At 40.7% G+C, this 144,179-nt stretch overlaps 1 protein-coding gene across 1 annotated transcript; it reads right to left on the bottom strand.

Moving 5' to 3' along the window:
• Positions 1-39,198: 39,198 nt before the first annotated feature.
• LOC126100690 (rhomboid-related protein 2-like) lies at positions 39,199-101,281 on the bottom strand. Its single transcript, XM_049911306.1, has 8 exons — positions 101,043-101,281; positions 100,823-100,897; positions 100,549-100,737; positions 95,149-95,328; positions 76,754-76,890; positions 64,674-64,887; positions 64,436-64,549; positions 39,199-40,277 (listed from the first exon to the last, which is right to left on the bottom strand). Exons 2-8 carry the CDS (start codon positions 100,886-100,888, stop codon positions 40,077-40,079), a joined length of 1,101 nt encoding a protein of 366 aa, XP_049767263.1. The 5' UTR covers positions 100,889-100,897; positions 101,043-101,281; the 3' UTR covers positions 39,199-40,076.
• Between the last annotated feature and the right edge of the window lie 42,898 nt (positions 101,282-144,179).

A 144,179-nucleotide genomic window follows, 5' to 3' on the forward strand; every position in this document is an offset into this window, starting at 1 on the left:
TCCGTGGCCACCCACTCACCAGATTTACCGAGCCTCGTTTTCCTTCTGTGGGGAGCCATGAAATCTTTCACGTATCGCGATGTCGTGGAATCTGAAACAGATCTCGTCGCAAGAATCGTCTGTGCAGCTGCTACAATCGAAAACACTCCCCGTGTGTTCGACGGAATCCGGCAGTCAATGCTCTGTCGGTGTTAGATGCTCACGGTGTCTGATGGTGCTAACTTCGAACATCTGTTGCAACGTTAAAGCTGTATTCATATCGCACACCATTATGTCCAATAAATGTTTCAGGTGAATCACTCTCTCGTTTCCTTTTCGATCTTGGACCTCTGCTATTACTTACCCCTGACGTTTGCGGCCATGGACTGCCCTGCATTTCTCAGTCCTTACGATGTGCACTAACTCGCCTTGAAGTTTGTCGAAACGTGTCTGGTACTCCATGTACATGGATCATCAAGTGGATAACGCAAGAAGTTCCGAGAGGCAATCCGCGGACGACGCTGTTGGCAATAGGAAGGCTACAACGATGGAAGACTGAAGCGAAATGCAGGAAGACCGGCATAGGATCAACTACTGGTGCAGCGACTGGCAGTTGACACTGAATGTACGTAAATGTAAAATTTTTTGCATAAACAGGCGAAGAGAGCCGTTGTTATTCGATTAATAAATCACTAGAAACAGCCGGCCGAAGTGGCCGCGCGGTTCTGGCGCTGAAGTCTGGAACCGCGAGACCGCTACGGTCGCAGGTTCGAATCCTGCCTCGGGCATGGATGTGTGTGATGTCCTTAGGTTAGTTAGGTTTAACTAGTTCTAAGTTCTAGGGGACTAATGACCTCAGCAGTTGAGTCCCATAGTGCTCAGAGCCAAATCACTAGAAACATTTCTTCTTCTTAGGTCTTCAGCCAACAGGTTGGTTAGCAGCAGTATGCCACGTATTTCTGTCTTCGGTCTTCCTTTTGAGAGCGGTGTAGATAGTGCAGCTGACATGCTCCATAGTTTGTTTGATGTATTCTAGTCTCTGTCTACCTCTGTTTTTCCGCTCTATCGTCCCTCCAGTGATACTTTCAATGATACCATCATGTCTCAGAAGATGGGCGACCCATGTGTCCCTTCTGTATTCGACTACCTTCAGGAGACAAGGCTTCTCTTCCTCCACTCTGTGGAGCACCTCTTTGTTTGATATTTTGTCTACCTATCAAATCTGGAGGTCCGCCCCTGGTAGCTGAGTGGTTATTTTATATTTTCGCATTCGGAGGAGAAAGTTTGTGATTGGAATTTCGAGAGAAGATCCCGTCGCAACGAAAAACGCCTTTCTTTTAATGATGCCCAGCCCAAATCTTGTATCATTTCTGTGACACTCTCTCCCATATTTCGCGATAATGCAAAACGTGCTGCCTTTCTTTGAACATTTTCGATATACTCCGCCAGTCCTATCTGGTAAGCATCCCACAACGCGGGGCAGTATTCTAAAGGAGGACGGCCAAGCGTAGTGTAGGCAGTCTCCTTAGTAAGTCTGTTACATTTTCTAAGTGTCCTGCCAATAAAACGCAATCTTTGGTTAGCCTTCTCCACAATATTTTCTATGTGTTCCTTCCAATTTAAGTTGTTCGTAAGTTTAATACCTAGGTATTCAGTTGAATTTACGGCTTTTAGGTTAGACTGATTTATCGTGTAGCCGAAGTTTAATGAGTTCCTTTTAGCACTCATGTGGATGACCTCACACTTTTAGTTACTTAGGGTCAAATGCCACTTTTCGCACCATTCAGATATCTTTTCTAAATCGTTTTGCTGTTTGTTCTGATCTTCTGATGACTTTATTAGTCGATAAACGACTGTGTCACCTGCAAACAAACGAAGACGGCTGCTCAGATTGTCTCCCAAATCGTTTATATAGATAAGGAACAGCAAAGGGCCTATAACACTACCTTGGGGAACCCCAAAATCACTTCTGTTTTACTCGATGACTTTCCGTCAATTACCACGAACTGTGACCTCTCTGACAGGAAATCACAAATCCAGTCACATAACATCGACACGAAAGTCGCCGAAGTGGCGTCAACTCGAAATACTTGCACCAAGAGAACGGTCTATCCGACGGGATGCCCTAGCCACACGGCATTTCCATCAAATCTTGAGAATTCTGCGGTAGCACCACATCTCGAAGACTGTAAAATATCTGGTAGTAACAATCCGAAATTTCTCAAAGTGTAGTGACAACATAAAACAAGTTGTAGACAAAGAGAGAACAAATCATTGATCATCTGCGATTATGCTGATGTCTTAGATGGGCAAAAATGGAAAAGCCCATGTGGCAAATTTAAACCGGAAGGACAACATCATGTAATGATCGGATATTCGGAAATCATGAAAGATTACAGACTGTCGCATCCTGGAATAAGAAATGTAACAGTTGCCAGAGACAATGCGTTTCATGAAATAATCTTTCCTGCAAAATTGAACAGAGATTTTACCAAAGTGATCGTTTTGAAGATCATAACCAGAACAGAAAACAACTGATGTTGAACAAAATGAAGATCTGGAAACATGCGTGCCTTCTGAAATCATCAACGTAGAAAAGGAGACTGAGATTGCTGAGAATGCATACTCCACAACGAATGATAACAACTATGCAATACAAGTACCCACAATAAATGAAAACTAGAAAACACTTTCTGGGCGACAAGTCAAACCATTGAAATGGCTGATGGACTACAAGACAAATGGAAGGAGAAGGCTTGTGCAGAGAAGAAGATCCAGGAAGTGTACTAGAAGCTGTGTCAGAAATGAACAGAAACAATGACAGAAGAACTGAAAAACTGAACCTGGAGGTTTGTACCACGTACTAACTACACAAAGACGATCCGAACAAAATGAGCTTTCAGGCGGAAATATGATGAGCATGAAAGAAATGCCAGACACAGAACACGAGTGGTGGCTCTAGCTAATGAGCAAAGAACCAGGAATTGATTTCGATAAATGAAAACTATGACTACTTATGGGAACAGCAGCTGAACGAGATTTGGAATAGATGATACTGACAACCTACGAAGACGCTTCAGTGGTATACCAGAGCAAGATCAATTGAGCAATGGCGAGTGGATCTGCAGACTTGAAAAGTGCACTTGTAGGTTGCATCATTCCGGCAGAATATTGAATGAAACACTCGAGAAGTTCCTGAGCAAACAAGGGATGCTGCGGCCAGTAGCAGACCCGTGTAATAGCTAATCAAGAGTGTGAACTCATAGTAGCTGTATATGTGGACGATATAACACTGTATGGAGAGAAAAGCGAAATAATGAAAATGAATAATATTTTAAACACTAGATTTGAAGTTAAGGACCTGGGATTAACACGACATTTACAGTCAATTCAAGTTACGAGAGAATATCGAGCACTGATTTTAGACCACACAGAGCATACAAAAGAAATCTTAAAAGAATTCCGAAAGGGGAACTGCAAACCTGTGAAAACACCTCTCGTCATAAATGTTAAGATACAAAATGCGACGGAAGAATACGACTTAGCGAACACTATGCATCAAAACATACGGCTGCAGTTGCAAGTCTTCCATCCTTGGTAACGAGTGCAAGTCCATTCTAAGCATACCCAGCGAATTATTTAAGCCAGTTCAGTAGCAGTCCAAGCGAGGGGCAACTGCTTGCCGTCAATCACACTCTATTTTATTTGCGAGGGACAAGAAATGACGCGCCCGCTCGCTTACCTGACAAGAAGATTGAAATGTGTTGCCATGCATACTTGAAATCTGTTCCAAATCAACGTAAACCCCTTCACGGAAAACTGAGGAGCCTAATATTAAAGACGGCCGTGCCTGCTTTCGAAGTTGTTTACAGGAGAGGCAGAAAACTGAAAACCGTATTAGCGAAATACCCAGGCTTGTAAAATATTTGTCTGTTCCCTTTTTGGCGAACAAATGACATTTTACGCAAAACTCAGTTACAAATGGGTTAAATGCTGGACTTTGCCGGCTATGATACTAACTAATGGATTTGACCGTTTCTGAAACTAAACCAAAGAGTATCCACGTGCTTCTTAGATCAACTTTTACTTGAAACGTTTATGTTTTGTGCTGTAGAAAGCTGTACGAAAACTCTGAACGTCCTCCACTGTTAGAAGTCGGCACAGATCTTTACGTCCTCAGTGGCTGTAACTTGGAAAGGTAGGGGAAGATTTAGGCGAGAATCTGGAGTAAACAGAATCCCAGATCTTCAATATTTAATTACTAATAAAATATTACCATAAAATAACTTAATTATGATTGTTAGAACTAAACACTCAGAGAATCTGAATAGACACCACATGAAAAAGTTAGGTCGTCTCTTTTACCTTGCTAACTTTTTCTTTGGAGCATTGGCATTCAGCTTCGTTTATCATTCTTTCGCGTGCCTAATTTTGAGGGGCTTCTGACACATTCATGTCAATTTCCACAAGAAAAACCCTATTCGAAATTGAACAAAAACACAATAATAAACAACGCTAAAAAACAAACAGCACGCAAGTAAACAGAGCAAGATGGATACCGCGTACCGAGTCCTGTGTTATTATTGGCTACTAATGGATCTGGCCACCTCTGAAGCAACACCTGCTTGCGCTTGGCCGTGTTTGAAGCAAAGTCACACTTTTAACGGCTTTTTAAACCATCTTCATCCGTTTTTCACACTCAGTGAGGCTACCATCCGATTCAGCGAAGAAAATGCTTTAAGAAAACGTCTATATCACAAAATCTAAAAAAAAAATCGGACGAGTTAAGAGTTTCAGGTATCTTGGTGAAGTCATCTAGGAGACTGGATTAGAAGAAGAAGCAGTTAATGTCAGGATGAGGAAGTCAGACCAGGCATACCAACTGACACAGAATGCCTAAAACAAAAAGTGTATGAATATAGGAGCCCAGTTCCGACATTATAATACAGTTGTAAAGCCTGAGGGCTTATATGCGTCTGAAACTTTGACCACGAATGGACAAGGTCAAGCTGAGCGCCTGGAAAAGCGAGAGCGTAGGATATTAAGGAAAATCCTAGGTAAAAGATGGGTTGATAGACAACGGCGAATGAGAGCAAATGAGGACTTGTACAGCAAGACAGAACCTACCACAGCATCCATTAAGACGATTGTTATTTTATGGTCATCTCATGAGGATGGACGGTGATCGACTGACAAAAAGAATATGGAGTTTCATCCAATCTAAGAAAACAAGGCCGAGATGGTTCGAAGAATGTGAAAAAGATCTTAGGCGGATTGGTATCCTGAATGGAACAAATTTAGAAATTGGTGAACAACTACCAAGGTTTTAAAATGGCATCAACGTCCAAAAGACGGAGAGGACCTTTGTCCGAAGAGCATAAACAGGCACTTCTTAATGGGCTGAGAAGATGCTGCCACAAAGTCAAAGCTGGAACAAGAACAAGACCTAGACACTAAAATGAAATTGGTTGTTGCCACGCAGTCCATAGAGGCTCAACTCGCTAAAGAAAAAAAAAGGACTTGGCCATCTTTGGTACTAAGCTCCTCATTTGACAGTTTTTGGGAATGTGGCTATGAACTGGAGCAACGAACTGTGGCGCTAAGTGCTGTTGAAGCGCAGTTTGCTGCTATTAGTGAATCTGTAACAGAAGCGAAGTGGATGAACAGCTTTCTCAGAATAGTCAAGATTGTTTTTTTGTCACAGCCAATGAAGATTTTCGCCGATAATCAAGGCATGAATAGTATTGCAAGCGAGAAGAATGTTGCTGACTGTCTGACAAAGGAAATCGATAACCTAAGGTTGAAACCCCATCAAATTTAATGGGGGTCTAGGACCAGGGGGGTGGAGGGGGTCTCAGTGATGTAGACTATCTTTCTATTCATATCTGAAGTGTTTTTGGTGTTTTTGTGTACGTCTTATGACGTATTGGTAAAGATGAAAATCTGTATCTACACTGTGCAACGAAATTAAAGGATCACTTTTTCGAAACGCCGTAATTGTCTCCCATTACAACGCATAAGTTCGATATTTGTCTCAAATATTCCTACAGCCTTCCTCTGTAATGATGCAAAAGCGTGGAGCTCAGCAACGGCACTCTAGAGCTCGGCGGCGATTCAAATAGAAAGGTTTCGACACAGCAGAAAAAAAGGCCACAGCTCAGAAGTTTATGTGAAGTGAAATGCGGGTTAATGATGCCACATTGGCACCAAACTTCACCACAATCCTGACAAACGCCTCCGTGCACATATCACACGATGGGAAGGACGTCACAGCCCCTCTTACTCGTATTTTTCCCTTCTTTTGACGTCTCAGCGATGCAGGTCAGAAACTCGACGCCCATTGTTGAAATCAAAAAATCAAACGGTTTTTTATGGGTGGCTGAAGAGATAATTTCAGACACACAATGACTATTTGCAGTGCAATGAGCAATAGAATGACTTTCTTGACAACGTTCAACAATGCTGCCTCTCCCCCCCCCGCCTCCCCCCCCCCCCTCCCAGGCGTTTCAACCCTACACTAAGGGCATCGTGAGCAGTAACCCCATTCAACGTGATATGACCCCTTTGGAAAGTAACGCGACCGCAATTTTTGCCATACTGTAGAGCTTGGAGTCACTAGGGACTCTTAAAAACCATTTGACGAAATCGTAACTTCATCCGAAGCAGGGAAGGACTCAAATGCTTTTTACATTCCCCCCTTTTCGCACCCTCCTATGCCGTGATTACGGAGATGGGGGAGGGGTGCAACATCAAGATTTGTGTGAATGGAACGGCAAAGGTTCCCTCGAAAATCCACCAGTTCGGCAACACCCTCGATCTCACCCACGCACTTTAGTTACTGCGAATGTACCTGTCTGCAACTTTGACACACATTCTGCTTCGTGGCTACTCTAGCCCCTGAGGCGGGCAAACAGTAGCTGAGGGGTGTTGAAAGGCTTGCCTGACCCTCAGGCGCTAGAGCAGCTACGATGCTGAATGTGTGCCGAATTTTGTAACAGATATATCTGCAACTAAGGTGCGTGAATGGCCGAACTGGGCGGGGGGGGGGGGGGGGGGATGTCTCAGAGGGACCTTTTGCCGTACGTAGATCGTAATGCTACAACCCCCCCCCCTCCACCTCATCGTCATCACGCCATAGAAAGGCTCGTAAAGGAGGGATGAAAAAGAGCGTGAAACCTTTCCTGATCGGGATCACTTCGGATTTCGTCGAATGGTTTTTAAGAGTCGCTAGTGATTCCAGGCTGACAGCAGAGCAAAACTGTAGCGAACGGTGAGGCACAAGGCGAGCACTGTCACATAACCTTCGAGCAAGGAAAGCAGAAACGTAGGTGCCACAGCGTTACGAAACAAAGTTTGCTGAAAGCACAATGTAGTTTAGAACTGACGATATACAGATAAGCCAAACTGTTATGACCAGCTGCTTAACGCCGTGTTGATCCACCTTTGGAACGCAATAAGCAGCGAATCTGCGTGGCATGGATTTGACAGGCCCTTAGTAGATTTATGGAGGTTGGCGTCACCAGATATCTCTGCACAGGTCACACAGTTTCACTAAATTACTGGCCGGTGGTTTGTGGGAGCAAAAGTGGCTCCTGACAGCGTTCCTGAAGTATTCCACCGTATTAAGATCGGGCCAATTTGGTGGCCAAGACGTCAATGTGCCTTCATTATCACGCTCCTCAAACTACACTAACACGATTCTGGCCTTGTGAAGCAGAGAGCTATCCCGTGGAAGATGGCATCACCATCGGGTAAGTCATCAAGCATGCCAGGACGCAGGTAGTCCGCAAAACTGTTCATGTGTTCCACAGAAGTCATGGTGCCTTCGATTACCACCACATGTCTCATGAAAGCTCAAACGAATATCCCCCATAGCATGAAACTGTCCGGAGCCACTCGCCTGGACAATGCCGTATCTGGACACTGCCACCGACCTGGTGTAACAAGGAACGTAATTCACTTGACCAGGCGACAAGTTTCCATTGATCCTCGGTCCAGTCGCTATGATCCTGTGGCTACTGCAGTCGTAATTGTGGATGTCACTGGTTCAAAATGGGAACACATTGGGGTCGTCTACTGTGGAGCCCCATGCACTGAACGGCATGCTTCGAAACACATATGCCTGCATCAGCTTTGCACTCAGTTGTCAGATCACGACCTAGCCTGCTTTACAGAACAGGCAAGCCTACAGACTATATTTCTGTGGTGCCCCGTGGTCGTCCAGCACCTTGTCGCCTATTCGTGTTCTGGACAATCCTTCAACCACTTTCCACAGATGCTCACGAACAGATGACCAACTTCGCCGTTTCCGAGATGCTCGTTTCCAGGCGCAAGGCCATAAAAGTCTGCCTTTTATGACTGTCGCTTATGTCAGTGGATTTCCCCATCCGTTTTGCTCTGCTTATGCATTTTCATTACCGTGTCACCTGTTCGCAACACCTCCAGGCAGCATTCCGTCTCGCAGTAGGCAGTGGTCACAATGTTTTGGCTGATCACTGTAGTACGAATTACGTTTCTTGTGGCACTTCGAAAATACATTACATATTACGACAAATGCACAGCTGTTGATACAATCAGTGAAAGATCGTCGGTAAATGGCATGAAAATCATGTGCATTTCGTAAGTGAAATGTTAAAAATCTGAAATTTCGACGCGAATTTCTCTGATGCACGTGTCCTCTCTCCCACGCACACTCAACTGATGTACGAGGCAGAGTTAAATGAAAACCTTAAATTTGTAATAACAAATCCAAAGTTCACGCCGTTATCCTGTAAGTTGGTAAGCGTGCTACAAAAAGAGTGCAGAATGGCCTGTAGGTGGCAACATAGTGCAGTATTAGTATAAAGATGGCCGCCCCCACTTGCGACTTGCACCAGGTTATTCGGTTTTTGCGTAGTAAAAGTGTGAAACCTATTGAAATTCATCGACAAATGAAGGTTCAGTACGGTGATGCATGTTTGTTACAGCAGCAAGTCTACGAATGGAGTAAGGAGATCGCAAATGGTTTGACTTCAGTGAAAGATGCTCCTCGTCCAGGTCAGGCACAATGAGTTGTGACTCCACAGAACATTGCAGCAGTTGAAGCCATAGTGAAGGAAAACCGCCGAGTGACACTGAATGACATTTCAGCATGTTTACAGATTAGTAATGGGTCAGCACACCACATTGTGCATGATATGTTCCAGTTTCACAAAGTGTCTGCAAGATGGGTGCCACGGCAGCTGACTCCCGAAATGAGAGAACGACGTGTTGATGTTTGTGAAGAACTTCTATGGCGCTTTGAACGAGAAGGTGATGGCTTCCTTGCAAGAATCGTTACTGGGGACGAAACCTGGGTTCACTTCCACCAACCGGAAACGAAGAGAGCGAGCGAGGAATGGCGCCATTCCTCTTCACCAAAACCAAAGAAGTTTCGAACAGAACCATTAGCAGGGAACGTTATGCTGACTCTCTTTTGGGGCGAAAAAGGCGTCATTTTGGAGCATTACGTGCCTAGAGGGACCACTGTCACCAGTGCATCATACACAGATCTCCTAAAAAATCATCTGCGGCCTGCAATCAAATCAAAGCGACGTGGATTGCTGTCAGCAGGTATCCTTTTGCAACATGACAATGCAAGGCCCCACTCTGCCCGTACAACAGTTGTAACAATCACAGACCTGCATTTTGAGTGTCTTCCTCATCCACCATACTCACCAGACCTTGCCCCATGTGATTTCCATATGTTTGGACCACTCAAAGACGCAACGGGAGGAAAGAAGTTCCGTTCTGATGAAGAGGTACGCCACGCGGTGCATGAGTGGTTGCGCGGACTACCAAAAGAATTTTTTTCTAAAGGAATTTATGCACTTTGCAAGCGCTGGAGGACTTGCATTGAGCGTGGGGGAGATTATGTTGAAAAGTGATACAGCTTTGTACCATTTCTGCACAATAAATAATATGTTTTTAAAAAATATTTAAGGTTTTCATTTGACTAACCCTCGTATGTCAATCAACATTCGAAATGAGCAGATTTTGCCCATATCTGCTTTCGTGATACCGACTATTATAGCATGCCAAAGAAGGACCACATAGCACCAGTTTATCTCACTAAAAACAGCAAAAAGCATATTACGTCTTCCACTTGAGGCAGCTAACAAAAGCTAATTAATCGGTTACTGTAAGAAAAGGAGGGATTTTATCTTTTAACGTTCGGAAGACATGGTCATCAGAGAGAGAGAGAGAGAGAGAGAGAGAGAGAGAGAGAACAAGCTTGGATTAGATAAGAATAGGGAAGGAAACTGGTTATGTCCTTTTCAAAGAAACCATCCTGGTATTGACCATAAGAAACCTAAAAGTGAATAGTCAGGTGGCGATTTCAGCTGTACTTCTGTCGATCTACAATCTAACGTCTCTGTTCGTCAAGAAATGACTTTTTCACACTGAGACACTCCAAATCAGACCGAGCATGCAGAGCACTACAACAGGTTTGAGCGAACATGTGTTGATGGTTCGACATTATCTTTTGTATTATAGACAGGCGATAAGTGCAGTCTCACCACCGTGCCAGCCCTGGTGTTCAGAATTAACAGATTCCTCCGATCGCAATGGCCGCACATGAAATTCGACGGAACGTGCTGAGTCACAAAATGTCGAGTACTGGGACGAGTTGTGCTTGAACAAATGTTGCACACGTGTTACTCACTAGCGTGGTGGACACAATCTGGCAGCATGCGTTGCTCAAGATCTAGTGCGCAAATGCCAACTGTAAAGGCTCGGAGCGCAATGTGATACAACATCCAATCTCGATTGCACCATTTTGAAAGCAATCAGATACGCAGCCTCTACAACAGGAAGGTCTTTTGGCGTAAGATATTGCTTCTGATCCTGGCAACTTCGTGCTCTATTTTTCAGGTGGACCATCTCCAACGTGTGCAATGGTAAAACCTTCCTGAATTAATGACAAGCGCCTCTGCTTCCCTGGCCTGTATGTTTGCCTGACACATCGCCCGTCACGCATTTGTGGGATGTGGTTGGTTGGTAAGTTGTCTCCAGGGTCTCTGGTAATCACTGCTGAGCTTTGCGATATCGCATACAAAAACCACCCATGGAGACATCCCTTTGACATACCCAGATCACTTCTGATCTCATGCCACCACATCCGTATGCTCTATGGACTCCTCATTTTATTGAATTGTCAAAGTCAGAACTAATATTTATGTGTGTTCTCCATAAACCACAGTAAGTTGTAATGCGCAGTGTTCATGTTTACCAGTATAACTTTCCCTCCTTCTTGTTCCATTCGTGAGTAGTATAAGGAAAGAAAAACTGTTGCTACCCCGCCCCATCCCCCTCGTATCGGTCTGATTTTCTCCCATTTGTCGTTGTGGTCATTACATTTCGGAGGAAACAGTAGGTTTCATGCCCACGTCTGGAATGTAGGCCCTTGGGATGTTGTAAATAAGGCTCTCCGAGACAAACAACGTCTTTCTTGTAACGTCTTCCGCTACCTCCTGTCAGCTTCTTATCCGAGATGGCACTTGACTCTGAAGTAAGCCGATTCGGATGAAATTTGAACTGCCAGTATTTGGGCAGCAAGGGGAGGAGAAGTGATGGTGTAAAGTTCCTGATCATAAGTCTTTGTGGCAACGTCCTGGATTAAATTCCAAAAATCTCCACAGTGTCTCATGAGGTGATGGACTGCGACACGGTTGATGGTGACACGACTGTCAGTTGGGGTCATTAGCCCCCTTGGTGCTATTCGAGAGAAGTTGGGTGTTTGTCGGCACCAGGTTACACCCTCTCCCTTCTCCCATAATATAACACATACATGACACTACACACTTATCCATTATGCTCACCTACATTTCACAAATACATGTAAGACACCACTCACACACCAGCAAGGAAAAGGGCCAATGTGCGTAGAGGAATAACACTCTTTCGTTACACAGCTGAACCAGCGCTTTGGGATATTCCAACCAATAGTGCCATAGACATTTACGAGTTGTGATACAAAAATACGGTCAACGATTTTCTTAGAAACAAAATGACAAGCTTACATGGAATTTGATTTAATATCCTTCAACGCACTGTCCTTTGCTAGCAATGCACTTATCCTAAGTGTTGAATCCATAACTGGAAATATTTCTTGAAGGCTTCTTTTGGAAGGGCATTCAGCTGCTCTGTCGTGGCCCTTTCAGTGGCAGAAATGGTGTCAAAACGGTATCCTCTAAGCACAATTTTAATTTTTGTCAAGCGCCAGATATCCCGTGATGCTAAATCTAGTAATAAGGCAGTTGTGGACAGACAGGAAGGCTTTTTCCGGCCAAAATCCCGCAAACCAAAAGCGAGGTCTGGGACGATGCATTGTCACAATGAAGAAGGGAGCCATTGGCTCATTTTTCTTGTCTCATTCTTCGTACATCGTTCCACAAGTGTTGCAGTGCGCCCTTGTAAAATTCGGCGTTTAAATTGGTTTCCCTTGGAACAAACTCTGATCGCACTAATCAATCCCTCAATATTTAAAAAACCAATAAGCATGAGTTTGATATTCGATTTTGACTGATATGCTGTTTCAGGGCTAAGAGATTCACTGGTTTTTCATTGGAAACTCTAAATGTTCGTCTCTCAATCATACCCACAGACCCCATTTTCATCTAAAGTTACAATTTTGGACATGAAGTCCGGATTTGTCCTTCAACTATGTGCAAACTGACACACGATTTCCTTTCTGTTCAATAATCAAAAGTCTGAGAACAACGCACTCAATCATTCATTTGCAAATTATCGGTTAAAATGCTTTGCATTGACTATGTGAGATACTAATGAACAATTTTTGCCACTCTTTGCGCGTTTTCTTTTGTTTTTGAGGTTAAGGGACTCCTGAACGTTGCTCGCCTTCTACCGACTCATTTCCGCTTTTAAATCGATAGTACAACCTGTAAACAGTCTCCATAGCTACAGAATTATCGCAATAGACCAGTTTCAACATTTCATAAGTTTCTTTGGCACTTTTTTTGTACCTTGAAGCAGAACTGAATGTTCACATGTTGCTCGAAATCCATTAATTCGGGTGAGACACGTTAAACGCAACCTCACTCTAACGTCTCTAGACACCCACAGACAAGTCAGAAAGCGTTCCATCATGACGCTCCCTGTCTCAACAGATCAGACTGTCGGATAAATTATATAAAATGGTCGTAGTGTCAGCAGTTGTTGCTAAAAAAATTAATTCTCCGTATTTTTTGATCACGTGTTTGCTGTGTGTTGAATGTCTCTGTGACATTAACATACTGACTAAGCAGTCTAATGACGAATTGCGCAACCCTTCTTTTTACTTTCAATTCCATTACTCTAACTTCGTAATGATCTCAAATCGACCATCAATACTTTGGAATTGGTCGAATGAGTGTTTTGTAACCGATGTCTTTCATGCGTGAATTAACTTTCTGTGGGATGCCTTCAGTGAATCTGACTGAGTCTGAAATCTTCTTTCTCGATGGCGATATTTACGGCTCCAGACAGAAACTCCTACTTACTTGAAGGTTGTGATTGGTTCTAGCGGCTCATCACAGAATGCGTAGTCAAACAATATCTTCGTTCATTTACGGGAATTACGTGACGTTCATGAAGCCAGTGAGGGAGATACTTTAGCGTGTCCGTCTTGCAACATTTCTTGTAAACTGCGTTGACCTGCTCCTTTGTGCTGTTACATGGCACGCTCCCTTGTTTCAGTGGTAAACTGACTCTAGAACAGGAGCCTATATAAATATTAACCTTTGAAATTGCCTACCTACTTTGTACTAGCTTCTCCCTTTCTACTTTTTTTGTTAGATTTGGGTCTGAAAATGAGATGTGCCATTATTATATTAAAAAATGTGCTTACTTTATTTGTGAGGTGTCCTCTGTACCATTATATGTTCGAGTAGTTTACATTTCATAACTAGAAGGACGGGAAAGGATTTGCTAGAAACCAACTTATTACTCTTTGTTCATTCTAAACAAAACATATTCTCAGAATTTCTGGCGCTAACTTTTCCTGAAATTATAGTCTGTTCTGCAGGCGACAATTCTACAGCCTGCCTCTAACTGCTTGCCACATAATCTATAATGCTTTTCCGATCGTCGGCCAATAAAGATCGTAAAACTCAGCATCAGACATAATACTTCACCCATTTCACTTGTCATTTGCACGGCACACTCTCATTGTTATGGTGGGAAATAAATAAGCCGATTAATTCGTTCGGCTGATGTTCCAGGCCGCACGGTGCCAGACAGCAGATGCTTAACCTCCACGTTGTCTATAGACCTACACTACACACAGTTGGCAACGTTAACGCCGCCCCTATCTGACCCGACGTGCTCGTAGACCACTAGTATTTGACAAAACTACATCATCACTAGCGAGAATAAGTTGGGAGAGGCTAAACTGAATGCTAGCGATGTACTATAGATAAGTTACATGGCGATACACGGGTGGCTAAAGGCATGGAAGACGTTGTCTAAATGCTGGCTAGTCATGATGGTGCCATAACTAAATATGCTAAAATGAAGGCTGAAGTTCTAAATTCTGTCTCCCGAAACTGCTTCTTCGAAGATTACATTACAGTTCCTACCTTCGAAGGTCGTACAGATTTATATACTTCCATCGTCGTAGCGTTCTGGTTACCTGAAATCATACCGAAACGCTTTTCTTTCATTACCATTTTCAGTTTTGGAAACAACTGGAAGCAGCACGGAGACAAATCAGGCGAATAAGGAGAGTGTTCAAGCACCATGACACGTTTTTGAGCCAAGAAATACGTGCAATCTGCTTTTGTACGCATGCGTATTGTCGTCCAACAAACACCATAAAAAATACAAAAAAAAACAGTGTTTATCACCTGTTCATAAAGTCTTTTCTCTAGCGACCCATCTTTTCACGTCTCTACAGTGTTCCACTCTACAATCTTTTAAGTGGAGCACAAAGCGACATCAGATTTTCTTTTCTCCAATCGCCAGTTAAAATGCGAAGCACAATTGTTTTAGGAATTAGACTTAGCTTCTCCATTAACCAGTTAAATGCTCAACTATAATTTAGAAGACTTTTCTACATTTTTTGAAAAATTTCATAGACTCGAACTGTCGACGATCGAACGTGGATAATCTACTATCAGGAAACCTTGCATATCACTTAAAAACGCATTGCTTCACTATCTCAAACAGTTTGTATCACTTCAAAAGTGTCTGTGGCAATGTCACCCAGTTTAAAACAAACGTTGGTTTTGTTTTGGACTTCATTACGGTTACAGTGTGACATTGTTTGGTGAAGACGCCGGGTGTTCAAATGTTCAAATGTGTGTGAAATCTTATGGGACTTAACTGCTAAGGTCATCAGTCCCTAAGCTTACACACTACTTAACCTAAATTATCCTAAGGACAAACACACACACCCATGCCCGAGGGAGGACTCGAACCTCCGCCGGCACCAGCCGCACAGTCCATGACTGCAGCGCATCGCCGGCCGCGGTGGTCTCGTGGTTCTAGGCGCTCAGTCCGGAACTGCGCGACTGCTACGGTCGCAGGTTCGAATCCTGCCTCGGGCATGGATGTGTGTGATGTCCTTAGGTTAGTTAGGTTTACGTAGTTCTAAGTTCTAGGGGACTGATGACCACAGATGTTAAGTCTCATAGTGCTCAGAGCCATTTGAACCATTTTTAGCTCCTTCTCGACAAATATTGGAGATGCTCTTCTAGCCTTACTTAGACCACTCAGCGACTTCACAGTACCTTTTTTTAGTAACAGTTCTTTCAACAGCTACTTTAGGCCAGTAACTTTTAAATACAATTTTATGACTCTGTCTTAGAAACCTAATGTCATATGTTGTCCCATGTTCATTCTCTTGGCTGGCTTTTATAATTTTACCTACAGATGGGACAAATTTCAGGCAAAACTGAAGAAAATATTTGGTGAAAATCAGCAGCAAGTCCACATAGCACATGAACAATTGAAAAACAGAATCCCGCATCATGGCACAAATACAAGCTCTTCTGGTAAAGGATATCACAACAAAGAAATTCATCAAGTGCTGTAAGTTCATAGAGGAAATGCAAAGCAAAGTGGTCCCTATGACAGTTGTGGAAGACCATAATGACCTCACTTCTCTTATACAACAGGTAAAAGAAGAGACATCACAGTTTATAATAGCCAGAAATGTCGGACCAAGTACACAAGAGACAGCAGTCATTAATGTCGACCCCCATAGTCAGGAGATGGTTCAAAGGGCTCTGAGCACTATGGGACTTAACTTCTGAGGTCATCAGTCCCCTAGAAGTTAGAACTACTTAAACCTAACTAACCTAAGGACAACACACACATCCATGCCCGAGGCAGTATTCGAACCGGCGACCGCAACGGTCGCGCGGTTCCAGACTGTAGGGCCTAGAACCGCTCGGCCACCCCGGCCGGCTGTCAGGAGATAACAGAGAATGTGCAAGAAGAGGTGTATCGAGAGTTAGCACCAATCTCTGCTACCAGTCAGATATATCAAGAAGAATGGACGTGGTCAACTCTGGTTATGCCGCAGGTGTCAGATGACAACCCAGCGTCCGACCAACAGAGGCATAACCAACTCCTCCGCCGAGTGCAACACCCACCGGAAGAACCAACATTTAGAGGACGGAGGACAACATGCCTGTATGTTTCCACCACGAACGCCCTGGACACTTTGTATGCTACTAAAGAGGAAGAAGGCGATTTTTCGGCGACTACTATGCCACCATACGTCAAACATCATTGCAATTCTATTCATGCTAATCAACTGCAGATGTTTATATTTGACCTGTAGGACGAAGCCCATCATGATACCCTGGACGAGTTTGCTCTCCAATACGCTGAAGCCATTCTCCGTCGCTGTGCAGAGGTACTAGCCACTCGCATACCCGCCGAATTCAGAAAAACTAAGCCAGACGATCATCAATGGAGGTGGTGCCACCACAGAAGTGAATCCTCCATTGACGACTGTTATCAATATGCCAGGGAATATTGTGGTGTCACCGCCAGACACCACACTTGCTAGGTGGTAGCTTTAAGTCGGCCGCGGTCCATTAGTACATGTCGGACCCGCGTGTCGCCACTGTCAGTGATCGCAGACCGAGCGCCACCACACGGCAGGTCTAGAGAGACTGACTAGCACTCGCCCCAGTTGTACGGACGACTTTGCTAGCGACTACACTGACGAAGCCTTTCTCTCATTTGGCGAGAGACAGTTAGAATAGCCTTCAGCTAAGTCCATGGCTACGACATAGCAAGGCGCCATTAACCATTTCTAGAGAGAGCCTCACTTGTATCATCAAGAATGCTGTATACAAATGATGGATTAAAGTTAAGTATTCCAGCAGCTAGGTACTTTTCTTTATAACATTCATTACGTATCCTGTTTCAGACCTAAGCAAGCCTGCGTGAGTTGACGCGTGCATTTCGGCCTCCTCTCTAAATTAGTGCGTTGTGTTGGCTAATCTGCCGACACAACAAATATCATCGATGTCATCATCAAAGGCCACCCTATCCCGACACTAGTCAATTCAGAGGCTTCTTTTCCTGTAATGTCAAATGTTTATCAAACACCTCCTACAGAAGACTGTGTTCAATGATATGAAAGCGATTTTGATAGAGGTCAAAAATGGGAAATACATCCAGCTGACAGCAGCATGCATTCCAAAAGTAACTATCAATGACAGAAAACAGCCCTTTTAACTTGACGTTTGAACAGTATGTAGTCATTATGTTGTTTTATTTCATAATGTCATTTTATTCTCGGATGGAACTTCTTGCAGGCATCGCAAATCGCAAGCAGTCATACACTGTGGAAGGCCAGAGCTCCAGACTGCAGAAGCTATTCCAAAAAGCACACGTAACAAAGATGGCTGTGACTTGTTGTTTACCGTTGAGGACGTCATCATCCCGCTGTCATCAATGACACAAGTTACCGTCATCGACCTGGCGCTTAGATAAACTGTGAATCTTTTGTCGGTTGTAACAGCTACTCTGGCTCACAAAAGAAATTTACATTCCAGTAACGATCATAGGTGTTGCAGCTAAGGTTGATTAGGCTAACTGGGAAAAAGACTGCATTCTTAACAGTTGACGGCCATCATGAGTTCAAAGTTAGCTCCAGTCTCCTTCGAGCATACGTTGGACATCCTATTTCGACACAAATGGAAGACGTATCTTTGCTGCCGGGATGATATTGTCTTTAGACGCTTAAAGAACATCGAAGTCGCCTGGCAAACATGCTGGAGTGTGTTCAGGCCGCATACCTCTGCTTCAGTCCCAAAAAATGCCCCTTCGTCACCCAGTAATAAAAATCTCGGTAAACCTCGATAATAGCGATGGTTTCTGCCTCGATCCCGAAAAAAGAAGTCACTGACTTTCCGACTCATAGCAAATTCAAAATGTACTCGTATTGCCAGCTATTCATAAAGGGCTTTTGTAACAATAAATGTTCCACGCAAAAACTACTGCAGTGAGATACCAAATTTTCCCGGTACGAGGCGCAAGAAAGATCTTTTCTTGTCCTTAAGAGGGTCCTAACTTCTTCTCCAGTCTTAGCATTGTACAACGAGAATTCCAAGACAGAACTTCACATCGGCGCTAGTATTTGTGGGATAGGAGCTTTTCTAGCACAAATTCATGGAGGTGCTTAAGCTTATGCTTCCAGAGTACTTTCCAAGTCCGAGATGAACTACTCTACAATCGGTAAAGCTTGCCTTGCACCTGGTTTGGCCACCAACATATTCAATCTATACTAATTTAGCGAAGCATTCACACTTGTTACGGAGCATCAGTCTCTATGCTGGCTGACTAGCCTGAAGGATCCGCTAGGTCGACCGATTGGCGGGATGAGGCAACAGTGGTTTACAAAATCGGACGAAAACACAAGGACGCCTACTGTCTTTAAAGAAATCTTTTAGCAGAACATAGCACAGTGCATGAGATTTCAGTCACAACTGCATTAAATGACGTTGGTGCTGAACAATGAGAAGATCCAGCACTGATGAAAACCCTAGAGAACTCGAAGGAGGACGAACCAATCAAAGGAGAGTTCAAATTAATAAACAAAAATACTGTGTAAGAGTAACTATCATCTGACGGGTCATAAATGATTGTTCCTCATCCCAGTTCATCTATGGGCAGGTATTTGCACGGTGTTCCAACACATGGTCACATTGGATTCATGAAGATTCTAGAGAGAATCAGACGCAGACATCACTGGCGAGGTCTCTATCGATCAGTTTGAGACTATGTGAGCCACTGTTAGGAATGGCAATGGCGAAGCCCATGCCGCAGTTAGCCTACCTTCGGGGTATCTTATACCAATTCTTCTGCAGCATCGCTATTCCACTGGATTGAAATCGACTTCTTGGGGCGTCAACAAACGAGAATCGATAGATAATAGTCTGCACAGTCTACTTCATCTGCTATGCTGTCAACAAAGCTGAAGCTCTGAATACTGCAAGGTTTTTTGTAGAATACGTCATTTTGAAGCAGAGAGCACCGTGTGTGATTACTATGGAAAAGTTTCCCAGTCAAGACTAGTGTCAGAGGTAGTTTCATGTTGCAACATCTCCCACAGGGTGACAGCTGCCTACCACCTACAAAGTAATGGCCTCACAGAACGCTTTAATAAGACGTTTTCAGATATGCTCTCGATATACACTGATGTCAAACAGAGAGATTGGGATATAATACTACCTGTCGTGATGTTTATACACATCCCAACGAAGCAAGGTTCTACAGATTTCACACTGTTTTTTCTGCTCCACAGTCACATGGCCAAAACGACAATGGATGCACTGTTCCCGCTGCAAGTGGACTATACTAAGGATGGTTTCGTGAAACATCTTTTCGCCAAGAGCAAAGAGCTGGCTCGCATACAGTCTCTAGACGCCCAGAAGAAGGACCAATAGCGCTACAACGCCAAATGTTGATCTGTAAGATACAGGATGAAGGTTGGTATGGATTTTTAAGCCAGTGCAGAAAGCAGGACTATCAGAGAAATTACTAAAACACTATTTTGGTCGTAATATTTCCTTCATTGTTGTCTAACATCACATACGAAATCGACTGTTATGACCCTTCATCAAGAAGACAAAAGCGCAAAGATGTCGTCCACGTCTTCCATATGAAGACCTACTTCAATTCTGAAAGGCAGATCGATGATAGGACCTCCTCGTTCAAGAAAACTGAAGCCCCACTCGATGATCACAAAGGTATGACAGAAGGGGCTGCCTATGATGCTCACTAAATGACAAAAAAATGGCTCTGAGCACTATGGGACTTAACAACTGAGGTCATCAGTCCCCTAGAACTTAGAGCTATTTAAACCTAACTAACCAAAGGACATCACACACATCCATGCCTGAAGCAGGATTCAAACCTGCGACCGTGGTGTTCGCGCCATTCCAGACTGAAGCACCTAGAGCCGCTCGGCCACACTGGCCGGCTAGGATGTGACAACACAAGCCAAATGCAAGGATCCTCTAGTACTTCCATAGAGAGAACCACTGTCAAGATACTTAGTTCCAATAAGAACTTCTCTGGGAGAGGGAGCAATGTCACGAGCTGTGCTGCAGTAAGCATTGCAATCTGGCACCAGCTCAGATTTGATCACCAACAATTATTTATTACCCTATTTAGTGTTTACCATTTTTAAAGATTATCGAAATTTATTATTTAAGTAATGTTTGTATATTGTGGAACATTTGACGTTGTATAAATAGCAGCACTCTCTGTCCAGGAGACAGTTCTATTCTGCTCTATATTAGTGTCCATAATAAATGTGCTTTCAGTGCTAAGTGTTGTGTTCCATTGACGACTGTACATTTGTATTAAGACTTGATTGTGTTATGACATATCTTGACTTCGACTACAGTGCCTAATGTAACTGTTGTGTATATGTGACTCAATTTTCACAGCACTAGAAGAAAAATGAAGCAACCACAATTGTTGTCTCCTAACGTGGTGTGACTCCACTAGAAAAAGTCAACAACCCTGGTTTCCACATGGTCGGCACAAACTGAATGACATTATTTGTTAGTCCCAAACGAACATTTATCAGTCAACAAGTAGAGAAATCCCCAACTATGAAACAGTCATCGGAGGTGTTGGAAAATGCAACAGCATTCAAGTCTGGGGAGCATGCTGGTTTTAGCAAAGGAGTGATACCCTCACAACCTGGATTCACATTCAGAGAAGTGAGTTCCAGATACCTGTCTGGCCTATATTTAACCTTTATCAATTAAGGAAAATGTCAGGATGGATTCTATTAAACGAGACAGCCCATTTCATTCCACATTCTAACCTTGTTCTCAACCCCCAATGCCTCATCAAAGACCCCAACTCTTCTTTTTGTAGCATGTTGTCTGAATGGGTACAGCTGTCTGTTGAAAAGAGTTGTGAGTGGCCGTAGGTTATCGAAGAATTAAAGGTTGGGTGTTCTTATCTCTCTATCTACAGAGAATTGTTTACAGGTGATGAGGAAATTTGTACTTTCATCAGTGTTGATTCCTTCTCACAACATCAATCTGTCAACATAGTAAGGAGACTTTTGTGTCAACAGTAGGACAGTTTTGCATTTTCTCTAAATACAAATCAATTAGCATAATTAACACTTAATTGCATTTGTCACATAAACAAACACTGTCATTGTAAATGAACCCCCTCCACAATGTATTTTTTCCCTATGTTGTCCAGTGCCATCCTGTCTTTTTGTTAATGTAACACATACAACGAGCATCTGCTCATACATGTTCACTCCACAAAGGATGCAAGTCAGTTTGGACTGATACTGTGCATCATTTTGTTGTTCACAAGACTCAGCTTAACTGTGCTGAAGTAACACAACATTATATGGTGGCCCCTATAGCAGCCATGCCCCTATTTTATAGCTGATAAAAACATTTATTATTATTTTTTAAATATGTGATATCATGAGAGACAAGTGTGTTGTCAGAGGAACAGTTTGGTTTGGCTAGTGCAGAGACGGTGTAACAGTATCTTCACAAGCCACAGAAAATAGACTGAAAACAATGATATCATTTAATTATAAGAACAGTTATTATCATCACTGACTTTTTGTTGCATTCTTTATTCTTGTTCGAGTAGCCATTACGCTAGCAAGACGCACTTTAATCTGCTGCCCATGATAAGGTCTGGTATTATTACTGTTATGTAAACTACCTGTTGTAAATTATTGGAGAAAAATAGACAATAATGTTATTCAAGTTTGTCTCATATTTTCTGTAAGAATACTACTTATCTTCACACTTTGCATTCTATCTTTGCTTCACTGCGGACAAACTGCAAAGCCACCGTTAGCGGTAATATATTTATATGATCTTATTGGCAAGAGTTACAGTATTATTTCAGACTGCAAATGCTGAGAACAATTATTTAATGCTAAATGTAAATGTGTGAATAGGGCCTCCGGTCGGGTAGACTGTACGCCGGGTGCAAGTCTTTCGATTTGACGCCACTTTGGCGACTTGCTCGTCGATGGGGATGAAATGATGATGATTAGGACAACACATCACTCAGTCCCTGAGCGAAGAAAATCTCCGACCCAGTCGGGAATCGAACCCGGGCCCTTAGGATTGACATATTGACATTCTGTCACGCGGACCACCCGGCTACCAGGGGTGGACTATTTAATGCTGATTAATTTCTTTTTTTTCCCAAATCGAATTCAGAAGTTATTTTCATGTTATCGGAACAGATCGATGTTCATTTATCTACCGCCGTATCAGGAAAGCTTTACGCGGCGAGTTTAAATTGCCGAATAATTCAGACATATATATTTGCCAATGTAAAAAGAATCTGCGTAAAGGTAGCTTGATTGTAAATAAAAAATCTATGCTATGAGAAACTATTTTAACTTCTACCATTATTTGCTGGTGTCGGAGCATAAAATTTTCTCAGCTAAAGCTCGGAAACCTTTTCAGTAAAATTCGCTAATTCCAGTGTTGTGTGTGTCTGAGTTATAAAAGTGAAGTGATATTCAAGAGTGAACTGGGTTTGTGTGAAAGTAGTCAACGAACCTAACTGAATAATTTTAAACAGATAGATTTCTTTACAGACAACATATGAAAACGGTTGTGTTTTTCAACTTAGTTCACATTCATGCTCATGTCATATTCTAGCCAGGTAATGCAGTAACTAAATGACAATTTAGAACTGTAGACATATTTAAATATTTGTGTTGGACGCTGCTAAATTTGCGCATTCAGAACATGGTTTAAAAGACAGCACACTGGCGAGCAACGCGTAGTGCGGTGTAAAAACATATGTATAAAGAATATGTAACATCACCATATTGAAGTAATATATGTATTAAATGTTTTCAGGTGTATCATACCACTGAAATACGAGTATATTAATGGATTGTCTTACTTTATTTCATGTATACTGACTGGAGGGCAAATGATAAAACCAGTTATCTAGAAGAGAGACCACAAACAGGGATGTACGAATAAATCTTAACTTCAATCAGCATGTGCTGCAGCCTTATGAGTAGCTACCATTACATAGCTGCTGCAAGTTAAAATGATAATTAAACCAGAACTGCCAATATCATAAAGTAGTGCTTATCTCATTGCCATTGTGAGTAAAGAAATTTTATTGAAATGGTTAGGCCAAAGAAACAGATTAAGGCCAATGAATTTACTGATGTTAATGTAGATACTGATGCAGTATCAGAGAGTCAAAGCAAACAAATAGAACACACTTCAGTGCAATTATTAGGACATACGTCAGGAATTAATGACAAAATTTTAACAAAATTATCGAACGAAAATGAAGTTGAGGATCAGTTTGAAATAACAGACAATCCTCAGACAAAAGTTGCCGATATGATTGAGGGTAATGTAGCAGAGCAGGGGGTGGACCTTGTTACTTTGCCAACTACAACCCCGTCTGACAGTAACTTAATAAAATTTCTGTACTGAAGACTTAATGTTATGGAACAAGAACGTAGGGAAGCTAGGACTCTAAAAGAGCAAAAGCGAAAGGAGGAAGAGATATTAAGGGAACAAAGTGAGTTCAAAGAGCAAGAACGAGAAAGAAAATTTCTGGATTTAATAAATAAAACATTTGTTGAGAGAGACAAAGATCTAGTAAACAAATTCAGTCAAATCTTGGTTGAACAGGACAAGGCTACTGTCGAACAGTTTAACAAAGAAAGAGATATTGTCAAAAGGACTATTAAACCTCTGGAAGATGTTCCAATTCGATTTGATACTATGCAACAGGAAATTGATAACTTAGATACCGTAAGCAATTTAAGAGCTTGGGCATTACTGTGTATTCTATACAGGGCAATATGCAAAAAGATATCGAATCCCAATTTCGTAAGCAAGAGGCTCAAGCGTTATGTTTAGAAAACCAGAATATCAAAAGGCCAGCAATGCGGTGTAATGAAACAACAAGAATTGAGAATCCACGCAATGTATCAAATTCACCTGCGAGCTATTCAGAGACACCTAGGGAACGGAGTTACGGCAACCAACGTGTTGTACTGCAACAGGTTACGCAACATAGGCCGAATTCGGAAACTGTACATGCTATCATGAGGGAGCAGCGCAGGTTAACAATAATAGTAAAGTACAGTTAAACGCATTGATGCGCGACAAAAGCCTTATCAAGCACCGGCCATATCATGTATTCAATGAAGACAATTAATGGAATATCCACCCAGTAGATTTCTACTAGGCCTTGTCTTTTTCCCTATTTGATCATCTGCTTACTTCACTATTTCATCTCTCAAAACCACCCATTTCTCTTCTGCTTTATTCCTTTCCCCTCGTCTGGTCAACTGCTGCCTAATGCTCCCTCTGAAACTCTCAGCATCCTCTGGTTCTTTCAATTTATTCATATCCCATCTCCTTAATTTCATATCTTTTTGCAGTTTCTTTAGTTTTGATCTACAGTTCATAACCAGTAAATTGCAGGCAAAATCCACATCTGCCTCTTCAAATGTCTAGCAATTTCAAATATGGTTCCTAAATATCTGTCTTATCATCATACAAGCGTGTTCCCAAATCTCTGTCTTATCATACAAGGGTTACCCAGAAAATAATACACCGCATTTTTTTTCTTCAGCAACTCTTTATTGAACATAATGAGAATTAAACACATGAAAGAATGGTATTTTATCTACACACCATATTTTTAGACGTAATCTCCATCCCGTTCTATGGTCTTCCTCCAGTGTGAAGCAAGGGCATGTATGCCCTGTCGGTACCAATAATTGTCCTTGTGGCAGAGCCAGTGTTTCACTGTGTGAATCACCACCTCATTATCCTCAAAATGTCTTCCATGAATGGTGCCCTTTAATGGCACAAACAAGTGGAAGCCTGAGGGGCTTAGGTCAGGGCTGTAGGGTGGTTGGGGTAACACTTTCCAACCCTGTTTTGCAATGTGTGCAGCAGTCCTCAGACTCTTGTGGGGCCGAGAACTATTGTGTTGCAGCAAAACATCTCCTGGGGGTTGCTGTGTGCTGAAGTTACTGGAATCACATCTTGAGTTTTGTTAATGCGTTGACATATCCTTCTGAATTAATGGTACCACTTCTTGGCATCATCACATCAATGAGAATAACACCTTCAAAGTCACAGAAGACTGATCACAATGTTACCAGTTGCTTTGAATTTATTCTTCTGTGGTGAATGGGAATGGTGCCAGTCCATTAACTATCCTTTTGTTCTGGGGTCAGAATGGTGAACCAAGTTTCATCACCTGTCACAAACCAGAAGGAGAAGGCCTCCCCTTTAGCTTCAAAACGTAGCAACAAATCAAGACAAATGGTTTTTCTGTGTGATTTGTCATCCACTGTTAGATACTGCAGGACTCATCTTGCACACACTTTTGAATATCTAAGAGTGCAGATAATTGCAACCACACTTCCTTTGCTGATTGACAGATGCAGTGCCAACTGCCAGCTCGTAATGCATCTTTTCTCACAAATGACATCAGCTTGCTGCAACATGTCACGTGTGACAGCCATGGATGGTCTCCCTGACTGCTGCAAATTGTGGAGCTCTGCTGAATCACCTTCTGATGACCTCACCCTCCATGCCTAGCGACTAACTGTACTTCTGTCGACAGCAGATGCTCCATAGACATTGCACACAATTTCTTTCTCTGCAGTGAGAAATTCAATGACGGCATGTTGCTTGTAAAATACATCATCTACAGACAACATTTTAAAAGTGTCCCACAGCTATGCTATCTATCAGAAGAGACGGAAACTTAGAGCGCTCACTCAGGACACTTCAAATAATACATACATAATGTTTTGCATTTGTAGCATTGTTTTAGGCTGAGAAAAAAAAAATGTGGTGTATTACTTTATGGGCAACCCTTGAATAATCAATCTGAAACTTTCCATTGTCTCCAGATCTCTTCCAAGAATCAATCTTCTTTCACAGTTCTTAAACCAAGTGTTAGCAATAATTAAATTAAGCTCTGTGCAAAATTCTACCAAGTGGCTTCCTCTTGCATTCCGTTCCCCCCGTCCGTATTCATCTATTTTTCACTGAGCGAGGTGGCACACCGGGCTCGCATTTGGGACGACAAGGGTTCAAACCCTTGTCCAGCCACCCTGATTAATGTTTTCTGTGATTTTCCTAAATGACTTCACGCAAATGCCAGAATGGTTCCTTTGAAAGGGCGTGGCTGATTTCCTTCATCATCCTTCCCTAATCTGACGGGACCAACAACCTCGCTGTTGGTCCCCTCCCCCAAACAAACAAACAAACAAAAAACTTACATTCCCTTCTCTTCCTTTTTCTACTATTGAATTCCAGTCCCCCATCACAATTAAATTCTCTGTCTCCCTTAACATCCTAATTTCTTTTATCTCATCATACATTTCTTCAATTTTTTCATAAACTGTGGAGCTAGTTGCTATATATAAACTTGTGTTACTGCATTAGGTGTGGGTTTTATGTCTTATCTTGGCTATGATAATGCACTCGCTATGCTGCTCATAGTGGCTTACCCGCATTCCCATTTTCTTATTCTTTATTAAACCCATTCCTGCATTACCCCTATTTATTTTGTATTTATAACCCCACATTCACCTGACCAGAGATCCTGTTCCGCCTGCCACAGAACTTCATTAATTCCCACTATATCGAACTTCATCCTATCCATTTCACTTTTTAAATTTTCTAACCTACCTGCCTGCCTGATTAAGAGATCCAACATTCCACTCTCTGATCTGCAGAAAGCTAGTCTTCCTCACCCCGATCCAGTGGCGTACTATTTGACCTCCAGAATGTTTCACCCTAGAGGAGATCATCATTTAGCCATACAGTAGAGCCGAATGACCAAAAAAGTTACGGCTGTGTTTTCACCTCACTTTCAGCTGTTCACAGTACCAGCACTGCAAAGCTGTTTTGGTTGGTGTTACAATACCAGGTCACTCAATCATCCAGACTGTGGCCCCTGCAACTGCCGAAAAGGCTGCTGCCCCTCTTCAGGAACCTTGGGGCCTCTCAACAGATACCCCTTGGTTGTGGTTGTGCCTATGGTACAGCTATCTGTATCACTGACGCATACAACCTATCCCACCAACTGTCTGGTTCTCCTACATATACCTCAAGATAAGACAACAGAGATAAAATGAGAGAGATTTGAGCCCACACAGAGGCTCACTATTAATCGTTCTTCCCATGAACCATTAGGGGAAAGTGACAGTGGTACAGAAAGTACTCTCTGCCATGCACCATACGGTGTTCATGGAGTATAAACTTAGATGCTAGGCACAGACACAGCAACACATGGAAATTTGGGGCACTGATAACTATGATGATTATGATGATGAAGATGAAGCAGCCAAGGGGGCATTCATAGTATTTACAGTTGCAGCTCTCCTGTGTGCAGTCATCTTAATGTTGAGACACAGGGCCAAGTGTTGAGAGAGGAAGAGTGACTAAGTTTGGAACCAGCATATGCAACAAAACTTATTATCCAGTGATGGGATGATTAAGTGATCCAGACTGAGTTATGACGCATGAATCCCATCTCTGGCAAGATGACCACCAGAGCAAAAAGCTCGTGGTATTTTATATTCCGATATGACATATTTTAGCTGAATATGCTTTAGGAGCAAAGGAGACCAATCACTGAAAAGCAGAAGCACCGACTCGCCTATAGGTACCCTATGCCCCTACATGTGTTTTATGACAAGACAGGAAAAAACCATTTGATATACCCTCTATTTTAGGTGACAATGAGATTATAAGGTTTTGTCTTGTCAGATTAACCAAACTGTTGGACAGATTTTAGTGTGTTCTCCGTGTTGTTGGCTTACTTTTTTAAGACTTTACCAGCCAGCCACAATATCCTGAATTATTATCCCTTCTATTAGTTAATTTGTATTTTACCAGTACAGAGCAAGAAAAATTCATGGGAACAGTTTTAATGTCAGTGTTCAAGAATGTAAATTTGTGTGTGTATCTGTTTTATACTGGATGGTAGTTTAGGAATGGCCTTTTTTAAATGAATTTTACCCCCAATTTAAGTGTTTTAAAGATTTTAACCATTTTTGTTTCATAGCGTTTTAGTAAGAGTACAATTGACGGTGCTATTCAGTATCTTAAATCCACAAACAACAATAAATTTTCATTGTGGACCCAACGAATCCATTTCAATAGTAGCCTTATGTCTCAAAAGTAATTGATGACAAAAAACTACTATTGGGAGCTGTTTCAATAAAGTGTATCAATGAACAAGGTAATATACTTACATGCACACATACAGCATTGTCTTTCTAGAAATTACAGTATTACACTACAAAAAGTATGAACCTAAAGCCAATCACGGCAGTTCATTGGCTGCTTTTTTTTCAGTAACAGCACGCTTTTCATCATCAAATGCAGTTACAGTAGACAATTTTGGCAAGTGCAGAACTGTTGAAAAGCTAGAGATTTCAGTTCTTAAACTGAGAAGTAGATTGTATCTCCTTCAACCTCTGTGAAAATCACAAATTTCTAAAGCTTTCTGACCAAATTGTGAGGGGCGAATGAGATGTTAAAAATTTTGATTAGATGACTATTTTTCTGTTTGGGAGATGCCAGCGACATACTAAGATAACTTAGTATGCACATTGAAGTCAAAGTAACTGAAAAGCATATTCAGTCAGAAGACCAACAGTTGAAATATAGTAATAGATTTCATTTAATAGAAGGAGTTTGATTCTATTATCACAAACATTTCACTTGAAAGTGAGAATTTTTTTCCAGCATTATAAACATTTCATTTATTTAACAGACTGTAATAATTAAAATTTTGATTCAGAAGGATGTAGGTTGCAGTACTTACTGGGAGATGAAGAAACTTGCACAAGATAGGGTAGCATGGAGAGCTGCATCAAACCAGTCTCAGGACTGAAGACCACAAGAACAACAATAATTTTGATTTTAATTTCTGCATGTAGTCAAGGGTACCATCAGAACATTAAAAAATTACAAATCTTTAAAGAAATACAAGGTTTTATTCAGACTATTAAAGCATACATGGATGGAGAATGATGAAAGTACAGTGCACCACACAATACATAAACTATGATATAAATATAATTTGTGCAAAAGCATTACACTGGAAAAAGGTAAAATACATACAGTATACATTTGTACAAAATGAACACAGTGTATAAAAGATATGAACAATTTATTCACAAAAATTATTTTAATGCAATATTTTGAATCATACAAAAGGACAATGAACACAAAAGTGTGTTCATCTAATATAAAAAATAACCCACTTTCCACATAAAAGTAATAGATGCCTGAAGAATAGTTTCAGCGCGCACACACGCACACACACACACACACACACACACACACACACACACACGTGCACGCGCACGCGCGCGCACACACACACACACACACACACACACACACACACACACACACACGCACGCACGCACGCACACCTCTCTTTTCATTTCTTTACACAATATGGTCGACAAAATTTCTACAAATAAGAAATATTCACAATATTCTTCACTGACAAATAGACTCTATCTCTGGGAGTATCTTTGTTTGACCTAATATTATCAATGTAAACACTAATAATATTAGAGTAAACAGATGAGGATTGATTAGACCTAGTTATTAATAAAGATGTCATTTTTTAGATATATAAGACATGTGGAACATTACTTGCACAGTGTATACAATAAAGGTAACACACCACACCACACCCTGGATGAAATAATCTTATTGAAAACTTTTACTTCTGTACACTGGCAAGTTAATCTCTCATGCAGTCAGATTAATTGCTATAAAGTAGGGAAAAAAGAGACAAACACTACACTGCCAGGTAATTAGACGAAATTTTTAAACAAACTGCATTCACATGTCTAATATAAACTTTGAAAATGATCTGTGTCACATCTACAAGCACTGTAACAAATACAAGTACATCTGAAAAGTCTGTGCACAGAATCGTGATTTGGGGGAGGTGTTCCTAGTACTTGGTTCCAATTTGAGCTAGGAACATGGAGTGAAAACTTTTTTATTTAGCCTGAACCAGCAGCCATTAATATAGCCATCTGAATATGTCTTTCTTACTGTAGCTATGTTATAGTACACCAAGCAAGGTTTGAACGATGAACCAGAGATGGCATGCGGTAAATTATGCGAACTGATTAATTCGTTTTGCAAAAGATTTTACGTGCACCATTCCCGGATTTTACATGCAAAAACAGTCACCCTCATTCAGATTTTGTGTGCAAAAACAGACACCTTTAAATAACTCCATACTGAAGCAAGACTGATGGTTCAGATTTGAGCCATCAGTGTATTGGATCTTGATCTAAAGTAAGTCCCAACTGTCAACAAAAATTTTGCTGCATTTGGATTTTATATGCAAAAAATACATTTTTCTGGGAGGTTTCTGAAGCGCATCACTTCTATACTTTAAACTTGTACATACTGGTTGAAGCTTTGCACAAAGGTTAAGACAAATTTTTTAATCCAATAATCTTTATCCATTGTCAAGACATGGTGGTTTAAAGTCAAGCTAAATGTAGCACATAAGATTCGTTCTTACATTAACTGAATATGCAGAACAGTTTAAAGTGAATCAAATAAATAAAAAATGCTTTCTTACAATAAAACTGAAAACTCACTTTCAAAAATCTAGCTTTATTTGGATTTTATGTGCAAAAAAATTTCTTTTTTTTTAGATTTTTTTACATGTGCCATTCCTGTTTTTCAAACTTGTGTGAATCTGTTCAAATTTTGAAACTTCCTGGCAGATTAAAACTGTGTGCAAGACCGAGACTCCAACTTGGGACCTTTGCCATTCACAGGCAAGTGCTCTACCAACAGAGCTACCCAAGCACAGCTCATGCCCCGTCCTCACAGCTTTACTTCTGCTAGTACCTCGTCTCCTACCTTCCTGTGCTTGGGTAGCTCAGTTGGTAGAGCACTTTCCCGCGAAAGGCAAAGGTCCAGAGTTCGAGTCTCTGTCTGGCACACAGTTTTAGTCTGCCAGGAAGTTTCATATCAGCGCACACTCCTCTGCAGACTGAAAATCTCATTCTGGAAACATCCCCCAAGCCATGTCTCTGCAATATCCTTTCTTTCAGGAGTGCTAGTTCTGCAAGGTTCGCAGGAGATCTTTTGTAAAGTTTGGATGGTAGGAGACAAGGTACCGGCAGAAGTAAAGCTGTGAGGATGGGGTGTGAGTCGTGCTTGGGTAGTTCAGTTGGTAGAGCACTTGCCTGCGAAAGCAAAGGTCCCGAGTTCGAGTCTCGGTCTGGCACACAGTTATAATCTACCCGGAATTTTCATATCAGTGCACACTCCGCTGCAGAGTGAAAATCTAATTCTGTTCAAATTTTGTAAGAAAATGGACAAATACAAGTAATTAATTGTAATCCTGTTGTTTTGTTAAAGCTTTATCAATTGCCACAAATTTAAGCAAAGTGGTTTGAGTGACAATTAAAACACCTATACTGGATCAGTCATCGCATGAGGCATAAAAAAAAAATCTACCTTGGTTGCCAAGCTATGGCTTCTAATCTCAATGGTAGTGTAAAAGTTGAATACCAAACTAAAAAATGCTCCTGCCCTAGCACAAAAAAAGGCGAATATGTCCTGGGCAAAGTTAGGAATGTAAGAGAAGAGAAATAGCTTTTCGACTTACCAGGCAGGTTTAAAGACATTTAAATCAAAACACTGACATATTCATGCTCGTTTGTGAGTTAAACCTACTTCCCCAGCCAGTAAGTTCTCTTAGACCCACGTCTTGTTACATGTATGGTGAGGGGAGTAAGAATGAATAGACACAAACTTATGTGCATCTAGAGAGTGGACTGCATCTACAAGAGAACGTATATGAATGTTGGGTGCAACTGTAATAGGAAGTATTCCTAAACTTTAACATGTATCATATTGCACGACATGACAAATGCCATGCTGGGTGACATGATGGCATGTGTCATATTATACGACATGATATCATGTATCATGTTACTTTAATTGACACAGAGCATTGCATTAAATGACACAGGTACTAACTCTAAAAAGTGGTAATATGTCAAGATGTTTTCATTTGTATGTCTTTAAAGCTGCCAGATTAGTCAAAAAGTTGGTTCCATTTTTTTACATCCCTAACTCTGCGCAGGACATATTCACATTTTTTTGTGCTACGATAGGAGCACTTTCCACTCTGATACTAGAATACAATGAGGGGCACATTTTAATTCAGAGGTGTTTATGGAACAATTATGATTCAATTCATGTATGTTAATACTGTCTTTTGGAACTGTAATAAAAGTCTTATTAAGGCTAAAAATATTTCGCTTTATTTTAAAGCGTCTTCAATGGTAAGATATATTTTAACGTTCTTCTACACAAATGGGTAAGATTTTTTATACACTGCACTTTCACTAATACGAAATTAATATGAAATATAATTAAAATTGTATGTTGTGTAGGAACATAGCCTTCTCACCATTTCATGTACTACAAAACGAAGTACACAAATGGCAAGATGGCAGTTGACCTACACAATAAAAGGGACAAATATGTTTAATGACAGTGAAAGTGCTGCACACAAAAATCTAACACTTATATGTACAAGAACATTAAGAATAAGTTAAGAAACGAAAAAGCCTGACCACTGAAGCTGCTTTAAAATAATGCAAAACGGGTTTGGTCTAAAAAGGCTTTTATTACAGTTGAAAAAATGGTGTTAATCTATATAAACTGTATAACTGTGACTGCAGGAAAGAGGCCGTAAAACAAAAAAAAGACAGTGATGATTCATTGTATCATTCATTCACAAATTGTTCCAAATTTGTTCACAATCATCCTCATCCATGTTTATTGCACATAGTGCCACCACACACAATAATACATAAAATTTAGTGGCACCCAACTGTTACTATTACCCCATCATTCACATAGAAACAAAAATCAACTTAGTGTAAAACACAACTATGTGATTTGTAACATACTGTGGAACATCTCAGTGCATGAGAGTACGACCTATATGAAAATGTTGACTATTCACATAACAAAAAAACTACAATTTAAAGGACAATAAAATCTAAAAGTGTAAAAAGTTTTAAGAAAAACACCTCAGAAAATGAGTATTTCATGTCGCCACTTGGTTTCTCCTACACATGCTGTTCCAGAAGAGAATTAAATTCAAATAATTTCAGACCAATTGTAACATGCTGCAACAAAACTACTCACCATTCAGCATTTAATTGACTAGATGAGGCCATTGCCACAACAGATTATAATAATTAAATATAAACTAAAGAAAGAGAAATTCAATAAATAAAGAATGTGTCAAGTAAGTTACAGCAACTGCTGATGAATACATCGCACAGTGAGATGATTGCAGTAATACACCACTTCAATGAGCACCAAACTGAAACAGCAGCAGAAATAATTGTGGGACAATCATCAGAGGTCGACAAGGATACTGGAGCCTAGAACGTAAGTGGTGTTCTGCACTAATCTGGCACCCCTGAACATGAAAATGATATTAGTTTTTTCCCCATCACTGAGTTTTCTCTGCACAGCTGCCCCTCCTCCCAAGCTACTGTGGGTTATTTATTATTTACTACTGGTTGCTAAATCTATGTTGTGTAGTGTAATTTATATAAAGGTGCCAACATTGTATATCTGTACTACAATATGGTGAAGTAGAAGTAGGGGGAGAATGAAATTTGAAGCAGATGTTCTGTTGTCACTGCAAAAATCAACAGTTGGGCGAGTGTGAGAGCTAAAAGGTGATTATGTGCACTGAGTTGCATTATTTCATCAGTGCAGTGTCCAATATGTCAGAAAGAGAATGTGTGAATAGCCCGGATACATTTTCAGTGATTACACCTCTCGGTCTAGGGCTACCGATCCTCTCTCCACCATCATCATTTGAAAATTATCTAAACTGAAGGCAAGTCAAGAAAGTAATAAATCTGACTGTTCTGAGGGTGGTACTGATAGTAATCCAAAATCTCTTAGTCAAACAGAAATTAACAATTTGGTGAATGACTTGGGACTCTTGAAAAGACACAACACAACTTCTAGGATCACGTCTCAGTGAAAATAATTCACTTGCACACAATATGTCATATTCTGTGTACATAAATTGTGATAAAGACTTTAGAGAATCTTTTGTTTTAAATGGTTTCATTGTATTCTGCAGACATCACCAGATTACTGATGAAAGTGGGGGCTCAAATGTATGGCAGTAAGCAATGGAGGTTATGTACAGATTTTTAAAAAGTTTGAAAGCAGTATTTCTACATACTGGAAATGAGTTAACTTCAATTTTGATTGTGTATTCAGTACATGGAAGAGGGCCATACATTACTATACATGTACTCCTTCAAAATCTGAAGTATGAAGAACACTAGTGGGTTGTATGCAGTGACTTTAAAGTGATTGGCATTCTTCTCAGCCAGTGAACGGGCTTCACCAAGATGCCCGCTATATGTGTGAATGGGACTGGAAAGGCTATCGTAACCATTGGAGTATGAGAGAGTGACTTAAAAGGAAAAACTTGAGAATGGGATTGAAGAATATTGTTAACAAGCATCTGGTTAATCCAGATCAAATTTTATTGCCTAAGCTACAAATCAAATTAGGACTGATGAAGTAGTATGTGAAAGAAAGGATATCTATTGGACCAGATACATGTGAGTTGATGTCTGATGAACACGTTGACGGTATAATGTTGGAAATAGAATAGCAACTTTGTAGAAGTTTAAAAAATTTTGTGGATCATTTCCTTGGCCAGAATAAGCAGCTTGATTACAAGGAAATGATGGAAGATATGCTAGTCATTTAAACAGGTAGGACACAAGGTCTCCCGAAAATAATTTTTTGAATGTCACAACTAGAAATTTTAAGGCCAAATTGGCTGACACATCATAGGAACATGGTGAATGGTTCCATTGGGAACTTAAAACTCTGGAATGTTGTTACCAAGGTTGTTGCAGAATAAACATGTCTGACTACCGATGGTGTATCACACATGAAGAAGAAGTGACATCCACAAGGAAGGTCATCAAGGATTAACAGAAGCAAAACCTCCATCCAGTGAGAGTCCAAATCACCATATTTGCTTCTTAAAGGTCACACGTCTCTCACATTACTTTTTTACCATTTTTGTGTTCCATTTTGCCTACAGCTTCCTGTAATTGATTCCTGATTTCACTGGGCATAGATTTTGATGATGATGATGGTGCCAAAACCCAATGTGTTGTAGAAAAACAAGCTTCAGCTTGTGATCAGTGCCATCTATTTAGTCAGATACTCATATTTTCATTCAAGCCTCAGACTAACAGTCAAAATCTGTCAGCCTTTGTCACGTGTTGGATATGTGAGGGACAGAGCACTAACAATAAGAACACAATGTATGCAGAACACAATGTATGCATTTTTATGATATGTAAGTGACAGAAGAGATAGCTAACAGTGCAAGTAAGAGAGAGAGTTTTGCTTCCCCTTAACAAAAACTGGTGTGTACAAGCAAGAGGAAGCAAAAGTAGAATAAATTCAACTGAACAATACCAATATGACAGATCAAACACTCAAACAGTGTGCAAATAAAATTCAAGCCCCAAGGAGAACAGTCAATGCTCCCACAGTAATAAATGGGGAATACTTCACCCTCGTCTTTCCCGATTCTACTATGATGCCACAGAAACAAGATGACTCACTAAATTTTAAGTGTTCATCGCCATATTTCCTGGTCAAAGGTCAAGTGATACATCTCAGAATAGAATTCTAAAGGAGACAGAAAATTTAAACACAGTCATATATTCTAAATACTTACATTAAATACTGTACTCTGCAGAAGATGGAAAAAACTCTTTACTAAGCTTTCATCACTACAAAATGTTGTAAAATCAATAGAGTACTTCAGTCTGCTTTTAATTTATATGTTACTCAAAATAAAGATATAACAGTTCTTCCCCATTTGGATCACAAAGCACATTTTTTTGTTATGACTAGTTTTGGTTCTCTTAAAAAATCATCTTCAGATCTTTTACCTCACTTACCCGCACCACAAAATTCAATCTAATTAAAGAACCATATTAAGTTAGAAATTGTTTGGTTGAAACCAATTCACCAAAATTAAAATTCACTCTATATCTCTCTCTGCACCTGTGTGTGTGTGTACGTGGGGTAAGAGGCGGAGTGGGGGGGGGGGGGGGGGGGGCGGTTGTGGCAGCTTGTGCATATGATACAAAAATGAATATAAGTTTGATAAGAGAGCCTGTATTTTGAATGGACTGTTTACCATTATGAGAAATATTTGTTAAGGATAGCTTTTGCTCTTCATGAGATGAGTGTTGAAAAATGAAAGTGCACATTAGCTTCAACACAAATATTCTATAATGACCATAAAAATATATCCTACTGCATTAGATTGTAAACAAAACGATAAAACTGCATCACGTATTTCCTACTATTTTTGAACTAATAATTAAACTTTAATACACAAACTTCAAGTCACACAACCACAGGAAATCAATAGATATAACGAAGAGGGGAAAGCAATAATGACAAGTAAATATAACACACGCTGTCCTGGGTATTTGTGTACATCATAGGTTTTTGAAAAATCTTGCATCAAAAGACACCATACACTCAACGCAATAGAAAAAACACACCTTGCCTAAATGTGGGCACCTGAAGAAGACAAAATGCATCTTGCCTTCTGACACAATAACTATTGCAATATGTCCTTCAACACTGCAATTATTAGTCATCCAATACAAGAAAGCTTCAAACTGGCTTCTTTTGAGTACACTATATCATGACAAAGAAGGATTTGGGAGAAGGTACTCCAATCAAGCCAGTGTGACAATTAACATATATACCTATACAAACCTAAAAATGAGGGTTGAGCTTCATGCACACTAACTACAATTCTCTTAATAAAAGGGAACAAGAAAGTAACTAACCACTCTCAGGAAGAAAAGCAAAATAGGACCAGTAGTCACTGCACTGTTCCAAGCATTGCAAGTACTAGTACAGTAAATTCTACAATCAAAACTAAGAGAGCACAAAGTATTTTAAAGACTTGGCAACAATCTCTCTAAGTGTTCATAAAAACTAAGTTGCTGGATGATAATTCCAACATTTGTAATAAAATAGGTATAAACATGAACAAAAAGTAAGAATTTATAACATAATAATAAACATCAACAGAAATAATAATAATAATAAAACAACAACAACAACAAACAACAAACAACTTGCTTTGACTGTCATCATAGCCTTATAACAGGTTTGAAAAGAAAATCCTGTTGGAAAACTTACTGACATCTGCTAAATAAATCTCTCTTTGGTGCTATCAGTTTCAATCTGTAAGATCACCAGGTAACAAAATATCATCACTTAACTACACGTACACATAACATGATTTTGAAGACTACCATTCTGTTTCAAGTGTGAAATGTGTATGGTCAGATCTGCTTCTAAATTCCTATCACATGATGTGAGAAAATCTAATACTGAGAACAGTTGCACTTATAATTAGATTTGAGCGTAATACATTCCACATAACAGCACAGGTGACACATAGATCTTGCTCTTAGACAGTAATATAAGCAAATAACAACATCTGACAACAACAAAGAAGTGTATCAGTAGGTGATGCCTTCTAAAATTAAGCTTTTTAGTTACATGTAGTTTTGTTCATATCTGACATTTTGAAGATTCAAACTTAGAGACAGATTCAAACTTAGACACCAATTAGACTTTACACATTGTAAACTCAAAACAGAATGCTTATCAAAATCACCACGGATTGTACACAAATATGTTACAGTGATGTTTTGTGGCCTGATGATGACATTTTAGACTGGAACTGGGATAGCACAATAAAGGGTGTCACATGGTGTGTGTGTGTGTGTGTGTGTGTGTGTGTGTGTGTGTGTGTGTCTTTTTCCAACAAGACTCTCATATACAATGTTAGCCATGGATCATCATATATAAAAATATTTCGTGTCCTGAAAGGCCTGAAAAAGCTAAGCCATAACTTACATACAATAAAAATACATTTATCCATTGTTTATAGTTTGTACTTACTTTATAGTTTGAAAAATATTCTTAAATCTTTAAGATTGCAACACATAAGGATATTGTTGACGATACTGCAAAGACTTATCACAGAATAGTACTTTAAGAAGGCACATTCAATACAAAATTTTAAAAGAAATAGTAGCTCAAATTATACTTTTCTTTACATTGCATATTTCTGTTCAATACTTAAAATACTACAATCTTTTATATAAAACAGATTTATACAGACAAGTATTAAGACAAGGCACTGACATTTCAGCAAAGACTGTAGGTACAACTCAATACAACATGAAGCGTACACAAAAATTTGAAGTTATATTACAATACATGCTTCACACATTTTCAAACATCTTTGATGTCTGAGGCAGTTAATACTGTAAATAGATTCAACGCTATGTAGAAGAATATACATATGTAAAAAAGAATATATAAATAAAGAAGAGATTCATAAAAAAGTAAGCAGTTTCATTTAAGTGCTATTGTGTATATACACATTACAAACATTGTAAATAACACGCATCAACTGTTAAGTGCACATATTCAATGTTTTCCTCATAAATTACATAACATTTGTTAGCTTGTATACAAATAACAGTATCAAAAATATATAAGAGTAAAAATACAGCAACACTGATTACACAATATAGAACAAGAAACATTAGGCAGCTATTAAAATTGAGTCTGCAAAATTGGAAAACATGGACAACTAATCTCAATTACAGATTCAGCACACAAAATTAAACATGTTGCTATTGTTGTGTGTGTGTGCTGAATAGTATATTCTTTGGTGGGTAGTTTCACTGACGACATTCCAAAATTGGACTTACACCATTGGAGCTGTATTTTGAATCATGACATACCTGTTATAAAACTAAAAATAAGTGCTGATCTTCTTATTTTTCTTTTCCTTTCTGGGGTCTGTAATACATTGTCTCTTATTTTCTTTACAAACAAGAGACTACATCCATTGAATGTAATAAATTTAACTATTATTCAACTAGTTTTTAGAAGCTCTATCTTTGCTGGACATGTAAAAATTTTTAAATCTGTATTCTAAACAACTGGTATATCTTATACACCTTTAACTGTGAGTACCAACTTCTATAGGCAGTGGTTTTGATCGCCTAGTTATCTGATGCATCTTAGACTCACCCAAAGTACCTATCACCATGATTTCATCACCACAGGGTCTCTTCACCATACTTGCATCCGGCTTTTCTTCTTCTTGTCTTCCTAACTTGAGTTCTTTCACACAAATTCCAATAAGCACTATTTTCACAACCAACATGAGTTAATCATAATCACCAACAATTAGAAATTATGTCCAATATATTTTTAATCAAAATGTCTGCCAATTCGCCAGAACATCACCTAAAAAGTGAGGCATAATGAGAGAAACCAGGGTGGACAGTCGTCTTGTGCACTGTCTGAAAGGAAATAACTTTACGCTTCTGACTTACTGTTTGCATCAGCTGATGTTTCTGTCTCAGTCGCAGCTATAAAGCACTATGTGCTGTACGCAGACTCTGGAAAATATTCAGGGAATCCTACATTCCAGATTATGGCACCAAGCATCAGTGCAACATACAGGACTATGCAAGTCCAACGCAACACTTTCTCCCAGTATTTCACCTGTAGATTGCGCAGAACATTGATTCCGACAAGCAATCCAGCGACAGCACCAGCAAGGTGGGCAGCATACCCAATCTGGTGAAAAAGAAAATGAGAATACTGAAATTGGTACACCCCTTCACATTAAATACAGAAAGAAAAGAATATTTTATTGTATTTGCGAGATTTCCTTACTAAAAAACAACTCAAATACATTATATCACGTATAGTGCATGAAAAATTCTGAATATACTTTTATTTTTCACCAGCTTTCGCATGCCCACAGACATACATTCAAATTAAGAACCTGGGTATTGATTAACCATATGAAGAAAAACTTGGTTAAAGACACACAGGGTAGAGCAGGCAATGGAACTGACACTTAAGCAGAGAATGAATAAAAATGAGAGTGCATTCTGAGGGAGAAAATGACAAATGGGTGGAAGTGGGATGTTAATACAGAAAATTTTTGTAAATATTTATACCAATCTTATCTCCTCAACCCCCCCCCCCCCCACCCCACCCCCCTGCCATGCTGTGAGACTGACAGATCAACACACAAACAGTTTTAAAAAATGGGGAAACGTAGCAGTGACAGAGTACTAACACACATGAAAAACTAAGAGCACTATATTTGTAGAAAGCAATTAAAATTGAATAAGCAAAGCACAAAGTTTTAAAGATAATGGCCATTAGGTATTATGAAGAGTCGAACCTTCATATTTTAAAGTCTTTTGAAGTTGATGAGGGTAAAGTGGTCAGCCTATTTTCAAAATATAATACATGGATAGCACCAAACAATAAATAAAAGGTGTACAACTTTGCTTACGCGACAATAGGTGGCGACAACGGTAAGTAGCAGTCGAAAGAAACTGATCGCAGACGTCAGGCAGTTAGCTTGGACCACGGTCAACATAACCTCATTCAAACATTAGTCAATTTGTGCCTGCATCATAAAGTTGTTCTTGATTGAAAATGTCAGTTTACAAGCCTAATTCTCATTTCAATATGAAGAAAACAGAGGACGAGTCTCATCAAATACTCTCAAGTACATATGATAAGGACACTATTAGTGAAAGAATGTGTCATTTCAATGCTTCAAGACAGTGATTTTAACATCGTACACTGGCATAGTGGTGGATCAGAGAACGTTTTCGAAGATGCAGAATTGGAGACATTGCTGAGTGAAGACTCGCGTCAAACTCAAGAAGAATTGGCATGATTAGTGGGAGTGACACAGCAAACCATTTCAAAATGTCTCAAGGCTATGGGCATGTTAAAGAAACAAGGAACTTGGGTCCTGAGTGAGCTGAAACCAAGAGACATTTAATGACGTTTATGTTGCTTAAGAGGCAAAAACAGAAGGGATTTCTGCATAGCATTGTGACCGGGATGAATAATTAGTTCATTACGATAACCCTAAACGCAAAAAATTATGGGGATATCCCGGCCATGCTTCCACATTGACGGCCTGAATATTCACAGCTCCAAGATCATGCTCTGCATTTGGTGGGACCAGCCTGGCGTCGTATACTATGAGGTGTTAAAACCAAGAGAAACAATCACACTTGCTCATTATCGAACACAATTAATGCATTTGAGCAGAGCATTAAAAGACAAATGACCGCAATACAGCGAGAGGTACGATAAAGTGATTCTGCAGCAAGACAACGCTCGACCCCACGTTGCAAAAGAGGTCAAAAAGTACTTGGAAACATTAAAATGGGAAGTTCTACCCCACCCGCCGTATTCTCCAGACATTGCTCCCTCTGTCTATGACCTGTTTAGATCAATGGTGCATGGCCTGGCTGACCAACACTCCCGATCTCATGAAGAAGTCACAAATTGAATCTGTTCGTGGATCGCTTCAAAAGATGAACAATTTTTTCGACACGGGGTTCATACACTGCCCAAAAGATGGGAAAAAGTAGTGGCCAGTGATGAAAAATATTTTTAATGATACACGTGTAACCAATTTGTTTCGTTAAGGCCTAAAATGTTGGGGAAAAAATGGCGGAAGCAAAGTTGTATATCTTGTATGACACCAATGTGAACTGACCCACACATCCACACACTCTTCTACCAGACTAGGGTCAAAATTACTAGGTATTTAAAATATTTTATCTCTGATAATTAACACAAAAATGTGAAAGATGCACTGTGTAATAAAGTACAATTCTGAATGAAAAATTCTACTTAAGCAAGAACAAAGTTTAAACAACTCACAGAATGGATCAGAGATGGGAACAAAGTTCAAATTGGAGATGAGTGGTGAAGGAAATTAGTTATGGACTTGTTCAGGGAATGATTCAGCTCAAAGTGATTTATGAAAGACCAGAGGAAACCTAAATCAGGATGGCTGGTTGGTATTTCATTCAATCAATCATGTTCTGCAGAACCCAACATGATGGAGAACCTTGATGGATGGAGAAAAAGCCATTGACAACATCCACTAAAAGATAGAAATTACCATCAATATTATGAAAAGGAAAGATGCTACTCACCATATAGTGGAGATGTTGACTCACAGCTAGGCACAACAAAAGGTCTGTCACAAATTAGCTTTCAGCCAGTAAGACCTTCATCAGAATTAGACAGCAAACACACAAATACACACTCAAGCAAATGCAACTCACACACACGGCTGCAATATTAGGCAACTGTGGCCACACTGCGAGCAGCAGCACCGGTGCATGGTGGGAATGGCAACTGGGAGGGGGTAAGGAGAGGAGGAGGAAGGATAGTAGGGTAGGCATGATGGACAGTGACGTGATGTTGGGTAGGGCAGAGGGACGAGGTGGAAAGAGGGTAGAGCAGCTGTGTGCAGTCATCTAACCTCCCAACTGCACACAGCTGCCCTACCCTCTTTCCACCTCGTCCCTCTGAGCTCCCCAACATCATGTCTGTCCGCCATGCCTATCCTACTATCCCTCCCCCTTCCCATCCCAGCCAACTCCGTACCCCCACCCATTCACCACTCCCATCACGCACCGGTGCTGCTGCTTACAGTGTGGCCTCAGTTGACAGACAGTACTCATATGTGTGTGAGTTGCGTTTGCGTGAGTGTGTATGTATGTGTTTGCCTTCTAATTCTGATGAAGGCCTTACTGGCTGAAAGCTAATTTGTGACAGTCTTTTTGTTGTGCCTATCTGCAACTCATCATCTCCACTATATGGTGAGTAGCAACTTTCCTTTTCACAATATTGTTACATTCCATCCTGGATTTTCCATTGTTAGAAATTACTATCAGTTATATACACTGCACTAAGAATAAAGTATCATTAAACTGCTTTATTTGTGCTTAAAGCAAATGAATTGGAAAAATAAATGTAGCCTAAAAGCTAATGAAATTTTGTGTGCTATTATGCACATGTATTTGCCTCTCATCTATCAGCTGTTACGGTTTGATTAAAATTACTTGACATTTCATGCTCTCAAACTTATGTCCCCCCAGTCAGAGATTGCAGCATCACACATGAACTGTTCGCTGTTGTCAATGTGGCTCAATTAAGTGCCAGTTGACTGGACGTTTCTTGTTTGACAATGTCAGCAGCCTATCTCGCTGTCAGTGGTCACAATGAGCAAAAACGCATTCTGTCCATGTTGCTAGCCCATGTTAACACACTTCAGAATGACACATTGACAGATGTTCTCTGGCACACCTTTCATTCACTGAGAAACTTTGTTGGCTTTCATGATTTTTAGGTTCACTGTGACAGTGCCAAAAACACTTCACATACATGACTACAGTATTTTATGGACCTTAATTTTTAAACAATTTTTTAAAATGACTTTTTACTATTTTTATTATTAGACTGCAAAGCTAGACTAAAAAATCCTTAGTTTACAAAACCAAACTGACCTTCATAATCCTTAAAATTTTCATTTGAACTTTCTTCTTCCTCCTATTCATCCTTGTCCTCTTTGTATATATATAAGACGGTCTTCACTGCCATAGAGACCATTACTTATGCCACTTTTCTTGAAAGATTCGACAATGTCTTCTCTCACTCTACACCATGACTGTTTTATCCACTGACACATTTGTTTGTTTGTAGGTCATTTTAAAGCTCTCTTCAGTGTGAATTGATGTTGAGTTTCACTCATCAGTCATTTGTTACATTCCTCTCTCGTATATACTCAAATGGTGTATTTATTGATACATCAGGATGTCGCAATTGTGGAGTAAGTCCTCCCAGAATAACAGCAGGCTCTGTATTTCACTGTCTCAATTTCTCTTTCACAGAATTTTTCAAGTGACTACTAAACTGATCTATCAAAGGAAGAGAACTCTCCTTCAATAAATCACCTTTCCTTATCTCCCACACTCTGTTAATCCATGCTTTCATACCAGCTTTGTCCATCTAACCCTTGTCATGTACATGAACAACACCTGGCAGAATTTCAGAAGTTTTGGCACTGTTTTGGGCTTGAAAATGATCACTGGAATAAGTTTAGTACCACCAGCACAACATGAAAGAACAGCAGCAGTGTTTTTTTTTCTTTTTCTCCCATGTCCACTTGTTTTTATAATTACTGTTTTAGCACCTTTCATGGCAACAGTTCTGTTATTCGGCACATCAAATGTCAGAGGAGTTTCATCCATAATTGCTATTTGGCTTAGTTCCATGTTGGTTTTCTTTCAATTCTGAATAGTAAAGTGATGGAAAGGTAATATTTTTTCTTTGTACTTCTGTGGCACTTTCCAAGATATTTTGGTTTTGGTTCACACGCTAAGTCCATGATGCTTGATAAATTGTAGCACCAACTGACTCCACCCTCCACTATAGCACTGGCTTAATGATCGTGTATTTGAATCATTTTTGTATTAACTCCAATGCCATTTTGACAGTGTCCTTGAATCCATTTCAATACCTCATCACCTAGTTTTGGACATTTTACATTCAATTCTCTATTTGAACATTTAGTCTTCTATTACCTTCAATTTATAGCCCATATCATATTAATACCCTTCATTTTTTTCGATTATGAAACTAGCTCTTAATAAAAATATTGTATTGTTACCGATAATACAAATCACTTTCAATTACAGTTCACTGGCACCGTAGACTGCAGCAACACATCATAGGCTAGACAGCGTTCCATGTCTGTGAAGGTGGGGCAGGAGGGAGACAGTGTTAGCAAGCTTGTGAATCACCGCAGCTCATGTTCGTCACATCTGTGCACTGCTGCTACCAGTTGAATCCGAGATTACTATATAGAGATAGGTTTCCCGCAGCATCGAATATATGGACATTTTTAAGACTGGCAGGAATTTTCAATCAAACACTGGACATTTTTATATTAATTTCTAGTATAACAACAAAAACAATCAATTATTGATAAAATTATTTAATTGGATAGATAAAATCTACTCAGCAAGTGGCAGCAGAACACACACATAAACTACTGTTGTGATTGGCAAGTTTTTGGAGCCAGTGGCTCCTCCTTCAGGCAGAAGGGCTGGAGGGGAAGCAGGTCAGGGGACACTTACCATATGGAATGAAAAGGAAAGACTTTCCTTCTCATCCCGTATGGTAAGTCTCCCCTGACCCGTGGTTCTGGGTGACTTTCCCAAAATCTCCACTTTTCCTAGACCTCTCCAGTTCTTTTCCTTCACCATTCTTCCTTGCCCTTCATCCCGTCTACTTGAAGAAGGAGTCATTGGCCAAGAAAGCTTGCCAATCACAACAGTCTTATGTGTGTATTCTGCCGCTGCTTAGTAAATAGATTTTTTATCTATCCAATTAAATAATTTATGATATGAATATAATGGAGGGAAACATTCCACGTGGGAAAAATATATCTAAAAACAAAGATGATGTAACTTACCAAATGAAAGTGTTGGTATGTTGATAGACACACAAACAAACACAAACACACACACAAAATTTGAGCTTTCGCAACCTAAGGTTGCTTCATCAGGAAGGAGGGAAGGAGAGGGAGAGACGAAAGGATGTGGGTTTTAAGGGAGAGGGTAAGGAGTCATTCCAATCTCAGGAGCGGAAAGACTTACCTTATGGGGAGAAAAGGAGAGGTATATACTCGCATGGGCGCGCCACACACACACACACACACACACACGCACACACACACACACACACACACACACACACCTCCATCCGCACATATACAGACACAAGCAGACATTGTAAAGGCAACTGCCCAAACTCTTTGCCTTTCGTTTGGTAAGTTACATCATCTTTGTTTTCAGATACAATTAAATAATTTTTAGCGTAAGATGCATCTGAATTTTGGAGGCAATTTTTTGAAGAAAAAAGTGTGTCTTATAGTCCATGAAATACAGTATGTTTTTTCCCCATGGCGTTGGTTCACTTGGTCTCTGGTTGTGTGCTCACCAAATTTTTTTCTCAAAATCCATCTAAAATTTGTCTAAGCTTTTGAGTTTTAATGTTTCTCAAATCACTGTGGGGCTGTACCAACCAAGTAAAAGTAGACATTAGAAAGACACACGTCATAATTTGACTACAGATAGCCGTACCGTAGGTGCAACCACAACGGAGGAGTATCTGTTGAGAGGCCAGACAAACATGTGGTTCCTGAAGAGGGGCAGCAGCCTTTTCAGTAGTTGCAGGGGCCACAGTCTGGATGATTGACTGATCTGGCCTTGTAACACTAACCAAAACAGCCTTGCTGTGCTGGTACTGCGAACGGCTGAAAGCAAGGGGAAACTGCAGCCGTAATTTTTCCCGAGGGCATGCAGCTTTACTGTATGGTTAAATGATGATGGCGTCCTCTTGGGTAAAATATTCCGGAGGTAAAATAGTCCCCCATTCGGATCTCCGGGCGGGGACTACTCAGGAGGACGTCGTTATCAGGAGAAAGAAAACTGGCGTTCTACGGATCGGAGCGTGAAATGTCAGATCCCTTAATCGGGCACATAGGTTAGAAAATTTAAAAAGGGAAATGGACAGGTTAAAGTTAGATATAGTGGGAATTAGTGAAGTTCGGTGGCAAGAGGAACAAGACTTCTGGTCAGGTGACTACAGGGTTATAAACACAAAGTCAAATAGTGGTAATGCAGGAGTAGGTTTAATAATGAATAGGAAAATAGGAATGCGGGTAAGCTACTACAAACAGCATAGTGAACGCATTATTGTGGCCAAGATAGATACGAAGCCCACGCCTACTGCAGTAGTACAAGTTTATATGCCAACTAGCTCTGCAGATGACGAAGAAATTGAAGAAATGTATGATGAAATAAAAGAAATTATTCAGATAGTGAAGGGTGATGAAAATTTAATAGTCATGGGTGACTGGAATTCGGTAGTAGGAAAAGGGAGAGAAGGGAACGTAGTAGGTGAATGTGGATTGGGGCTAAGAAATGAAAGAGGAAGCCACCTGGTAGAGTTTTGCACAGAGCACAACTTAATCATAGCTAACACTTGGTTCAAGAATCATAAAAGAAGGCTGTATACATGGAAGAAGCCTGGAGATACTGACAGGTTTCAGATAGATTATATAATGGTAATACAGAGATTTAGGAACCAGATTTTAAATTGTAAGACATTTCCAGGGGCAGAAGTGGACTCTGACCACAATCTATTGGTTATGACCTGTAGATTAAAACTGAAGAAACTGCAAAAAGGTGGGAATTTAAGGAGATGGGACCTGGATAAACTGACTAACCCAGAGGTTGTACAGAGTTTCAGGGAGAGCATAAGGGAACAATTGACAGGAATGGGGGAAAGAAAAACAGTAGAACAAGAATGGGTAGCTTTGAGGGATGAAGTAGTGAAGGCAGCAGAGGATCAAGTAGGTACAAAGACGAGGGCTAATAGAAATCCTTGGGTAACAGAAGAGATATTGAATTTAATTGATGAAAGGAGAAAATATAAAAATGCAGTAAATGAAGCAGGCAAAAAGGAATACAGACGTCTCAAAAATGAGATCGACAGGAAGTGCAAAATGGCTAAGCATGGATAGCTAGAGAACAAATGTAAGGATGTAGAGGCTTATCTCACTAGGGGTAAGATAGATACTGCCTACAGGAAAATTAAAGAGACCTTTGCAGACAAGAGAACCACTTGCATAAACATCAAGAGCTCAGACGGAAACCCAGTTCTAAGCAAAGAAGGGAAAGCAGAAAGGTGGAAGGAGTATATAGAGGGTCTATACAAGGGCAATGTACTTGAGGACAATATTATGGAAATGGAAGAGGATGTAGATGAAGATGAAATGGGAGATATGATACTGCGTGAAGAGTTTGACAGAGCACTGAAAGACCCAAGTCAAAACAAGGCCCCCGGAGTAGACAACATTCCGTTAGAACTACTGACGGCCTTGGGAGAGCCAGTCCTGACAAAACTCTACCATCTGGTGAGCAAGATGTATGATACAGGGGAAATACCCTCAGACTTCAAGAAGAGTATAATAATTCCAATCCCAAAGAAAGCAGGTGTTGACAGATGTGAAAATTACCAAACTATCAGTTTAATAAGTCACAGCTGCAAAATACTAATGCGATTCTTTACAGGTGAATGGAAAATTTAGTAGAAGCCAACCTCTGGGAAGATCAGTTTGGATTCCGTAGAAATGTTGGAACACGTGAGGCAACACTGACCCTGCAACTTATCTTAGAAGCTAGATTAAGGAAGGGCAAACCTACATTTCTAGCATTTGTAGACTTGGAGAAAGCTTTTGACAATGTTGACTGGAATACTCCCTTTCAAATTCTGAAGGTGGCAGGGGTAAAATACAGGGAGCGAAAGGCTATTTACAATTTGTACAGAAACCAGATGGCAGTTATAAGAGTAGAGGGACATGAAAGGGAAGCAGTGGTTGAGAAGGGAGTGAGACATGGTTGTAGTCTCTCCCCGATGCTATTCAATCTGTATATTGAAGAAGCAGTGAAGGAAACAAAAGAAAAATTCGGAGTAGGTATTAAAATCCATGGAGAAGAAATAAAACCTTTGAGTTTCGCCGATGACATTGTAATTCTGTCATAGACAGCAAAGGACTTGGAAGAGCAGTTGAACGAAATGGATACTGTCTTGAAAGGATGATATAAGATGAACATCAACAAACGCAAAAGGAGGATAATGGAATGTAGTCAAATTAAATCAGGTGATACTGAGGGAATTAGATTAGGAAATGAGACCCTTAAAGTAGTAAAGGAGTTTTGCTATTTGGGAAGCAAAATAACTGATGATGGTCGAAGTAGAGAGGATATAAAATGTAGACTGGCAATGGCAAGGAAAGCGTTTCTGAAAAAGAAGAGAAATTTGTTAACAGCGAGTATAGATTTACGTGTCAGGAAGTCATTTCTGAAAGTATTTGTATGGAGTGTAGCCATGTATGGAAGTGAAACATGGACGATAAATAATTTGGACAAGAAGAGAATAGAAGCTTTTGAAATGTGGTGCTACAGAAGAATGCTGAAGACTAGATGGGTAGATCACGTAACTAATGAGGAAGTACTGAATAGGATTGGGGAGAAGAGAAGTTTGTGGCACAACTTGACTAGAAGAAGGGATCGGTTGGTAGGACATGTTCTGAGGCATCAAGGACTCACCAATTTAGTATTGGAGGGCAGCGTGGAGGGTAAAAATCGTAGAGGGAGACCAAGAGATTAATACACTAAGCAGATTCAGAAGGATGTAGGTTGCGGTAGGTAATGGGAGATGAAGAAGCTTGCACAGGATAGAGTAGCATGGAGAGCTGCATCAAACCAGTCTCAGGACTGAAGACCACAACAACAACAACAACAACAACAGTTTAATTCTTATATTCATTTCATTGGATCCTTGCCCGCATCTTCTCGAAACACAGCTGGATGCGTGATGTTCAACTAACTCAGCAATGCTTTTGCATCAACTGGCATCTTAACAATGTAGGCAGTAATAAGACTGTAGGAGGTCAAACTGAAAGTAGTGACAATCAATTTTCAGATCTTTTAATATTTACTTTTTAGAGAAGCCAAGTACATCATCATAATCTACAGACTTTTCTCACATTTTTCAACCCAGTCTCATTTCTTTGCACACATTTTCCCCATCATTCTGCAAGTTTGAAAACAGCCTTCTGATAGAACATTCTGCTGTATGAATACATGTATGCACTTCTTTGTGAATATCCTCCACAGTTTTGTATTGTTGGCCTCACAACTGTCCTGTTACGGAATCAAATGATGGTAGTCAGAGGGTGTCAAATCAGGACTGTAGGGACAATGCGGAAGAGTTTCCCCACCTAAATGTTCCTATCTCCCTCATTGTGACACAGGCAGTGTGAGGACAGGATGTACATTATCCTGTTGCAGAATGATCTTTTTCAGAGTGCTTATTGCACAATGCAAGACAGAGCTTCCAATGTGGCGATTTCATCTACTGCAACACAACTGTCTTCTCTAATGAGCTATCCTTGTTGAATTCCTCAAAGGCAGTTTGCAAACAACTGCTACAAGACTCATCTTGGATAATGCTTCACCCATCTAATACCGCTAGCACCCATGCAGGCATCTCTATAGACATATTGAAATTTGAGTAAGTTTCATCAGCAGATTTTCCCTCTTTAACAAGGAATTCAATGACAGCAAACTGTTGAAACAAAACATCGATGACTGCTATTTTGGAAGTACTGCGTGTGATCACACAATAGACGGTAACAATGTCACAATATGACAGCATGTGGTGTAAAGTCTGTAAATTAGAAGCCTGCAGTTGTCTTTGTTACATTGTTGTTATTTCAATTTTATCAATGGGTTGTTCATGACCCTCAGTATGACCCTCTTAGTGTCTGTACTCAGGTTCCTGCCTGTGAGAGTAACAGTTGTGAGAAGCAGCATTAGAGTCGTGGTGGTGTCACTATCTGAAGTATAGTACCTCAACACCAAACATAAATGGAGAATCCAGCCCAAACCCAGGTTTAGGTACATACCCAAATGAAATGACACAATTTCAGAGACTTTACTGGTCTTCTACATATACGATTTTATGGAAATAGAATAAAGCGACAAGTGAAAATTTGTACCAAAGCCAGGAATCAAAACAGTGGTTCACACAACTGCATGGAATACTCTAGCGTGCCTCCCTCCTCAATCCAAATTCCCACTGTCATCCCAATCTACTAGAAATTACCCCTTACACACGATTAGTGCAGTTGTGTGAACCGCTGTGCCAAGGTGACTTAGTGGCTAATACAACTGTGTAGTAAGCAGCAGACCCAAGTTTGATTCCTGGCCTTGGTAGAAATTTTCACTCACTGCTTCAGTCTATAAACATAAAATCACATTTGTACAAGACCAGTACAGTTTTGAAATTATGTCATTATATATCATAGGTGTTTAAAGATAAATAACTGCATGAGGCAAGAATCAAACAAATGACCTACATTTTACCAGTCAGTGATTATAACTACTACATGACACTAGATGTCACACAGCAACAGTAGGTAAAGGCACACAACCTGGAAATGTCTGGAACAAGAATACACCAAATACATTAATTAATGGGAGTCAAAACACAATGTGCCAAAAATGTATCTAAGTAGGTGATGAATATTTGAAATGGCCTGTGACAGAGCGTGGTGAATTCTCCCCTTCTGTTATGTTATCAATCCATGACAATAATTAATTCTACTTTATTTTCCCTAATTTTCTGTTATGTTTCCAATACTGTTTTATAAGTAATATGAGGTGTATGCACTGATAATACAAAAGTGTAATTAAGTTTCCCCCTCATTTAGATTTATTATTCATTTTATTCTTCTCGCTGCACTGATTCCAGTAGTAACAATAGTTTGGCTTTATAGCATGGTAATTAAAGGTTACAATTAAATAAAATTAACATTACAGTTCAACACTTGTAGAATTTTGTGAGATAATCAGCGTAGTTCTATATAATGACAAATACCCTTCGAAAACTAAGCATCCCAACTTTACAGCGACATATTTTATATCTTATGTAATAAATAACATCAAAGTCATAAACAGCCCCATTTTCTTTCACTGATTTCAGCATAACCACTGTTACATTCTGATCTTTGACTACATATTTTTGTTGCCTAAATGTTACTGTACAGAATTACATACAGTATTGATTAATTAATTCACCAATTAATAATTTCATGTAATTTAATGTATTTCCAATATGGCACTCTTACATGCAAATAAGGATATTCAAATTGCATGAGAATAGTATTGTCCATGGTGTTTTTTCCCATCACACAAAATTGGCAGTTTGTGATTAAAAAGCTCATGAGTTAAGACCTATGCTGCATGCACTCTCAGTTTTGGCTCGTACCACAGTCATGCGCATTCTGTAGACAAAAATATGTGCACGGGACATTCATGAAACTAAATAATTTTGATGTTTAATAGCTTTTGAACAATTTTAGTACTTCAAATTAAGGAAAATTTTAACTGAACTGTGTTCGATTTAACTATCAAAGTGTAATCTTTTCTTTAATAAACTGCCACAGGACAGCATTAAGTTTGAACCATTACATTGGCACAAGTAAAGGGTGAACTGTTTTTGTTCCACAATTGAACAATTAATTTTGCCACAGTAGCTGTAGGGATGATACAAGTCAATGTGCTTATAAATTTTTGTAGTTAGCAAGCTGATCACCATTCCTAATAATCAAACTTCGTGAAAAATAACTGTGTGTGTTAGTGCAATCTAAATTACGGAGTCACCAGCACCTTTCATCAAACACCATCCCACACTCATTTAGACTTTCAACTTCCCAGTGATCAAGAGTGGTGCCACCAAACAAAAGCTAAGAGAAGCAAGTCAATTCCACTACAGACTCAAGAGCATAAAGAAAGGCATACAGTAAGTTGACCTGCTATCACATTTTAACTCTTCATTCTAATGAGTGAAATAATTGGGTGCACAATAAAAACTTCAAGTTCCCAGTTTGCAATAGGTCCTGATCACAGGACAATTTTTTTAAAGTTTTGAATATATTGTTTTCTGTTTCTGACAGCCAATTTTTAGCTGTTCTGTGGAATGTACTATCAGCAAGCTTCACTGTTACAGTACTGAGTGAGGTGATCACGACATGAATGTTTTCTCACCAAGATGGGCTATTTGTTGCCCCAGTGACCTGGCTATGAGATAACAGCTTTAGATAGGGGATAATGATTCTGTGAACACTTCTGCTTGGTGGCAAAAGACACACACTGTGCTTGTCTAATAATTGTACAATATTTCTCCCATAAATATCCCTGAATATAGCACTGCTGTCAATGTAATACTGGAATGGCTAATGAGTTAATTCACATCAATTACTGATAATAATTGAAAATCAATTTGTTAATGAGTAAATATATGACTAAAAGAATGGACACCTTAATTGATTTAGCAGCCATTTAAAAATATTGTTCGAAGTTTTCACTTACATTAGTTGCATTTGGGAATTTAAATGTATCAATGGTAACAGCTGAAAATTGGTGCTGGACCAAGACTCCAACCCAGATCTCCCACTTTACACGATGTGTTGCCTTAACTGCCTCTGCCGTCCGAACACGCTCCCCCCCCCCCCCCCCCCCCCCCCAGTGCTGAAGTCCCAGCCTGTTACACACTAATGACATAGTATCATGTACCCATGAAATGAAACCCTTACTCGTATCAATACAGTGAAAATGAATAATGATCCTTTCTTTCTTTCTGTGTGGATGCACAGCAAGCCCGATCTCTTAAGGGAACCAGGATACACGAGTAAGGGGTTCATGGGTATGTGGCACTGTCAGTAGTATGTAACAGGCAGGCAATTTGAGTCATGGTGGATGGAAGTTTGCTAAGATGTTAAGGTAGTTAGAATGACCACTCATGTAAAGTGGGAGATCCAGTTTTGAGTCACACTCAGACACAAATTTTTACATGTTAGCATGAATATATTTCAGTGCTCAAATATAGTTAGCATCAATGAAAGCTCTGAACAATGTATCTTATATAACTGAAATGATTAATAGATGTTTGTATATTTATGTGTCCAATACCACTTTTGGTTATACTTCTGATACCACTTTTGGTTATATTTCTGCGATTCTTGGTTTTTGCAAGGGAATTTGGTTTACTAACAAGTTTTTCAGTTATTACTATTCATTTATTGTGTTTAGGTTAATGAGAACATCTGCTAGGTTTTTGTGCAGAAATACAAGAACTACAAAAAGTTAAGTCACATCAATACTTTTTTAGATCCAGTTCAAATGAAAATGGTTATATTTCATTTAAAAAAATCCAATGCAACAAATCAATAAATAAGTAGTAATTTTCTTCTCAACATTCAGAATCACAGCACATACATACTAATATGAATACTTAAACATTGTCACTGCTATGAGGGCATTACAGTAGGTTTGTAACAGTTTTCTGTTCTGGAAGAAACCTGTTCTGATGATTAAGAGTTACATATAACAGTTTTATGAATGTATTTAAAAGATTATGTGAATTTTACTCTTTGACTGTAAAAACTGACTTGTTGAAGTGCACACATTGAGTTATTGTGGGCCAGCATAGCTGAGGAATCTGGAGGCACTGCAACCTGTGGCTTACGAATTTGCCAATAGCATATATTTCCACATATATCAAACATATGGAGTTTCAATGCAGCCATGATGTGTGCATAACTGACTGTGGCAAGTAGCATTCAATTCTGAACACTAATTGTAATCTAATGGGTGCTGTAACCAGTATTGTCTAACAACTACTAATGTGCAGTGCATCAATAGACTGTGTTAGTAATTGCTTCTAATGAACTGGTGGTCCACAGTGGTTTGTGTTTACTGTATAATTTTATAGACCTTAAACAAGAGTATATTGTCAGTGGAGAGTTGGCTTTCTAGATTGTGTATAATCTGATTAACACCACTGTCTTACTGGTCAGTTGCACCAGCAGTAGTCGCTGTACCCCTAGAATTGTTTTCTGTTTCTAATACTGAGCCATTTCAGGTTAGTTTCCGAGGTACTTCTTGTGCAATGAATGTGCCAGTCAACTGACGTTCATGTACCAAGGAGTATGTAATGGCAGTTTTCAGATGAAAGACACCAAACTCCTGCAAAATATTGTTTTATATTGTATTTATCTTCTTTAATTGGTGTCAATTTTACACACAGTAAATTTTAGATTTATTTGGACTCTTCATAATTCTGAATTTGCTTGCACAGACATGTTGTTCTATGTTATAACATACTGGCCATGGTGCTAAATTAAAATAAATATTGTCTTATCATTCCTTTTTTATCACAATTTTTAAGCGATATGTAAGCCAGGAAGCATACTATTCAATTTAAATCAGTTTAATGTCAGTAACTTATTGTTCAGAACAAATAATATTTACACCTGTATAATGATATTTACTGACATTATGAGTAGCTGGATGAATGTTTTACTGTTAACCTGATCTCAATCAATCAGTCACCCTTTTTGCTAAGGATACGTACTTCACATATCAGTATGGAGATAGCTTGCACCATGAGAAGAACAAGGGCAACTTTACAAAGTAAAAAAGAAAAATCAACCGCTAAGCAGGTGAAGTAGGAATGGATCATCTTTTTATACATCCCCGAACATAAACCATGTTAAAAGTTACTGAATTTGTTGTATAATTTATATACTGTATAATGTATAATACTTCAGTAGCACAATGCAAAGATGCACGCTGTTGCCCACACCCATCCACAGGGAGGGTCAGACATCACGAGCTATGCTTACCCAAAATGGCAAGGAAGTGAAGGATGACAGCTAATGTTGAACAAATTAATATTGTAACTGATTTAGTTTCTCAAAATAATTGTTTAACACATTTGAGATAAAATGGAAGTACAACTGAGCATAAAAGGTAAAGGGGGAAATTAAAAATTAGAAAAATAGATCAAATTAAATGAGAGAATTTTGATATTAGAACATTGTAGTTTAGATGAACAAAGCATACCTAGTTTTAGTAAACATAAATTAAAAGCAAACTTCTGAGACTACTGTGAGAGTAATTTTGAATATCACATTGCTTTTCCTGCCTGTACATATAAGGAAATGTCATTATTATTTTCTACTTTGCATTGCTTTTATTTCTCAGAGTGAAAACTCCCCTTCAAGTTTTACAGTTAGTCAGAGTTAGATAGTTACAAATTTGATGGATCATTTGTATAATAAATCGTAATGATGTGGAGTGAGTCATTTTACATTCACGTCACAAATTAATTTGAAAATGTGGCCTCACACTGAATATTCGTAAGCATTTTATTTTATTTTATAGATGTGAGTTAGCAACTACTACCCACCCCTTTTTACACATTACAACAACAGACATTCTTCTACAGAATTGAAGTAGTTTTCAAGAAGTAACTTTTTCAGTTTGTTTTCAAATTTTAATTTTCTTTCTTCCAGACATTTTGTATCACCGATTGCATAATCATATATTTAGGACACAGCATTGTGCCCCTCTTTCATGCTGAACACAACCCTAATGTGTACTAATTAATGTCATTTTCCCTTCAGGTATTGTAATTATGTACATAACTGTTCTTTTTTTAACAGTAGCAGATTATTTACAATGAACTTCATGGGGGAGAAAGAATATACTGTGATTCTGTAATCAAAATGCCTAACTCTTTAAACAGATTTCAGACAGTGGGTGAGCACCAAAGTTATTCTTACAGCACATTTTTGAGAAATGATCTGCGACTCCACTATATGGTGAGTGGCAACTTTCCTTTTCATAATATTGTTACATTCCATCCTGGATTTTCCATTGTTTGATTTGAACTGAACATATTGTGTCTTTTTAAACCAGAATGTGAACATTCACAGAAAAACAGTCAATGATACATTTCAGAACATTGTTTACTATTTCTTCTGTTGCTGCACATATGCTTGGACTGATTACAATACTAGCTTTATCCACAAATGGTTCAAATGGCTCTGAGCACTATATGGGACTTAACTTCTGAGGTCATCAGTCCCCAAGTACATCACACACATCCATGCCCAAGGCAGGATTCGAACCTGCAACCGTAGCAGTCGTGCGGTTCCAGACTGAAGCGTCTAGAACCGCTCGGCCACTCTGGCCAGCCTTTATCCACAAAAACAACCAATTTTGCTTGTTGCATATTAGAAAGAAGATAGTTTACATATGTGAGGAACAATGTAGGAACTGAGATTGAGCTTTGGGGAACCATGTGTGTGATTTTTCCACAGTCAGAAGAAACTCCCATGATTACATTAGCTGAATTACTAGGTTCAACTTTCTGCATTCTTTTGGTTAGATATGACATTGTCCATTTTGTCTATACCATCAATTCCATAAAAACCTCAGTTTATCCAAGAAGAATGTTGTGTTCACACAGTCATATGCTTTAGATACATCACAGAAAATACCAACCAAAGCTGTTTTGTTTTTTGGTGCTTGTAAAATTTAGTGAGTGATGATGTAAATGTCATTCTCAGTACAGCATCTCTTCTGAAACCCAAACTGATTTATTGAGGATATTATTGTTCCTAGGCAGGATACTACTTTAGAATACATCACCTCAAAAATTTTGAAAAATTATGTCCGTAGTGAAATGGGTCAGTGTTTATCATCACCTTTCCCACCATCTTTGTTATAGAGGGGTTTACCAATGGAATATTTGAATCTCATTGGAAAAATGCATTTATTTATTATGCATTATATATTTAAGATAAGACTTATGATTCAGTAACAAAGCTTTAGCACTCTGTTGAAAACACCATACACCATCAAATCCAAAACAGCATTTGTTTTTGAGAGAATATGTAATTTCTTAATTTCAGATGGAGAAATTCATGATACATTCATATGGCTGCATTTATAAGAGTTGCTTTTTCAATATACCTCTGTGATTTTTCGCTTGAAGTGTTTGTCCCTATGCTTTCTACTATTTGCCACCTGTGACTGATCATTTATGGCCCTTCCACTCAATTAAATACTGATGTTACCCTGTTCTCTGGCTGGTTGTCCTGCCTCTTGTTTCACTGCATTCCGTACAACAATAAATCTGTTGTCGAAATTACTGATTTCTGATGATGTGCATGTTCCTTGATTTTTTACTAACTTTTCTTAGTAATTTTGAATAGTTTTTGTAATGTGCAACTACTGCAGGATCTTGACTTGTTCTTGCCAGCAGATGCATTTCCCTTCCTAACATACTTTAACTCCTCTAGTGATTTTTTACATGGCTGTTTAATAACGTCTTCTATGATTACCTTATGTGGAAAGCTACTTTCAAATAATGATATGAATTTATCATGAAACAGATTAAATGACACTGTCTGGTTCATTATATATTTCACCCTACGCCATCCCTCATAAACTATTCTTAAAAACATTTGTTCTGGAGTCATTAATTATTCTAACTGATTTGCACTGAGGAATATCAATATCGTAAATTCCAGCTTTTCTGAATTGTGCAGGTATGAACACACTGCAATAAATCCTACATTTCCATAACCTCCCTGACTCCAACCTTCACAAGTCCCTACGCTTCACCCAACTAATCCCTTTCCCTGCTCCTACTCCAGCACTACGCAGTCTTCTATTACACCAATGCACCCACTGGTCTTTTTCCCCTCCTCTAATTCTCTCCTTTTCACCCCCCCCCCCTCCCCCCAAAAAGGGAAATAACGTTTCAACTAAACTCAGCTACTCTACCCTTTCCCCATCAAGGGGCCTTGCATGCCCCTACAAGCAGCACTATACCACCCCCTATCCCTACCCAGTAACCCTTCCCCTCCACAACCCAACTTCCTAAACACCACCACCCACAGATTGCTTCTCCCTTTAGACACAGTTGCTAGCAACCCAATCTTAGTGGCTAGAGACAGAGTGTGTGTGTGTGTGTGTGTGTGTGTGTGTGTGTGTGTGTGTGTGTAAGTAAGACCTTTTGTCCAAAAGCTCAAATGTATAGCAGTCTCTTTGTTCTCCCTGTCTGGGACTCAGTGTGTCTTCTATATGGTGAGCAGCACTCTATCCTTCTCATAACACTATCCATTATTCCATTCTGGATTTTCCATGGTTTGACAATTCCTCTGTTTCAATGACAAAATGAGGTGTATAATCAATGTATTAATTGGGATTTTATATAAATATTAATTTTTAGCTCTATTTCCAAATCATTATTTTTGCGTAGAGTACTTTTATAATACCACATTTATATATTCTCACTGTAGAAGCTACATTTACTTTCTACACGTTAATTTTATGAATCCCCTTTAACTAGTTTTTATGTAAGCCATGCTCAACTAGTATTACAGAGATAATGGTGTATAAGATGTATGGCAATGTAAACTAGAGGACATTGCAAGACAGATTTTGATTTGAGAATGAGAGCAACACTAAACCAAAAGATGACTGATAAAAGAGCTAATAATTAAAACAGTGGAAAAGTATGTAGACAAAAGTTGTTGTTGTTTTTGTGGTCTTCAGTCCTGAGACTGGTTTGATGCAGCTCTCCATGCTACTCTATCCTGTGCAAGCTTCTTCATCTCCCAGTACCTACTGCAACCTACATCCTTCTGAATCTGCTTAGTGTATTCATCTCTTGGTCTCCCCCTACGATTTTTACCCTCCACGCTGCCCTCCAATACTAAATTGGTGATCCCTTGATGCCTCAGAACATGTCCTACCAAACGATCCCTTCTTCTGGTCAAGTTGTGCCACAAACTCCTCTTCTCCCCTTTTTTGTCATCCAGTTCTTCCTATTCAGTACCTCCTCATTAGTTATGTGATCTACCCATCTAATCTTCAGCATTCTTCTGTAGCACCACATTTCGAAAGCTTCTATTTTGTTCTTGTCCAAACTATTTATCGTCCATGTTTCACTTCCATACATGGCTAGACTCCATACAAATACTTTCAGAAATGACTTCCTGACACTTAAATCTATACTCGATGTTAACAAATTTCTCTTCTTCAGAAACGCTTTCCTTGCCATTGACAGTCTACATTTTATATCCTCTCTACTTCGACCATCATCAGTTATTTTGCTCCCCAAATAGCAAAACTCCTTTACTACTTTAAGTGTCTCATTTCCTAATCTAATACCCTCAACATCACCCGACAAAAGAGAGAAAAGGGAAACTGCTTAATATTTTTCAAACAAAATCTATGTAGCAAAAACAGGAATGTACTTTCATATAAAATGCCCCATGGACTACAAACAAACTATTACTACTAACCTTGTTGTGGAACGACCTGCAAGACATTTCAGCATTTTCATTTGTGTTTTCTTAGAGATGTTTCTTAAGTGAACTGATTTAAGAAAGTGCATGCAGAGACTATTTATTGTTTATATGACTGTTATCTCAAGACTGTGTGTTAATATAGTCAACATACAAAAATGTCTTAAGTTTTAAATCAACAGCTATTATCTGATGTTTTCTCTCATCACATATGTATCATTCTGTACTATGTTGGATTACACTTATAATTTTACCGTACTGTCTTTATTCTTTTGGTACTTAAATGTCAATTAGCAAATAGTCAAGTTCCTTGTGAAAAGTTTTCAGTACTTCATTTTAGTTTTCAACCTTTTTAGGTTCAAGTTAATTAAAATACAACACCAATTTTGAAACTTCACTTGGCTAAACAAAGAAACAAAATTATCACTTATAGATCACCTGCAGGGTCATCCTGGATTATTAATATTTTGCATATTCATTCAGAGATAAATTCTAATCATATCTTGTATATATTCACACATTTGCAATTTACTAAACAGAGGCAACTTTGTGCATTTCAAATGATCAAAAATTCAAAATTTTATGTAGTTGGTTGTTTTGTATTTTGCTTCTATTGCAGACACAAACAATAAAAAATTTTACAACATTTGTTACTTTGCATATGTAACACGTTACACAAGGAAATAAATGCTCAGTTTATAATTGGTTTGTTAATTAATACATTTGTCTTTTTTCACATATATCAGTACCACGACTGATTGTATGCAAAAATCTACATTGTGAAACAATTCTTCTCATGAAATATGTTCTTTCACAACTATACAGGGTGACCATATTTTCTGGAGATAATACGTGTCTTAGGGTCACAAAATGTGATGCATATATTTCATACAACATTCTGTGAGTGGAAATCAATTTTTGAAATTTTTCAGTCATTGGTGGCTCCTTCTGGCAGAAGGGTTGAAGGGGAAGGAACTGGATGACAAAAAAGAGGAACTGGCAAGGTTTAGAAAATGAAGTTGCCCAAAAGCTCAGGTCAGGGTGTATCCCATGATCCTAGGTTCTGGATGACTTTTCCAAACTCTCCCCATTTCCTAAACCTTGTTAGCCCTTTTCTTTCACTTCCTTCCTTCCCCTTCAACCCTTCCACCACATATACCTGTGTGGATGGATATGTGTGTGTGTGCGCGCGCGAGTGTGTACCCGTCCTTTTTTCCCCCTAAGGTAAGTCTTTCCGCTCCCGGGACTGGAATGACTCCTTATCCTCTCCCTTAAAACCCACATCCTTTCGTCTTTCCCTCTCCTTCCCTCTTTCCTGATGAGGCAACAGTTTGTTGCGAAAGCTTGAATTTTGTGTGTATGTTTGTGTTCGTTTGTGTGTCTGTCGACCTGCCAGCACTTTCATTTGGTAAGTCACATCATCTTTGTTTTTAGATATATTTTTCCTTCGTGGACTGTTTCCTTCTATTATAAAAGTGACAATCTTTATACAAAGATGTGAGTTTCTCTTTTTAGTAGGCACCCCAGCTTCAACTTCCTGATCCTGTTAGTTTAAATGACTACTTTATTAAGCACCACTAGCTAGCTGTGTATGCCTAGCTTGTGGATACTTATGTCATGTCCATTGATTACAGTGCCATACATAACTGTGAAAAGCATGAGATATCTGTTTTCTACTACTTAGAAGGATGTTTGGTCCACAACCAATGAATAACTGAGAGTAGGTACCATATTTAAACTAATTAGTAGTACAAAAAAGTTTTCTCTTAAACTAGCATCCTCATGAAGACTAAGTTTCTTAAAAGATGTGAGTAATCCAACAGTTTTAAGAATTTTAGTTCCATTCATGTGAAACTAGTAGGGAAAGCATAACGGAAAAAGATCATTTCAGTCCAATCTGGCAGGATCTGTTAAGAAAGTAAACCACTTGTCTCTCATTCATAGAGACATTGCCTTATATAGAATTTATTAGTACAATTCCATGAATGGTCCACAAAGTGGGACTTCCACTTCTGGTATGATGAAAATCAGACACAGGGTGGTAAGTGTGTATGGGCCACCTATTAATCAACTGTAACTGAGAGAGTGGCTTTCCTAATCTTTGTTTTCACCCTGAAGTTTCAAGGTCAGTTTATATTAGGTCTAAAAGTGATGTCTAGAACAATACAGAAAAATAAAGCAATAAATTTGTGAAAACAGATATTCAAAATTGCACAGTTATCAGTTGTTATGTTGCAAGTAGATGAAGAGACATTTAACACTGTTTGAAAGGCAGGAGAGGTATGGCGACTGCTAGAAAGATCATGAAGGTTTGGAGGACAACAGGGAGTGGAATGTTACAGTCAAGATGATTAAGTTAAGGACTATTATTTTTTCAAACATTTGTTCTGTTACTGCAATACTGAATGAACTTGAGAACAGTGCCATGCAGAGGTGAAAAACATTATTACCATATTACTTATAGGCAGAGGCTATAATGTGTGGAAATAAGTTGACAAATTATATTGGATACAGATAAACTGAGTTTGGACAAGGTAAAAACACTTTAAAACACTGATGGGATTGCTGCAAGCAGACACATAGTTTAAGAAGGGCTCTTGGAAGATATAACATAGAAATAAACATCTCTCGAACAGAGAAGTCAGGCTTGGGGAGGGGGAGAAGAGAACACACACACACACACAGACACAGAGAGAGAGAGAGAGAGAGAGAGAGAGAGAGGGAGGGTGAGAGGGAGAGAGGGGGAAAGGGGGGGGGGAGGGAGTTTTTGGAAAAGAGGGTGAACAAACAATGTAGGCACTGTGCTGCGCGATATGCCATTATAAGAAGCAGTATGCGATAAGACAGTGCAATAGAACAGTAACAGTTCTAAAAGATGTTACACACAAGTTACTGCACAAGAGATTGCAATGGAGCAAGATAACTTAGACTAAGGAAAAATTATTCCTAGAAAGCTACCTATATTTTTATTTAAAAAACTATGTGATTGATTTAACAAGCTGAATGGAAGGGACCAGGTTTCTGCAAACTGTAGCACTTTCACAGTGCTTTTTGTTGATCTCTCATGAGTTCATCGAATGTTGCATACTAGCCAGCATCACTGCCCTTGCCACATTCATTTGTCATCTGGAAAGTTATTTTATTTGAACTATAGTGCAATTTTCTGGGGTGTTAAGTACGTATGTGCCACCTATTAATCAGCTGCAGTTGACAGAGTGGCTTTCCTAAACTTTTGTTGTTTTTTCACCCTGAAGTTTCATCATCATAAAAATGATCTGACACAAGAACTATGAGCAAGAGGCCAAAGGTGAAATACATCTACAGTTAGTGACTTCTCTTAAGAGTCAAATAAGCAGGAAGAATCGTGCACTGCTTTAAAAAGACTTTCACCGTAGCACAGGCCAGATTAAATCTCTTTGTGAGCTTGATGCAGCGTGTATTTTGGAGACCCCTAGATTAACACATTAGTTACAGTGGTTGACATAATTTCACGAGTGGACTGAAAACCAGTAACAGAACATACAGCTTGTGTTGGTCGACATTATATAATGTGGCAGTTCTCCAGGCTCAAGGACAATAATTTTATGATTAATTCTTTTCTTTAACACCATTAGGTTGCTGTAAATCGCACAACAGTACACCCATGTGATTTCAATATCAGAAGTTAATTAAACCTAATGGTTGGTACAGACCACTAATCTCAATCCAACTGAGCATCTCTGACAATTTATAGTATGTACTGGAGCCAAGATCATTCCCGGCTATGAAGACTAAAGAAATGTACACCATAAATTCAAGCAAAAGGGAAATCCCTGCAGTTCGTATAAGGTTCATACACAAGAACAGAAAATCTGAAGTAATACAAGAAGACATCATCACTGTCTACTTAAGCAACTGCCTGTACTTATGTGCCGTATTGTTTTTAGTGAGACTGTAAAAGTATGCTAGCATGTAATATATGTCTTTATATATTTTATTGCCCATTCAACAAACCTAATACACAAGAAATAAAAAAAAAATGATAATCAGACTTCATTAGGATGTAATAACAGAAAAATTAATGTCTGTATTGTACTAAAAAATTACTACTTACCTGTGTTTTTTCCTTAAGGACATAACGATTGTAGACAGCAGATCCAATATCACTACCAGCAAGGATAAAAAATACAAGAGCCTGCAGAATCGCAAACTTCATCTCATTCCAATTCTGGAAAAAATACAAGACATACAATTAATCTATCTATTTTCAAACATACAAACTCACAAAGCAATATATTCACATTAACTGGTGTATAAATACTACTGAAGGTTTCTGAGACAAGTTTACTAACCATTATTATTGTGGCCACATGTGCTGTAATTAGAGCATATACACCACCTGATGCACCTGCTAAGTAAACACTTGGATCAGACACAGAGGTCCCCAATGAACCAGCAATTACTCCAGCAAAATATACTATCAGAACTCTCCATCCATGATGCACCATTTCTAATGGTATCCCAAGAAGTATCTGGACTAGAAGATTTGCAATCAAGTGGAATGGACTGAAAAGAAGACAATTATCCATTAGTGCAACCAGCACATATGAGGTAAAAAAAAAAAATAAAAGAGTACTTTCTAGGCTGATTTTAACATGCAAATAGTGTATAATAGTGTATGTGTGTGCTGGAAATAATAACTGTTGCCCACACAGGTGGGAGTATGTGGGTGTGGGGGGGGGGGGGGCGGGGGTGGAGGGGGGCTGCATACAGACATGTAGAGTCAGAGAGAGAGAGAGAGAGAGAGAGAGAGAGAAAAGCAGAAACAGGTTCCATGCAACCTTAAAGAGCAACCTTCACATAATTACAGTGAAGCTGTTACCGCATGAATAATGTTCTAAGATACCATGGAGTTTAAAGTTGAAGTGAGTAGATGATACTGATGATGTTTGGTTTGTTGGGCACTCAACTGTGCAGAAATTCCCAGCCTTTTCTCAGACCAATCTCACCACTTTCATGAATGATGATGAAATGATGAGGACAACACAAAAACCCAGTCATCTCGAGGCTGGTGAAAATTCTTGACCCTGCTGGGAATCGAACCTGGGACCCCATGGCTCGGGAAGCGAGAACTCAACCGTGAGACCACGAGCTGCGGACTTTGAAGTGAATATACATCATAGTTGTGAACATAGAATATTTGATCATGCTAGTGCGGGTGAAATACATTTGAACTTCACAACCTTGCTTTCCAAGTTGTTGATATGTTAATTTGCTTTGCTGAGAGTGTTGTTTACTGCTGAAGAGTTTATTGATGTCATTGCATCACAGAAGCATCAGTCTGATTTGAAAGAAGGTACGCTTCTTACTGTGAAGAATTTTCTTCCAAGACAGAAATGTTATTTTACTAATGCAGCATTTATTCCATTTGCAAGAACTTTTGAAACATGCCTTTTCATCCATTGTCTCTGATTTTATGTTGCACCAGTGAAGTCCCATCGCACCGTGCGGTGGGCGAGGTAAATCACACAATGTATTGCTCCACAGACTTCCACTGAAATGTTTGTTGGGAGACCTGGATAATTTTTATACTCTGCTACAAGTATGCCACCAATCTAAATAATGGTCACCATCCTTGTTTTCTTATGTGAGACAGAGTTAAAACAACTACTTCCTCTATCCCACTAATCATGCCCTGTAGTCATCTGATCCTGTCCAAAAGCTCCCAACTCCAAACGCTGGATTGGACAATGAACTCCATAGTCAGCCACTTTGTCATCAATTGGTTTCCACCGTATTCTCAGGAAACCATAGGATCACATTCCACAGTCAAAGAGGATGACACATCCACATTCACATCTACAAAAATACTCCGCAAGTCATCGAATGTTGTGTGGTGAGGGAGGGGTTTGGTTGGTTGGGTGTTGGTTGGTTGGTTGGTTTAAAAGAGGGGGAGGGACCACACTGCTAGGTCATTGGTCCCTTGTTCCGATTAAAATAATTCCACAAGGGTGGGAATAAAATAATTGAGATATACAAAGCACAGATGGAAGAAAGCAGAAAACCACAAGAATGATACAGGGGTAACAAACACAAAAATGGACAATATTGGGCAAGAAAAACACAGAGAGATGCAATAAACATGTAGAAGAGATCAAAGCAAGAGAGCAGATTACCATGGCTGGCTGACCATGCGAATGAAACGGAGAAGCCAGCCACTCTGCAGTGCATTAAAACCTCCACCCTATAAGCACTAGGGTGGAGGACACAGAGGGACAAAGGACATGTGCTAAAACTTGGATCAAATGGTAATACCCACCTCACAAATAAAACGTAAAACTAAAGCTGCTGTTGAGGCACTGTCACCCAACACCAAAGGTAGGGTGCTGAGAAAGTTAGGACAACTGATTCCCTGTGAGAGGAGTGCATGGAAGACTTCCACAAATTTTTAGTCTCCTTAATGACACGCAGTTTGTTGTGCATACTGTTATACCATTCCGTCTCCCAAAGCCGAAAAACCCTGCGGCGTAAGACAGAATGCAGGTCAGTTTTGGAGATGCCCATCTCCTGAAGCGGTTTCCGCATAGCATGTTTGGACAGCCCATTGGTAAGTTCGTAGCCTGGGATTCCGACGTGTCCTGTGGTCCACACAAACACCACTGAACAATGGGGCCATTCCATGGGATAGATGGACTCCTGAATGGATGCTACCAAAGGATGGTGAGGATAGCACTGGTCAATAGCTTGGAGGCTGCTCAAGGAGTCAGTACACAGGAGAAATGACTCGCCATGGCATGAGCAGATGTGCTCAAGAGCATGAGATAAGGCCACCAGCTCTGCAGTGAAAACACTGGAGTCATGTGGCAAGGAGGGCCGTTCAGTATGTCCCCCATCAATATACACAAAGTCTATGTGTAAACCACTTCATGGCCCCGGTACATGTTGAGAATCGATAGGAAGTGATAGTGGAGAGCCGCAGGGTTAGTGGAGTCCTTAGGGCCATGCGAAAGGTACAGAAGAATATTCAGCATAGATGTACACCATGGAAGTGTATGTGAAGGGACCTCGAGGAGAAGTGGTAACGTGAAGGACTCCAGTTCAGACAGAAGGGACTGGACGTGAACCGCAATCGTAAGCCCTTACCTGGGCCACCAATGCAAGAGATGAACCGCCGTGGGTGGGAAAAGGAGATGGTAATTTGGATGCACAGGAGAACTATGAACATGTGAAATGTAACTGGCGAGCAGTTGTGCACGCCTAACCTTCAATGGAGGGACTCCGGCCTCCACCAGGACACTGGTCACCAGACTCATTCTAAAAGCTTCAGTCACTAGGCAAACACCACAGTGGTGCACTGGGTCACATATATGCAATGCTGAGGGCACCGCCAAACTGTAAACCCGACTCCCATAGTCAAGGCGGCATTGAACAAGGGCTCTGCAGAGCTGCGGCAGCATAGAGCGATCTGCAACCCAGTTGGTGACGCTGAGGCAGCGAAGGACATTGAGGTGCTGCCAGCACTTCCAATTAAGCTGATGAAGGTGAAGTAGGCAAGTCAACTGGGCTTCAAAAACCAGTCCTAAGAATCAATATGTCTCCACTACAAAGTGGATCATCATTAAGGTAAAGTTCTGGTTCTGGATGAAAGGTGCGACGCCAAAAGAAATGCATGACACGAGAATCCACGGCTGAAAACTGAAAGCTGTGGGCTAGAGCCCGTGACTGCGCCTTGTGAATGGCTCCCTGTAGGCGCCGATCAGCAACACTATTACTGGAGGAGCAGTAGGATATGCAGAAGTCATCCGCATACAGAGAAGAAGAGACCAACAGCCCTACAGCTACTGCTAGGCCATGAATAGCAACCAAAAATAGACACACACTCAATACAGAGCCCTGTGGAATGCCATTCACCTGAATGTGAGGGGAACTATGGAAGGTACCGACTTGGACATGGAAAGTACAGAGTGACAGGAAATTTTGGATAATAATTGGGAGCGGGTCCCAGAGACCCGATTCATACAATGTGGCAAGGATATGATGTTGCCAGGTCATGTCGTATGCTTTACGTAAGTCTAAGAAAACGGCAACCAGATGCTGACGTCTGGAAAAGGCTGTTTGGATGGCAGACTCAAGGAACACAAGATTATCAGTGGTAGAGCGACCCTGGCAGAAGCCACTCTGACATGGAGCCAGTAGGCCACACAACTCCAGGACCCAACCCAACCGCTGACACACCATACGTTCCAGCAGCTTGCAAAGAAAGTTGGTGAGGCTGATGGGCCAGTAGCTATCCACATCAAGTGGGTCTTGACTGGGTTTGAGCCATTGTGACGGAAAGATGCCATCGCACCAGATCCGGTTGAAGATGACGAGGTGATGTCACTTGTACTCAGACGAGAAATGTTTGATCATCTGATTGTGGATCCGATCTGGCCCAGGAGCTGTGTCGGGACAATGTGCAAGGGCGCTGAGGAGCAGCCATTCTGTAAATGGGGCGTTATATGGTTCACTGTGGCGTGTTGTGAACGAGAGGACTTTCCTTTCCTCTGCCGTTTGAGGATGCGATTGGCTGGGGATAGTTCTCCGATACAGAGGCTCCAGCATAGTGCTCAGCAATGTGCTCAGCAATTGCGTTTGCGTCGGTAGAGAACACGCTATTGATGTTAATGCCAGGGACACCTGTTGGGATCTGGTACCCAAAAAGATGTCTGATCTTCGTCCAGACTTGGGAAGGTGATGTATGGCACTCAATGGTTGACACATACTTCTCCAAACACTCCTGTTTCCATCGTGTTACACGCTGGCGAATGTAGACACAGTGCTGCTTAAAGGCTATTACGTGCTGTAGGGAAGGGAAGAGTGCCGCTTATATCACTGTAGAGCTCGCCGATGCTCTTTAATCCCCTCAGTGACTTCTGGTGACCACCAAGGGACTGTCTTTCGCCGGGAGCACCCTAAAGAACAAGGGATCGCTTTTTCCGCTGCAGAAACGATCGTTGTAGTGACTTGCCCAATGACAACATCGAACATCGATGGCACCATGTGGGGGAGTTTCAATGGTGACAGCAAAGGTGAAGGCTTCCTGCTCTGTCTTGTTTAAACTCCATCTGGGTAGGCATCTGTGGGCATGACAACAGGGAGTGACAGGAAGATGGGAAGTGGTCACCACAACACAGGTTGTCATGTGCTCTCCAGTGGATAGATGGGAAAAGGCCAAGACTGCAAACCAATAGATCAATGGCCGAATAAGTGCCATGGGGGCACCTGTATTTAACAGGCAGAGGTCGAGTTGTGACAGTAAATTTTCGACCTCCCTACCTTGGCCAGTAAGCATGGCGCCACCCCACAAGGGGTGAAAGGTTTAGGAAGTTGATTAATCAGTGCAGCCAATATGTTCAGGGGTTTTGCACTATCCAGAGGAAAATTTACATTGCAGACAGCTATTTCCTGTGTCATCCTTATCCTGACAGCCACAGCTTCAAGAGGGGTTTCAAGGGGCACAAGTTCACTACAAACTGAGTTCAGGACATAGACGCGAACTCCACCTGACACCCTATTATAGTCAGCACAGTTCCTGTAATATCCCTTATAGCTGCGGAGGGCAGGGGTCCGAATTTCTGGGAACCAGGTTTCCTGGACGGCAATGCAGAAAGCAAGTGTAAAGCTTAACAGTTGCCATAGCTCAGCCAGGTGGTGGAAAAAAACCACCACAGTTCCACTGGAGGATTATGATCTTGAGACTGGGAAGGCATGAAACTCTCAATGAGGCAGTCTACACCTCAGGGTCACCTGCTGCCACCAGATGAGTACCCGTGCGATCGACATCCATTGTGCCTGAGGGTCCAGTGAGATCTAGGTCCTCAGCAGATGCCAGAATCTGCACCTCATCCTCAGACACAGAGCTTGTAGGTATTGGTGGTGTGGGTGCCACCGCAGTGCCTTGGTTCTTGGGGGTCTTCTTCTTTTTAGGTTTCTCTCACTGATGCTTAGGTTTGTCCGGCTGTGAGGGCTTCACTGATTCCATCTCAGGGACTGAGGAGGACCATGAAGCCCTACAACCATCTAACCCTGGTTGCTTCAGCCACTGGCGGGTCTCAGCTTTGCCACTGGTAGGAACCTGGGAAGGGAGTGACACAAGGGATCCCTTCCGGGCAAAAGGAGCCAAAAAAGACTTACGCTACTCCAGCTGAGAAGTGGGGACCGAAGTCCAGGATAGTTGGGGGGGGGGGGGGGATGTTGCTCCTGAAGTAGGTTGTGCAGAAGCAACAGGGAGGGAGGTGCCCCCCACCATCAAGGGGACAGGTGGAGTCTGACAGCTCAGAGAGGCAACTGTACACGGCGAAACGGAAGATGGTAGAACCACTGTTGTAGCAGCGGTGTAGGTTGACGTCATATGCACAGGATGTAGCCTCTCATATTTTCTCTTAGCCTCAGTGTAGGTTAGTCGGTCCAGGGTCTTGTATTCCAGTATTTTTCTTTCTTTCTGGAGAATCCTGCAGTCTGGCGAGCAAGGTGAATGGTGCTCTCCGCAGTTGACACAGGTGGGAGGCGGGGCACAAGGAGTATTGGGATGTGAAGGACGTCCACAATCCTGACAGGTGACTCTGGAAGTACAGCAGGAAGACATTGATCGAACTTCCAACACTTAAAACACCGAATTGGGGGAGGGATATATGGCTTTACATCACAGTGCTAGATCATCACCTTGACCTTCTTGGGTAATGTGTAAATGAAGGCACCAGTGGCAACCTGATTATCCCTCAGACCCCAGTGGACGCACCAGACAAAATGGACACCTCACCACTCTAAATTGGTGTGCAGCTCATCATCAGACTGCAAAAGAAGGCCCTTGTGAAATATGAAACCCTGGACTGTATTTAAGATCTTATGGGGCATGATGGAAACAAAAAAATCCCCCAGCTTGTCACAGGTGAGTAGTGCCCGTGGCTGAGCAGAAGATGCTGTTTTGATCAAGCCCTCCACCTCCCCAAACTTGTCCTCTAAATGCTCCACAAAAAACTGAGGTTTCATTGACAAGAAAGATTCCCCATCAACTCTCGTACATAAAAGGTACCGGGTTGAATAAGATTCGCTGCCATCCTTAGGCTGGCATTCCTCCCATGCTGTGGCCAGAGGGGGGAAGGGGGGGGGGGACGATTTAGGGTCGTGTTTTTTAGCATTGAAGTTAGACCTTGACTGCTTAGAGACTGCTGGTGTTTGACCACCAGCAAGAGATGACGTACTACTCTTCAAGACGTGTCATTCACCCTGATGCCACCAACTCTGGCCAGGGGCCCTCCCCAAGGGTGCCACCCAGCCACAGCAAAGGCCACCTGGCAGTATGGCCATTGCTGGGAGTCCCAATGCCCCAGGGTGACAGGCATACCTGGGGAGTTAACGGTGCAGGCATCAGCAGAGCAATCCCTGAGTGGTCAAGGGGCTACACCCAACAGGGTACACGGCAGCCCCACCACAATGGACTGGCTACCATGCTGGATATCAGGCGCAAACGAGCTAAGAGGTCCATTATTGTTGACAGTGCAGAAAGCGATACTGCACAGAGGATGGAGGAAAATGCACCCAGGAGGGTGACCTCGTCCAACAGCTGGAGAACGAGCGGAAGTGCAGATCCACATCAACAAAGGACATGAGAGGTCTCAGCACATGACGGACACTATGCACCATGTAAGGCGCCCTTCCTCAATTGGCTCATTCTTCGAGTAAATTTTGAAAAATGGAGATTAAATCCTACAGGGGACCATCACATAAAGGCCTCTTACAACAGGCAGGAATACCTCGGGGCTATTCTAACGCCCAGACCCACAGGGGGAGGTGGGGGGAGGGGGGGGGGGGGTTGTACTCTATACCACTACTGGTCATTCCGTTTCCTGTTCCACTTGCGAATAGAGTGAGAGGAAAAACAACTGTCTACATGCCTCTGTACGAGTCCTTATTTCTTGTATCTTATCTTTGTGGTGCTTGCATGCAATGTAAGTTGGTGGCAGTAGAATCTTTCTGCAGTCAGCTTCAAATGCTGGATCTTAAAATTTTCTTAATAGTCTTTCTCAAAAAAGAACTTTGCCTTACCTCCAGGGAGTCCCATTTGGGCTCCAGAAGCATTTCCGTAACACGTGTTGTTCAAACCTACTAGTAACAAATCTAGCAGCCTGCCTCTGAACTGCTTCCATGTCTTTCTTCAATACAACCCGATATTGATCCCAAACATTCGAGCAGTATTCAAGAATAGGTCGCACCAGTGTACTATATGTGGTCTCCTTTACAGGTGAACCATTCTTTCTTAAAATTCTCCCAGTAAGTCGAAATTGACTATTAGCCTTCCCTACCACAATTGTCACATGCCCATTCCATTCCACATTACTCTGCAACGTTACGCCCAGATGTTCACACAACTTGACTGTGTTATGCAGGACACTAGTAATATTCTATCCAAACACTACAAGTTTGTTCTTCCTACTCATCTGCATTAACTTACATCTTTCCACATTCACAACTAGCTGACATTCATCACACCAACTAGGAATTTTGTCCAAGTCGTCTTGTATCTTCCTACAGCCAGTCAACTTCAACACCTTACCACACACTACAGCACCATCAGCAAACAAGTGCAGATTGCTGTGCACCCCACTGCCAAATCCGTTATGTATACAGAGAACAACAGTGGTCCTATCAACACTTTCTCTGGGCACTCCCGAGGATGCCCTCGTCTCTGATGAACACTCACTGTTGAAGACAACATACTGCGTTCTATTACTTAAGAAGTCTTCATGCCACTCACATATCTATGAACTTATTCCTTCATTAACAGCCTGCAATGGGGCACTGTGTCAAATGCTTTCCAGAAATTTAGAAATTGGAATCTGCCTGTCGCCGTTCATTCATAGTTCGCAGTGTGTCATGTGATAAAAGGGCAACCTGAGTTTCGCCCAAGTGATGCTTTCTAAAACCATGCCGATTCGTGAATAAAAGCTTCTCAGTCTCAAGAAAGTTTTAATAAATTCGAACTGAAAATGTGTTAAACACTCGCCTTTGAAAATTACCAGGTTGGGTCAGAATACCACCCAATAGTTGGATCATGCAAAGACCAGACACTTCTCTCCACTTGTTTGTGTGCTGGAGGAGGAGAACTGTTTTCACAACAGACGCTGTCGATCACAATAACAACCAGCACTTGCTGACAGCCAAATAAATTTGGTAATGGCCTGTTTGGAATTGAAGAACATGGGATTTGATAATATTTTACTAATTTTGGTTTTGACACTTTTAAAACTATTCACTGAGTTGCAAAATTATTGACTATTATTAATTCCACCCACTATCACATATAACAGTTACTGTTGCCTATAACTAAACTTGACTGTATTTGATTCTGAATTGGTGAGGGCAAAGAAATACCTAAGCCAGTCACTGTTGGATGTTTTGGTGTTTAGGTTTAACATGGTCATTAACTGTATTATTACACTGGTTTTCATAGTGACTAAATGTTATTTTCTGCTTAATTAAATTACTATTTTTAAAAGCTTCCACTTTAAATTCTGATCAAAGCAATGCAGATCAGTGGTATTACAAGTTAAACATGAAGTCAAAAATATTGAAACAAACAGTTTATGGGAGGATCAGAGCACGAGTTTGTGAGCTGTCACTTTAGTATACTTCTCTCATAATTATTACAGTCCAGAGAGATCCATTACAAAAATCTCAGGTATTTATATGGTGTACAGCTTATTGAGATCAATACGAATTTCTCAAGAGATGCTGTCAGGAAAATTGGCTGTAAATATTATTTTGATGTCGCAATTTGCATTCAGTAGTTAACTTTCCAAGATATATGCAGCAGAAACCTGATTGAGAACATTTACATACACAGCACTCAGGCTGCATAATTAGGGATTCACCTATTGTTGATGCACTATCTGACCACAGCATACAACTAGTGAAAAGAACAATGTAGAACCACACAGTTATTATACATATCGCATAATGCAAATATATTAATGATTTCAGGATACAGTGTTTTAGGGATTAGATAAAATAGGTGTATATTAGGTACTAATGTGAAATTCAAAGTATTTTGACTCCAGGTATTTTGAAGTAGCTCTCCTAAAAAAAAGCGGGCGGGGGGGGGGGGGGGGGGGGGTGTCCATTAAACAAAAAAAGAAAGAATGGCGTCAGCCACACAACTAAAGTGATTAAAATATCACATAAAAGAAAATGGAAATTTGTATAAAGGCTTTAAAAAGTAAATATCCTGTATTATTTCTACTCTACCAAATGTAGTGTATTACTTTCCAAGAATGTATACATCATTACATAAATTAATAATAAAGGTAACAAATAAAACTACATGACATACAGTGAAATGAGACAAAGGACAATCAGTCAGTGCACAAGATACTATCACAAACTGAAAGACTATGGTGTGACCGATAATTTGCAAGCTGCTTTTACCAAAATATAAGAGAAGATATTATAGAGTAGTGTCAAAATAAAATAGAAGCAATTTACTTTGTGCATCACAATCGGGAATCTGTAACGACTGTATGATTGAATTCAATTTCTATGTTTACCAACCAAATATTAAATGCCTACTCAATCTGTAATCTGTCCAACATCAAGACTAATAGAATTTATCACTGTAAAAACAAATGTTTTGAATCACACTTAACAAAAGAACAAAAACATTTACACTGAATAACTGTTACAATGCGGGAGTGAGACAATTTTAGTGACTGGGGAGAAATTACAAAGGGAAATCCACAAGCATCAATTTTAGGTCCTGTCCCATTCCTAATATATGTGAATAACCAACCACTTTAAATATATGATGCAGATTAGAACTTTTTGCGAAGGATACAAGTTTTATAACTAATCCAATTGAGAGAAAGTAACGAAAAACATTCTTAGCAATTTTTCCATAGAGTTTTTGAGTGGATGGAATACCACCAGAAGTAAGTAGTTCAACAAATGGCCACAAAAAACCGATTAATTACTTGCACAATGACACAAAAGTCTGAAAGATGTTAAAGTAATTTTAAATTTAGTCAAAAATCCTTTCTTTTGTCAACATCATCTATTCCACAGATGAATTTTTATTTAAAATCAAGTAGCCTACGTGGCTTTAAAAATTAAAAAATAAAGATATGTTTTTACAAAACCTTCAAACCCATCTCATTTCCAGCCATGAACAATATGTTTCCACCGAGTAAATGGCACATTAGAGATGAATATCAAAGAGAACTGCACAATACTGGCTAACCACTTCCTACATATACTCAACTGTGAATCACCAAAAGGAAGACTGCGCATTGAAAACACTTAACAAATCCAGTTTCAGAACCTCGAACAATACTGGAAACAGCAAATATCAGATCACTTAAAAACAAAAACACTTGTGCTGAAGGTAGCACTGCCACTGAGATGTGAAAGTTAGGAGCAGGTCTCAGGAAAGGTCAACTGAACACACAACAGATGTGGGATCTGAAGAGAATATTTAAGATCTTCCAATGTCCTCGCACAATTGCCACCCTTGTGATCTTTAAGATGATCTATGACTCAACAGACAGTGTTCTGACACTCCAAAAGAGCTCAAAGTGGACAGAAAGACCAGAGAACACATCTACCAAACTCTTACAAATACAGAATCAAAAGAATAAACACCAGAAATTCTGAGTGCAAAATAAATGTGAAATATTTAGACTTTGCTGGTGACTTTAATATCTTTCAATGCAAATAAAAGAGTTGTGGATGTGAAGAAGTGACTTGGAGATGTGAATTCCATTTCTCTTATCTGCACAAACTTCTATCTACAAGCATCACAGCTTAAAGTTTACAGTGCCAGTTTCTTAATGGAAAAGATTACATGACATGGGTACCCAGGCAAGCTGCTACAATTGACTACTGCTGGAGATAGAGGCGGGCAGACATTACAAACTTCATCTATCAACAGGATGGATTCCATCCCTCTTCTGCCTACATTCATGAGATCTGAAACTCTGCACTAAAATACTGATGCATCAGTCTTATGCTGGAAGTAAGAGTTCAACAATTATTGTCACATTCTTCACATTAACTAAACTTCGTCCCACGTGACTGTGTGTGCGTGCAGGCCGGACATGGGAGAGGGGAGGGTCATTGGTTGAGTGTCATATTTGCAAAATTGGCAATTAGGGGACAGAAATGAGCATTTGTGAAAAGAAACAGAGTTTCTCTGGATGACTGCAAAGCTTAATGTACTGTCCAAAAACACAATTAGGATACATACACAAAACTACTTAAATCATTTGTAATGGCCCTATATTCTAAAAAGCATAGCAATACAAGTACTGAAGCTAGCAAATAACTAAATAGCACTAAATGTTAAAAATGGAACTGAAAAAGAAGTACTAGGGTAACTATTACTTCTGGGAATACTTACCGAACATGAACAAACATGTAAGTCAGGTAGCGCCAGGCTTCGTATCGTTTATGTGGATCATACATAAGTGCCACTGCAGCAGGACCGTCTGCTGCTGTTGTTCCCATAGTAACAACATCAAACAGGAATGTAATCACCTGAAGACAGATAAAACATAAAATTACTGTGTAGGAAAGTCTTCATATTCAACATCTCTCCTACTAATGTGTGCCGTTTCTTAGGGTAAAGAGATAAAGAAAAAAAGAAAGAAGAGAAAAAAAGAGTATCTACTTATTTTATTTGATCTCCCAGAAATTGTTTTTTTCCCTACGCATATACACCTCCATCACTTGTATTTCTGAAAACAACTGAAATCTTTGGACATCAACAAAAAGACTTCTATATACTGAATACTATGAAACAAACAACAAGAAAGAGCAATTTCTATGACCAAATGAAAATTACCACAGGACATACATTTGCACTAAGATGCCGATGCCACACCTAACATGGAATTGATGTTTGGTTTGTGGGGCACTCAACTGCGAGCTCATCAGCACCTGTACAAAGTCCCAGTTTTTATACAGTCCAATATTTTACACAGCCCAATCTAGCCACTGTCACACATGATGATTATGATGAAATGATGAGGACAATATAAACACTCAGTCCCCTCAGCAGAGAAAATCCCCAACCCGGCCGGGAATCGAACCCAGGACCCCGTAATCCATAGGCAGCAATGCTAGCCACTAGACCATGAGCAGTGGACACCACACCCAACATGACTTGGCGAAATGGGATGCGCGCGCATGCCGTGTGTGTGTGTGTGTGTGTGTGTGTGTGTGTGTGTCCGTCCGTCCATAAAAACAAGACAGATTTAATGCACTTTGCCACATGTGATGGATATAGTTCCCACTTTCACACAGGCATTTGCTTCACACAATTCCTCAGCATCACAAAATATTTACTTTTATAGAACAATTTTATTAATCTGAAACTGCTTAACTGATTGTATCATGGATGTTAGTATTAGCCTAGTATTACAGCTTCCTGACAGACAAACTGTGTACCAGGCTGGCACTCGAATCTGAAAGAATGCCTTTTATATGCAATCCTCACACCCACCAAGTTATCAAAGCATAACTCATGACTCACCACCACAGCTTCACTTCTGCCAGCTCCTCTTCCCTATTTTCCAGTCCCAGTCCTCCTCCTCCCCTCCACCCCCCCCCCCCCCCCCCACACACACACACAAGCTTGTTGAATATATGCCCTATACAAGCTGTGGGTGTTCATTATGTTTGATTATTGTAGTCATGAATTTAAATTATTTTCAGCCATCCAAAAAAGTTTATAATCATTTTATCAGTTAACAGAAATTTCTCACTCTCTCTCTCTCTCTCTCTCTCTCTCTCTCTGAAACACACACACACACACACACACACACACACACACACACACACACACTTGCCAACTAATTCATTGCAAAATTCAACACATTTGGTTTTCGAATTAACTTCAACACCTGTAGTCCGAAAACAATTGGGTGCACTAAGTAGCTGATTACCTCTGTGGGACACATGGTACTCATGTGCAGTACAGAGCAAATGTTGGCAATATATCATCATTTCAAGCTGGAGATGGCCAATGTAAGAGTGGGTAGACAATGACAAACAAGTGGTTCAAATGGCTCTGAGCACTATGGGACTTAACATCTGAGATCGTCAGTCCCCTAGAACTTAGAACTACTTAAACCTAACTAACCTAAGGACATCACACACATCCATGCCCGAGGCAGGATTCGAACCTGCGACCGTAGCGGTCACGCGGTTCCAGACTGAAGCGCCTAGAACCGCTCGGTCGCGCCGGCCAGCAATGACAAACAAACTGATATCATCTACACAACTGAAAACTGCTCACATTTTCTGGATGACCATTCGATGACTTTCTATGTGTGCTGTGTATCAACATTCACTCAGCTGAAATAATTATTAATGATTTAGTATGAAGTACTAAATCTTGGCTGAGGTGACAAACAAATATGTAGCATATCACTAAGATATGATAATTTTATTTGCAATGCTCTGAAAACTACTGATTTACATTATGAACATAGACTTATTTGTACCCATGATTGAATGCATATCATGATTGTTGTGACAGTGCCACGACATTTAACAGTGCCGCTACGACAGTACACGCAAACGGCGATAGAGGCGCTCTGCAACTTGGCTGAGCGTGGGAATGCCACCTAGCTACGAACGGCGCCGGCCGCATGTCATGGCACAGCAGTTGAATGAGAGATACTGAGTTGTTGGTATGTAACCAGCTATTGTTTCTAAGTGCGTGTGTTTGAATATCCACGCAATTATTGGTGATTAAAGGTTATAACACTTTTTGGCAACGAGGTCAGATATTTTCACTGTGTTGTGGATTTGTGTGTTCGTGACGGGGCAGACATGGAACAGCTTATGCAAGCGTTCATTGAACAACAAACACAGCTGACGGCTGCTATTCAGGCGTTGTCGACGTTTCTTACTCATCGTCTGTCTTCCCCTTCTCCGCCTCCATTCCCTCATTACGACGAGGCCGCTGAAGACTGGGAGGATTATGAGAAGCGTTTGCGGCAACACTACTTGGCTTTCGGCGTTGTCGACGCTCCTATGTGTAAGTCGTTATTTCTATCTTGGATTTCCCACGGATCTATCAGCTGCTATCTCAGTTAGCCCCTCTGCGGGAACCTGCCTCCCTGTCCTTCCAAGAAATGTGTGACTTATTGTCTAACTATTACCACAAAAACACCCACGTCGCTGCCGCCCGCGTGGCATTCTACCGGTGTCGTAAACAGCCCCATCAATCTTACCGGGCTTGGGCGGCGGAACTACACAGTCTGAGTAGGAAATGTCAGTTTGTCACGGATACTCATCATGAGTCTTATGCTGATTCAATGGTTAGGGATGCTATTCTACGGCTTGCTCCTGATAAAGAAGTTCGGCAACGTGCCCTACAACTGCCAAACCCGTCGTCGTCGGAAGTTCTAAGCATAGCTCAATCCTTTGAAGTGTCTCACGCTGCTGGCGCGCAAATAGACACGTGGTGTGATGTAGGCACTGTACAGTCAACTTTCGACATGGACAATTTGCCTGTTTCACAGGAGAACGAAGATGTGGCGGCAGTTCACTCGCATAAACAACGTCGCGTTGGGCCGCAACGCTCGCAGCAACAACAGCAACCACAGAAGCAGGTTTGTTCCGCACTTCCTTCTTGTCCACATTGTTTCGTACAGCATGACAGGGCCGCGTGTCCAAAACGTTGGGCCACATGTAATTCATGTAGGAAAAAAGGCCACATTGCTTCTGTGTGTCAGTCCCCTAAAGTTCCTGTCGACGAGGACGAGGCATCAGACATGGATGTTAACTGTGTGCTTTCTCAAACAAATAAGTTGTTTGTTACTGTTCGTGTTCTGGATAAAGACATTCGCATGCAAGTGGACACTGGCTCTGCAGTAACTCTCATTAATTCTCGCACATATTTGGATTTGGGCTCCCCTCCCTTGTCTCCAGTTACGCGAAATCTGAGAACTTATAATAAACAGAAAATCCTATTGTTGGCCAGTTTGATGCTTCCACTGCCTACAAGTCTGTTGTTAGGCCCCTCATGTTTTATGTGGTGGATCATGCGGGCACTGAAAACCTGTTCGGTTATGATGCTTTCCAGTTGTTCGGGTTCTCCATTGATGATGATGTGCACCTCATATCTGAGGATATTCCATATCAACAGCTGGATGGATTGTGTTCTGAATTTTTGTCCATGTTCTCTGCTGGTCTGGGTCGTGCCAAGGATTTTGAAGCCCACATTACTCTTAAACCTACAGCTCGCCCTAAGTTTTTCCGGGCATGCCCTATTCCGGTGGCGTTGCGTGCACCTGTCAAGGCTGAGATAGACAGGTTAACAGCTTCAGGGATTCTCCTTCCAGTTACCTCCAGTGAATGGGCATCGCCAATCGTGGTGGTTTCTAAACCAAATGGGAGTCTGCGATTGTGTGGTGATTTTAAAGCCGCCGTCAACGCTCAGAGCCTCATTGACACTTATCCTCTCCCCCATCCTGAGGAGTTATTTACCAAGCTCGCTGGGGGCCAGTTCTTTTCCAAACTTGACTTATCGGAGGCGTACCATCAGTTGCCGTTGGATGCTTCTTCCAAGGAATTTCTTCTAGTCATCAACACTCCTTGTGGGTTGTATCAGTACCAGCGGTTATCATTTGGCGTCGCTAGCGCGCCGGCCATTTTTCAGCTGTTTTTGGAACAGCTCACGGCTTCCGTTCCTGGCTGCATAAACTATCTGGATGACATTGTTGTCAGGGGGGCCTCCACTGAGGAGCACCTTCGCAATTTGTGTTCACTGTTTCGGGTTTTGCATTCGGCTGGGTTGAAGTGCAATCTGGACAAGTCACAGTTCTTCCAACCCTCCATTGTGTATCTTGGTTTCCACTTGTCCCGTGAGGGTATACGTCCTCTACGTCAGCACATTGCGGCCATTAACGCTCTACCCCGGCAGTCAAAGAACTTCAGGCGTTTCTAGGCAAGATTGCTTATTATCACAAATTAATTCCATCCGCGGCGGCGGTAGCTCATCCTCTGCATCAGCTGTTATGCAAAAATGTCCCTTTCTGTTCGTCCGATGAGTGTGAGCAGGTTTTTGTCTGCCTGAAGGCTCATTTGCAGTCGGCGCCTTGTCTTGCCACATTCTGTCCGGGTCAGCACTTGGTTCTGGCGACTGACGCATCACAGTATGGCCTAGGGGCCCATCGGTATGAGGATGGGTCGGAATGACCCATCGCCTATGCTTCCAAGACCCTCACGGATGCGCAACGGCATTACTCTCAAATCGAAAAGGAGGCGCTCGCTATCATTTATGCTCTAAAAAAGTTCAGAGTTTTTTTGTATGGTTCTAAGTTTCACCTCATCACCGACCACAAGCCACTGGTGTATCTGTTCAGCCCATCGGCGTCGCTTCCGGATAAGGCAGCTCACCGCCTGCAACGTTGGGCCTTATACTTGTCTCGTTTTCACTATGAGACTCACTATCGCCCCACGGCCCAGCACACCAACGCTGACGCATTGTCGCGATTGCCGATGGGCCCCGACCCGGTTTTCGATCGTGATGAACTACTCTGTTTCCACATTGATGAGGAAGAACGTCGTGCGGTCGAGGGTTTTCCACTTACAGGTTCGCAGGTCACGTCGTCTACTGCGCGGGACCCGGTCCTGCGTCAGGTGATTGGTTTTGTTCAACGGGGTTGGCCGGACAGGACCAAGGGCCGGGCATCGGATCCCCTTCGCAATTCCATGCCTTGCGCCTTCGTCTGTCTGTTCGTGATGGTGTTGTTCTTCTGGCCATGGATGGCGCATCTCCACGGGTCATGGTGCCAGCCTCTCTTCGCAAAGATGTTCTCAAATTGTTGCATGAAGGCCATTGGGGGATTTCTCGGACTAAGTCCCTGGCCCGCAGGCACGTTTATTGGCCCGGTATTGATTCGGACATCGCCCACATGGTTGCTGCGTGTGGTCAGTGTGCTCAACAACTGGCTGCACCTCGTACAATGCCCTCTCCGTGGCCTGATCCAGCGCAGCCATGGGAACGGGTGCACGCTGACTTTGCCGGCCCCTCCCTCGGTACTTATTGACTACTGTTGATTGACGCCTTCTTGAAGTTTCCGTTTGTTGTTCGATGTCCGTCACCCACCACTGCGGCGATGACGCTGGCTTTGTCCAAAATCTTTGCGCTAGAAGGTCTTCCATCCACAATCGTCACGGACAATGGCCCTCAGTTCTCTTCGCAGGCCTTCCGTGATTTTTGTACTGGACAAGGGATTCATCATGTTACAGCACTGCCCTTCCATCCGCAATCGAATGGGGAGGTCGAGCGCCTTGTCCGCACTTTCAAAAGCCAGATGAAAAAATTCCTTAGTGATTTTTCCACAGATGACACTCTGCTGCAATTTCTGAGTTCTTATCGCTTCACGCCTTTGGGTGATCGCAGCCCTGCTGAACTCTTGCATGGCCGCCAACCGCGCACTCTACTGCACCTGCTTCACCCTTGTGCTGTGTCCCCTAGTGCGGGAAGATACTCGGTGGGCACCGACGTGTGGGCACGAGAGTATGGATCTCGCCCTAAATGGATTCAAGGGGTGGTCAAGGCTCTTCGCGGCCGCCGGCTTTGTGAAATACGTGCGGCCGCCGGCGTGGTTGTTCGCCATTATGACCAGATGCGTCCATGAGTGGTGGCCACGCCGGTGCCACCGCCCCATCCTTCGCCTCCACCAGCCCGAGAAGCCCGTCCTGTTGCTGCTGCCGATCTACCGTACATGTTGATGCAGCCGACGTCGCTACCGTTTCCGAGTACGCTGAAACCGGCCCCAGTCGCGACACCGCCTTCTCCGGGACCCATCTCGCTGGGGCACACCCCCAGGTCCACGACACCTATGGATGCTGCTCCAGAGTTTCCACCCATCATCTCGTCCAGGAGGCACATTCTATGCACAAGCTTCCGTCCTGGACATTTTCGACCATACTCTCGTGTCTCTCTGCGGGACACAAGAGGCCATGGATGTCTCCGCACTGTCCATGTCTCCAAGGAAGTGAGTGTTTTTTTTTTTTTTTTTTTCAAGGGGGGAAAAGTGTTGTGACAGTGCCACGACATTTAACAGTGCCGCCACGACAGTACACGCAAACGGCGATAGAGGCGCTCCGCAACTCGGCTGAGCGCGGGAGCACCATCTAGCTACGAACGGCGCCGGCCGGCTGTCATGGCATGGCAGTCAAATGAGAGATACTGAGTTGTTATCATGTAACCAGCTATTGTTTCTAGTGAGTGTGTTTGAATATCCACGCAATTATTGGTGATTAAAGGTTATAACAATGACATTGTTACATTATTGGTTACTGAGAATCAGCTGCTGCTGCAGCTGCCCCACCATCTTAAAACCCCATCATAGGTCACAGCAGTTAACAATATTTACTTTTAGTTACATCCATCAATTGCCCTCAAAGTTTTACATCGTAAATAGCAACATACTACAGAAATTTCCACTATGTTCATACACTATCTACAGGAAGTTCACTGTATTTGTTGGCACGTTACTCCAAAGACTGGTATTTCTTTAAAACCTGTCATTAATAAAAATGTCAAATCTATGATACACTTTAATGATGATGTAGATGGCAGTATTTAAATTTATATGATTTTCAGCACTATCTGTAATGTTGCAACACACTATTATTCTAAAGCCCAGTGTTCGTGATAATAATTTTCACAAGTGATAAAGAAAATGTTGCCTTCTTAAGAACATTCATGCAGTGAAAAGCACATTGGTGAAAGATTGCCCAAAATCTAACATACTGAAACAGTTACAGTTCATCCAAAAGCATTAATGTTGGGCTACATAGTTCTCACATGGAATGCTGTGACTGATATGAGGATTTCTTGGTTCTAAGGATATGGGTTGGTCGTCAAAGTAGGAGTCGTCAAAGATTCAGACCTGCCGCAGGGATGCTATGTGTTCATGCTGAATAATAGGGTATTGTGTGGAATAACAGCTGTGGCTCTCCAATAATATTATGCTGTATGGCTCAGTATGAAACAGGAGGCGTTCCTCCCCCTACCATTCTGCCCTCAATCTGGTACTGTCACACTGCTGTAAAGATGGGAATAGAATTCTCACTCTCTCAAAGAAAGCATAAATGCCTGTTCAACTGTTCTTTTACCATCAGTTAGTATGAAGTAAAAGAAATTGCTCAGGTCTTGCATTCATCAGAGTGCCACATGAAGGGGTACTCTTAACTTGTAAAATAGGGTACAGTAGAAAAATAACCAAATCTAAATGTAATTAAAAACAGAGTGGAAGGGGGATGACTAAGGCGGCTGGCAGATGAGGTAGGGTATAGGGCCACCTTAACTCAGCAGGCAGTGGGAAGCACCCCAGACACAACAACTGCATCCTGATTGCAGCTAAAAATATTAGATCCAAGAATAAAAAGCATTTTCTTGGAGCAGACGAACGATCAGAAAGACAATTATTGTTGTCATGACAGTCATGCAAGGAGACACCTGAAGTAATGGCTTTTATACCATGGGTTTGCTCAGTACTTTTACATTTTAATTTTTTATGTTACATTCACTGAATGTTTGTAACAGGTCTACACTCTTGTTTTACTTGTTCAACTTTGTCAGTTTAATAAAATGGGGAAACAGAGGGAACTACACGTCCTGCAATTTCTTAATTTTTTAATCTGGACTGACAGTTGGACTCTCGAAAACAAAGCCTACACACAACATACAATTTAGAGTTTACATTGGGTGTGAAATCTGTTCTTGATATTGCTTTAATATATTGTTCTTGAGACAAGTTTGGCTGGGAAATTTTTAAAATGAAGCTCTTTTCAATTTAACACTTTGGCTCGTGCAAAGAGATAAACAGCAACATGCCACTGCTATTGGTAAACTGAAACCTATAACATGATGTTACTGTGTTAACATAATGTATGACAAGAGCGTAATAAATAAATAATTAGAGCACAAAATTAAAAATGGAGTGTGAAACACAAAACTAATATCAAGTTTATGCAGGCATTGTGATGGTTTCCTATAGTAAACTGATACAATTACATACCTTCTCATAATGAAACAAATCCACAGTAATTCCTTTATCACACCTAAATATATTCTCACAAATCTAGACAGAAAAAAGCGATAAAGGACAGTGTTACGTCCCATTTGTACGTTGTTTCTACAGCTCATCCAGTGTGGGTATACTGCACACTACTAGCACCACAGCACTCAATGTAGTAACTCCAAGATGTTCACTGAATAGCATGAACACTGGCTGAAGTGAGAAGGCCAGAATAATAGTAGCAGGTGATGGACTAGGAAGTGGGCCATGAGGTGTTCAGCAAGAATCCATGCATCAGCAGAAACAACACAATGAAGGAGGAGGCTCAGAACAGTTATTTATCTTAGGCAGCCCAGTAGATCCCAGAGCTTGCCCCACACCTGGGATGAAGAGGTGCACGGTAAACACGAGGGGACGCAACACTCCCTACAACACTTCTTACTGCATTTGCTGGGCAGTGAGCCTGTCCAGAAGCCCACTTAAGAGTGACGAGGGCAGTCTGCAAAGGATGTGGCTTAAGATGTTGCACAGTTACAAAAACCACTGTTTAGCACTCATTGCAGTGAGGCCACAGGGTTCGAGGAAGAGATCAACAGCTGAAAAGCTGCGACGGGCTGTACTAAAGGGAACTGGGGTACCTACGAAGATCAGGATCAGAAAGAAGTTAGGCACACATAAGGTCCCTACAAAACAACAGGGTACTCCACCACAGGTGGTCAAGCACACTGAAATCCCAAAGATGAAAAAGGCAGAGGGCAGAGACTTGTTGATGAAGATATCAATTAAGATGGCCATTTCAACATCAGTAACTGTGCTACTCAAAAGGGATCCCTGTCACCATTTGATGCTAGAGGTTGATGCCCGGTTGGCCAGGATGTGGGGAGTCGAGGTCCCCAGGTACAGTGCTGAGGAAGCACACAATTTAGTTACACACCTAACAAAGAGCAACACCGAATGAATGGAGAGAAGCAGTATTTAAGTACAAGAGGAACTGTTAATGCCTTGTCCAAGGTAGTGACAAAATTTGGACCCACTGGGAAAGTATATAATTGATCTTAGTTTTCCTGGGCTTCAAAATGTGAAAGGTGATCAGAAACACTAAGTTTGTGGGCTTTCCATTCCATACTAAGGTAGCAAATTTCAGTGATTGGAAATATGTGGGAGGGAGTGAGGCTGTCACCAGAATCCACAATTGACACTGAATTATCATTGCTCACATGATGAGTTTTCATGACGTAACCAAACAGGCACCACAAACTGGGTTATTCATACAATGAGGAAAATATACCCAAAGTATTGGCATTTAAAGCATTGCATTGGCCACCTACTCTGGCCAAGGACTCTCCCCATTGGCACCACCGAGCCACAGCAGAGACCATCTGGCATGATGCCACTGCTTCAAAATTACAGTGCCCCAGAAAAGACAGATACCTAATACTTGGCATGCATGGAGAGGTAACAGCTCTGACATCAACAGTGAGATCCTATGTAGAGGAGGGGCTACCACCGTGCAAGTACTTTACACCCTACCACATGGACTGACTACCACAGAGGGCTTTGGGCAGCCTGCCCCACGTAGCCCACATGCCTGTAAATTTTTTTGAAAAGATGGAAGGCTCAACTTTGTGGGGGCCAAACAAGAGTTAAACAAAACAAATGTTGTGAAGTTTCGAGAAAATAAATAAATAAAGTGATTGAATCCATAATTGGTGTCCTGGTAGACAAGCCTGGTTGTGAAAGAATCCATCGTCCAGACCAAGTCTGAGAAAACATATGATCTGAGGTAAAGATAGCAGCACAGAAAAGAAAGAAGCACTGAAAGTGATCATGGTCCCATCCTCGCATGCACACACCCTCGAAACAATTGTTAGCCCCTTGGTTGGCTAACCTGCAGAGCAAGTTACTCACACACTTTTCCATCTACTCAATTAACTCTGTGGCCCTAAATACATACATTTGGTACGTACTGTTAACAGCACTGTTCAACTAAAAAACATTACTAACATAGAAAATCTCTATATGCCACTTTTTCTCTGTTTAATGTCCCATATTTAATCTGAAATACCACTCTGAATTTGACTTACTAGTAATACATAGGCTCTTTTTCTATTTTATTACCACATCGCATCACCATTTACAGTCTTGTAACGAGGGAAACCTATTGGTTTTCATTTCTGCATCTACATCTACACTCTGCAAAACACTGTGAGGAGTTGGCACGGGGTATTTCTCATTGAACTAGTTATTAGGGTTTCTTTCTGTTCCATTCACATATGGAGAATGAGAAGAATGACTGACTGAATGCCTCTGGCATGCAGTAATAATTCTAATCATATCCCCATCCCTATGTGAGCAATACGTAAGGATCTTTAGTATATTTCTAGAGTCATCATTTAAAGCCAGTTCTTGAAACTTTGTTAACAGACTTTCTCGGAAAAGTTTACGTCTGCCTTCAATGGTTTTCCAGTTCAGTTTCTTCCATACCTCTATGACATTCTCCAACAAATCAAACAAACCTGTGACCATTCATGCTGCTCTTCTATGTATACATTCAATATGCTCCTCACACACTTGCGCAGTATTCTAGAACCGGTCACACAAGTGATTTCTACACAATCTCCTTCATAGACTGATTGCACTTCTCCAGTATTCAACAAATAAACTGAAGTCTACCACCCGCTTTACCCATGACTGCACCTGTGTGTTCATTCCATTTCATGCCCCTACAAAGTGACACCCAGCTATTTGTACAAGTTGGCCGATTCCAACAGTGACATTGATATTATGTCTTATCATTTTGCGAAGTGAACACACACTTCCCTGGGGTACTCCCGTAGCTGCTCCTACATCTGACGACAACTGTCCATCCAAGATAACAGGCTACATCCTGCCTACCAAGAAGTTCTCAGTCCAGTCACAAATTTCACTTGATACTCCATATGATGTGCTTTTGACACTAAGTGTAGGTGTGGCACTGAGTCAAATGCTTTTCGGAAATCAAGAAATATTGCATCTGACTGACTGCCTTGATCCAAAGCTTTCAGTTTGTCATGTGAGAAAAGGGCATGTTGAATATTACATAATTGATGTTTTTGAAATCCATACTGGTTGGCTTTGTGGCAGTCATTCTGTACCAGATACCTTATTACGTTTGAACTTAGAATATGCACTAAGATTCTACAACAAATTGATGTCAAGGATACTGGGCAGTTGTTTTGTGGATCACTTCTACTACCGTTCTTGTACATAGGTGTGAACTGTGCTTTTTTCTGAGAACTGGGTATGGTTTTCTGTTCAAGGGATCTACGGTAAATTATAGATAGAAGAGGGGCAAGCTCAGCCGCAAATTCAGTATAGAATTTGATATGGATCCCATTGGGTGCTGGAGCTTTTTTTCAATTTTAATGTTATCAGCTGTTTCTCAACACGACAGACACTAATTCTCATACTGCTCATCTTTTCAGAGATACGAGGTATAAACAGGGATAGTTCTCCTGTATTTTCCTTTTTAAAGGACCATTTGAAAACAGAGTTAAGTATTTCAGCTTTTGCTTTGCTACACTCTGCTCCACCATATTTATAATGAGGCAGCTAGCACAGTATGCAGACAAACAACTTCTGTGCACAGTACACCACGGACTCTTCAAACCATACCCGCAGAATGGAGTGATAGTGTGGGGAAACTCAAACATTCAAGAAATAAAAAGGACGTTCACATAAAAAAAAGTCAGAATCATATTAAGAAGAAAGACTTCTGAACATGCAGAAACTGCTTCAAAAGACTAGGCATCTCAACTTTTATCTCCTTGTACATCTATAAAACTACACTATATGTCACAAAAGATAGTGCAGAGTGGACTACAAATCCTAGTGTACACACCCACAACACATGGAGGAAGAATGACATACAAAGCATACCCCACTGACTGACAATGCTTGAAAAAGGACCCCAGTCTCAGGTATCAAATTACTAAGAAGTTTGCCCGAGAAACTGCATGCCAACATACATGACACAAATTTTTCAAAGAACATACAAGACTATCTGGTGGAAAAGGAATTTTACAGTGTTGATGAGTACCGCTAACATTAAATTTGTAAATGATGTTAATTACAACCAATGATGTTAGAACAATTAAGAAGTATGTTCCTGGTCATCTTTTCATGACAGTTAATCTTTAAACCACCTTCTACATGTTTTGATAAAAGCATGTAAGCCATCAGAAGATGAACATACGAATCAAAATATTGGTAACACAGCTATTTTAATAAAGTAAATAAAAATCAAATTGTAGCTGATCCTAGTGTGTACAATCAATGCTCTGTAAATTAATGGACTGGCATGCAATATTAATACTAAGCTCAGTCTTTTTTTGCATGTGCTGAAGTTCACTATAATGAAGTACTATCTTAAGAGAGAAAAAAGAAAACTATGCAAATATTCTATCAGAACTTTGTAAGGTTTCAAAGTGCTATAGTTGGCAACTTGCTCTAAATGTTCAAAATGTTACAAAACACTCAAACATGGTATCCTATGAATACAATATCAATGACTCAAAACTGGAATCAGTCAACTCATAAAAATAACTGGTTGAAACAGTTTGTTTGGATATGTAATGAAATGATCATATAGGATCAGTCATAGGTGAAATAAGTGTCAGACTTAAGTTCAGTGGTAGGAAAGTCATAAAATAGTCAGTGAGTCTACAAAGAAGAAAACTCTTGAGTAGGTTGCTCAAGTGTGAGAGACCCATGTCAAATGCAACTAACAGTAGATATAAACATATACAACCAAGGCCAGACCGAGCAGTAACAGGCTTTTTGCTTCATGGGAAAGCTTCCACGAAATGCTGAAAAACAAGGACTGGCAAACGCTTGAAGATAACTATCAACTGTCTTGCAAGAGCTACCTACAAAGTTTTGAGAACCAGTAACTGCATGAGGAAGATCCCGAAGCTCCTATGATTGTTCCCATAGGGACCAGGCATCCACAACTGACTGATTAGAGTGAGTGGAGAGGCATTTATAAGCAATCTTTCTTCTTGTGCTCCATATGTGAATGGAACAGGAAGAAACTCTAATATGTGGTGCAACATTATGAATAGGATAGATTGCTACTCAACATATAGTGGAATTGAGTCATAGACAGGAACAACAAAAAGACAGCTAAACAAGTATACACACACACACACACACACACACACACACACACACACACACACACACACACACATGCGTAAACAGAACACACACACTCCTGTCCCTGGCCGCCAAGGCCAGATTGCAAGATCAGAGAAGCAATCTGGGTGGTTGGGGTAAAGAAGACGTTGGGGTGGAGAGGGGGAGGGATAGCAAGGTAGGGGTGGAGGATGAAGTGCTACTTGTTGGAGCAAGAGACTTAGTGCAGACAGGACAGGGCAACTAGTTGCAGTCAGAAGGTTAGATTTTGGGTGGTAGGGGGTGGGGAGGATGGGAGAAGGGAGTAGAAAAGAAGAGAAGTTCAGAGATTATGGGTGTGTTTGTGGAACAGAACACTGTGTAGGGCTGGAGTGGAAGCAGGGAAAGGGATAGGTGGGTGAAGGACAATGAGTAACAAAGGTTGAGGTGGTCAGGAAGGATTTCTCTAGACGGCCAATGAATATGTTGGCAGAGGATAGTGCCATGCGGGTACCCATTGCTGTACCCCGTATTTCTTTGTAGGTGATGCCTTCAAAGGTAAGGTAATTATTGGTGGTCAAATGGGACTACCTTCCCATTCCTATCTGAAATTCCTTCCTCATGTCAACATTTTTTGAAGAGCTCATTTTAGATTGAATTTCTAACTTTCCGGACTTTATACTGTTATGTCTATACCTAGTTCCAGTAGTAAACTGCCCTTTAAAAAAAATAGTACAATTGAGTTTACTACTTCAGATTAAATTTCACATGAATACATTACCTGATTTATATTAGTAGTAGTAAACTGCCCTTTAAAAATTAGTACAAACGAGTTTACTATTTGTTACCTGATTTATATTAGCAACTAAGGGGAGTAAGCCATTTGTTAGTAATTCAACTTTGAAATTTTGTTATATGAACTGTGGAGTCATGTAGCACCACAAATTCTTGACTATTTTCTCCTTTCATATTTCTGAAAAGCTACTATATTTATTCATTATGATTATTTAAAATGATAGCTCTCCTTGAGAGCTATCACAGACACCAATAACAATATCTTATTCAAAGTAATTTGTTCATAATTAACTAAAATGCAATTTAAATTGCTGTACTGTAACACTCACTGAAAGTGTATATGAAATTAAGTACACTCTTCCAAACTGCATATCAGAACATGTAGTGCAATATGTGGCCCACTTTTTGGTGCAAGTAACTAAAATCATCTAATGACTTTTCCCTAATTGTTATTTTGTAAATCTTACATTTAACAATGTATTCAATTGTTTAATCAAACAATGGAAAATCCAGGATGGAATATAACAATACCAGAGAAGGAAAGTTGCTACTCACCATATAGCGGAGATGCTGAGTCGCGATTCAGCATCTCCGCTATATGGTGGGTACCATATTTAACAAAGATATAAAGGAAATTGTAAACCTCTACGCAGAAGAAAACGTCATTTTGTAAAAAGGTTCATAATTCTTGCTTGTTTTTTCTTTGATGCAGCAATAGCATATACTGTACCCTCAAAATGGGATAACTCTTGTCATTATTTTGTCAGAAACACTGTGGCACATCACAAATTGTTTTAATATTTCTATTGCATTTACTCCATCGTTAAACACCATGGAGGAATTATGAGGCTCTTCTGTATCATCCTCAATGTCAGTTTCTTCCTCGTCCATGCATCACAATGCACATTGAACTATCTCAGCGATAGTCAAGAGTTCTGTAATGACGAGATTTTTATCAACATTCACGTAACCCTCAAATGATGCCTGCTCTTCAAGTTGATTCCATTCATCATCATTAGGTGAAATATCATCAGTATGATCATTTCCACCATGATCATGGACTTCATTTCCAAATCCAGCTTTTCGGAAACAGGTCCAAATGGTTTGTCTGAAACACTGTGCCATGACGCTGCAAGGTAGCCTACCACAAGAAACAAATTCATTAATAATTTCTTGAAGTGTTCTTTGGCTCCGGTAGCACAACATGAAATAAATGGAAAGTAAATTCTGTTTTTGTATTTGGGATGTTGTAAGCTACACAGTGCTTCATCTGCCTCGAATATTTCTATCAATTTCATTATATATGCGATGCATCATGTAAATCTGGGAGTCATATTGATGAACATTATGTGTCAGACAGCTGCAGCAGTGCTAGCACTCCAAGCGGTTGATTTCTCCATGCAGTAAACATAAGATGAACGCTTCCTTTGAACAAGTCTAAGGCGAGGTGCTAGATTTGATCAAAAAAAATTGACCAATACCTAACTTTGACAGAATTCCTTATTACACTAACAAATTTTATTATAGTCTAATATCAGCCTTACCAATCCACTTCCTGGCAACCCACTCTGAAATACTGCATTATAACTTGTGCACAGTGTGGGTATTTTGCCGGGACATGAAAGAGGAAGAAAAAAAAAGTATAAGTGAGAAAAACATATAAATGAAGTTTTACTGTATTATGTGAAGTTTTATTAACTGTGCTTGAAATTTTCTAGTTTTCACTCAAGTTCATACTTGTGAATGGTGGAGGCTCAAACTATTAAGTTGCTCCAATGGTGTGATGGAGAATTTACTATTACCACTGTCCAATGTAGATAGAACTAAGAACTGTATATTTTATTCACACTCAGCGTCAGTGGTATTTAAAAATACTTCCCTCTTCTCACACATAAAAGAGTGGCATTTTAGTGAGGACATAGTTGGTCATGGTGACCAGGAAGGAAGTTGTAGGCTCAGAATCCATCAGATATTGGGAAAGGTAGTGTTCAATAGCAACAAGGCCATGGGCATCAGGGAAATTGGTATAAAGAGAAGTGGGGCACCAAGTAGTAAAGCAAAAGAAAAGCCTGAAGGCGGTGGTCTATGAAAGCAGAGATTCTCACTGCGGGGGCCAGTAACAACCCACAACAGGATATACTGGGTGGCTGGGTTTATGGAATTTAGGAACAATGTAGAAGATAGGAGTGCGGAGAGTGTTACAGGTGAGGAGACAGTCAGGCTAAGGGACAGATTCTGAGCTGGGCCCAATGATTTGAGAAGAGACAGGACATCTTGTTGGATTCCTGGAATGGGGTCACTATGGCGTAGTTTGTAGGTGGACATATCTGACAGCTGTAATCCCTGTCTTCAAAACTGCAGTGGTGGAGCCTTTGTCTGCAAGTAATATTATGATTCTCGTCTGTACCTACTCAATCCTTGCTTCCAATCCCCCTGCCTCACGGTTCATATCCCTGTAAAAGACGTAGATGAAAGACCTGTCCCATACATCCTCCCTTCACCACCACCTACTCCAATCTAGTCACAAACATCATCACATCACCTATCCCGTCACCTGTGAAAGCAGTCTTATGATCTACAAACTATACTACAGTCATTGTGCTGCATTCTATGTGGGCATGACATCTAACAGTCAACCTGTCCACATAATAATAATAATAATAATAATAATAATAATAATAATAATAATAATAATAATAATAATAATGGCATGTGACGAGGGCCTCCCGTTGGGTAGACCGCTCGCCTGGAACAAGTCTTTCGATTTGTCGCCACTTCGGCGACTTGCGCATCGATGGGGATGAAATGACGATGATTAGGACAACACAACACCCAGTCCCTGAGCGGAGAAAATCTCCGACCCAGCCGGGAATCGAACCCGGGCCCTTACAATTGACATTCTGTCGTGCTGACCACTCAGATACCGGGCGTGGACTGTCCACATGAATGACCACCAACAAACTGTGGCCAAGAGATAGCGGGACCACCCAGTTGCTAAGGACGTTGCCCAATACAATGTTTTCCACTTCAATGACTCCTTCACAGCCTGCAACATCTGGATTCTTCCTACCAACACCAGCTTTTCTGAATTGTACAGGTGGTAACTCTCCCTGCAATATATCTTGTGTTCCCGTAACCACCCTGACCTCAACCTTTGTTAGTCTCTGCCCTTCACCCACCTATCCCCTTCCCATTCCAGCACTACACAGCCTTCTAGTCCAGAAATGCTACCACAGACTTTTTTACTTCTTTTCTGCTCCCTTTCCTCACCCTCCCCACGCCTTCCCATCCAACATCTAACCTCCTGACTGCCCTACCCTATCCTCACTAAGTCCCTGTATGCTCCCACAAGCAGCATTTTACAACCCCCACCCCACCGTGCTATTCGCTATTCCTCGCTCTACCTCCTCCTTACCCGCATTGCCCAGATTGCTATCTTGTGCAGTTGGTCAAAGTCTGTCCTCAGCAACCAGAGGCATTGGTCACGCGCGCGCACACACACGTGTGTGCGTGTGTGTGTGTGTGTGTGTTTAGAAGAAGAATGACTTTTGGCCACAAGCTCACTTGTTTAGCAGTCTTTCTCTTGTGCCTGTCTGCGACTCAACATCTCCACTACATGGTGAGTAGCAATCTATAATGTCTGGTACATACAGTTCACAACTCTCCTAATCATCCTATATATTCGTACACAAAGCTGAAAAGCTAACAGTGCATGCTGTGTCAAATTACTTCACTTTCATTGTCAGCAAATATTCTTCAATAACATGTTCTAGTTTGGAAATATACTACTGCAAACCTCTACAATGCTGATGATGATCATGCAGACAGCAGGGGGCCAGCAGCTGTACTGCTCCTCATACTCCCCTGTCCCATCCACCTGATCCACCTGAGATAACCTGGATCGTGGCACCACTGTTGCATGTATGTACTTGTTAATGGCTGCACCAAATAGGCTGTGAAACTCTTTCATGTGCACCTATAAACAAAAATAATGCTGCTGCAAACATTGTACATTTATGGTACCAGAAAACTCAACCTATATTGCAGATAAGGCCAAGCTAACAGCATGCACAGGAAATCTATCTAAGTTAAAATTATTACAGCACAATAAGCACACAAAATTAGATAAGTTCACTAATAGTATAACCCCTCACAGTAAACCATAAGAATAAAGTTTTCTTAGTATTTATACTTCATTAGCAAAATCATCTTTTTTCCCATTTTGTTATATTCGTTTTATGCGTTTTCTTCACAGTAATTTTAATTGCACCAATGGAGGAGTTCACTGGAGAAAACTACAGAATTCTAAGATGAAATTGCTGGCAAGGAGGAGGCAAAATTCTTAGTACTGCTAATACACATACACAAAATCACAAGACACTATGCTAGCGTTTAGAACTACCTGTTTTCCTCTTTCTGTGTTTCCCTCTTACCCAAAGCCACATACCTTATGGACACTAGTATATGCAATAACTACTGTTTTGAGCACATTTATCTTTCTTAACCTGGGAGCCAAGTGATATGTTTTTCCTTTCTAGTCTTTCCTGACCTTTCATTTCTTCCCTGAATAAGAAATTAACAGCTCTGACAGCTAGGATAGTTTCTTGTATTTTGACATCTGTCAGTAATACTACGAATTTCACCTCCTGAAGATAACTGGTTTTTTTCTTTCTTTTTAAAAAAAATAAAATGAAATAAAATAAAGAACACACATACACACTCCTCAACTAACCTTTGACCCAATGTGGAGAGGTTGGGGGAGAGTTGCATTTATTTTCAATGCCTTAACCACTTGAAAATGACAAGGTTCAAACTGTAAATGTGGAAATCATAATAAATAGCAAAAATATTGTCTTCAAAAAACTCAACGGGACCGTGAAACCAAGTCAAAAACAGTTGTCTAAAGTAGTGCCCAGCTAAGCATGTGATACAGGCAGCAATATCAGAGGATGATTATTTAACTACTTCAGGTGAATAAATACAATAAATTTAATAAATCATTAAAAAAAATGTTCTTATGAAAACTAACTTGGGAAATAATACAAACTTCTTTCCAGGAAGGAATGCGAACATATCACAGCCCTGCATGTCCTATAGTCCATGAAGATATTACACTAATAGTATCAAGCAAAAAGGAATATGTTCAATAATTCTACCTGTGTCCCATCTGTAGTTACAATGAAGAAAAAATCAAATAAGATAAATTGAGTTGGCTGAAGTCTAGATCAGGGCCAGCGGTAGTCATTGCTGTGTTTATCTATTGTTCTTACATTGGCAATGTGTCAGTTTTGTGTAGCCAATGGGATGATTCTTTGACATAATCAATGATAGGCAAGAAGAGAGGCAACATATTTCTAGTGCCGAAATTGAAACCATTGTCTTTTCTGTTTTTCAGTGTACTAGTGAGTCTCAAGAGAAATATTTTGTGATTATTGCAGCAAGTGCTATAAAGTGGACTGACGTTGCTCCATGTCTCATGGATTAATTCCAGAAACACGAAAATGTATCAAATGTGGTGGTGAAATGAATATGCAATCGATCTGCACGTGCACACTGAGTAAGTGGGTCAATGTTTTTTAATTAAATTGTGGAAAAAGACAGGTGGATCAATGTTTATGCACAATGCAGTCACACATTCAATGTATTAATAAACACTGATCCACTGACCTCTTCCCATCATTTAATTAAAAAACACTGATCCACTTACTCAGTGTGTTCACGCAGATCGACTGGGTAGCAACATAGAGCAGAGAAATATTTCACTGTGTTTTTGAATACATCATGGATTGTGACACTGTCCTGGGTTTGCAGATATTAGCACAGTTTAAGTAGCTGTGAATCAAACAAGGAACAATTATATTCACAATCCTCATTTACAGGAATGTTGCAGCCTTTCTTCCAAATGTATTACTTCAATACACGTTGTCTGCTGACTGCTCTCTCACTGGCTGGTTAACATGAACAGCTGACACCTTTACTGTTCCCATCAAACTCCACGGCAAGCACAACATTCCTGCATGAAACACGTAAGTATGTCACTGGCCTTATTCTAGACTTTTAGCAAAAAAAGTTATTGCTGCCATGCACATTACAGTGATTATGTACAGAATAGCTAACTGTAGAGTTTACACATAAACCTGTTTATACAGGCTGCTCCACCACTATGTATATCTACAAATAAATATCACAATGTGTCATTTATCTGTAGTAGCTGCAGATATATGATACTGCTTTGAACCATCGGGCGAACACTATTGAAGCCAAAAGCAGAAAAATCACAGGGATTATTCAGTACACTTATAAACTGAGTTCTGTAAATTAGTATTCACAAAACAAAAATAGCAATAACTTTGGAAACCACAAGCAACTGACAAAAAAGTTGAGTGGTAGATACAGTCCAATTACGAGCAGCACTTTTCATCACAGGTTCATGTAGAAAGTCTGAAAATGTAATGGGGATGTTCAACCAAGGGCAGGGGCATATGCTGCAAAAAGAAACATCGTATAACACAATGTGGTTTACTGTTAAAATTCTGAGAACATACGTCCCTTGAATAGTTAGGCATCATGTTAGTTCCATCTACATGCTCCTTAAAAATAACAAGAAGGTGAAAATTAACAAAAATTTGAGCTCATACAGAGGTATCTCACAGTTGTCCTTCACATGCAACATTCATGAATGGACCAGGAAAGGGGGAAAGGGGGGGGGGGGGGGGGGGGACAGTGGCACACACTGGTAGTCGGCTTGTGAAGAACAGATTTAAATGTATAGGTTATTAATACAATAATTTTGCACTAACTATCACTATTAAAACAGTCAGCTGAGTGATGTGGTACAACATGTAAGACTACGGATGTTCAGGAGCTCAAATCCTGTTCAGATAATTCAGAGTTAGGTTCTCTGTGGTTTCCCTAAATCAATTATTGGAAATGCTAAGGTGACACCTGAATAAAGAGGACCACTAATTTTTTTCTCCACCTTTTTCTTATCTGAATTTGTGTTCCGCCGCTCATGACACCACTGTCAATGGCACATTAAATTAAATTATAATGTTATTTCCTCTCAATAACTCACAGAGCCACAGTCTGGTTGTGTCAATGTAAATAGCAGAAAACTACATGCTTGAGAGAAGAATGCAAGTTATGGTCCAACATACAAAACCGCTAATATAACAGTGGTATCACATGGCCGAGAAACTTCTACAGACTGCCACTGGTAGATTGGGCACTGGTCGAACTCAAAAATACTTGGTCAAGCAGTTCATCCTTCTGTTGTTCACAGGTTCAGAAGAACATATGTAACTAGTTGTTCAGCACCCAGAAGGTTCGAGCAAGTACAGTTAAAGGTTGTAATGAGTACAGATGAAATGTCACTATCCACTGTAAAGTATGGGACTACAACCTTAACTAAGGTATATCCTTGCTGCACACACAGCTAACACTGTTGTATTACATAGCCTTTCCACACTAACAGGAGCTCTGTATGAGGCAGTAATTAAGAAAATAACAGCTTTAACTATTAATACTATCAACAATGTTGTTTCTCAGTGCTATATAATCCCTACAGTGACTGTGTTATCTTATAAAGGAGTTAAAAACTTGAGCAGTATCTTAACACAATGGGAAAATATGAATTTTCTGAGGACACATAATTGTGGAATGGAAATCTGCTTAGATAGAAAGAGAGGTCCCGAGTTCGAGTCTCAGTCTGGCACACAGCTTTAATCTGCCAGGAAGTTTCATATTAGCGCATACTCCGCTGCAGACTGTCTACAAATTCATTGGCTTTATGAACTCACATGTAACACCTTGGGCTGTGCTACAGATCATTTATTCAAAACAACCTTCATTTAAAATTAAAGTCTTACCAAATTAGAAAGTAGGGCTCAAGAGCTCTACACATGTTTATGGGCAAAGAGCCATTTAGGTCTTACGAAAAACTCTAAACAGCAATTTCTACAATGTACTAAAATTTTATAATAATTTGCCAAATAAGATGAAAGAGATAACTAAAAGACATTTATTTAAAAGGTACTGATAGTCAATGTGTACCTCTTAAATATTGCATACAATATAATTAAAGATTGCTTACAACTGCGATTATTAAAAACAAGATAAAAAAAGGCAATCACTAGGTGATTACAGTAATGCCCTGCCATTTTTCCGAGTTCAATATCTCACTCATCATGAAAGGATAATGAGCCAGTTTTTCAGAGATGCAGGGGAAGATATTGAAATTTAAGAGAGGAATGGCATGCATGGTCATTAAGTCATCTGCTAATATGTTGGTTGTGTACAGTCAAAATTGTGGAGAGACTAAACAAACAGTGTATAATTACTTCCTATGTCATTAAGAAACAGTTTACACATATGTACAAACATGAAAAATCTATGTTAGGCATAACCAAATGAGGTAGTGCATTTGTTCAGACATCGACCTCAGATTCGGAAGGCTAGAGGCTTATGCTGTGACCAGCCATTGTGATTTAGGTTTGAATATTCATATGTCTCTAAATATGACTTGTAAATTTTATTGTATTAATCTGACAGATCCTATAGCACTGTAAAATGATCCTTGAATAAATAAACTAATATTAACAATCACGCCTGATTATCACTACTACTACTACCTATATATTGCAGTAGTACAACTTATTGTCCTCACAATTCTTATGTAGTGGAACTGTAAATCGTGTTCTTGCAATAATACCTATGAAGACATGAGAAAACACCATGTCCTCGAGTAGAGCCAGACCCTGTAGCCGCACTATGCTTGGAGAAGTGTTGGAAAAGCCAGATGAAGAAAGAGGAAAACATGAATGTAAACAAGCACCACTATAGTGCACATCCCACACAAAACAGTCTGGTGTTAAGAGAAATAGGCATTTTTGTGAAAAAAAATAAAATATATTCAGATCCCTGATTTTATGAAAACAAAAACCTTCCCTCAGATATATATAGCAGTAAACTGTATATAAACTAAAGAAAGGAATGACACATTCACAAGTTTCTCCATTTCTTCCTACCACCCATCATATACCAATGCCCTGAATAATGTTTTTGAATATATTGTCACCTGTACAACGGTTACTTAATAATTTCGAGTTTTCATCTTTCAATTCTAGTCAATTAAATTGCCACAGAAAGTCACGTTCGTACACACAACACAATATGAAACAAATGTAAGCAGTTTTACCAGCTTCTCAAATTCATTCCATTCCAGATATCCACTCTGGTCCTGATCCGCTCGTCTCATGATTTCCCTGACTGCAGAGTCTGGTATATCTTTCTCGTATGATTCACTATTGATGATATTCTTGAGTTCTGAAAATGATATTCGTCCATCGTTATCCAGATCGTACTTGTTGAAGACTGCCCGCCAGTGCTGGAAATGAAAGGTGGGCGTGAGCATTTTTTTGTGAGTCGTCGGCAGTAAGCCGTCTCATGAATACACTAACAAGGATATTTACCGGGTACAGTGGAACTACTGTCTGTTCTGGATGCTGTCTAAGTTCAGGTCCTTGCAGAGTTGCCATTTCAGTTTACTGAAAGAGAAAATGTACCCATTATTTCTGAAAGCTACCGTGTAAGCTACCTGTTTTGTTGACACTAGCTCTGCACTGCAGATGTACGAAGTATTTCGGTATATCTCGAGATAACCGACAGTAACGAGAGATTGTTGCCACTCACCTGCACAAGAAGTATGATGCTTTGGCGAATCGTTCGAGTCCCGTACTTTAAAGTCCTTCGTTTGGAGGAAACAAAGCACGATAAATTATTCGCTTACTCTGTAGGCCTGAGTGCTCTTGAAAGCCAAGAAAATAATGACTGACTACTGCGACCACTACACGTTACTCAGTCACAAAATGTAGCCACGATTCCCTGAAATACCGCAACTCAGCCGATGACTCACTTCTTCATTCACTCTCAGTCTTCTCTTCACTGTATAGGACGCCAACAGCTGAGTAAACAAACTGACATACGCCTACAGACAGCGCTGCGCACGCGTCCTATTTGAAATCAAGGATTTGAGAACTGTATGTCGCAAAGCAGACACTCGGTGGCCGGCGCAGTGGTTGAAGGGAGCGACTGCTAATGGGAAATGCCTTTACGGTCGCTCCCAACAGCCACCGTACCGGGTATCACCTTTGTTTGCGTGTGTAGGTTTTTCTTTTAGTAGGTAGTCTTGCACGCAGTAAAACTTGCCTTACACGCTTTTTCGTGAGTATCGTCCTTATCTTCATAAAGCGGCTAAAGGCAAGGAATTTTTGCAATGCTATGTGAAGTAGTACACAATAAACAAACGAACTCCAGTAAAAATAATATCAATAAAAGAAAGCGTCTGCAGAAGTATCCAGCAGTTAAATTACTTCATTTATGTGAAAAAATCAGTTTTGTCTTCTAATTTCCCTGCGCAGTGTTTGTACATTCCGTAAAGAGGGAAAAGCCTATTAAGGTTCTCGTCATTTGCATCCGATTTATAATACTGCAAGTGAGCAGTTGCTGCACCTGTTATGTATATAACTATTCTTGTATAAGTTTATACTTGCTATTATTTGAGTTAGGCCAATATACGGACTACAAAATTCTGAGCTTCAGTACCATTTGGCAAACCGCTATTTTGAGAGAAATGTCGTGTGGACATTATTGGTCACGGTTCGATTCTACTATTCCACTTTTTAGGTACAGGATTGTAAGTTGAGTACTTTGACATAAGATATTAATCATCAAAATGAATAAGTTTTTTATTGACGTAAAGAAATCAGATTTTATAGCAACAAGTTGAGTCAATAGCAACTGCACACAGTGACGAGCACCAGGCTCAACGCTTGCATTAGCTTACAACAATCCGTTCACAGAATTATACAGGATGCAAGGTCTTTGCACCTGATAGCTTGTACACGTTATTTACAGTAAGGTTACAAAAGTCATGGGATAGCGATATGCACATATACAGAAGGTGGTAGTATCGCGTACACAATGTATAAAAGGGTAGTGCACTGGCGAAGCTGTCGTTTGTACTCAAGTGATTCACGGAAAAAGTTTCCTCCGCGATTATAGCTGCATGACGGGAATTAACAGACTTTGAACGTGGAATGCTAGTTGGAGCTAGGCGCACGCGACGGTCCATTTCAGAAATCTTTAGGGAATTCAATATTCCGAGGTCCACAGAGTCAAGCGTGTGCCGAGAATACTAAAATTCTTGCATTACCTGTCACCACAGACAATGTAGTGGCCGACGGCCTTCAAGCCGGGTTCACACACGCAATAAAAGTGTCGCCACAATAGAGGCATACCGCAGTTGTACAACAGTTGCATGTGTGAATTCCCAGTTTTCAACGGCTTAACTTAAGAGACGAGACTTTTGTCATGACACAAACAGTTCAGCTAGATTTCGCACAAAATACCGTGACTAGTAGATGCGCAGTCGGTACCACAGTCTAACATAACAGTCGCGACACTTCGCCTCTATTTTGTTGCCCACCGCGCCAGCAGCGCCCCAAGCGGTCAGTAAGTTAAACTGTGAGTTCGGCGCGATCATGAAAGCGAATAGTGGTTGTTTGTTTTGTTTTCTACAATGGCTTTTACAAGCGGGAGAGTTTGTATCGCAATAAATTGCAGCAACAACAGGAAGAAGACACCACAGCTGTCTTTTTTTAGGTTTCATAAGGATCCTGAGAGGTATATACCGGTACCAACATGTTACTAAACTGTATCGTCAGGATTCACTTGCAAACTACATGTGTATTAATGATTAATCTTTCGTTTTAGGAGCAGAAAATGGCTAGTTAATAGCAGACGAGTAGAGCTTATGAAAAAAGACCCAGTTTACCTGTATAATAATATTAGGTTTTGTTCGCTACATTTCGAACAAAATGGTTCAAATGGCTCTGAGCACTGTGGGACTCAACTGCTGTGGTCATAAGTCCCCTAGAACTTAGAACTACTTAAACCTAACTAACCTAAGGACATCACACACATCCATGCCCGAGGCAGGATTCGAACCTGCGACCGTAGCGGTCGTGCGGTTCCAGACTGTAGGTTTCGAACAAAACCAGTCCATGAATGCAATAATAATAAACTCGTGTGGAATGCAGTACTCACACTGTTTGACATCCCAAATAAGCCACCTAAACTGACGATTAAGAAGAAACGGCCACAAAGATTCGACAATCCATCTATAGCTCTGAAACAGTCGTATGACACAGAAGCAGCCAGTTCAACTCTTCAAGTATCAGTGCCACATTCGTGTGAATCGTCAACACAGACCTGCTTTGACGATGAAGTGGAAAGATTAAGTGCAGTTATACGTGTCTTACAAAAACATGTGAAGTGTCAGAAATTGCAGATCGCTAGACTTCGAGGAAAACTATTACAGGAAAAGGAAAGTGCCTACAGACAGCGACAGACATTGTATCAGAAGGATGAAGTGAACAAGGACAAACGAATGTTGAAGTCTGTAGGTATGTGTTTCATTCACTTCTGTTGTTAGTCAATTTCCCTTGCTCCCTTCGTATGATATATTTTTAGCGCCTTGTTCACTGACAGATTGTTTGAAAATTATTCAAATATTTGGTTCTGCGTGAAATGTAACGTAATCAGCACATTATAAAGTTTTCACCATATTTCCCCACTATTTGACAGTGGCTTGTCCCACTTTGAATAATATAAAGATGAAGGTTGTGCTTGTCGCAACAGGCGACAATGAGAAACACAGTACGCCTACAGAACGATGGATGAACTGACGATCGCTTTAGCGTGTAGAGGTACATGTCTGTGCTTCTTACTCGTGAATCTGTGCGTTTATAGTCTTTAGATATCAACGTGGTAAGTTGCAATTCTATCCAACGTCACAAGTATTTCTTCACGAATGTGTTGTAGCTTCCCACTCCGCTTGGAGCGTCAGTGTTGCTCCACCTGTCAAACGGTAACAACTTTTACATCAGTGAGTGTCGCGACTGTTATGTTAGACTGTGGTCGGTACGGCACATGTGGGGAGAGCGGCAGTGGTGACAGGTACGGGCAGGCGCTGTTGGGGAAATGCCGTTCTAAATAAAGCTCACATTTTTTTATAAATATATTGTTCAGCCCTTCCACGGCCACACTTGCATGATGACCTCTACTTTGATTAGTATGTAAGAAGAATTCCGTTGGAAACTCAGCGATTATTTTCGCCTGGTTTGTCAATCATTTGTAGATTTCACAGAAGTGTCTGTACAGACACAGTTATGAGAGAATTCCGAAACAGCAGTTTATTCAGTGTACTAAGTGAGGAACTGAGGAAAAGTTGGGTCAGTAGCTTAAGAAAAGGCACATAAAATAAACGTTGTTCCCAAACCCAAAGTATTTCGTTTCACCTGTTTTCGATGCCCCTTATAATTAAACCTTTCATTAAAAAAGTCTGTAATTAGTGGAATAACACGTCAGATAATGAAGTTTTGCATACTAAACATTCGGCAAAATACTCGCTTCTTTGTGTGCTATCATTTGCCAAAATCTCTTTTCGATATCTCAAATTGTTTATGAAATATGAAGAATGTTGTGGATATTTCACACTGGTTTTATTGCTGACGTGGCTCGATCACAAATGAGTGTGCTACATTAGATCAATTTTCTCGAGATTGGTGACAGGTTGAGACCTCCACCCAAGTCTAAAGAAAAATCCAGTATGTTAGTTAAATTTCATATGCAGCAATATATTATGTATTATGCACCAAACACAAAATCATAGCGACCCCTATTTTTCATTGCAAACTTTTTCGAAATTCTCATAGGCTCTTACTTCTATGTGAATACATCACTATAACTATGACCATTAACGAAATGATAGTCACACCATCATGAACCTGATGTTTAAAGCTATCAGTAATGCAAAAACAAAATTTTTGCAGCAAATAGTTCCCGTAAAAGCGTTTGATAGTAGGGTGTGCACCTCGATTCTGTCATCACCGTCCTGCCGAAAGGTCGCAAACACTACGGCCTCTCCTTCAGAACAAATCAATGAACTCACCCAGTGCTGTGGACCAAATTTGCTCACTAAATATTAGCCACTGTATCCTCCACAGACTCTATTTGGTTATGCCACTTTCCTTCTACCACTGTTCCATGGTGGCAGTATTTCGAAGCACAACCATTCTGTCGCAGTTATCATGGAGTGGTATTTGCTGCTATACTCCACTCGATTTCTATGTGTTTTCATTTTACTACTAAAAAAAAAAAGGAAAACAGTGGTCAGCAGGTACACTTCTGCAACTTCTAGAATTACAAGAACAGCAACTTATGTTGGTTTTCTTCAGCAGTGTGTGTGTGGGTTGGTGGGCGGGAGGTGCAATATTTGCAAATCAGTGACGTATCATACACCCTTAAAAGATTTTTGGATGAATAAATTAATCAACTTAATACATATAAACAAAAAGGCGAGTTGTATAAACTCCGTGATTTGTGAGACCAAACACTGTATAAATTGTGGATTATATACAGGAAATACCTCCTGAGTGTGATGTGGGTGCTAAAAATTATTTATTCAAAATGCCTCTAATCAGCGAATAAATGAGAGTCTAAAGTCTTGGAAGAGTCACATGTCTGTAGATGATTTTTACATGCCAACTGTTGGTAGTTTGCAATTGCAGACAGCATTTTTGTCTCCAAGTTTTACTTTTTTTATAAATGTATTTGTAGCCTCTGATTTATCCTTGTGTAAAATCTGTTTTCAGATACTACATTTGAGTTTTCTCTTCCTTGTATTTTACTCTTGTCACAGCTCGAATGCCGTAACCTGAACTATAACATTCATGCCACCAAATGATAAAATTGACGCAATGTTGAAAGCTGTCAACATAGAATTTGTGTTGTCATGCGTGAATGGTAGATCAAGATGCCACCACAAAATGTCATATGCAGTGGCGCCACATTAGTTTCATGTTTGAACCCGTCTTCACTTAGCGACTGAGAGCAGCGACATTTGCATAGAGTTGTCAGTGGTAATAGACAAGCAACAATGCGTGAAATAACTGCAGAAATCAATGTGGGACGTATGACGAACGTATCCATTAGCACAGAGCATCGAAATTTGGCGTTAATGGGCTATGGCAGCAGACAATCGACACGAGTGTTTTTGTTAACAGCGCTACATTACCTGCAGTGCCACCTCCTGGGCTTGTGATCATATAGATTGGAACCAAGACGACTGGAAAACCGTGACCTGATCAGATGAGTCCTGATTTCAGTTGGTAAGAGCTAATGGTAAGGTTCTAGTGTGATGCAGACCCATGAAGCCATGGACCCAAGTTGTCAACAAGGCACTTTGCGAGCTGGTGGCGGCTCCATAATGCTAACGCCCTGTTTACGTGGAATTGACTGGGTTCTCTGGGCCAACTGAACCGATCATTAACTGGAAATATTTACTTTCGGATTATTGGAGACCATTTACAACCATTCATGGACTTCATGTTCTCAAACAACAATGGAATTTTTATGGGTGGCAATGCGCCACGTCGCTGGGCCATTATTGTTCACGGCCAGTTTGAAGAACATTCTGGACAATACGAGAGAATTACTTGACCACCGAGATTGCTGCCCAACATGAATCCCACTGCACAGTTATGGGACATAACCGAGAAGCTAGTTCGTGCACAAAACCCTGCACCAGCATCGCTTTCGCAATTATAGACAGCTATAGAGGCAGCATGGGTCATTATTTCTGCAGGGGACTTCCAACGACCTATTGAGTCCATGCTACGTCGCACTGCTGCACTACATCAGTCAAAAGCAGGTCCGATATGATATTCTGAGGTATCCCATAGCTTTTGTCACCTCAGTGTACAAGAGAGATGTCTAATGCTACACCACTACTCTCCACAATGTGTTTAATTACTTTATTGGTTCAAAAAATCTACAGCTTATGGGATGTATCGTTTCCTTATAACTATTGAGCATACACATAATTAAAAATTATATAAAGCAAAGAAAATTTAATAACAATATTACAATTAATAAAAGAACTTAGTCTAATTGGATTAGCTGATGTTGCACTTATTTCTTGTAAGTTTTTCGAAAAGATCTAAAATTTCTAATACTGAGTTGAAGCAGTGATTAAAACAAAATGTGGTTGAAATTTTGCTATAGGCCTATACTTGGAAAGAAGAAACAGCTTTTATTTTCTGTTTTGCTGCTGGATGTGTGGTTTGTGGGACGCTCAACTGCTCGGTTATCAGCAACCATACAAATTCCCAACCTTTGCTCAGTCCAATCTCACCACTTTCACGAATGATGATGAAATAATGATGACAACACAAACACCCAGTCATCTCGAGGCAGGTGAAAATCCCTGTCCCCGCCGGGAATCGAACCCGGGACCCCGTGCTCGGGAAGCGAGAACACGACCGGGATATTTGCTGCTGGAAACAGTGTACGAAAGCAAGCATGAGGACACCACATGCGAATTGTTTTCGAGCGCAATTCGGCGATCAGCATAATTAGTAAAACAAATAAGGCCATGCTCTTTACAAAATATCTTATGATTAATCTTAATTAGTCATAATTAATCTTAATTAATCCTATTTGTTCAGCGTCAGAAAATCTTATGCATAACCAGTGTGTGATGCAAGAAGCGGACTTTTATGGACGCATACATATATTGAAGGACAAAAATCGTGACACCAAAAAAAAAAAAAAAAAAAAAAAAAAAAAAAAATGTAGAGCAATGCAATTTCAGGAGTACATTTGTCTAGGTAACATACGAGGGTTGGAACTTTAACAGTGGCAACTATTTATTTACAGCTCGTACAAAATAGATACGTGTTTCAAAGTTTCACTGACCTTCAAAGTAGTCACCAGCATTGTGTATAACCTGTTGCCAGAGATGTGGAAGACGTAGAATACTCTTAGCAGTGCCAGTTGTGTTGACAGCTCGAGCGGCGTGATCTGTTGCCCGATGAATTTGTAGCAGTTCTGAAGCGAATGCCATGAAGCGTTCCCTTCAGTTTAGAAGTCGAGTTGCAGTAGGTGGTATAGCACTGAGCAGCCACATTAGTCAGACAAATCAGTAACAGCCTGCACTGTACGTGCTTGAGCACTGTCGTGCAAAATGGTGGTCAGGTCCTTCAGATAATGTCAATACTTCTGTCTCTAAGCTGGTCTTAGGTTGTGTTCCAAAAATGAACAGCATAGAGACAGAAGTGATGACACTTTCTGCAGGACCTGACCATTATTTTGCAGGACAATGCTCAAGCACATACAGTGCTAGCTGTTACTGATTCGTTGACTGATGGGACTGCTAAGTGCTATACCACCTACTGCAGTCCACTGACTTAAGCTCTGGCGAGTTCAACTCGATTTCTAATCTGAAGGGAACACTTCACGGCATCCGCTTCAGAACTGCTACAAATTCGTCAGGCAGTAGACCGCGCTGCTAGAACCGTCAACACAACAGGCACTGCTAAGAGTGCCCTACGACTTCCACATCGCTGGCCATGGGTCATAACAATGCTGGTGATTACTTTGAAGGTCAGTAAAACTTTGAAACACGTATCTATGTTGTACGAGCTGTAAATAAATAGTTGCCACTATTAAAGTTCCAACCCTCGCATATGGTTCCAATCCCCCGATTTCGACAAAGGATTTTGGGACGTTTCCCTAGGTTATAAGGCGAATGCTGGAACTGGCAAGTCCCTCTCGTTAACAGTGCAAAATCACAGGTTAACGTAACAGAGAAATAAGCCATGCAAATGTGACATGCTGGCACATTAACCCTCCGTTACACGCACCGGGGACTGTTGAATCCGCAGTTTTATCTTTCCATCAACAATCACTCATAAATTCAAGATTTCCATTAGCGGCTTTTTCTACCTTACCCTCCTTCCGTAACGAATTATTGGCAACAATTGAAGTTAGTCATTATTGCCAGAAGCAGCAGTCTCGTGAGGTGCGGAGTGTCAGTCCGCGTGTGTGCATTCGTGTGGCGCGCTTCAATCATCAGTTCTTTCACGATGTATTGCAAGTAAGGAGGTTTCTTCCTTTATAATATTACAAAACATAGACTGTTAGATTTAGAAACTTTTTTTGTTTATTATTCAAACTGTCATACAATTATGAGCCTTTTCATTGACCAACACCGATTAGTGAAACAAGTTATACACCTTTTTTTTCCAGAAGAACGGTGGATGACGATCAGGTTTGCAGTGGTTGGAAGAAGAGCTTGGTAATGAAGAATGTAGTAGTGATCTGGAGTCAATATTCGAAAGTGATCACTATTCAGATAGTGAACAGTCGCTGGACGAAAGTGATTCTATCGAAAAAATTGACTTATATTTTAGGAAAGACGGTATGCAATGGAGCCATCGACCTCTAATCCAAAACAGAAGAGTAAGAAGATCTCAACATAATATTGTCAAGTATTTACCTGGAGTCATAGGCGAAGCAAAAAATGCCAAGCGTCCAGTTGATTGTTTACAACTTTTCTTCACATATGAAATTTTAGAAGAAATTGTTCGCTGCACTAATATTTACATTGCTACCATCCGTTCTAAATATTCCAGAGAAAGAGATGCTGCAGACACAAACATTACATAAATCAAAGCTTGTTTAGGACTCCTTTTCTTGGCGGGTGTGCTACGAACATCACACACAAATTTACTAGATCTCTGGGCTGCAGATGGTACTGGAGTGGAGTACATCAGACTCTCAATGGGCATAAACCGTTTTCGTCTCTTGCTGACATGTCTGAGATTTGATAACGTCAGTAACAGAGCTCATCGGAAGGAAACAGACAAATTAGCTGCTGTCCGATTCTTGATAGATCAGTTCAATGAAAACTGCAAGAAACATTATAGTTTATCAGAACTAGTTACAGTAGATAAAATGTTGGATGCATTCAGGGGCAGATGTGGATTTATACAATACATTCCATCAAAACCGGCAGAATATGGTATAAAAATGTTTGCACTTACAGATGCAAAGATGTTCTATACCAGCCATTTAGAAATATACTGTGGAAAGCAAGTGGATGAGCCTTATCTCTGTGATAACACACCTCATGCTATTGTCAAAAGAATGGTGAAATGCATATCCAAATTTGGCAGAAATGTAACATGTGATAATTGGTTCACATCAATTCCACTTGCGGCTGACTTGGAAAATGACAAGCTGACAATGGTTGGAACAATTCGAAAAAATAAACGGGAAATTCCTCCATTTATGACAGTAGCAAAAGATCGTCCTTTGGAATCCATCATTTTTTCTGTTTGGTTTACGAGTAAATTATGAGTTAAAATATTTTATGTACACTACTGATGCTAAAATACATTGTGTTTACGAATTAATTGTTTTATTTATGTTATCCAGACTGGAATATATTATATTTGCCAACTGTAATGTCAGAATTGTTCAGGAAAATGGTATAAAACGCAATGCGGACTCTCAGTCCGCGCGCGTGTAGCAGAGGTAGAAAAATCGCGCGTGTAGCGGAGGGTTAATATCTTGAGTAACCGTCAGAATTTTGAATCCAAGCATGCATACTTGCAAACATTGTTTTTTACAGGCGCCAGATGTCAGTTTGTGGGATGGACTTTCATGCCTGTTGCTCTTGGTCAGTCAATACAGGGACGGTTAAGGCTGACTGTGGATGACATTGGAGTTGTTGTCCACTGATGTTCCATATGTTCTTGATTGAAGACAGATTTTGTGATTGACAAGGCCAAAGGCAAAATGTCGATACTCAGTAGGACATGTTGGGTTACAAGAGCAGTATGTGGGCGAGCGTTATCTTGTTGGAAAAACCACCTGGTATGCTGTTCATGAATGGCAGTACAGCAGGTCGAATCACCAGAATGACGTATAAATTTGCAGTCAGAATGCATAGGATAACCACGAGACTGCTCCTGCTGTAGTACAAAATTGCACCCCAGACCACAGCTCCAGGTGTAGGTCCAATATGTCAAGCATGCAGACAGGCCCTCAACTGGCCTCCTTATAACCAACACATGGCCATGAGTGCTACCGGGGCAGAAGCAGCTTTCGTCAGGAAACACAACAGACCTCCACCCTACTCCCCCCTCCCTCCCCACCCAATGAGCTCTCGTTTGACACCACTGAAGTCGCAAATGGCGGTGGCAGATGCAGTACGATGTGCCAGAGCCATATTCTGAATATGATGGTCTTCCCTTTCGGTAGAGCCACATGGCTGTCTAGAGAGTGACCTGCTATCAATCGAACTTTCTCGTGACGACCGCTGCTGGCAATCTTTTACGGTGGCTACATACCTTCCAAGTCTTTCTGCAATAGTGCAGAATTAACATCCAACTTCTCATAGCCCTATTCACGACTTTGTCCAAACTCAGTGGGGTGTTGATAATGGCATCTTTGTCGCCTTAAAGGCATTTCTTGACTAACATCAAATCACCACATCCAATCTCAAAAGTAACTAACACTGATGACCGTTACAACATGTATTTAAAGCAAACCTGATTTGCGTCCTTAAAGTGGCGCCACTGTTGCGCAGCTGGCGAGAAATTTGAATAGGCATCATCTTTCAGATGTAGAAACATGCTTACCAACTTTCGTTTATGTCACACACCTCTCTCTTGGTGCTACAATTTTTTTTTCCATCAGTGTATAACTCACACACCATACCGTTGATCAACATATACACACACATACAACATAAATACAGTTTATGCATACACAACACCTCAAAACAAATAAATTATTATGGTCCCAATCCCCCAGTTTCGACAAAGGATTCCAGGAGTTTTCCCTTGGTTGTAAGGTGAATGCCGGAATTGTAAAGTCCCTTTCATTTATTTCAAACGGGGATCCCCCATTTGCTCTACTATAAGCTTATCTCATAATTGGCTGAATATAACCATGACTCATTAACCCTTTTGGTCACTTTTTTTTGCTGAAAAAATCATGGTTTTGCTATCCAATGCTTTGAATTAAATTATGATTTTTCAAATGTATAAAATATTCCAAGGTGCCCCCCAAAGGGGGATACAACACGTCCCCAAGTGTGGACAAATTGTTCTAGTGGGTGCAGTATAAGTCGAAAAGTCAAAGTATTTGATTTTATTTTATTTCACCAAAATGCATAAATTACACAAAACTTACTTAATGATTATATACATAAACTATAGTTTTACAATTGTGAAAAATGATAAAGAAACAATTTTTTTCTATCCAGACATAGTGAATGTTACATTTTACACAATAAAATGTGGTTTTGCCTTTGCAGCCCGGTTTCCTGCACCTGTCAAATGATTTTTTGTGACTGACCACTGGAAGATGCCCAAAAATGTCCAAACGAACATCAGTTTCTGGCCGAACTTCCGCACTGGCTCGTTTTGAAGTTCTTGGAGATGGCATTGGACTCTCACAAGTGGGACACCCCCTCTTCCTGGCAGTTGGCTTATTTATTTTTGTCAGTACTTTGGCCACACATGCCCTAAAGTGAAGCAAATCAAGGGTCTTATTTTTAGGAACACCTAATTCTGATGCGTTTCTTGTACTTAATCCATGCATTTACACATGCAATATCAATTGCATGAGCAAACATGCGAATCGTCCACTTTCGCAATCTGATGAATGTGCGATATATTGTGATCGGAAAATCCATCTTCTCGACTCCCATATGTTGATTGTAAACTTGAATAACTTCTGGCCGGGCGATTTCAACATATTTTTCCAGAACCTATAATAAAAAATACTATTACGAAAAGAAAAACTCATAAAAAAACCTACATCTGGGTAGTGCAGAAGAAAGAGACGCTAAAACCATTTTATGTCGATTTTGAGGTGGGTACAGGGCCGTACAGAATTTTTCAGCGCGTAAGTGATGGAATATGTTTCAGGTTGCAAAACCGGCTATAAACCGTTGAAAATCGTGTTCTGTTTCAAAAGCAGCTGACTGCTGTCTTCGGGCACAAAGCCCACTATGCCCAATAGGCGTGACTGCTGTCGCCCTGCCATATCCGGATGCAAAGCACTTGAGCAGACATCAGACTTACCAGTCTCGACATTCAAAGTTACCTTTCAGTCTGTTACGATTTGAATGGAAATTTTTCTTATTCAGCTTTAGGTTGGCTGCGCTGAAACAAATTTGTACACAACACTAACATTCTCACTGCCAATATATAGTCGTTTGAATGGGACATGTGTTTCGTGATTATCTGTGTCACTTATCATGTAGTTAGCGGGCTTTGCGTCTAGGCTACTCAGCTTACAATATACCGAATGATATTACCTCCTTCATCGTCCTCTTGTTCAAAATTGTCGCCAGCATCAACGGATGGATCGTCAGTTTCAGATGAATTAAGGTCGGGACACACACGTCCGGGCCGTGTCAGGGCCGAGCGTCGGACGAGTGACGGCCGTCCTCCGGTCCGTTTCTGCAGGGGCCACACAGGACCGCGGCACGTCCGTGTCTTTGTTGTTCCTTGTAGTGAGTCGGACGCGGTGAGCTGTGTTTCTGTTTGTGAAAGCTGTAAAACATGTTCACTAATTTTCATAATAGTGAATTACGACTTACAGCACTTGCTTTAGACGAAGAGGAAAAAGAAAGAAGGCAAACAAGAAAAAGAAAATTATGGATCCACAGTGCCTGGAAAACAAGACCAGTACAGGGAGAGTTTCGAGCAATATTTCTCATCTCATCTGTAGATGGAAAGCACGTAACAATACAGGCTCCAAACAACTCCGGAGGTCTCTATTGGAATTACAAAAAACATATTCCATTGTGCTTCTTGCTCTGGTTGACCCATGTTATAATTTTATTGCAATAGACGTGCGAGCGTACGGAAAAAACTGTGATGGAGGCATTCTAGTAAATTCAAACCTTGGAAAGTCATTGGAAAACAATACGTTTAGCGTCCTAAAGAGTAAAACTTTGCCCGGAACTGACGTTGAACTTCCAATGGTAATTGTAGGTGATGAAGCTTTTCCTCTCAAAACATATTTGATGCGACCATATCCTCGCAGGAACTTAACAAATGATAAGGCTATATTTAATTATCGTTTGAGTCGGGCAAGAAGAATATCCTAAAATGCATTCGGTATATTGCAACAGAAATTTCGATTATTTAGGAGAATCCTTCAAGGAGATCCTAATAACCTTACAGTGATTGTGACCGCTGCGTGTGTCCTGTACAACTTTATGGAAGGTTATAGGGTGCCCAAACAGAGGATGGATCAAAAGGAAACTGCTGAGGGATCCGGAAGATCATCAAATCTTTTAAACCTGCCTCGAATTCGTGGGAGATCAACAGATGCTGCATTTGCTGTACGAGAACAACTCAAAAAATTCCTGAATTCTCCACAAGGGACTGTGGAATGGCAAGAACATGTCGCCTTGGCAATGTAACGATTACATAAGCCAAACATCTGTTTGTAAAATAAAAAGTAAATAAATATCTTTCGGGTATTAAAACTTGTATAGTTTTTATCTTACCTTTGGCTTGTAGATCTGTTGCAATTGTCTTCCAAACTCTGTCTTTGTACTCCATATTCCTGTAGTTTTCACTTCCCTGATCGTAAAGAACAGGAAACTTACGAACTTCTTCTATTAGTCGTTCCACATCCATGTTTTGTACACAGAACAGTCTTGCGCAGTTGCACAGCTCACAAGACAATTCTACAGTCAGGCCGTGTCCGTCACGTGAAAAATTAAACACGGCGAATTCCGTCCGGCCAGGCCCTGTCCCGTTGACGTTCCCCGTGCACGGCCCGGTCAAGTGGGGCCCGCTACATTTGTTTTAATGATGTATTTCGTTGTCCGGGTGACGGCCGATACTCGGACGCGTCTCGGCACGGACACGGTCCGGGTATGTGTGTCCCGACCTTTAAGGAGCTCTAAAACTTATTCTTCTGTAAGTGGCCTTCGTCTGTCTTGGACTTGGGGCGTTGTGAAATCACCGTAAGATGACTAAAGAGACAGCGAAATAATGCCCTAAATTTCTATGCTATTACATCCTTTCAGTCACAATGTCCTCATTTGGAGACATGTATAAAGTTATAAATATGTCACTTATTTTTCGTTCTGAAAGACACCTTTGGTTTTCACGTTCAAGAATGCACCTTTCTACGCACAAATATATATATATTTTTTTACCTAAACTTAGAAGATATTAACCGGCTGATGGGAGATACAAAGATTACAAGAAATGTCGACATATTAAAAAAAAAAAAAAAAACACTCTGCTTGTGACAATATGAGGACAACAATCACAATTTAACGAATTTTAATACACTAAGCATTTATTTAGTATGTCCTAATACGAGGAAGCCATGACCGAAAGGGTTAATGAGCCGTTGGCTTCGTAGAACCGCCAGTCATTAATCGGTCGGTGAGTTTCCACGAGTTGCAAAGGTCGAGCCGGAAATATGAGGTGAGATTCGTGTCCGCCCGACCGTGATCTTTCTTTATATTGAGTATATAGAAGTTCAGCCTGCGTATGTTTGTGTTCGCTAAACTGCAAGTAGTCGGTCGATTGCTTTGAAATTTTGTTACAATTTTACATGTGAATACATGCATTTTTTATATGCCTATTTTTAAATAAATATGTAACATGAAAAGTGGAAATGTTGTTACCAAAAATTTCGAAACGTTCTTGACAGATTTAATCGAAATTTTACACAATACTCTAATGAACATTCAGATCTACAGCAGGCTATATTTTTATAATATAATACCAAAATATATATGTAATACACGATGCAATCCCATAATGTGACGACTGCCTATGTTCGACGTCAACATGCAATAACCCCTCACAGATGCCAGGCAGCATTAGCAGTAGAGGGTATACAGTTGTAATAATATTTAAAAAGCGTATTTTTTGTGCAAACGAATACTTTTTAAGTGGAACAATGCCTACTGACGTCAAAAAACTTAAAATAGGGTAATTTAGAATGTCAGTGGTGTTTACTGCAGAATTCTAGTCCGACCCGTTTACGAGATATCGTATTTTGAAAAGTTTCCACACCTACACTTGTTTGTGCCTAGTTACTAGGTACGATTTTGTTATGTTTACTTACAGTGCTTCTTTGAGTGCACTGCGACTTGCTGTTCAGTTAGTGTGTCAGTCCGAGCAGTAAGTCGTGAGGGGACTTGGGGCTAACAAATGCAAAAAAGTGGTCGTGCTCATGGTGTATGGAAAGTGTAGGAAGAATGCAATTTGTTCTTGTACGATCTATGCGGCAAAACGTCACAGTAGACGTCAGCCATTTAGGCAGTTATTTATCAACATCTTCAACAAATTACATGGAAGTGGTAGTGGAACAACTAGACGACATAACGGTGGGGGAAATTAATGTTCTTGCTGTTGTTGCAACTGATCTGCACATTAGCTGCCGTGCAACCGCACGAGGAAGTGGCATTAGGCAGGCAAGTGTCCCACTCATTCTCCGTCGACGTAGGTTCCATCCCTACCAGATCTCCCTCCATCAAGAGCTGTATGGAAACGCTTATGAGATTTGTGTTAACTTCCGCTCATGGGCAGTAAGACAGGATACTCCAGATGTATCATGTACCTCATATAGTGATGGAGTCATATTTACTAATCACGGCCAGGTAAACCGCCAAAACAAGCACTATTGGTCTTTTGACAATCCCCATTGACTTCATTAGATGGAACGTCATTGTCTATGGAGTGTAAAGCTGTGGTGTGGGATAGTGAATCATCAGCTCATAGGCCAGTGTTTCAAAGATGGAATATTGAACATGCATAAATATGGCAAGCTCCTAATAGACCACCTCCCACAGATGCTAGAAGAAGTCCCTCTGCACACTAGGAGGAACCTGTGGTGCCAACTTGATGGCTGTCCAGCCCATAGTGCATGAAGTACTACACCATGTCTTCATGAATTGTATCCAAATCGTTGGATATATGCAGAGGACCTGCACCTTGGCCAGCCTGTTCCCCGAATTTGACGTCTGTAAACTTTTTTCTATGGGGAGAACTGAAATATTCTGTCCACGAGGACATACCAACTACACCCGATGATATGCAACAATGTGTTACTGCAGCCTGAAATGCTAGCATGTGTGCAGCAGTCATTTTCTGCCAGTCTGGAAGTGTGAACTTTCTCTGCCAGTGGTAATTTTGAACACAACCTCTGATGGTTAATTGAGTAATTACTGATCATAATCCACGTAACAAGTGTATACATTTGTGTTGTTCTTTAGTGTCTGCTACCACAGGTATTCTACAAGTGTCAGTGTGTGAACTTTTCAAAATACGAATTTTAATACAGTAAGCATTTATTTAGTATGTCCTTATATTAGGACGCCACGATTCACACTAGAATCTTGCAAAACACACCACTGACATTCTAATTTACCTACTTACGGTTTATTAATGACAATAGGCACTGTTGCATTTAAAAAGTGTATATTTGCACATTTGAAAAAAATAAACTTTTTTATTATTATAACATTCTGCTGATTGCCTAAGAATATGAGCCCATAACTACCACTCCATTCTGTGGAAACTGCACATCAATAACACTTTCCATTTCCGCAATATTTGCGCTGCAAGTTTTAGTTTTAGGTGATTCGTCTTATATATATATATATATATATATATATATATATATATATATATATATATATATATACACTGAAGAGCCAAAGAAACTGGTACACCAGCTCAATATCGTGTAGGGCCCACAAGCACGCAGTAGTGCTGCAACACGACGTGGTATCGACTCGACTAATGTCTGAAGCAGTGCTGGAGGGAATTGACACCTTGAATCCTGCAGGGCTGGCCATAAATCAATAAGAGTATGAGGGGGGGTGGAGACTCTTCTGAGCAGCACGTTGCAAGGCATGCAAGATTGCTCAATAATGTTCATGTATGGGGAATTTGGTGGCCAGCGGAAATGTTTAAACTCAAAAGAGGGTTCCTGGAGCCACTCTGTAGCAATTCTGGACTTGTGGGGTGTCGCATTGTCCTGCTGTAATTGCTCAAGTTCTCAGAATGCACACTAGACATGAACGGATACACATGATCAGACAGGATGCTTTCGTACGTGCCACCTGTCAGAGTCGTATTTAGACGTTTCAGGGGCCCATATCAGTCCAGCTGCACACGCCCCACGCCATTACGGAGCCTCCATGAGCTTGAACAGTCCCCTGCTGACATGCAGGGTCTATCGATTCATGAGGTTGTCTCCATACCCATATACGTCCATCCGCTCAATACAAATTGAAATGAGACCCCTCGGACCAGACAACATGTTTCCAATCGTCAACAGTTCAATGTTGGTGTTGACGGACCCAGGCGAGGCGTAAAGCTTTGTGTTGTACTGTCATCAAGGGTACACAAGTGGGCTTTCGACTCCGAAGGCCCAGATCGATTATGTTTCGTTGAATGGTTCGCACACTGACACTTGTTGATGGCCCAGCATTGGAATCTGCAGCAATTTGCGGAAGGGTTCATATCTGTCACTTTGAACGATTCTCTTCAGACGTCGTTGGCCCCATTCTTGAGAGATTTTTTTCCGGCCGAAGCGATCTCAGACATTTGATGTTTTGCCGGATTCTGGATGTTCACCGTACACTCGCAAAATGGTCGTACGGGAAAATCCCCACTTCATCGCTACCTCGGAGATGTACCCCATCGCTTGTGCCCCGACTGTAATACCACGTTCAGACTCAGTTAAATATTGATACCCTGCCGTTAAACCAGCAGTAACCGGTCTAACAACTGCGCCAGACACTTATTGACTCATACAGCCGTTGCCGACCACAGCGCCGTATTCTGCCTGTGTACATACCTCTGTATTTGAATACGCAGTTTTGAATACCAGTTTCTTTGGCGCTGCAGTTATATATATACGCAGCGATCTACCAAAAAGCGTATGATCATCGGCTTTTGGGCCAAGGGTAGAAGCATTTGCGAAACGGCGAGCTTTGTAAACCACTCGCGTACCGCCGTGGTTAAAGTTTGGTATACCGTTCATGGGAAAACGGAGCTGTACAAAACCGGCGCCAATGCAGTTAAAGTGCACTACGGGCCATAGATGACAGGGGTGAAAGACGGCTGTGGAGATGTGTGTGGGCAAATACGAGTGCAACTGTTGAGTAACTGATCACCCAGATGAACCAAGGGGCTACCGATAGCGCCTCCTCGCCGACCGCTCAGCGGACGTTGGTACGTATAGGGCTCCGCAGCGGGCGCCTGGTTCATGCACACATGGCTGACTGATGCTCATGGGGAGTGGGGCAGGGACGGCGGTTATCGCTGAAACAACCAGTTTTCGGTTACTCCGCTTCTTTTCGTCTCCATGTTAACCTGCCTTTACAACTAGCAAGGCAACCGGTTTCTGAAACCACCTATTTTCGTTTTTTTTATTGCTATTGCCTTCAGTAATACACGTCGATTTCGGACATATATTGAAAAAATCTAATGAAGGTGAAGGAGTAGGAGATCACGATCGATATGAGGCTGCGGGTGCAGCTGAAGTTGGATCTCACTGTCGCCAGCGAAGATTCTGAAGGTGACGGAGACAGGTATGGCAACAGCGACAGCGCAAGGTCACAAGTTGATAATTTCCCTGCATAGTAATTTTCGGGTGGTATGAGTTTTTCAAGCAACAGAAACTGAAGTTTATAGCTCATCGATAATTAAAGCGAATGGAGCGTTGTAATTCACTGCTACTGAACTTCGTAAAATGCTTCCAAACGAGGAATGGTACCAATCTGAAATACAACTTATGTTCGAGGTAGGGTTGCCAAGTCCAAAAATACGGAAGCCTGGCTCGGCGTTATATTTAGCCAGACATTTTGCCCTAAAAGGCGACATACTTCTTTTGAACAGAAATAATGAGTTGGGTGTTTTAGTCGATTCCTAAAAATCAGATACAATCCGTTTTTTGCGAGATCTACCTCAAACACGCCTAAGTTAACAAAGACCGGCAAACAGCGTTATGATTTGGTGGCAAGTGCTTCATTAAACAAAAATAATTATCTATTCTTCTGGGAAGGAAAAGAAAGATATTCAATAATTTTTGTCATTTCAATTGGACTTATAAAGAAATGAAGAAATCTGTATTCAAGTATTAATATTTCTCATTTGAATCCACTTTATCAAGAAAGTTATTTCTCTTGGAGATCACTATGTGAAACTATTGGCAGGATAATTTTAAGTGTAATTGTGAGGGTTTCAAATTTATTGCAGTCTTTGTCCATTGGACGTTTATGAAAGAGACGCTGGCATTATAGCATGGGATTGCAAAGTGATATTCTGCTAATTTCAATAACTTGTATATCTGTATATGCTTGTGATACATACAGACATACACTAATCCTTGTTCCATAGATCATGAATACGACGTTTCGTAATGTTATGAAACGTGTCACTTTAACATAAGGTTTCTTTACACAAAATAATTAATTAATTAATTTAATTATTTTTTAAATTTTTTAAATTCTTTTTTACAGTTACTACTTCGTATCTAAGAATTCATCTATTGAGTAGAAGGAGTTGTCATTCAGAAATTCTTTTAATTTGCTTTTAAATGTTGGTCACACTTTTAACACTATTTGACAAATGACCAAAGTTTTTTGTGGCAGCATAATTCACCTCGATCTATGCCAAAGTGAGATTTAATCCAGAATGGTGAATATCATCCTTTCTTCTAGTGTTGTAGCTGTTTTTGAATTGGGATGGCTTATTAATGACAAATTTCATAAGTGAATATATGTATTGCGAAGGTACTGTGAATATCCCGAGTTCTATTAAATAAATGTCTGCAAGGTGATCTTGGTTGGGCTTCAGATGTTATTCTGATTACACGCTTTTCTGCTACGAAAACTTTATCTCTTAGTGACGAACTGCCCCAAAATATGATGTCATATGACAGCAGTGAAAGAAAACAGGCATAGTAGGCTAAATTACTGATATGTTTATCACTAAAATTTGCAATAACCGTAATAGCATAAGTAGCTGAACCTAACCGTTTCAGCAGATCATCGATGTGTTTCTTCCAATTCAATTTCTCATCTGTGCAGACACCCAGAAATTTTGAGTATTCTGCCTTAGCAACAGATTTCCATTCATAGTCTATATCTATCAATGGTATTATGCCATTTACTGTACAGAATTGTATAAACTGTGTTTTCTCAAACTTTTTTGAGAGTCCATTTGCAGAGAACCACTTAATAATTTTCTAAAATACTTTATTTGCAATTTCCTCAGCTGATTCTTGCTTCTTGGGTGTGATTACTATAGTTGTATCATCAGCAAAAAGAACTAGCTTTGTATCTTCAGATATCCTTATTTCTCCTTATACTTACTCCTCACGCTCAGGTCTTTAGCGTGAGACAGGCCTTAGCTGTGCCTTCTCTTCCTTCTTTGCAGCTACTTGATCCAATGGTGTCTTTTGATCCGACAGTTCTGACTGTATTTGAGCAAAGTATTTTTGCATTTAATTCCTGTAACTTTGCTTTCCAAATGTAGTAGTAACCTCGCCATGCGGGAGAAAACTGTTGTTTGTGCGAGTTTTAAAGCCAATGAAATGCAGATGGAGAAGAAACAGGCCCAGACATTTTTCTCAGATTTACCACCTACAAATACTGTGTGAAACGCTCACTGTCAATAAGCTAGTATTTTACAAAAAACAGCTCATTTGAACAAATTTAAGTCGACAGTTTAAAAGATCGAGCCTTAAAGGTATAGCAATCGACTGGTTGATCGCGATCGACGGGTTGAGCTCCTCCGGCCTAGGGAATGCTTTCGTGGCATTCCCTGGTTGATCTTGCCATTCGAGAAAGCACAATGGTTCAACACAGGTGTGCATCTATTCTTATGAACATGCCACATCTGCATGCAGTTTGTTTTCCCTCGACACGATGACGTCTACGAACAGGACAATACAACACGCCACAGCTCACAGTGCGTGGTTCGAATAGCCTGGCTTTCAGACTCCCCGAATTTAAACCCAATTGCGAACCTCTGGGACCATCTCGATCAGGCTGCCGTGCCATGGACCTTCAACTGAGAAACGTAGAGCGTGGCACGGCACTGGAGTCCGCAGGCTCCACATCGTAGTCAGTACCTTCCAGAGATTAGATTAGATTAGATAGAACATCAATGGTTCTCTTCCTGCACATTGTAATGGTCGCCTAGTCGTAGATATTGCTAATTGCTATAATCACACTATTTCACTCCCATTTACGGAGCTTGTTAGCACTTGATGTTAGGTTGGCGCCATTAAAATGCATTGTAGTAATCACTGCTGCTTGCTGGATCGCTGCTGTGTCTCGATGTTGATTCTGGCTCTAAATCTGGTTGTCTAGGTTTAAAAATATGAGGTCCCGTGTTTTTTATGTGCTTTTGTTGATAAAGAACGAGCGAAACCAACAAATATGTAAACATAAAATATTTATTTCTCTGGTGGCCATCTTAATTCCACTGTCCACCAAAGACCATGACACAACACCACTTAGTACTTCCTTTACATGTTCTTTGCATTGTTTATCCACCTCAAACAATAACACACAAACACACTTTACCAAAGTGGCATTCCGACTGCCCCTTGACCCTTCTTGCTGCTTGTATTTATAACATTGTCAAAGAACTACTAAAAAGAGATATAGTTTATAAGTCACATGTACATCTGTTATCATAATTTGTGCAGAAAAGTTATTAATTTGCATCGAGTGACATAATTTAACATGTTATTAAAATGACAGACAGATTTGTTGACTTGACAGAATAACTCTTTGTTACAAAAAAGCCGTTTTTTAGAAGTTTGTCAATTGACTTCTCTAATTTGCATAAATAAGTAAATAACGTGAATTATTAAGAATTACCTTGGTTTTCGTCTAAAATAGGATTGCTTACGTGAATACTGAGTGAAAACGCTCCTAGTGAACAAATAGGTTTCACTGGGTGATTTTTATTTAAGGAGATCCAAAATACCTAAGTTGGCCACTATTTTTCGTACTTCATATTAATTATTTAAGATGAACTTAGTGTTTTTACATGATGACATTTGCTGTATCAGTGATCAAGTGATATAAACTTTTGTGTGGGTCAGTTACTCGGTATAATTTAATGGGTTGACTGTTTATGCAGACATGTTATGCAATCATTGCTAACATACACAATAACTTTTCTATAATCATAAATACTCGTTAAACTCGTTGAATTTGGAGGGTATCGCATACTTCGGTACAGTAAAGCCTTTAATATGTTCCGTTACAACATGCAGCAGCGGTCCGCGCTGCATAAGGTGGTTATTCAGGATTTTGACACGTGGTCGAGTCAGTGTGTACAATGTGGAAACATTAGCAGAGATCTCAAAATGTACTCGACTGAATTTCTTCAGATTTTTAAACGTTACTCTAAAAACTTTTGAAAGAATATAGGACATATACATATATTTTAATATACATATTATACGGAGTGTCTCTCCCAAGAGTCGTCAGGCCCATCTTCTCTCGTATTTCAGCAGATATTTGCAATTTCGTTTCTGTACTGTATAACTTGAATCAGCCCAAACAAATACGACGCCCAGCGTTAACGGAAAGCGCCAGCTTTTTCCCGTTACAAACAAAATTATTTTTAAAGCGGAATTTTTCAAGCCCATACGACACAGCGGTCCCAAATTAATCTAGTGCGATATTCTTTTTTGTAGATATGTGTTAACAGAGAGAGTAAAGCACGAAGAATAAGGAATCCAGGAGCGATTTACTGACATCAGCGCTGCTTACTTGGCGGTAGCAGAGCAGTGATGTCGCTGCTACAGCACTGGTTATTCTTATCCCTCTTAATATTATTCGATAAAACCAATACCGGAGAATTTGTTTGGGTTGATTTAAGCTAGACAATACAAAAACGAAATTGCTAATATCTACTGAAACCCCAGATAAAATTCGCCTGACGACTCTTGGAAGGGACACACTGTACAACATTTGTATTAAAAATGACATGCTGTATATTCATCCAAAAGTTTATGTAGAGTCGCGTTCAGAAATTTGAAGTAAATCGGTAGAGTACTTTTCGAGGTTTTTGGTCTGTTTCCCCTTTATATTGAAACAGAACTTCTTGTACCGTTCCATACTTTCTCAATAAATTTCTGGTACAAGAGAATCAATAGGGAGAGTGATTTTACTCTGCAGAAATAAATCATTTGGTAACAAGCAGGAGAGAATGGACCAAATGGCGCTTGTTTATTTGCTTACTGATTTTATTTCGTGTGTGCCACGTTTCCCTACATCCTTTCCTTTGTGCAACCTTGGCTGTATGAATAAGAAATTATATGAAGTAGCAGAAAGCTTTAGTCAGAGGTTGTAGCATCGCATGAGTAGATTGGTTCTGTGGTAGTGTAGTACCAACCCTAAATGCGAAGAAGTTTGGCAAAGACAAAGTGTGCAAGTCAAGTCAGAGAGGTCGCGAAGGCACGAGCATACGTTCTGAAAGGTTGGCGAAGCACCCCCTCCACCACCGCTTTTGAACAAGCAACGGTTAGGCGATGTGGCCCACAGGTCACTGGTTCCTGGGTAGCGATGCTGGGCAGACGTTGAAGACTTAACTCTCAATTTTATGGTAATATTATCAAAGGTATTAGAATGTTTCAAATCTGATAGTTACTAAGGTCCAGATGTCGAGATCAATTGTGAAATTACCATGAAACCCTCATAAGGGAGTTTATTTTCGTAATTTGATTAAATTTCAGTAAGCACTTTGCTTTTGTGCCTTGCTCAGGTATGCACCATGGGCCTTAAGCTCACGATTGTTTTATTGCTCAGAGCATAACACAAGTTAACTCATTTAATGTGTTTCTTTCACAGTGATATTTTGGTGGATTTTTTTTTATTTCTGATATGTTTTCTTTGTGCACTTTATTTCCCTCCACGTGGTCGGTTGGAGCCAGCACCACATTAGTATATTGCAGTTCCATTCCAAAAATGTACAGCGGCTTCACTACAGTTTCATATAGCTCTATTCCATAGTAGTAAATTTGTGTGGAGAATAAGAACTCTGATTCATGAAATGTGCACCTATTCACTTTGGCTTGAAACTGTGACAACGGTTGTTAATAGAACGGTGGGCCACATCGATAGATATAAGGCACAAATTAATAATTATACGGTAGTGCGTGTAAGACAGGGAAGAAATAATCTTGTGTGTCAGAATTGTTGCATTTCTATTGGCTACCCCAACTTGGCCATGTGTGTGAACTAGCATCAAGGTGATAATTAGTAAATGTTTCTTGTGCCCCCCATGATAACTATTTGACTTTCTTATAATGAAGTGAGTTACATAAAATATGCAGGTTAAACTCGTGTATCTATGAAAAGTTCAGATTTTCATGCCTATTGATGGGATGGAGACTTGCCAAATTTTCCCGCCATATGATAGTGAATGTTCTTGCGCCCCCAGCTCAGTAACATGGTTTTGTTTCAGAATGCAGGATTAAATAAAACTTGGCAGTCACAGTCAAGTGAACCACTTGCTATTCCTTTTGGAGCACGTTTTAATGAAATTTGAAATATTTAGGCAGATACTCTTCTGTCCTGACCAAGTTCACTTGTAGTGTCTTTTGCTGAACTTGTTCTGAGTGACCCATTGCAATTAAATGTAATATCAATAGAAGGCGTGGGTTTATGTGTAATTGTGTGCCTGCATAAAATTGTACTGAAGCCTCGTCTGTGCTCTCCTCTCCCTTTCTATAATTACGTGGTGAAAGTAAATCCCGTTGACTTGAGAGACCATTTGTCATGATGTATAATATGAGAGCCTCTGCTGCTGCATAAGAATCGGAAGTAACTATTCCAATAGGTACACGGCTAATTGTTCAAATGCTATAGGTAGTCAAATAATATCAATTAAGGGGAGCCAGAGGTGATCAAATCCAAAAAATTACGATTTTTTTTTGCTACCGAAAATTAATTGGAACATTCCTCTTTAATGTAAACTTTGAATTATTGTTCTACTCGCCCTAGAAGTGGAGTTTTACCTTTTCCCCCCACGCCTGCAGAGGAAATGGGCGGCCTCTGAATGCATCTAACACCCTCTCGTGACTTCCTGGCGAACTGCTTGAGATTTTCTCAGCCTGTTACGCATACAGCGCCTTATGTTGCGCATACAGCGAGTGTGCAAGGGTTGGCTACATTGTTTTCTGTGACAAATGAAGCTTGCACAGGATAGAGTAGCATGGAGAGCTGCATCAAACCAGTCTCAGGACTGAAGACCACAACAACAACAACATGAAGCGCTAAGAGCGCGGAACATCGTTTCTTTGCTGTTTACCGTTTCGAATTAGTTCAGTGTTGCGCCTGTTGTTGGTAATATTATACTTCTTGTGTAAAGCGTTGTTCTGGTTACGATGCCACGTTTTAGTAACCGTGTATATAAGAAGAGGAAGAACGTAGGGAAAAGAAAATTAACACTAATACCAAGTTGCGATACTACAATTACTGAAACAGTGCGTTCTTCTGCTAAGCAACACATGGCCAGCCATAGCCCTGTGACATCTTCTAGCAAGAAGCTGACTAGTGGAAGTGACAGATTTCGTGAATATGTTAGTGACAGAGATAATACTAACGAAGTACTGAATATTGGATTATTATCTTCTGTGCTGAAAGAAAGTGTTCTGTGCAAAATGTGTTCAAGTGTAGGAGTGGGACTAGAGATAACAAAGCACTTTGGTTTAGCTTGTGAGATGAAGATAATCTGTGCATGTTGCAAGTATCAAGTGACTTTCTACAATTCACATCCCAGTCTCTTTGGTGAAAATGGACGATCTAGAGTGTTTCATGTGAATGTTCGACTTGTGTATGGTCTTCGATCCATTGGAAAAGGGTCTACTGCTGGTAAACTGTTTTGTGGTATTATGAACTTGCCATCGCCTCCAAGCAAATTTAGGTACTACTGTGAACTGGTAGGATCCTCTGTTGAAGATGTGGCTTTGAAAACCATGAAGGAAGCAGTGGAGGAATCTGTAGAAATGAACGGTGGTTCTAGGGATTTGGTAGTGGAATTAGATGGTTCCTGGCAAAAGAGGGGTCATAAATCCCTGAATGGGGTTGTAACTGCTACTTGTGGTGATAGTGCAAAAGTGATAGATGTTGCCATATTATCAAAACATTGTAGGTGCAAAAATAAAATCAAAGGAGAGCACAGTGGAACCTGTGAGGAAAATTTTAGTGGATCAAGTGGAGCAATGGAAGTGGATGGAGTGAAACAAATTTTTGAATGTTCAGTTCCCAGATACAACATTAGGTACAAATACTACCTTGGGGATGGTGACTCCAAAGGTTTCAAGACTATAGAGGAACTGAAACCATATGGAAATGAATTTGTAGTTGAAAAGTTGGAATGCATTGGGCGTGTGCAAAAGCGTATGGGTGCACGGCTTCGAAGGCTCAAACAAACTTTGGGTTCAAGTAAGCTCAGTGATGGAAAAACAATAGGAGGTAGAGGCAGGCTTATTGATGAGGTGATTGAACATCTACAGAGGTACTATGGGTATGCTATAAGGCAAAATACTAGTAATGTTAGTGACATGCGAAAAGCAGTGTGGGCATTGTTCCTTCATACTGCCTCTTCCAATGAATCCCCTGAACACAGCCTGTGCCCAAAAGATTCCTGGTGCAAATATAATGCAAAAAAGGACTATGTTCACAAACATGGTTTGCCAGCAGCTGTGATCCAATTTTTCATGACTTAGTACAGCCAGAATTGTTACACAAATGTCTACACGCAAAGACGCAGAATCCTAATGAGAGCGTAAACAATTTGATTTGGAAAGTGGTTCCTAAAAGGGTGTTTGTAAGCATAAAAACACTGTACTTTGGCATTTATGATGCAATAGCAACCTACAACCAAGGGAACAGCGTGAAGTTCTGAAGGCATTAGGATTTACAGCTGGGGTGAACACTGTACGAGCACTAAGAAATATTGACAGAGAAAGGATAAGAGGAGCAGAAAGAAGAGAAAGGCATATGAAGTATGATGAAACAACAGGCCAGAAAAGAAGACAGAAGAGGAAGCTTTTGGAAGATGAAGAAGAAGACCTTGATAACCCATCCTATAGTGCAGCAATGTATTGAGAAACTTTGATAGCCATTTCCCATAAATGAGAATTTTTCGTATATAAGGAACATTTTCTCAAAATCCACTCAAGATAGAGAGATGAAATTTTTATACAGCACTCCTAGTAGTCAAACTTACATTGTAACACAGCCATTTGGCAATATGTTCGGTAGTTTCATTTCAGTTTAATTATAAAGCAATTATTTGTAAAAAAATTGGGTCATTAATAAAAAAAATAATTGGAAGGAAACTAGAAAATATACTCCAAAATACCTCTGTCATAACTGCAATACTAAACTACTCTATATGTAAAAAAATTCAAATTTTTCTATTTGGCAGTTTATTCATAAATGTTCCTCAAACTTAGTGATTTTAACATGGGCAGCATAGGCACCTCCGGCTCCCCTTAATCTATATCCTCTACTGATTATATCCTCCCTTCATCATTAACAACTTAAAGAATAGGTAAAACCTGAAGTATCCAAACCTCCCTAGAATATGCAAAACAGGATAGATAAAACATTCCTTAAAGATGACAGGAAAATCCCCACAAATTAGTCCCTACCTCAATCGCAGGCTGGGTCAATAAATAAAAATAATTAAAAGTACTATGCTCCCTATTAAGCTGTGCAAAGGTGCTTTATGTAGTTGTTATAAAGATTACATTATCCGTTGCCTTCAAATTTTTACTGGTAGAATAAACCCACCTGCTGAAAATTATTAATACCCCAGCAGTAACTCGCAAGATCCTGTAATTTCGTGGAGCACACGAGTTTTATAAACCAGTACTACAGAGGGTAGCTTGCAGAAGCAGTAGGACGTGATAAGTGACAGTAAATACCCTACCCAGTCGAATTTTATCAGTGCCATTGGTAAGATGATTGCATTGTAATATACCCTGCCCAATCACATTAATTCATGATCATCTGTCGAAAGCCTGAATGATCACCTTTTGCAGTGTCGACCACTGCGAGATGTGCAGGAAGAGAGTCAGTGAGGTTCTGGGAAGTTCTCTAGGATGTGGAGCCCTGCAGACTCTAGGGCTGTGGCCAGCATGTGTCAGGTTTCTCAGTTGAGGGTCCATGGCATGACAGCCCGATCTATAAGGTTCCACAGATTATCGATTGGCTTCGCATACAGGACCTGATGTGCACTATTTGTTTGGGCTAACTCCAGCTACACAATGCAAAAACTAAAATGTAAATACCTAGTGAAACACCAGACAAGATGTGCCTGACGACTCTTGGGAGAGACACCCTTTATAAAAATATATAAAAAGTATGTAACAATGAAATACTGATAGCAAATATCTCTAAGAGTTCTTCACTGGTTGACTTCAAATTTCTAACAAAACTCTATTAAACAGTCAGATGGACATACATAAACATTTCTCAAAAAAATGTAAGAATTTTCTTTAAAACCGACTGCAAGAATGAAAATGTTCTGATATCCTCTACTGCAAAAATGTATGGTTTTGTTTCCACTATTGCAGCCAGTTTCTACTGTGATAGAGGAGCATTTAAACCATTAGACAAACTGTGTGTCCCATACATATTCTTTATCGTTATATACCCACATCAAAAAAAATCTTGCATCACCTCAGTTCTGGAACACGTACAGAAAATTGGGATAGAGATCAACATAAACATCATTTACTGCCTTTTTATTGCTCACGAAAACCTCACATTTCATGTTGTACCACAACAGCGAGACCTTCACAGGTGGTGGTCAAGATTGCTGTACACACTGGTACCTCTAATACCCAGTAGCACTTCCTCTTGCGTTGATGTATTCGTAGTAGCATACTACCCAGAAGTTCGTCAAGGCACTGTTGGTCCAGATTGTCCCACTCCTCAACGGTGATATGGTGTAGATCCCTCAGAGTGGTTGGTGGGTGACGTTGTCCATAAACAGCCCCATTCAATCTATCCTAGGCATGTTCAACATGGTTCATGTCTGGAGAACATGCTGGCCACTATAATCGAGCGACATCATTATCCTGAAGGAAGTCATTCATAAGATGTGCACAATGAGGGATGCAAATTGTCGTCCATGACGACGAATGCCTCGCCAGTATGCTGTACTATTGTTCGGAGGATGGCATTCACGTATTGTACTGCCATTGTGGCGCCTCCCATGACCCCCACGGTGTATGTCGACCCCACATAATGCCACCCCAAAACAGCAGGAACCTTCACCTTGCTGCACTCGCTGGACAGTGTGTCTAAGGCATTCAGCCTGACTGGGATGCCTCCAAACACGTCTCCGACGATTGCCTGGTTGAAAGCGTAAGCAACACTCATCGATGAAGAGAACATGAAGCCAATCCTGAGCGGTCCATTCGCCATGTTGTTGGGCCCATCTGTACCGCGCTGCATGGTGACTCGTTGCTAAGATGGACCTCGCCATGGACGTCGGGAGTGAAGTTGCGCCTCATGCAGCCTATTGCACACAGTTTGTGTCGTAACACGACGTCCTGTAGCTGCACGAAAAACATTATGGTGGCGTTGCTGTTAGGGTTCCTCTGAGCCATGATCCGTAGGTGGCTGTCATCAACTACAATAGTAGCCCTTGGGCAGCCTAAGCGAGGCATGTCATCAACCATTCCTGTGTCTCCGTATCCCCTCCACGTCCGAACAACATCACTTTGGTTCATTCCAAGACGCCTGGACACTTCACTTGTTGAGAGCCCTTCCTGTCACAAAGTAATAATGCGGACGCGATCGAACCGCGGTATTGACCGTCCAGGCATAGTTGAACTACAGACAACACTTGCCATGTACCTCCTTCCTGGTGGAATGACTGGAACTGATTGGCTGTCAGACCCCCTCCATCTAATAGGCACTGCTCATGCATGGTTGTTTACATCTTTGGGCGGGTTTAGTGACGTCTCTTAACAGTCATAGGGACTGTGTCTGTGATACAATATCCAAGGTCAACGTCTATCATCGGGAGTTCTGGGAACTGGGGAGATGCAAAACTTTTTTGATGTGTGTATATTTTTAAACATAAACTGTGTGCTCAACAACATGCTGTTTTGTTTTATTCCTCACATAAAGTTCTCTCAGAAAATAGGAAAGTTGTATTTCTGGCTTATTTGCTAATGGTTATAACAGTAATACAGAATCTGAATTTGCAGTGACAATAGAGAAGGCACAAGGTGAGAGGAGGAAGGTGGAAGAGAAGTGGAGAGAGGGGGAAGCGGCATCCCTGCCACCTCTCCCATACCACCTCCGCAATGGCGTCCATTGGCGATACTTCCTCTGGCAAGCGGGTCAGGGCTGCAGCAGCGGGACTGCTCATAGTGGTCTGCTGCATCTCCTCCTCCTCCTCCTCCACCATCACGTCCTCGCCAGTCTCGCAAGATATGGCACATACCCCTCAACAAATGGCTGCAAGCAGCTTCGTCAGTTAGTTGTAGTTATAGTGTTAGTAATAGAGATGATCCTATGGCTAGCGACAGTTCCCTCTGCCATCCTTTTAGTGAAGGACATCAGGTCAGTGACGCCATACTGCAGTTAGAAGAGACAAGTCTTCATTATCTTTGGGGGGGGGGGGGGGAATGGCGTTATAATGCGATTCACATCAATCACAGAGTTGTTTTGTAGATCCATCCACCTTGAGTGCTATAACAGACCGATTTTTGGAGATGTAAGTTAAAGAGTGAGCTAAAGCACTCAGCCAAATACTAGATCTGGATATTCATACACATGTCTATGATCTGGTAAATGGAGGGTCAAGCTATATAGAACGACCTAAAGATATAGCTATTTAGAGGGCATGCATTAATGTCAAAAATATAAAAGACTAGGTTTGTTTTGCTTGGTCAATCCTGACTTGCAAGATAAGTTATGAGAAAAATCGGCAGCTTACAGGTAAATGCAATGTACCTAAAGATTCTATCCCTGGAGGGTATAACTTTGAAGATATTGAGTTCCCATCAAGATCCAGGACATACCTAAATTTGAGGCTCAGAATACTGGAATATCGGTTCATTTTTATGGCCTGGAGAAGAAAAGCAAGCCAGATGAGCAGAACAAGCGTATAGTCGTCAGCCCCATCCATTTCTCAAAAGTTTCCAGTGAGTGTAAGATCCATGTAAACATGCTCTTACTATCTAATGAGGAAAATAAGAAGAAAGGAAATTATCATTATGTTTGGATCAAAGACATGTCCTGACTCCTTTCCACCCAACTGAGAAGCGTAGTGGTTAATGGCATATTTGCTTAAGGTGCCTGAATTACTTTTCCTCAGACAAGTTCTTAGCAGAGCATCGAGTAGACTGCCTTTCCAAGGGCCCAGTACATGTTATTATGCCTACCGAGGAAGACAAATTCATAAAGATTAATAATGCTCACCACTAGGAGCAATGTCCCTTTGTAGTATATGCCGACTATGAATGCCTCTTCGCTCCTGCGATCCGCTGTGAAGGAAACCCTACAGCCTCACATGTTACCTTTACAGAAAAACATGTCCCATGTGTGGCAGCATAACAAATTGTATCGTCCCATGGTTCAAGTCTTAACCACTACAAATCTTATGTCGGGATAATCCTAGGTTTGGCTGCTCACTGAGCTCAAAAACATTCATGGGAGATTGATAAGCTTTACATCAACAACGTTCCCATGACCAAATTGGAGGAGAATGAAGATTTGTACAATAACGTGGTTGATTGTAACATTTGTAGGCTACCATTAGATAGAATAGCGGAAACTCCTCGCAGGGACCACTGTCACCTTATGGAGAAGTTGCATTGTGCAGCTCATAATACACGCAATTTTATGTACTAGCTACCAAGGCACATGCCCATTTTCTTCCATAATTTCAGTGGGTATGACGCTCCCTTTCTACACACATCAAAAAAGTTTTGCATCACCCTGGTTCCCAGAACTCCTCAAGATAGACGTTGACTGTGGAAATTGATCACAGATACAGTCCCTTTGACTATTCAGAGATGTCACTAAACCCACCCAAAGATGTAAACAACCATGCATGAGCAGCGCCTATTAGACTAAGTGGGACCAACAGATGATCAATTCCAGTCATTCCACCAGGAAGGACGTACACAGCTCATGTTGTCTGTAGTTAAACCATGCCTAGACGGTCAATACTGCGGTTCAATCACGTCCACGTTCTTACTTAGTGCCAGGAATGGCGCTCAACAAGGGAAGTGTCCAGCTGTCTGGGAGTGAACCAAAGCAATGTTGTTCAGACATGGAGCAGATACAAAGAGACACGAACTGTTGATGACATGCCTCGCTCAGGCCACTCAAGGGCTACTACTGCAGTGGATGATCGCTACCTACGAATTATGGATCGGAGGAACCCTGACAGCAATGCCACCATGTAGAATAATATTTTTTGTGCAGCCACAGCACGTCGTGTTACGACTCAAACTGTGCACAATAAGCTGTGTGATGAGCAAATTCACTCCCAGCGTCCGTGGCGAGGTCCACGTTTGCAACCATGACACCATGTAGTGCAGTGCAAATGGGCCCAACAACATGCCAAATGGACCACTCAAGTTTGGCATCAAATTCTCTTCACCAATGAGTGTCGCATATGCCTTCAACCAGACAATCGTCGGAGACGTGTTTGGAGGCAACCCAGTCAGGCTGAATGCCTTAGACACACTGTCCAGCGAATACAGCAAGCTGGAGGTTCTCTGCTGTTTTGGGGTGGGTTTGTGTGCGGCTGATGTATACCACTGGTGGCCATGGAAAGTGCCGTAATGGCTGTACGATATGTTAATGCCATACTCTGACTGATAGTGCAAGCGTATCAGCAGCATATTGGCGAGGCATTCGTCTTCACGGACAACAATTCGCGCCCCCATAGTGCACATCTTGGGAATGACTTCCGTCAGGGTAACGACATCGCTCGACTAGTGTGGCCAGCATGTTCTCCAGACATGAACCCTATCGCATCTGCCTGGGATAGATTGAATGGGGCTGTTTATGGACAACATGACCCACCAACCACGCTGAGTGATCTACGCCGAATAACCGTTGAGGAGAGGGACAATCTGGACCAACAGAGCCTCGGTGAACTGGTGGATAGTATGCAATGGCTAATACAGGCATGCATCAATGCAAGAGGACGTGCTACTGGGTATTAGAGGTACCAGTGTGTACAGCAATCTGGACCATCACCTCTGAGGGTCTTGCTGTATTGTGATACACCATGAAATGTGTGGTTTTCATGAGCAATAAAAAGGGCGCAAATTATGTTTATGTTGATCTCTATTCCAATTTTCTGTACAGGTTCCAGAAATCTTGGAACCAAGGTGATACAAAACTTCATTTGATGTGTATAGTTGAGCACTTGTATGATTTCGGTTGGGAGAAAAATCAGGTCAATGTCTTACCTGAGAGTGCTGAGAAATACATTTCATTCCCCAAGCAAATGACGCTGAGAATTATGCTCCACTTCCTTGACAAGCTATGTTTTATGTAGGTACCATTCCAAAAATTCGTTGAAACTCTACCTTGGGAGAATATGCATATCACTCAAGCTGCATTTCCCAACAAGGAAATTCTTCAACTTGTGACTAGGAAGCGGGTTTTCCCATATGAGTATCTGGATAGTATTGCAAAACTCAACAAAACCAGGCTACCCAACATAACTGCATTCTCCAGCAGCCATATAGGTGATGCCATAACGGTTGGAGAGTATGAGCATGCCATGAATGTCTGGCAGGAATTCAATGTCTTCACTTTAGGAGAGTATACACGGCTTTGCACAGATGTGAACTTACTTGCAGACGTTTTTGAGAAATTCCGGAGTCTATGCATGACCACATATTCTCTGGATCCAGCCTTTTTTACTTTGCACCTGGGCTGTCTTTGGACGAAGTGCTCAACAAAACGAATTATTGCTCAAGAAACCTAATTATTTGCCAATGCTATTGTGCTTCTTTTCTTTGAGTGAGGGATATGTGGGAGAATTCGCCCATGTGTCCATAGGCATGTGAAGGCAAATAACCCATGGATGGGTGACAGGTTCAATGCATCCCTTGATTTGAGTTACATAATGTACTTGGATGTAAGTAGCTTATATGGGCACCCAATGCAACAATCTGTGCCAATGGCGAGTTTCGATGGGTGCCTGAAGATGAAAGCAAGGGATTAGGAGGAAAAATCATAGGGGGTATGGCAGGTGATTCTGATGTGGGGTATATGGTGGAGGCAGAACTCATATACCCTATTAGTTTGCATGATGTGCATGCTGATTTGCCACTGTGTCCAGAGCAAATAGTTCTGCCACAAGGACCCACACAAAACTGATGACAGCTCTGGGCAATAAGCAGAGATACATTATTCATTATCATAATCTCCAGCAAAGTCCTAGCTTGTGGCTGGAGCTGGTCAGAATCACCCGTGCTATCTCCTCCTAGCAGTCCCCTGGTTGAAGAGAATATTGATTTGAATATGAGACAGAGAGCTTCTGAGTCGTGTGACTTTGAGAAAGATTTTTATAAATTAATGAATAATTAATTTTTTTGGTAAAACAATGGAAATTTTGAGGAAACGACGTTAAATTTTGATTAGAACCGAATGGGATGGGGGTTATGGCGTAAATAAATGTATTGCCAGACCAAATTTTAAGTGGGTCACCATATTCTATAAGAACTTTGCTGCTGTGGAGGTGGCGAAGACTGCACTAGAGCCTGTTTATGTGGAGATGTGCGTACTAGATCTATCCAAACTCCACAGGTACCGCTTTCACTATGAGTTTGCAAAAACTCTTTTCGTAGATCCTAAGTTACTTTATATGGATACAAATAGCTGCATCTATTGGGTGAAGAATTGTGATCCATATAAAGTAATGAGGTGCCAAGGTAATGAATTCAACACGTCCTCATACACAGCTGATAATCGTATTAAGTAGGTGAAGTTTATGACAGAAAATAACAAAATATATAGAATGGTTGCTTGGAATTACACCTATCGTGCAACATGTATTGGTTTATGGGAGCAGGAGACATTAGAACGCAACCACGTCCAAACACACATAGAAAACATATCTAAAAGTATATGTGGGAAAACCACAGACATAGTATTTGGGCAAAACTTTATACTATCAAAGTGGGAACAGGGTGAAGAGAAATCATACATATATTTTGAGGTAATAATTCCTTTATTTCTGAAAGAAACTTTACATTTTTATAAGCAGGTACAACAGTATCACTATTTTCACACCCTTCTTCTTGAGTTGAATAACAGCAAACTTGAAGATTAGACGCATCCATGAGATTTTCTCCCTCCCCTTCATGTAGATGATGGTCGGGTAATCGAAGTGATGTCACCATATCTTTACAGGGTATACCAGGATCATCTCAGTGAATTCATGGCAGAAATATGTTAACCACTTTGCACTCTTCCATGTTATAGAGCACCTCACGTCCTAGAAAGACCTCAACGATGCAATGTTAGGTGAGAATGTCTATATTACTGTGACATCTTCTGTGTATGCCATATTTTTAAGTATGAGCTCTCTATACTCATCATCATAGAAAGGGTGAATTAAAGAAGTAGGCCATTAAAAAGTAGTAGCATCTTATTTGGCTACAGATCAGACATTATTATTATTGACCTTTCCAGTTATACATCCAATACAATACATGTCAACTGGAGGGGGGATAACGGTAGTCCATCAATGTGGCCTAGCGCATTCGAGACATAGTGCTTCAAGTAGGGCTCATATTGTGAAATGTGTTCCTACCTTTTGAATATGTCAAGTAGTAAATAAATCTGTGTGATATATATCAAATAGTGATGGTAAAACGCACATAATAATGGTACAGGTTATGTCAGGAACATGTAGTAATCAAAAGCGTTTTTGTGGCAACGACTCTTAATTAGTTTCATATATATGGAAGAGCCAAAGAAACTGGCACAGGTATGTGTATTCAAGCACAGAAATATGTAAACATGTGGAATACGGCGCTAAGGTAGGTGTCTGGCGCAGTTGTTATATTGGATACTGTTACTACAACGGTAGGTTATCAAGATTTAGGTGTGTTTGAACGTGGTGTTATAGTTAGCACATGAGCGATGGGACACAGAATCTCCGAGGTAGCGATGAAGTGGAGATTTTCCCATATGACCATTTCAAGAATGTACCCTGAATATCAGGAATATGGTAAATCATCAAATGTCCAACATTGCTGCAGCCGGAAAAAGATCCTGCAAGAACAGGACCAATGCCAAGTGAAGAGAATCGTTCAATGTGACAGAAGTGCGACTCTTCGGCAAATTGCTGCAGATTTCAATGCTGGGCCATCAACAAGTGTCAGCATGCGAACCATTCAACGAAACATCAGTGATATGGGCTTTCAGAGCTGGTGGTCTACCTGTGTACCCTTGATGACTGCACGACACAAAGCTTTATGCTTTGCCTGGGCCCATCAACACTGACATTGGACTGTTGATGAGAGGAAACGTATTGCTTGGTCGGATGAGTCTCGTTTCAAACTGTATCGAACAGATGGACTTGTATGAGTATGGAGACAACATCATGAATCCATGGATCCTTCGTGACTGCAGGGAACTGTTCACGCTGGTGTAAGCTCTGTAATGGTGTGGGACATGTGCAGTTGGAGTGATATGGGACCTCTGATATGTCTAGATACGACTCAGACAAGTGACCGATACGTAAGGATCCTGTCTGATCACCTGCATCCAGTCATGTCGAGTATGCATTCTGACGGACTTGGCCAATTCCAGCAGGACAATGCGACACACTACGCATCCAGAATTGCTGCAGAGTGGCTCCATGAACACTCCTCTGAGTTTAAACACTTCCACTGGCCACCAAATTCCCCAGACATGAATATTATTGAGCATATCTGGGTTGCCTTGCACCTGCTGTTCAGAAGTGATATCCACCGCCTCGTACTCTTACGGATTTATGGACTGTCTTGCAGGATTCATGGTGTCAATTCCCTCCAGCACTACTTCAGATATTAGTCTAGTCCATGCCACGTCCTGTTGCGGCATTTCTGCGTGCTCGAGGGGGCCCCACTCGATATTAGACAGGTGTACCAATTTCTTTGGCACTTCAGTGTAAATATGTGAGAGCATATTACACAAATTTCTTGATTTCACCTGCTCACACACGTAGTAAGCAGTTACACTCTCTTTTCCCCATGCGTCTGTATGCCTCAAAGCTAATCATCGTAACATATTGAGGAACTAAGATCTGTATAATACTTTTTCTATTGTGAGGCTACAGCTCTGTCCTTGAATAATCAGAGTTGTGCAGTCACTATCCACCCTTTGGTAGCGACAACGAAAGTATGGACATACTTTGCAGAATACACTCGCCATCACTGCTCAAATTCACTATCACAACTACAGCATTACCTTATTCGATGGCATCCTACACACACTTGAAGTTGAATAATTGAATGATGATGGATTCAGTTACATAGAGCTGTGCCCTGAAAGGGACAAACAGAAGGCTATTGGACGCTTTCTTTGCATTCAAGTCTATTGGTAGTTTCTACAGCACATGGTATTCCTTTTTGAAAATTCAGTTCCCACACAAACATGTTATAGGTTGGTTGGTTGGTTGGTTTAGGGAAGGAGACCAGACAGCGTGGTCATCGGTCTCATCGGATTAGGGAAGGATTGGGAACGAAGTCGGCCGTGCCCTTTCAGAGGAACCATCCCGGCATTTGCCTGGAGTGATTTAGGGAAATCACGGAAAACCTAATTCAGGATGGCCGGACGCGGGATTGAACCGTCGTCCTCCCGAATGCGATTCCAGTGTCTAACCACTGCGCCACCCCGCTCGGTAAACATGTTATAGGATCTAAACAGATCTGTATCATTAAGTCGCTGTTTCTCGCGAATGAAACAAACTAAACCTATGTATGACGTTCTAACGTGCTCTTTTTGGGTTTTTTTCGTAACAAACTCAGTTTTGTCAGCTGCAACAACAGATCCATCTTGCAGTGCTCCTCCTCCAGCACCGAAGTGTTAAGAGGGACAGCGCTTAGCAACAGGAACTTAAAAATGTGCTTAGATTAGAACAGTTTTGTGGTTTCCCCACCCATTCTTTTGGCCCCAGAAAATTAACTCTGAATGGACATACTCTTGCAGTGATTAGTTAATCAGCGGAAACTTTTATGATCTGGGTGGTGGTAGGTAGGTCTATGCTAGCTGTGCATGGAATGCACTGACACAAACCTTGACTTGACGGTCTTAATATATATATGAATCAAACAATGGAAAATCCAGGATGAAATGTAACAATATTATGAAAAGAAAAGTTGCCATTCACCATATAGCGGAGATGCTGAGACGCAGATAGGCACAACGAAAAGACTCTCACAATTAAAGGTTTCGGGCATTAAGGCCTTCGTCAACAATAGACGACAGACACACACACACACACACACACACACACACACACACACGCAAACGTGTCTTGCACACACAACTGCACTCTCAGGCAACTGAAACCACACACAGTGTGTATTGGCTGTATTTACAAGTATCAAAAATTACAAAAAGTTTTCGTGAAAGTGATGAAATTGATAATACAAAAAAAGGAGCAAGGACTTTTTAAACTGTAGTTACATCCATCCTTTAATCGTCGACGGATATGTGATGGCAGGAGGCTTTTTTGCAATGTGGAAACGACACCCAGCGGGTGCGAGAGTGGACGTATCGTAACTTTTTTTTGTGCATCTATATCTATAGTCAAAAATGTTAAGCTGCCGCTAAAATGTAAATGGACTGTGGCTTATGTTTTGACATACCGCCAGAGATTTGTGTGAAGTAATCAGGCTACGGCTCATGTGAAAAAAAAATTACGTATGTCTAGTCGTAAGGGAAGGATAGATTTAATGTGTTGAATGGTGATATAAACGCATTGAGGAGTACATCCGAAGATAAGAGGTGATAGATTTCATAAACAGTTGCACAATGTTGCAATGCGAGGGTTCAACTGGATCTGCTACATTGTACAAGCAGGACAGGTAATGTGGCTGTAACAAAATGAATATACAGAAAATGCCCTCAACGGCTCCTCTAAGCGTATCCTCATGTTTTCCCTGTTGCACTATCGACTGCCATTTTGGTTACAGTACATCAATCCATATTAGTGATGTCTTTCCAACCTTTTCGTTCATGGGAACAATGTTGATTCTCACATAGTGCTGTATGCCTATGTTTTTACAACACTTGTTTGAGAGAGTCTTGCTGGCCTCTGTGGCCGAGCGGTTCTAGGCGGTTCAGTCTGGAAACGCGTGACCGCTACGGTCGCATGTTCGAATCCTGCCTCGGGCATGGATGTATGTGATATCCTTAGATTTAAGTAGTTCTAAGTTCTAGGGGACTGATGACCTCAGATGTTAACTTCCATAGTGGTCAGAGCCATTTGAACCATTTTTTTTGAGAGAGTATTGGCAGGATCTAGCACCTTCCAGAAGCGGTGACTGGAAGACTTAAACGTCAAATAATTTCCTTGAACTGAAGAGAATCGAGACATGTAGCTGGTGTGAGTATGGTCATACCATAATTTTTTCGGATGTAGTACACACACAAACGATAACTACACTGCTTTTGTGAAATGTGTATATGCTGCACTGTAAAGTTACTGTTGCTTATGTTCTGGCATGTCCAGAGAAATGATTGTGTGTCGTATTGTGAGGGAGCTGTAGATTCAGCACATTGACAGCTGTAGGCGTATTGCAGGGATTTTATGTGGAAAATAGATATTGAAATTTCAACATGAGATTCGTTCCAGAACCACAGCCATCAAGAGGAGACATTTCCAGTGAATCGCTCGGTGTCAGACTGCAATCGTAATATTATTGTAGCTACATTGTTAATATATGTGCCTGCATCCCAGTATTCTTGTATCTGCAAATGGCCATAGAAAGCAAAGCAGCAACCGTGGACAGAAACAGTATTTCAGCGCACGTCTTTATTTCGGACTGGGGCTGGCCCATCCTTTGTACACCAGTTTGTTGAGCCTGAGAAAGCTTCCAGTCTACTGCGGCTTATGACGATTTGGCTCCCCCTGGATGAGTGAATAGTGAACTAAGACCCAGATTGTCTAACGCACTGCTTTCTGGGTGGGAAGGCATGCTGGTCTCCAGCACGAATCCACCCAGCGGATTAGTGTCAAGGTCCGGTATGTCAGCCAGTCTGTGGGTGGTTTTTAAAGCGGTTTTCCATCTGCATCGGCGAATGCGGGCTGGTTCCCCTTATTCCGCCTCAGGTACACTATGTCGGTGATTGTAGCGCAAACAATATCTCCATCTACGTGTACACCATACACGATAATTACTCTACCACGCAAACCTTGGGGTTATACGTTCCTGGGGGGGTCCACTGGGAGCCAAACCGCTCAATAACCCTGGGTCCGGTGTAGGGCGGTGGTGGGATGAGTGGACTGATGTAACCTGTTGTGGGGTTGTGAACCCCTGAGGGCTAAGGTGGGGACGAAGCCTCTCTGTCGTTTCTAGGTGCCCAGTTCCATACAATACAAGACCCAGGTTTTATTGAGCCACGTTTGGGACCGCGTGTTTCACAAGTATACTCCATGGAATTTTGATAAAATTCCATATGACGAGTGTTTGCACTGGGAGAATTGGTAGCATTCAAACGTTTAGCACCCAGGTCCTCCTGGGGTGGGAACCCTCCATTGCCAGCGGGCCTCTCTTTGGCTGAAAAGTGCTTCCGCAGCTATGATCATGGGCCACATTTAAGGAGGTAGTTTCCTCCATTGGCCCTGTACTGCGGTACAGTGTGTGTGTGGGCGTCCGGAAGGTGAGTACATTGGATGTAAGACTGTTGTCAACAATCTAAAACATCTAGCCATCCACGGATCATGTTTCTCAATACACTGCAGCAGTATTTATTGTTGTTACTATCCTATCACGCGGTAAATGCTTTCCTCCATCCTTCTGAATGTAACTGAGAGAACCAGTCACCTTAGGAATTCTATAGCACATTTAAAAAAGAAACTACACTTAGCAGACCTGTAGTTGTTAGGAACTCTATAACCGTGACAGTATAAATTCACATCGAAATTTGAAACTCCAACTATCATTTCATAGATCACCACTTCCATCATCAAGTCAAATAACAATAGGTTTGGAATATTTAATGAACTTTCTTGTCAAAGAACTTAACACTATTATTTGTGAACGCAAACTACTGTTATTTCGAGTAGTTTTAAACTGCTAAAGTCATGGGTCCCAAGGTGTACACACTACTTAATCTAACTTAAACTAAATTACGCTAATGACAACACACACACCCATGCCCAAAGGAGGACTCGAACCTCCAATGGGGGTAGTCATGCAAACCGTGGCAAGGCACCTTAGACCGCACTGGTCACCCTGTGTGGCAAACAAATTTTATATACTCCTATATTAACGACTTAATTAATATTTCCTGTGGCAAGAATTCTGAAGCAACGTTTGTGATATCTTCAAGATGTGATATTCCGCACCAGATTTAATAACTTGTGAAGCAGTTCAGGAAATGCAACACTAGAAAGTCGCCAGGAAGGCTGGGACAGCTTAGAGCCCATAGTGGAATGAAGTATCCAATGGTAATTCCTATGTCACCTGCAAAGTTGACTGTATTTCGAACCAGCCTGCTACTAGCTTTGGGACATCATCAATATTTGTGTGTGAAGTACACATCTGCATTATATCCCCTACATCATCATCATGTGCCCAGATATTAATTATTTATTAACTTCAGCAGTTTCTGGATTGATTCCCTGTCAGTTATTTGCTTTGGAAGGAAAGTGTCTCGCATGCACTGGTATCGACAGGTTGGTTCATGCATGCAAACCACCTGAGATGGCGGTGGACGCCGACAGGAGGTGTGTTTTTCTTCGAGGAGAGCTTATCTGGCTGCTACCTGTAGCGGTCGGCATGGACACTGGTGGTTCCAAGTCTCTGGGGCATAAGTCAGAGCACGCTGTTGCAAGAGCCTGCACAGTGAGGCAGCAGTCCAGGCCCCAGGGTGCGTGGTTGGGGCAGCCTACACAGGTGGTGGGACGCGAGAAAGATTTTGAGAAATGTTTAAGCAACATGTGACACGGCAATTATGTATTTCCTTACTGGATCAGAATGAAAAAAGCGCAGCAATTGTTTAAATATTCCACACAATGCAATTTGTTTCCTGATGTATTCTTTAAATAAACTGTATTCTATACACAGCCTCTTCTCTCATAAATTATTTAAATAAACAACGTTCAACACATAGTCTAAATTGTTTGAACAATATTTCATATGCTGCAGTCGATAAATCAATATTTACAGAGGGGAGAATGAGCCAAGGAAAAGTGAGAGATATCGATTTAATTAATTAGCCTATCAAATTGATCATGAATACCAAAAGTGGTACAATTGAGCTATTTCCAGCCAATTTCTTTCCATCAATTTGATTAGTTAGTAAATTAATTCATATCAGAAGTGGTGCTGGAATGGGGAAGGTTAGGGGTGACATGGAGAACCACTTGACCAAACAATAGGTTAAGTACCTGTAGTCAAAAGGATGCATTATCCCCTGGGGGGAGGGGCTATAATCCTCTTAGCAGAACAATAGGTTCAGGACCTGTCAATCAAAAGAGAAAAATAGGTTTGCCCCTGAACGTATACATGCCCCTGATGTAGGCAATCCGCAACGTATGATGATTCTCTCCTTGCCATACTATTGTCATTACCTGATCCATTACACCATGCATCTAAGTAATGTAATACTCCTTCTTTACCGTTACTAAACGTCACACAAAATTCCGAAATTTCTTTCGT

This window comes from Schistocerca cancellata, chromosome 9, assembly GCF_023864275.1.
Source record: "Schistocerca cancellata isolate TAMUIC-IGC-003103 chromosome 9, iqSchCanc2.1, whole genome shotgun sequence".
NCBI classification, from domain to species: Eukaryota; Metazoa; Arthropoda; class Insecta; order Orthoptera; family Acrididae; genus Schistocerca; species Schistocerca cancellata.

Excerpts from the sequence above, each read along its gene's own strand:
- LOC126100690 (XM_049911306.1), bottom strand. The coding sequence starts at position 100,888 with ATGGCAACTCTGCAAGGACCTGAACTTAGACAGCATCCAGAACAGACA. Across the intron at positions 95,329-100,548 it reads GGAATGAATTTGAGAAGCTG|GTGCACATGAAAGAGTTTCA; the intron begins GTAAAACTGCTT and ends TTTTGTTTATAG. Across the intron at positions 76,891-95,148 it reads TCATCATCAGCATTGTAGAG|GTGATTACATTCCTGTTTGA; the intron begins GTTTGCAGTAGT and ends ATCTGTCTTCAG.